Source organism: Lontra canadensis, unplaced genomic scaffold (assembly GCF_010015895.1).
Source record: "Lontra canadensis isolate GAN:19392208 unplaced genomic scaffold, GSC_riverotter_1.0 scaffold24, whole genome shotgun sequence".
Lineage (NCBI taxonomy): Eukaryota > Metazoa > Chordata > Mammalia > Carnivora > Mustelidae > Lontra > Lontra canadensis.
Window position 1 is genome coordinate 20146446 of NW_022631018.1, and position 144179 is coordinate 20290624.

The window sequence follows — 144179 nt, forward strand, 5'->3', positions numbered from 1 at the left end:
CCCATGGAGGCACCCAAGGCTGTAATGGTGTGGAAGTCGTGGGAAACAGCCAGCACCCCACCCCCGACTCTCAACAGGTGTGAATGCACCTGAGGACACCAAGCCCATCTCACCCCGGAAAGGAGCTACCTTCGGAAATGGGATGTCCCACCGGGATGGCGGACTTACTTGGCCCTGCGGGGTGATGGGGAAGTACTCCATCTCCACAGCAGGCAAGACCTGCTGAAATGCACCCTTGAGGGTGCCTGGGTGGCTCAGTCGGCTCAGTGTCTGCCTTCGGCTCAGGTCATGATCCTAGAGTCCTGGGATCGAGCTCTGCGCTGGGGAGTGGCGGTCCCTGCTCAGCGGGGAGTCTGCTTCTCCCTCTGCCTCCCCCTGCTCCTGTTCTCTCTCAAATAAATAAATAACATCTTTAAGAAAAAGAAGAAAATAAGTTCAGCCAGCAAGTCTTAAAGACTAGCAGACAAAGCCTATCTTTTCTGAACACTGAAACGCTGAAGTCATCTCAGGGTTATTTGGATAGAACATGGTGTTCATACCCGAGGAGTCTGCTAACGGGTTGTCTTTACTCAATCACGTTGACACAAAGGAACACCCTGATTGATCTGACCTCCAGCTTAGGGGACTTGATAAACCAGTAATTCAGATCAGAGGCTGTCGTAGAAAAATGTGTCACTGCTTTCAGGCATCAGTGCCAGAATCAGTGACTTCTCTTGCCTGCGCCCGTGCTGTGGCTGTGACGTGTGCCTCCCGTGCCCCAGCCAGCCCGCACAGGGGCTGCCCCAGAGACGGCCCCTGAAGCCCCTGAAGCCCCTGCTGACCACCCAGGACCCGTCTGGGAAGAGCGGGTGGCTCACAAGCCTGCAAGGATGGCCCCGGTCATCAGGGGTGGAGGACTAGGGAAGCTCCTCCCCAGGAAGGGATCGCAGGTTGCCCCGGAGCAGAGGCCCCTCACCTCCCTTCCTTGCACTGGGAATGTGGCTCGTGCTGGCCTCTCCCCCTCCCCGGGGCGGCTCCGAGGGCGAGGCCTGGACGGGTGAGTGGGTATTGAAGACATCTGCAGGGCAGATGCACCTGAGCCCCGTGAAGGCCTCTCTATAAACTTTTGAGATGTGGCCAGTTATGCAAGGGTCCTGTCATCCTGCTGCCACCCAAGACAAGCCTGTGTGGGAGCACCCTGTGCTTGTGAAGTCTGCCCCCTACCATGCTGGGGGGGGCTGGCCCTCCCCTTCTCCGCCCCCCCACACCGCCTCCTGCACTCTGGGGCTGGCTTCAGATTTCACCTGGGAAGCTCCATAGGCGGTTTTGAACCAAAAACACATTCCATGGGGTCAGGAATTGGGGTCAGGAACTGACGGTTTTGTTCAGTGAGAAGTCTCTAGAGCAGTGCTTGGCTCACATAGTAGCCAATATTTTTTATTTTTTTTTTAGTCTATTTTTTTTCTAGCAATTTAATTTTAAAAATATTTGTCAGAGAGAGAGCGCGCACAAGCAGGGGGAGCGGCAGGCAGAGGGAGAAGCAGGCCCCCTCCTGAGCAGCGAGCCCCGTGTGGGCCGCGATCCCAGGACGCTGGGATCTGGACCGGAGCTGAACGCAGATGCTTAACTGACTGAGCCACCCGGGTGCCCCTTTTAACCCATACTTTTTTTAAGCAAATCCATGAACAGAAAAAAACATCCTGGAACTTGTTCTGAAATAACTGGAGGGGCTCCCAGTTGGCTCAGTCGGTGGCACATGCAACTCTTGATCTTGGGGTTGTGGGTTCAAGCCCCATATTGGGGGGCGTGTAGAGATACTTAAAAGTAAAACCTTAGAAAAAACAAAAGAACTGGAAATAAAATACCACAATGGTTAGTCTTTCTTACTTTTGCCCTCCTGGATTCTATTCTTAACTGGCCCTTTGACCTTTGCCACGCCACTTAACCTCTCTGTTCCAGCACGGTCTTGTAGAACTTTCTGTAACGTTAGTCGTGTTCTAGATCTGCAGCATCCAGTATGGTGGCCACTAGTCTCATAAAGCTCCTGAGTAGTGGAAATGTGGCTAGCACAACTGAAGAACTGAATTTTATTTAATTTTAATGAATTTAAATTTAAGTAGCCACACGTGGCTACTGGCTGTCCTACTGGACAGAGCAGGTTTGTTTGGTCTGATGGAGGAGGTCGGGACTATATGGAGCACCCAGCTGGCGAGGTCAGGGGCTCCACGCACGCTCCCCCCGACCCCTGCCCCGTGCTGCTGCAAGGAAGCTGACCTGACCGAAGGCACAGTCAGGTGGGGGTACCGGAGTACATTTTTAAGGACAGGCTTGGAGAGAGGACACCCACAGGGACCCTACGAAGTCGATGAAATAAAAGCACCTCAGGGGACGCCCAGGTGGCTCAGTCGGTCGGGCGTCTGCCTTTGGCTCAGGTCATGATCCCAGGGTCCTGCGAGTTCCTGCGTCGGGCTCCCTGCTCAGCGGGAAGCCTGCTTCTCCCTCTGTCTGCTGCTCCCCCGCTTCAGCTCTCTCTGAATACTTTTTAAAGAGAGAGCACACCAGGATATTTTTCATATATGGATTTAAATTTTTTAAATTTTATTTTATTTTTAAAGATTTTATTTGACACAGAGAGAGAGTACAAGTGGGGGGAGCAGGAGAAGCAGGCTCCCCACTGAGCAGAGAGCCCGATGTGGGGCTCAGCCCCAGGACTCTGAGATCATGACCTGAGAGGAATGATCATATTTTTGATGTTTTCCAACTGCTCCGACGAGCCTCAGAAGTCCTTAGAAGTACTTTGGGGGGGCAGTGGGTGCAGAGTCTTGACCACGGATCTGAACAAGACTTCTCTCCCACTCTGCACTTGGCTTCATTTCAGCTTGGGTTTCTTCTGCTACAGCGTTTGAAATGCACTTAAATCTCCTAGAGCACAGCTTGGAAATACTGTCCTTCAATGTGCACGACAATCAGCCCGGCACCAGCAGACACAACACAGCTCAATTAAACGAGTGCACAGGCCACAAAACTGTAATGTCCCCGGCTGAGCTTTGAAAACCCAAATCTCTCATAGTTCTCCGGAGCGCCGTTCTTTAAAGTCACAGATTCCTGGACTTTTCACCAACACGATTTAATAACAAACACTGAAGCCTCCCCTTTTTTTTTTTTTTTAATTTGAATACAATTGATGACTTTCCATAGAACAAGGCAAATGAAAGCTCAAATGTGGATGTAAATCATTGACTTGGCTTGAAAAACCAAAGATTGCCGCAGTGCATTCGTGAGGATAAACACCACTCAGCCGTGATCTGATCGTGAGGAAAGAAAGAACAAAGATGTTCCAAGACCTCTTCAAAGACCCCCCACCCCCGCCGACTTCGCTGGAGGGCTCTCACAGCCGGCTCAGACTCTGCAGTCTTCAGCGGGGGAAGGAGGCGGCGCGGGAGGTTCTGAAGGGCCAGCCCTGCCAGCAGGGCCTTGCTCCGAGTCCAGAGTGGGGGACATCTCCCCGGCTTCATCACTTATCTTGGTAGAGATCTCTTCTCTGGGAGGAAAGGCAGAGTGAATTTTTTTTTTTTTTAATACACAGGATTCTGGGGAAAAAAACAAAAAAAAAAAAAGAAAGAAAAGAACAGAAAAAAGGAAACCCCAGACCCCAGAAAGAACCAGTCATCACGCCGAAGGACATCCTTCCTGACTCCTCTACCCAGGCCTACAGAGCTATCAGCCGGCAGAAGGGAGACGGACTCTGGCCAGGCTTCAGTGACCACTCCGCTCTCCTCAGAGCCCAGCTGTCCCCTCCACCGGCCCCGTGGGTCCAGCCCTACCTGCCTGTGCCCTGTCATGTCAGCTGAGCGCAGGCTCTCGCGCTCTCGCTCTCTCTCATTCCAGCTAGTCTCTGGCCAGTTCAGCTTTTCTAAAAAAATTTTTTAAAATTAACTTCTTTATGGGTTGGAGGGGCAGAGGGCAAGGAGAGGGAGAACCCCAAGCAGACTCCCCACTGCGCACAGAGCCCCACAGGGGGCTTGATCTCATGAGATCACGACCTGAGGTCACGACCCAAGCTGAAACCAAGAGTTAACTGGTCACTCACCGGACTGAGCCACCCAGGCACCCCTGCCCAGTTCAGCCTTAAGTTCACTCTGTCCCTCCTTTCTGCCTAACTTCTGCCCTGTGATCCCCCAAACCTGCAGGCTAGCCTACCTTTCTCTGGGTTCTACCAGCGTGTTCCCATCCTGCTCAGCGCTGGGCTGACCCTGTCTTCAAGAGGAGACTAGCCTGTCAAGGGCTTGAGGAGTCAGGCACCTGGAGCTAGAAACTTCTACCCTTGGGCTCGCAGCCACACCTCACGACGAGTTCTCAGCCGAGGCGGCGGAGCTAGAGGGGACTTACCCCAGTCACAGGGCTAGTACAAGGCAGACCTGGACTCCACAAGCTCATTGCTGTACCCCCCAGTCAGAGCTGACCCTGACTTTGCTGAAGGGACAGGAAGTGGCGGAGAGGGGGTTAAGGGAGGCCTCAGAGTTCTGGACGTTCTTCCTTCTTCAGCAAACACTGGAGCAGAGGGACCACAGCCCCCCGGGGACAAGGCCCACGCTCACGAGGTCAACCGGGGGTGTCAGACTTGCCGTGTACCCCTGTCAGTGCAGCTTTGCAACATCCCACATCTATGATAAGACATTGTACCTAAGGTTTTTTTTTTTTTTTTTTTTTTTTTTTAATCAGTTCGCCAAGGTCATACATCCCTCCCCCCCAAACTCTAAGGTCAAGAAGCATTGTGAGTAATACTGGATGGAGGTCCATATTTCAAGACAATTTTTATTTTTTGACCAACTAAGTATCAGTTTTAATAAAGCCATTGTTCTTACGTTCATACCGCACCTGACAAAGAACTCAAACGACAAGTGTTAGCTCGGCCAATTTTTGTTGTTTACTCACACTTGGCGTTATTAGGAGTTTAAGCCAGGTTTCTTGGCAGAAGTTTCTAGGCTGTTGGTCTCTTTGGGGGTTCCATTCATGGAGACTAGAGAAGGTAACTCGTAAAGGGACTTAACCAACACAAGAAATCGCAACATGGTGGCATTTGCTGCAAGTGAGCGAGGAAGCCCCTCCCCCTTCCTCCAGCTTGTAGCACCCATCCCCCCACAGGAAAGCCTCCGACCGCCCTGAACCCCCCAGACAGGCAGCAAAGGAGCTGCCTCCAGCCAGACATCTATTTCAGTAGGGCTGGTTTTCACCGAAACTGGAATCCTAATCTTTCTTTCTTCACTTTTAAATAGCAGAGGTCTTGGGCACGCGACTAGATCTGGGGACCTGGGACCAGAGAGAGGACAGGACACTCCACACGGGCCATCATGGGCTCGTCAAGAGTCAGCAAATCACAATACAGGGCGCCCCGTGAGATCCGAATTTTGGGTAAACACCTGAGTTTTTACTCTGAGTATATCACAGATGCTGCACGGACATCCTTAAGCCAAAACCCTTTGTGCGCTTGATTTAAAATACAAATCGCACCAGGCCCCCTGTACTGTATGCGCCAAGCCCACCGTCAGGGGAGGGTGTCGGGCAGTGGGGTGGGGGTCCGAGCCGGCCCGTGCTGGGCACCAGGCCGCGGTGAAGGAGAGGGCAGGGCTGTCTGCAGGGAGCTCCCGGCCACTGGGAACCAGGCTGTGCCCAGACTTTGCAAAGTCCTGCATTTCCATCCGGGGGGGCGCATCGCCCCTTGTGTCCAGAGCCGCATGCGACCCCCACCCCCGACAAAGAGCCCCAGATCTGAAGCCCATCCCCGCGACGCTTTCCCCGCCTGCTGAAAGGCCACAGAAGTCGGCTTCGACATGGGGGACAAGGCGGTTTTTCACCCATAACATCCGCCCTGAAGCAACAGGTGCACAGGCTTGAGCGCAGCGCACCAGGTTTGCAACACTTTGCGGCCGAGGGTGGGATCCACCCCTCGCCCCTGCGCCCGGGACAGTGCTCACCTACCCCGTGGCCATGGTGACTCTGCGCCTGGTCACCTCGGAGGCCAGGTCTCCGTAGGGCAGGTTATTGGTGTGGACTGCAGGGCTCTTCTGAGCCATGGCCTTGCACTCCAAGGACTCAAGGACTCCCGGCCGTCGGCACCCCTGAATCTAGAACACAAGCGCCAGTAGTCGGTTTTCAGGCCAGACGTGGGTCCTGCCCAGCTCGTCGCTGCCGGGTTCTCAGTGGGGCCTCCCTACAGCCCAGCCACCCCGCACCCCGGACCCGCCGGACCCCAGGCAGATACTTCTTCAAAATCGAGGTCAGTAAGATGATCCCCAAGGTAAAAGTTGGGGAAATGGAGGCCCAGAGAGGTGACGGCTTTCTCCCCAGGTTGCACAGCTGGGTCCCTCCCCTACTCCCACGGAGCCCTCCCCTCCCAGGGCTGTTTGCCATCACGGACACCTGCCGGCTTTCTTCCGGAGCGCTTACATTCTTACCTGCTCTTTAGAACAAGAAACTATATGCTGGCTAATTGAACATAATCATAAAAATAAATAAATTTTTTTTAAAAAGAGGAAAGGGCCATGGGCCAAGCTGGGGCTGACAGAGGAGCACATGGCAGAGACCCTGGGGACATGACACTGACACAGAAGGTCACAGCAGCCACCCACTTAGTGCTGGCTACCCTGTGATGTCCTCTTTCCTTCTCTCTTGGGAGACCCAGTCACTGTGCGAACGAGGTTCTGGGACCCCCGCTGAATGAATGGGGAGACTGAGCTGGGGAGGAGGGGGGCAGCTTCCCCAGGACACAGCTGGAATCTGAAGCTGGGCCTGCTTGGCTGCAAAGACTCCACCACCAAGCCCAGCGACCCTGGATTTCTGCCCCACAGACGAGCCCTCTCCAAGGAATAGGCAAGGAGTCTCCATTCCGGGACCCTTGCCACACTCTTGAGGTGACCCTGTGGCCCGACCGGGGAGGGCCTGACCTCCCCAGTCTGTTCTTCTGGCTGGAAAACTTTGTTCTCAGGAGGTCGCCCGACTAATTTACCTTTCAACCCCCACTCAGCTCAGTCTGGGACCCGTTCCACTCTTCAGCTCATGGTCTCGGGGAGAAGTGCCCCTGTTACAGACTCGGGACCCACATGTCAGCGACAGCACCTCGCAGGGAAGGAAAAGACCAAAATGCCACCACCGTCGGCTCCCCCTTCTTCTGTCTTTTATCCCCGTGGAGTCAGGCTCTCTCAGAACTGGCGTTAACGGGAAGGTAGCAGCTGACACAAATTTCTCCCTGCGAACGTGACCTTGATGAGGAATCCCCACAGATGTTGCAGGGAGAAGACGGCACCGCCTTTGCTCCCACTTTCCTGATGAGGCGGCAGGTGCCTTGGCTTTGGAGCACTGAGTGATCCCGGGGAAGCGAGTTAGCATCTATGAGCCTCGGTTTTCTTACCTGTAAAAGGGGAGAAACTACTAGGGCAGTAGTGATGGGTGAGAAAATACTTACAAAAATCCTTCATTTTTACCTTCCCCCCCGCCCCCATCTTAAAGTGTTTAAGTATCTGCCCCAGGACGTATGTAAATGTGTACATATATTTAGCCCCAGGATGACTATCAATCTATGCGTGTACATAGATTGCCCTGCACGTAACAGCCAGGAATGTAAGCCTCTTCCTCACAAACATACTTTTTGAAAGCAGAAGGTCCATTTTCCCTTCCCTCACATCCCAGGGCCTGGCAGAGCGTGGAGATCCTAGTGGGAGCCCAACAAGGAGTTACCCTGAGTCAGAACCCGCAACAGCATTGTGTTCCCATCTGTTTCCTTCGGTCCTACGATTACCCAAGTCTTAAACTCTGGAGGGTTTTCCAAAATGTAAACAAACGTCTGTATGGTGTTTGAATAATGTCAGAAGCAACTTTCGCACGTCAACTCCAGAAGAGATACAGTGACTGTACGGACTTCTTAAAATGGTCTGTTTTGTGTTTGTTTGCTGCTGTTGAGACACAGCGGCTTGGGGGACAACATTTCAGCTTTAGATAGGAACGCGGGGGCAGTCTGATGTGGTGCAGATATGTTTAGAACGATTCGCACCGCAAACCCGTCTGCCTCCCACACCACGTATCCTTCATGAAGGGCCATACGCATCGAAGATACGTTTCTAGGAATTGCGACACCCAAACCTGAAGTTTCCAGTCTGGATGCGCAAGCAGCAGCGTGGCAGGAAAAGGGGGTCTTTCTTCACACCGACCGCAGTATGGACCCCAGCGGAAGGCCGCGGCTACTTGCAAAGCTGGGATTCAGAACGTTGGCTGCCTGGTGTCAAAGTGTGGAAGCTTAACAACCAAGCTGGTCCACCCACAAAACAAATGAGTGTGTAAGATACAGCGAGAACCTGTGCTCTCTAGAAACAACAAGTACACAACTACAACATGATTGTTCATTCGAAATAGGGGCAGCAAACCTTCTGCCGGGCTCTCTTGGTGACATGCGTGGCACACACAGGGAGCTGATCTCAGTGATGGGATCTGCTGGGTGGATCCCCGTGGCAGATGAGGGACGGGAATCCTCTCAGAAGAACAGGAAGGGGGACCGGGCTGAGCCTCACAGGAGGAGGTGACCCGGAGAGTCTAGGGACGCCATTCCTTGGCCATCCCTGCGACAACAGAAGCATGTGGCTCCAGCCCTCTTTGCAAACCGTGCGTGACTCAGCCATGATCGCTGCGAACCTCACAAACCCGGGGTGTGATGTCTGCAGGTCGTAGGACGAGCAGCACTGACCAGCATGACACCTGAGTCCCCTGCCGGCTGCTCAGCTCCCTGGGCCGCTGCTGGGTCGTCCTGCTTGCTTGGCCGAGTGCCGGCCCGAGGCCCGCTCGCCTCCTGCAGCTGTGTGTGCCCGAGAGAAACACAGCCTGGTGACTAGTCCCGCTTCACAGCGGGACTGCAGACTTCAGGTGGGAGCTCATCCAGGCCACGAAAGCTCCCAGCTCAAACCTCAGACACCTCTTCCCGGTCCTCAGTCCGTGTAGGAAACTGAAGCCGTGGTGAGAGTCTGCGAAGCGCGTCGCCCCAAGTCTTCGCCTCCTCTCCCGCGCCTGCAGGTGAGCCCTTGACCCGCTGAACACTTTTTCCAAAGCTGCCCTCACACTCGGGTGCCAAACGCCATCCTCTGTCACCGTCCCCCCCCCCCCCGCCCTCGCTTAGCCGTCTCCCCCCCCCCCCCCCGGACATCAGCTTTCCTTCCCCTCTCCGCCGGCTCTTTCCCAGCAGCGCACAGACACGGTATTTCCTCCCGTCTTAAAACCCCCTCTTGGACCCACTGTTTCCCACCACACAACAGATAAGCAAAAATCTCTTGGAAAAGACTTGTCTGTGTCTGCTCTCTCCGGTTCCTTTCCTTCATGCTCCATCAACCCTGTACCTGTGGCACTGGAAACCATGGAACCCTCTGCCCTGGAGACATTTTTTTCCTTGACTTTCTCCAAGCTCACTGGTCACTCCCTCAGTTCCTTTTGCCTCTTCCTAGATTCTTAACACTAGAGCATCCTGGCTTAGTCTTTGAATCTCTTCTGTTCTCCACACCCATCTCCCTGTCAATCTCATTTAGTTGCATCGTTGAAATTACCATCCATAGGACGATGGCATCCATCTGCCTCCAGCCCGGATCTGTCCCCGGACTCCAGATGAATGCACCAGCTGCCTACGTGGCATCTCCATTTAGCTAATAACCATTTACACGTGACATGTCCAAGACTGAACTCTACTCGACTCCTTCACATGTGTCCCACCAACTCTCTTCCCCATTTCTTTTAACGGCAGCCCCTTCCTTTCAGCTGTTTGAGTCTCAAACCTAGAGGTCATCTTTGCCTGCTCCCGTGATGGCTCTGGGAACCCAGGGGAAAGGGACGGCCCACATTAAATAAAGTAGAAATTCTGGAACAAATGGAAGAAGGGAACAGAAGGATTAGAGACGTGGGCACTGCAGACTGGATTTCCTGGATAAGGGCAGAAAACTCAGCCCTTGGGTACGCTCTGTGGGTGAGCTTGGAGGACACTCGTTTCACCAAAGGGACAAAGTAAGGACCGCATGGAAGTGTTGTGGCATCACTGGGAAGCTCAGGGGCGGCCGTCCTGTCCTCTGGAGGCCGGGGCTGACGGTGGGAGATGCAGTTATTGGAACTGGCCTCCCAGGGCAGCGAGCAAAGTGCTTAATGGAACAAGAGGTCAGCTAGTCGTGTGCCACGATCCCAAGCTGATGGAAGAAATTACCATCATGAGCGGCAAGATCGGAGCGGCGGCTGGTTTGATTCCCGCAGAACTGCAGAGGCGGTTACTAGAGCACAGCGTTCCCAGGAAAGCCGGGCAGGCCACAAATATCGCTCGGTGTCCGCAAGCAAACCAGTGTGGACGCTTCTACGAGCGGCCATCAGTGGCCGCTGTGTCCATGTGAAGTCACCGTCTCTTTGCTCAGTTTCCGGACCTGGAATGCTGCCAACTGGAAGAAGTCAGCGGGAGGAGGGGCCGAAAACCGCGGTGATGACTGCCAGGAGGGACCCAGGGCCCCTCGCTCAGTCAAGTGGCCCGACGCTGGGGAGACCCGCTTTGACGAACTCGACCGGGGATTCAGCCTGCTGCTGGGCTGCAGGTGTCAGCACGGTCGCTGTGTTAGAGCTGGGGGACGGAGAGGCCACGGGGTCCATCCGTGGCTCGAGTGTGGGACCAGGACGGACGCCCTGGCAGGCTGGCGGGACTCGCCCTCGCGGTGCGAAAGGCTGAGCTGCCTCCTCCGGGCCATCACAGTCAGTACCTCGTGGGGAGGCGGCAACAGCCCTGACTGATGCTCTCCTTAGAAGCCTGACGGGCTGGGGGTGGTGGCTCCTCCAACCTCCCCATTCCAGGCGCCCCTCCGGCCTCTGCAGAAGCCACACCGAAGACCACGGCGGACATTCCAGGACGGCTGCGGCCACGGCCCGGGTCGTGTTGGTCGGAGCGGGTGGGGCGCACCGACCGCACCGGGGCCGCCGTCGGGGGCCCAGCGGTCCGGGGCCGCTGCCAAGGCCGGTACCGCGCCTCCCGCCTCTCGTCGCTGCTCTTTGCGGCGCCCGGGACTGGCCTCCCGGATCCCAGCCTGGCCCGGCCCGGCCCCGACGGCGCGCCCGCTGGGAGCCGCTTCTGGAGCGGGTGCGGCCTCCCAGCCCCGGGCTCAGCTCCAGCCAGGGCGGCTCCCGGTTCCAGGGGCGCCGGCGGGCGAAGGGGCTGCTTGCCGGGTGCCGAGCTCCGGGAGCAGAACCACGGCCAGGGCCGTCCGCGGAGTCCCCGAGCGAGCGGCCAAGCCCCGACCTTGGCAGCGGAAGCGAGCACACGGCCGAGCTGCCTGTCTCAGCGGCTCTGCGGCCCCACGGGGTGCTGAGTTTGCGCAGCCCCGCAGCACCCCATGGGGACACCCAGGCCGCACCCCGATGTGCTCACGTGGGCCTGAGGGGCCAGCGGGCGGCCGGGCCCACGGGGGCCGCGCACAGCACAGCAGCGCCTTTCCCCAGTCTCGTCCCGGGGCATGTGGGGGAGGACAGAGCTCCGTCTGGTTCTGTCGTCCGGCGGCGGTGGGAGGGCTGCTGCCGTGCGGCCGGGGTGGCCCTGCACGACGGTGATGACGGGAAATGGTCCCAGCAGGCGCTTTCGGGCATCTGGTCCCTTACTGCACGGGGGGGTCGGGCACAGGCGGCCCCAGGAGGGACTGGACACCACGGGGGTTCGGCTGCCTGGTCGGAGCTTGGAAACGGGACTGCAAACGCTACGTGCCATCCGGAGATGCGCCGTGACCGTATGGCAGGAAGCTCCTAGATCCTGGAGGGCCCCAGCCTCCTGTTGTTTGCGACCTCGTGTCCCCTCTGCCCACGTGCGTACTTGGGGACTGGCTCCTGAGAAAGAGAACACGGCAGCCGCGACGGGCTGTCGCTTCCAGGACGACGGTACAGGAAGACTGTGGTTTCTGTCTGGGGGGCTTCCTGCTGGCCTGATTGCTTTGGAGCCAGCGGCCGTAATGGGGAGGCCCAGTGACGAGGGGACGGAGGCCTACCAACAACCAAGAGTGGCCTCGGGAGGGGATGGACTCCCCATGAGCCCTAAAATGAGGCTGCAGCCTGTCAAGAGCCTCGAGGCCCTCAGGACAGACCTCGAGCCTCAAGCACCTCGCGGGCCTGCACCTGTGTCGTTGACCCACAGAAGCGAAGACGGTGTTTGTCATCGGAGCTGCTGAGTTGTGGGTGACAGCACCGGGTGACAGCATGGATGGACCCTGACCTTTTGGAAACCAAGGGCCGACTTGGAGATTTTGGGTTTCTCGTCCCTGCAACTCTGGGCCCCGTGGGTTTAGAAATTCTTGGTCTGAGGAGGGGAATACACCGCCTGTGACAGAAGAACAAACCCATTAAACTTTTATTTACTTATTTTTCTTTTTAAGATTCTACTTATTTAGAGAGAGGGAAGGGGGGAGGGGCAGAGGGAGGGGAGAGAGAGTCTCAGGCCCGTCACCCGGAGCGCGGAGCCGAGGCCGGGCTCGCCCCCCGACCCTGGGACCATGGCCTGGGCAGCAATCGAGTCAGAGGCTTAACCCGACTGAGCCCCCGGTGCCCCAGGAAATACGCGTTATGTGGCTTCGGGTCACTCTGGGGTCCCCTGGCCGGAAGCGAGAAGCAGGGGAGGACGTTACCGTCCGGCAGTCACTTGCCCGTCGTCGTGAAGCCGGGACGGGGAGGCACGTGTCGTCTGGGGGCGTCGCGCGGGGCTGCCCGGTCGCCGGCGGCCGCGGGCTGGGACCCTCGTGACGCGGCGCGGCTCAGCCGTCGGGACCGGCGGGGGCGCGGACAGAGCCGTCCGCGACGGGGACGCAGAGTGTCCCCGGGGACCGGCCGCGGCGGCAGCGTCTCGGGCCGCGCCCTGACCTCGTCCGGGAAGAACCCGAGACCGACGCGGCCCGGGGCTGCTTCTCCGCCCCGCCCGCGGCCGCAGAGGCCGCCCCCCGCCCCCCGCCCGCCGCCCCGCCGGGGCGACCCTCTCGGCCTCCCCGCGGCCTCGGTCGCAGCAGCGGCCCCGAGGCTCGTGGTCGCCGCTTTCCGTCCGGCCGAGAACCGGGCTTGGGGCTCCCGGCCCTGCGCCGCGGCTGGGGCGCCGCCGACTCCCTCCGCGGGCTCCGGAGCGGACGAGGACCCCCGGCCTGTCCCCGCCTCTCCTGCGCGATTTGGCGCCGGGACACTGCAGCTCGGGAGGCTCAGGCACTAGATTAGCTACACGGGGCTCCCGGGGCAATGACGTCCTTTTCCTCCCTTTCCTGCAACCGGCCAGACGCCGGCGCCGCGCTCCAGCCGTAGACGCCCGGGGCTGCGCGGGTTCCCAGCACCTCCGCGTCCGGGCGGCCCGCACTGCTGCCACGAGCTCCGACCCCGCCTGCCTGGACCCCACCTAGGCTCCCCCACTGTGATCTCTGAGCGACTTAGCTGTGCCCCACTGACGTCCTTCCTTTTGAAGGTTTTTATTTATTGAGTGAGAGAGGAGAGCAAGCGAGGGCAGCGTCAGAGGCAGACGCCCCGCTGAGCAGGGAGCCTGACGTGGGACTCGATCCCGGGACCCCAGGATCGTGACCTGAGCCGAAGGCAGAGGCGTCACGGACTGAGCCACCGAGGCGCCGCGTGTCTCATCCTTCTAAGGCGCAAGTGAGACTCAAACCACCACCTACGAGGACGCTGGGAAGAGTCAGCGCTCCATGACCATCCAGCAGTGCCGGGCACACGGGCCCCTTGCGGATGTTGGCGGTTTTTATGCAGACGTGGCAGGAAGCAGCAGCTCACTCTGGGCGTGCGGGACCACAGATACTACCCTTTGCTACCGCTACTTTTTTCCTCTGACATCTGGTCAAAACATACTTGGGGAAAGCCTTTGTATTAGACGGATGGATGGCACCCAAGGGGTAGGAGCACAGTCTGGCACTGACGGCAAGGCTGTCCTGTCAGAAACCTAAGCCACCAGGGAAGGAAGCGGCACTCTCCCACCTTTCCCACTCTCCGGCTCTTTGATTAAACGCTGAGTTCCGTGGGATTGTGGAATCGTGCTTTTCTGGGACCTGACAGGGTGGCGCCTGCCGTCTGGCCGCTGCTGCGCCAGTGCTTCTGGAACACAAAGCACCAAGTACTGTCCCCGTGGGTGAGAGTGGGCCTGCCTCACGTGTGTCCTGATCACACCCCGAAGTGCCTTTGGGACAAAGGTTAAAATTCAAGTACCTTGAACCAGGCCCTGATTCTGGACTGCTGGGGGAGGGAGGGGATTAAGCAACAATATTCATGAGTAACTCCATTTTTCCCTGTGAGGCTTTAAGCTGGATATAAAGTCTGGTAATTTAGCCATTTAAGAGGAAAATCTGTGGGGGCGCCTGGGTGGCTCAGTGGGTTAAGACTCTGCCTTCGGCTCAACTCATGATCTCAGCAGGGAGCCTGCTTTCCCCTGCCTCTCTGCCTACTTGGGATCTCTCTCTGTGTCAAATTTTTAAAATCTTAAAAAAAAAAAAATAAGGAAAATCTGTAACTCCCTTTTCTATCCCAGACTACAGAAATCCAATACCCAACCCCCCAGCCCACCGCGGCTGTAGGGAGCACTAGCAACTTCTGTGGGAGCACCCCCTTACTCTGGGTGTCATACGCTTTCCAGCCTCCCGTACTGACAGTCTGACAGCAGCTCTTCCTCGGCACTGGTTAATTTATGTTAATACTTACATTTTGTAGGAGCCACTGAATCCCTTAGCCAAACAAGTATTAAAAACTGCCTCGGTAACTCTGTGTACCGCCAGCTCGAAAACCACAGCCCTAAGTCAGCACCCCGGGTACCTCCTGCACAGAACAGTGTGAACTCACCGACATGGGACACTTTGCCTCTTGGCAAACCTAAACCCGGAGGCCAGAACCCATCCATCCCTCCTGTTTGCTCCTCTACACTGTCCTTGGACCTGAGACTTACTCACCTGGCAGCACAGGCCTGCTGAATGACGCGTCCTTGCTCCAACTCCCCGCTGAACACTACTGCATCTGGGGGCGCCCTTTTCATTTCAGATGAGGAAACTGTTGATTTTTTTTTTCCCCCTCAGAAACTGAGAAGACCAAAGTCTACGAACAATCCTACTATTTCTTAGCGGGTGTATCAAGAAATGGTGAGAAACAAGGCCAGGTACGTAGTGCCTAAATGCCTTTAGAAGATCTTAATCGTATTTAGAAACATCAGCAATGTAGACAGACGGAGGGCGAAGGGGAAAGCCTCCACTAGAAGATGGCGCAAGGCATCCAGAAAATAGGTCACTAGTGATGGAGGTGTGCCCGACCTCAGGCCACCGCCTGCATCTCTGCTTCCTCCACCAGACTATGCTGAGGTAAGAAACTGACTTCTGTATCCCTAGCAACTGATACATAATTGATGCTTGATAATGTTACCGGAGTCTCATCTCTTGCTTAAAACTCTCCAGTTCTGAAAAAATTTTCTCCTCCTATGGTATCTGATTCCTCCGTTGAAGGAAATGTGTTATTTTTTCCCCTTTTTTATTATTTTTATTTTTTAATCCTGTTTCCAAATTTATTTTTTTATTAACATATAATGTATTACTAGCCCCAGGGGTACCGGTCTGTTTATCGCCAGGTTTACACACTTCATAGCACTCACCATAGCATATACCCTCCCCAATGTCCCTATCCCCTCCCGGCAACCCTGTTTGTTTTATGAGATTAAGAGTCTCCTAGGGTTTTTCTCCCTTCCGATCCCATCTTTTTTCATTTATTCCTTCCCTACCCCCGTCCTGCCTCTCAACTCCCTCCTATCAGGGAGCTCATATGATAATTGTCTTTCTCCAATTGACTTATTTCGCTAAGCAGGATACCCTCTAGTTCCATCCACGTCATCGCAAATGGCAAGATTTCATTTCTTTTGATGGCTGCATAGTATTCCATTGTGTATATACACTACATCTTCTTTATCCATTCATCTGTTGATGGACATCTAGGTTCTCTCCATAGTTTGGCTATTGTAGACATTACTGCTGCAAACATTAGGGTGCACGTGCCCCTTCGGATCACATTTGTTATCTTTAGGGTAAATACCCAGTAGTGCGATTGCTGGGTCACCGAGTAGCTCTATTTTCAACTTTTTGAGGAATCTCCATGCTGTTTTCCAGAGTGGCTACCAGCTTGCATTCCCACCAAGAGTGTAGGAGGGTTGCCCTTTCTCCACATCCTCGCCAGCATCAGTCATTTCCTGACTTGTTAATTTTAGCCATCCTGACTGGTGTGAGGTGGGATCTCACTGTGGTTTTGATGTGTATTTCCCTGATGCCGAGTGATGTGGAGCACTTTTTCATGTGTCTGTTGGCCATCTGGATGTCTTCTTTGTAGCAATGTCTGTTCCTGTCCTCTGCTCAGGAAATGTGTTTTTAAAAGTAATTCTTACATTGGAATCTGGAGTACGTTAGCAAGTCTTAAGCAAACTTTAACCACTTGCTAGATTTCATACTGACGCCCACTGCTAGTAGGCTATTAGGTCTGTATTCAATTTCTACCGAACTCACTCTAAAAAATTCTTGTCAAATTAGGTGTGGGGAAAACTGGAAAACTGAGGGAGAGTATCTGTAAAAATTCAAAGGAATTCTGTATTTACCCTACGTAAAAGACTCTAGCAGGCATCTAAGAAATGGCAACAGGCTTCATCAAGAGTGGATGGAAAATCAATACACACCTAAAATCAAGGAATTAAGGCATTCATAATTTTTGATTTCCCAGTATAGAAAGATCTGAGGGCTTCTTTTATTAAGATATTCCTACACCCAGTATGGGGCTTGAACTCTCAGCTCTGAGATCAAGAGTCACGTGCTCTACCGACTGAGCCAGCCAGGCGCCCCAGACCTGAGGGCTTCTGCTTAAGAATCCAAGAGACAGCAGATCACAGAAGCTTCACTTCTGTGGGAGGCTGAACATGACCTGCCAACCCATGCCATCGTACCTCGAGAAAGGCTGAGAATCAATAGCACTCTTGGCCTGAAAGATGTTACCACTGTCTTCTGGATTATTTCAGGAAAACCACGGAGAGCCACTACTTGAGTGCCAACAGTAGGCTCAGCCCTACGCCTGAGGGTATGAATGAAGAGCAGCGCGGGGAAAGAGGCAAAGGGCCAAGCAGAGGACTCCCTTCAGCCACGGGCAAGGCCGGGATGGCCAGTCTGACGTGAGGATTTCACTGTCCAGGTCTAGTTCATTTCACACACAGGTATCTTACGGCTGGTATTTCCTAATCACCTAAAACACAAATTAACATGTTTTCCACAAACATGTCAACTGTGGCTAACCACAGATTACAGGTGGAAGAGACCGGAAAGGGCGTGTGGAAATACTGAAGATGCCAACGAGCTAGGAGACCCACGGGGCACCTGCAGGCAGGTGCCCTGGACACAGTCGAGACCTGATGGGCCTTTCAGGTGTTTTACACGAGAGCACATTCCGGTTCTATCTTCTGCATCTTGCCTCCACCCGAGAGTGTGTTGGAACTTTACACTCTGTGATTTGCGTTGTGGAAATAAGCAAATTAAATGCCTTTTCAAATTATGCTCATTCCCTAGGCCGCTTCCCCCAATTATTCTTCCATCATTAAGCCCAATTTATCAACAGCGAAGGACAAAAACACCCTCTTCCCCTCGCCAGAACGGTTCAAGGGCAGAGAAACGTTCAAAGGGTTAGTGGACTAAAGCCGCCGCCGCCATCTCACCACCACCATCTTCCGGGTTATCCAGCTGCCAGTGAAGCCAGAGGTGAGAACTGCAGAACCAAGCTGTGGAGAAGCATCGACATAAATACCTTTCACTGGACACGTTTTTTTAAGGGGGCGGTGGCGGGAAACCCCCGTATGATCCGACCTAGCAAAGGGTCTAAGGTGTTCATGGTTTCGAGTTCACACACACACGTGGCTGCTTGCTCACGTGGAGCGCAAACTACGCAGGCGGGTGCTCTGAAGTCCCAACGCTTAGGAGGACTGAACTGAAGGGTTAGCGCACGAGAGAGCAGCAGCTGAAGTAACTCTGTGAGAAGCGAGTGCGTGAAGCGGGGCCTACTGCCCTTTCGGTACCGGTCTGGGACCCCGGCCTTAGCCACTCCAGCAATGGAGAGCCCGCTGTGAGCAGCCCTTCGGACGGAGAAGCCGGGCCACCTAGGTGGGGCCTTACAGAACCTGAGTTCTCTAAACGTTTGGAATCCCACCGCCCAGGAGCAAAGAAGGTGCACAGGTCGCCAGTGACCGGATTACAAGTCTTCCTAAAGCTGGGTCTGGAGGCCGCGTGTTCCGCATATGGGATTTTTAGGCAGTTAAAATCCCTCAGCACTTCACTTTACAAAATGAGTAAAGCAAAACCCCTGCAGCCTGCTCAGGTGGGCGACAGTGACTATGAACGTGCAGAGGAGATAGGAGAAATACAAACGTTAGGCACGGACATCTATTCTGGGCCCTTCGATTTCTGCCTTGAACAACGGTGAAACTACTTTCTACTTTCAGCACTTCACATGATCCAGAAAGACTTCTCTCCTCCTCGACAGGTCTGTTCTCAAAAGGAGTATGGCAACCCTGAGAACAGAGGCCCTGACTATTATCCTCCATGACAACGTTTATTTGACTGAATAAACTTTATAGTTCTGAAAAGTTGGAATCAAGTCTTTAGATGATTACCTTCTCTTAGAGCATAATGCACTCTTGATCACGATTTTTGGTTCAGGACAGACTTTCTTGTTCCAGATTTTAGGAATGGATTAGAAGCTCCAAGAGTCATTATTTAGAGAATACTTTATTAGTTTCTGTAATCAAACCCATGTAGATAAGACCTTACATATTTAATACAGTGTGTTACCCCTGTACAAATGGAAAAAATTATGTTTAACATTTCTAGACCAATATGGCTGTTAATTTCTGTACAATGCCAACCCAACACGGTACAACTGGGATACTTTTTCCAAAGTTGACAGCACAGCTAAAGTTTCCAAAAATTCAAATTATTTATATATATATGTATATGTATGTATATATATATATTTTATTTATTTATTTATATAAAAAGACCAATAGCAGTATGTTATGCATCAATAGCAGCAACAGCTTTTCCAGGTTCTGCAGTCATCTGAACAAAATTAGAGAGACATCCAGCACACTCCATTAATAAAAAAGAAGAAAAAAAAAGGTAAAAAACCAAAACCCCAGAAAACAGCAAAGTTCTGTTACTGTTGTGGTACCTGGCACCATTTTTTTAATTAGCTTCTCAATCATCATCTGGAAAGAAAACATTCTAGAATAACGTCATTAAAAACAGCTCTGATAAAGCACGGTCACTATTACGTATCATAAAGCAGGTACAAGGTATTTTACATTCACAGAGGTATGATACAGTACTGTCCTACATCTATAATACTAGAAGATACAATTAAAAAGGCATTATTTGAGACTTGATTCTACTTTCCCAGCAGAGGGCCCAAAGGATGGTATGACACAGCTCTGGTGAAGAAATGCACCTTCTTCGACAGGATTTCCTTCCATTAAGGGCACAGTTCTAGGTAGTCACTGCTCTTGATGAACATCAGTTAAAAACCATTAAAAACAAACGAACAAACAAAACCCCACTGGATTCAGACAAGGTTGGCCGAGCGGAGGCAAGCCAGACTCAAACTAGTATTTTACCCAATCTGTCACGTGTGTGAAGACGTGACAGTTCCGTGGAAGAAAGGAGACGCCAAGCAGCGCGTCAAAGCTCCGGGCCGCAACCGAAACACAGCACCGTTCCCGATGGAAGCAGCAGCCAAAGCCCGCCCGCCTGGACGCGTCCGAGGGTGTGGACAGCGCGTTCCATCACCTGCTCACTCGTCCAGGAAGAAGGGGAGATCAGGGACTGCTCTTTGATTGTGTTCAACTCAATCACAATGTTACAAAAATAGCAAGCTGCCGTAATACAAAATAAGGCTCCTCTATCCAGCACCAGTTATCTTCGGTTCCCGGCCACCAAGCCCACAAATGCGACCATCACATCCAAAGCACGTAAGGGAGCAAAGACACGACACCCAGTGCATCAGCTGAGTACCCCTCGCTCGGGCCTGGCTAGTCCTCCGCGGGGTTGTGTTCCTCCTACTTCTGGTGTTTCACCGAACCGTGAGGATTTCAGTTCTAAGCGATATGCCCTCCGGGAAAGCGCCCACGAACCTGCTGTACGGATGCCGGCCAGAGCAGCACGGCCACCGCAGGGTGCGCGTTCACAGCAGGTGCACGCGAGCGAAGCCTCATTTCCCTGCGCGGCGGCTGTGTCAGTGTCAACCGCTCCTATGTCCCCCGAGCACCTCCCAGCTCTGGACAGGATAACGGCACAGGCCATTTTACCCCTCTGGCCGCTGGCATTATCCGACTTCATTCTCCCTCGTTCCCCTTTCCCCTCCCCCAACCCCCTGCCATAAACCACAGCCTTTAAGATTTTGTTTCTTCCGTTTTGATCGCCTGAGGTTTGATTGGTCCAGTTCTAACAGGTTTGGTGGCTATGGTGGGTGCGGGGGGCGGCTTTTCTTCTACTTTTTCCTGACAGACACCAGGAGGGTCGGTCAGTGTTTCAGGAGGTTTACTTGAATCACTGTCCACTTTCGGGGCTTTGCCTCCTATCTGTTTGCTCTGCTGTTGTTCAGAGAAGAACCGCTGCGTGGACTGAAGAACCTCTGCTCTCTGCTTTGCCTTAAAAAATGAGAAACAGCGACTGAGAACGCTGCAGCATGAGCGGAGCCTGTCCGTCCATCTCCGCTCACTCTTTACCGACCACAGACCCGTTCTCCCCATGTCTGGCCCAAACCAGAAGTACCTCAATGATCTTTCAGCTCTTAAAGGACAGATTTCTTCCTATCTCGGCAAATATTCCAGGCGATTTTTTTTTTTTTTAAAAACATTTGAAAACAGAACCACCTCCCACCACATTTTCCAAGTTTGCCCTCTTATAAAATAACAACACAGAAACTGCTGTTGGTCTGTAACTTTTCTGGAACAAAACTTATTGATATCAAATTCTATTTAGGGAGGCTGCTCGCAAATTTGAAGACAGATATACGTAACACGTAAAACTTCTAGTTATCAATATGTGGTCTACAATAAAACGAAAAGGAAGCACTTATATTGTGGCATTACCAACACCTAGGACCAAATGTCTTGTGGCTGAGTCCTCTTCCCACAGCTCTCTTCTGCAGGGGAAGAGCATCAGAAATTAGTAACTACGACTTCACTTGAGCACTAAGTTCTGATAGCTCCTACCACATTCTGAGCTGGTAAAATAATTTCCTACTTTTACTATGTGCCCCCAAAGAATATACTTACGTCATCTGTAAATTATACCACCGTAACATACACAATTAAAACTTAAGTTTCTGTACCTCTCGCATATAACAAGGAGCCCTTCATGTTCTACAGGAATCCTATACTATATAAAGATCTAAAGCAATTTCAAGAAAGTTTTACCCTCCCCGACCCCATTATAAACTCTAAAGTCATTTCCAGCAAAGGAAGGTCTGAAAATCAAGTTCCGAGGAGACGGAACAACAGGAAACCATGGCCAAATAGTTTCCACAGATTCCTACCCACTTTTTAACAGAGGGAAATCCTAGGCCCACAGCCTTAATAAAAGTAGATCACATTTAACAAGAGTGTCACTGCAGAGTAGTCTTTAAATGTGATTACTCAGGATGAGAAATGAGGGATATCAATGTAGAAAGAAACCAGCTCGTCAACCGAATTTTCTACAAGGATGAGCATAAACATGTTTCTGATTCAAAGTAAAGCATCACTATGGGCACTGCCCTGTTTGAAGGCAGCAAGCTTTCTCTGTTCTAGTCTGACCCGATGTATGGATGTGTATACACGTATATATAGTGACAAAACAGGCCAAATTACTAAGACCTCTGAAGTCAAGTCCAAGTAAATACAGAGCTATGGACCCGGCTGGCTGCACAGGCAGACGGTAAGGGTTATGCTAGGAAAACTGTCCCCACACAGACTCCTCAAGGCACTCTTCTGCATCAGCAAACCTCACATTTATCAGTGCCTTTTATTATGAAGGATCCCAAAGTGCTTTTTTCAGTTCTTCATCTACAACTGCACAATCTGTTGTGGAATACAGCCAACTCAGGTGGCAGGCAAAAAAAAAAAGGTATGGAAACAGTTTGAGAAGAAAACTGTACTTGCATGACTCACGAAGGAAGAAAAATCAAGATAGGTAAAATCTCTTAACCACTCTGAATTTTCACATAACCATGATTTATATCTTAAGTCGGGGGGAGGGGGTGCGGGCGCAGAGGGATAAAAGAGAAAACAAAGGAAAAAAAAAAACAAAAGAAAATGGGAAGTCTATAATAATCCACATTATATTTTGTTCTTCCAAAAATATAGCAGCTAAACTCAGATCTCCCTCAAACATTCATTTTATTAGCAATCCATTTTGCCAGAGTTTAAAATGTTAACTTGTTTGCTAACTATAGTTGCAAAAAAATAAAAAATAAAAAAATAAAAAATAAATAAAAAAGGGGAATAGGGAGAAAAAAAAGAAAAAAAAAAGGAATGAATAAAAGTAGTTAGCTTGGTTAAATTAGCTAAGACAATGAATGCCTGGGTTTGTGGTTATGGGTCCAGAGGCATCTTAAGACATGGTTCAGAGACAGATGCTTGCTCTGTTGGCTGTTAACACTGTACTAACCTTCATGTCTTGTTCAGCCTTCAACGCAGCCTGGGCCTGATTACCTCTGACTCCAGATAGTGATCCACAAGGACCCCTGGCTACATGTGGCAAACGAGCATGGCTCATGAGGCCTGTGGTCAGCGGAGGAGGCATCTGACTGGCCAGTGCCATTGGTGGCCTCTGAACAGGCGCTGGGAAGGTGTTAGTATGTGGGGCTCTTACCAATGGAGGGACCAGGTTAGGCTGAGAGAGAATCTGAGTGAAAAAAACAAAACATACAACATTGAACTGTTAAAAAAAAATTTTTGCCAACTAGACCAGGTTGGCTTATTTCAGAGTAAATCTGTGCCCATTCTGCCAAGTGAAAGGAAGTATGGAGGCATTTGTGCCATTCTACAACAGGGACCAAGAACAAACAGGCCATGCTTGGAGAATCTAACAGAAAAATTAGCAAAGCACGCTATGGCACTGTAGTTGGTTCTTGCAGTTCAGCTACAAATTCTGAAGGGGAGATGGAAAAGCTATTAAATAGGGTTATCCTTTTAAAAAGATGTAATTGCAGAAAAGGCACACACTTATACCAAACATAATCTGAAGATAAATAAAAATAACACCAATTCAACAAATAAGTGTCTTTTCAGGAATCAATACTCATTTTGAGAGTTATGATAAATTTTAGTTAGTCTTTCCATTCGTTCAGCGAAGGGAAGGGAAGCCAATGTTTTTACACATATATTAGAACATCCTTTAGAAACTTTAACTCAACTACACATAGTTCTCTTAAAAAACAACAAAACAAAACAAAACAAAATCCAACAACGACGACGACGACGGCGACGACCACGTAACAAAAACTTTAAACCTAGAAAGCTTTTAAGCACTGGGACCCTTCTCTGAAAGTCCACTTCTTCAAAAAAGATAAAAGAAACAGGACTGAAATGACCAGAGCTGTGTGGGGAATCTTTCGACTACTTCTCTTGTCTGCTTTAGCACTACACAGCTACTACCTGTAGCTCACGAAAAATTGCGGAGATGATCTATGAAGGTCATAAATGTACTGTTAAATAAGAAACTGTTTCTCATTAAAAACTATGTTTCTAAACTACTTATAATATGGCAAGATTATGAAATCAGATACTTAGCCAGATTAGCAATCATTTCCAAGTACATAATACTCATTTCTCACTCGTATCTGCCCACCTGGGGTGCAAACTGTGTAGGAAATGGTTGTGTCACTCTCACAGTGGCAGGGGCTGACGGGAACTGCTTCTGATAGACAATGCTGCTCATTTTGCTGGACTGGCTGTTCGGACTTGTGGAAGTAGCCCTTGGGAGAAAGCCGTCACGGGTCAGTACAGTAGTGCCAAATAATCATATGCTGTTAGATCTTTAGAGACACTGCTCTTGGCGGACGCTTCATTTGTGGTAGCGGAGGAAAATCTACCAAGGGGAGTTACCGAACACTACGGTAGCGGAGAGACACTGGAGGGGCAGAGGTGAGAAAGAATTCTAGCTAGATTTGCCCTGTATTTAAAAAAAAATTTCTTAAAAAATATAGTATAACATATACATTCTTAATTTAATAGCTTAGCATTTTAGGTAACACTATCAGAATGTCTTGTGCTTACCACAGGCCTGGTGACATAGTAAGAACCTAACAAACAAATTGTGTTTACTTATTTGGAAATTCAAATGCCCATTTTACCGGAAGGGACTAGATGTTGGTGTGGTGCTTCTCCCGCTGATTGGAGGTGTGCCTGGCTTTATGTCAATGCCACTTCCAAAGGCTTTCAGTTCCATTTCAGACATCTGAGGAAAAAACAAAGAACAGACTTAGCGTTTCTGGAATTCCATAAGATAAGAGGTAAAGAATCTTAGTACAAAAATCCTATAATTAAGTTTTAAATAAATTATCAAGGCCAAATTTGTGGGTAAAAAGCTTAAAAGACTGTGTAAACCCAATTCGTTCATAAAATTTATGAATTCTTTGTTACTAAGTAAGAAACAGAGGAAGTCAAACATATCACAAGTAGATTTAGAAAGTTTAAAAAAAAAGGCACACTGGGGCTTGGGCGCCTGGCTGGCTCGGAGGGCAGACCGTGCAACTCTTGATCTCGGGCTTGTGAGTTCACGCCCCACAATGAGTGTGGAGATCACTTTAAAAATAAAAAAGCACATCAGAGTGTGAGTTCTCCTGGAGAGTGGTAAAAACTTATGCATTTTATTTTTACAGATACAAGATGCATGTATCTAAACGCAGCCTTAAATTCTCGAAGAACTGCAAATCCCTCTTGCACTCACTTTTCCGGCGGCAGCGATCATGCTGTGCTGTGTTCCAGCGGGGATCAACCCCCTGAAAGGCTGGCTTACTTGGGCAGGACGGCTCAGGCTCTGGGCCTGGGCTTGTGGGGTGGTGTGCTGCAGTGGGGGCTGAAGAGCCTGAGGCAGAGCGATTAAAGGCTGCCCCGTAGATCCGAAGTTAGGTAATGAAAGCTGGGACGCTGGTAAAGGTACTGTAACCTAGAAAATAAGCAAAAAGAAACTGTGGCCATTTACTTGTGTCTGTCATCTAGACAACTGTAACTCTCTAGACAACTCTTAAAAACCTTAAGAGTAACAGTTTAAACAGAATACTTCAATCTACTAATATACTTCACGTATTATCTTTTGCTTGGTAATTACCTCCCATCTTTTAGTACGGGTGCAACAACAGAAGACTAGCAGTGCAGACACTAGCCAAACCACCACGAAGATGTCTGAATGAATCCATGGGACGTGTCTAATAAACACATAATACAATGAAGTCGTGGGATACAATTTAAGAAAGTAGTGCTGTTGCACTTTCCCAAACAGACATCTCTACTGTTTTCAGGTCTGACTAAAATAAGCTTTGACAAGAAGAAAAGTAACCTTTCAGTTTTCACACAAGCAGTATTTAATTTGAATGTCAAGGCAATAGATACATTTATGAAGTTTCACCCCTAAAATAGCCACCAGAATACAGAAATGACTAATGGGTTTGTCTCCCTCCTTCAGTCCTCCACGAACTTTTGAAGGGCAGGTGCAGGACACTGCTGGCAGTTTGTGCACATCCGTCATGGATACTCTGTCACACGCTGCCACATTGTTCTAAGTACTGGAGTAACCAGCGTGACGGTCCGTAGAGGCCCCTCCCTCTCTAGCCCAGATGGGTAAGCACTTCTCACGCTTACATGTAACTGTGTATCCCGGACAATGGTTTTCGAACTTTTATATTCATGGAATCCTTTGTTGAAATAAATGATTACATGGAAACTAATTTAAGACAAAGAGCGAAAAAGCAGAAGTGACTCAAGTGGGGCTGAGGAGAGAGGTGCTGCGGGACTGAGCACGTCCCACCACCAGTGGACTCCATGGGATTCCTAGGACACCTCAGAGAAAAGTCTGAAAACCACTGAGCCATCTCCCCATCTTGGTTCTATTAAAATTGCCAAGCAAAAACAAACGCAGTAAAAGTAAGAGTAATAAATAATAATAATAATGAAGAAAATTGAGGAAATTTACCATGCCATAGTTTACCTGCTGGAGAGCACTTGGTGACTGGGCAGTGTTATAAAAATTTGTCTGACCAGGCTGTTGTACTTGTCCAGAATAAAGATTTGAAGCCTGGGTAAGATTTGCTCTAGCCTAGAAAAAAATGTGTAAGAGAACAGCAGTAAGAATGAAATACTTCCAATTCAGACATCAAGGATGTACAATCTCTAAGAATTTTAGTATTAGATAAAAGGACCTTTGGTTTTTCACATCTTTTAACACTTTTTCTTTAAAAATTGTTTCCTTAAATAATCTGCTATGCAGGAAGATGATGATAGTGCATGATTCTAGCCCCCTGTGCTCTTGTCTTACCTGGAGAAGATGTGTATCAATTAGCTGGGAACCTCCTAGTCCCGATGCCTGACCCAGCTGATGTTCATACAATATAGGAATAGGCTGCGTATTTGAAGTTTGTTGAAAGGCAAGACCTGATTGTGCCTTTGCAAGTTCCTGGTGTTGGACAGCTGGAAAGTTGTGGATGGCAGTACCGGAAAGAACCACAGATGGCTGGGACAGACTGCTTTGCATGAAAGCTGGCTGAGATCTACACAGGTATTGACAAGAAAAGACTTGTGTTAGTAGTCAATTCTATTTTGGAATCTGGAAATCCTGGGAATGAGTATCCCAAATGACCAAGCACTCTAACAAGCACAATTAAGAAGGAGAATGCAGACTGTGTCTGAAGTACATGTTTCATGATTTAGAGCCCCGTAACACAACCAAGTTCCAGAGAGAGGCTTGCTCTTCCTGAAACTAACAAGAGTTTCTCCTCTTGAACAACAAGAATGATTCTCTTTTCATGTGTTCACTAGCAGGCTCAGAACCAGATCTGCTTTTCTCTTTGGTATCAACATTTTATTCAAATTTATAGCACTAATAGTTGATTTTTATTATTTGTATTTCATTATTCTATTTATATGTGTGTCAATGTGTGTATTAAAAAAAAAAGATTTTGAGAAAGAGAAAGAGCTCGAGTGAGTGGGGAGAGGGGTAAAGGGAGAAGGAAACGGTCTCAAGCAGACTTTGCTGGGCGCAGAGTCTAACGCGGGGCTCGAGCCCACAACCCTGAGGTCATGACCTGAGTAGAAAACAAGGATCAGACTCTTAACCAACTGAGCCACCCAGAGGCCCATATATTTCTTGTAGGAAAATCTCAAGACCTCTACAGAATGAAGCATAGTCGTCCAACATCAGGATTACCCACAAAGTTTCTGTTTGTTTTTAGTGAAGTATAATGGAAATGTAATGTATTAATTTCAGGTTTACAACATTATTCAGTATTTGTATGTATTATGAAATGATCATCACAGTAAGTCTAGTTAACCTCTGTCACCATATATATTCACAAAAATACTTTTTTCTTGTGATGAGAACTTTTCGCAAGATCTACTTTCTTAGCAAATTTCTTTAAAGAGAGAGAGAATCCCAAGGGGGATCTAGGCAAGGCTTGATCTCACAACCCTGAGATCATGACCAGAGCTGAGATCAAGAGTCGGATGCTTAACTGAGCTAAGCCCCCTAGGTGCCCCTCAGCAACTTTCAAATATGCAACACTGTGTTATGGTCGCAGGGTACAAACTGCTAGCTCCAAAATTCATGGGGATGTAATGTACAGCATGGTGACTATAGTTTATAACACTGTGGCGTATTTGAATGGTTTTTAAAAAAACTACAATGCTGGAATCTAACTTCAGACTACCCTCTTACCTCTGGAATGGGGGCCTTCAAGCTATACTTTTACAAATGCTAAGATACGGAGTAAGTAACTGTATCAAGGCACTGGATTAAAGACTGTATTATCAAGAAGTAATATCATTATGTTTTGTTAAAACTGACATTTGTGGTAGAAACAAAGGCCATTTAGCAGGGGTGCCAGCCTCAGGTCACGAGCAGTCTTTCTGCCTACGTGTCAAATGTAAATCGGGAAAACGTAAGCAAACGCTTACAAACCACGCAGTCCTGGGGTGCCTGAGTGGCGCAGCTGATTAAATGTCCAATTCTGGGATTCAGCTCAGGTTGTGATCTTGGGGTTCCGCAACAGAGCCCCGCATCAGGCTCTGTACTCAGTGTGGAGTCTGCTTAGGACTCTTTCTCCTCCCCACTCCCGCTGTCTAAATAATCTCTAAAATAATCTTAAAAAAAAAAAAAAGGCAAAACCCCCAAACTCCTGTCTGGGCAGAAGTTAATTCAGGATTCTGTATTAGTAAGCACTCACTATCCTGGTGAGGTTGAGAGCAAGCACAGCAGAATGACATGGCAGGGATACAAACAATCACTTTCCAAGGTTAAACCTGTGCCTTCCAATACACTTGTCATTAGTCACAATCACACATACAGCTGACGTTATTTTTCTATGGAACAGGTCTGGTCTTCAGAAATACATCTTCCAAGAATCATTAAAAGGGGACTACAAATACAAAACGTCAGTGCACTGCTACTCCATCTCCCACGGCTATGCGAGACACTAATTCATCACTGAGTTTTTCTGCACAGCTGGAAAATAGCCCCAAACTTTCAAACCACGTTTCAAGTAGCTAATACCAACTAAAAGGATATTTCTTAATCACAAAGCTAACTTACAGTCAATCTTTCAAAAGAACAGTTTCTTTTCTACTTGTCATCCCTATCCCCACAGCCTCTGCTCCCTGCCTGGCACCCTCCACCCCGGCTCCTGCCCCCTCTGCAGTTCTCAGCCAAGCCCCACACACACCCCAGGGCAGGTGTGGACGCACAGCTGCTCTGGAAGGGGCAGGCAGCCTTCCAGGACCCTTAGCAGCTATTTCCTCTGATTCCTAATTGTTCTGGGATTGTTGTTATCCTTGTGTTCAAGAATATCTGAGATCTTACTTTGTTCAAAAAAGTCTTGACTGAAACTACTGGAAACTAGGTTTTAAGACATAAAATCAACATGCTTAATCACTGAGAGGAATTCGGTAAAAGGGTCAACTGAGATTCTGGGGGAAAGGAGGAACAGCAGGGGTTACAGCGGGCTCAGCAATCACAAAGCACGTACCTGTACGGCTGAAGTGAGGACGTGAATAACTCCTGAGCCTGGGAAACAGCAGGGCCAGCTCCCAAGCTCAGCTGGGCCTGATGCTGTCCTTGCAGCGGCGCATAAATGGGGATCGGGATCTGCTGAACCGAAGTTGGCTGCGATGCAACAAAAACACATGAGCACCATCTACACAAATCACGGTATTTGGGAGAATAAAAATTTGAGATACGAAAATAGAAAACACATCTATCAGCTCCCTTTTAAAATAAAACCAATGTAAGCATCTAAATTTTCCTTTCAATACATTATTCTGCACTGTTAGCCATTAAGTTCTGGCAAATTTGGGAAAGTTTGAAAATTTTGCTAATACATACCAAGGTAATCACAGACTGTCCCATGTTCAACAGAACATTTCAACTTAAAGAGCCTTTATCTGTAGACCAAGATACCTATTCTACCATGAGCACGCCAAGAAGCACACACGTGATGAAAGTCTGTGCTATTTACCTGAGAGAGGCCTGGCTGGAAGCCTTGCTGCTGAGCCAAGGATGGTGGAGCCAATCGTGCATGCTGGGTATTGAATAAATGACTCGTGTCCATGTAGAAAGCAGGGATTTGAGCTATACAGACCATCAGGAGAAACAAGCAGTTTTAGGTGTCTAAGCTTCAGAATTTTCCAAAAAGTCACTAAAATCCAAGGTTTGTAGCAGATTTTAAATCGAGACCACTGAAAACTAATACAGCCAAGGAAAACTAGAAATATGAAAAGACCGAAAACTTCCAGCAGATAGGTATATGCAAATTAAACCAATAAAACTCTAATACAGTTGACCCTTGAACAACAGGGGTTTGAACTGTGTATTTTTTTCATGTAATTCAGTGAGGTACTGTAAATGTATTTTCTCCTTGTGATTTTCTTAGCAACGTTTTCTTAACTGTAAGAATGCAGGGTATAATACTTCAATATACAAAGTATGTGTTGACGAACTCTTTATGTTACCAGTAAGGCTTCTGGTCAAAGGTAGGATACTTGTAATTAAATCTAGGGGAGTGAAAAGTCGTATGTGGATTTCCAACTATGTAGGGCACTGACACCCCTAACCCTTGCATTGTCCAAGGGTCCATTATACTTTGTGGGTATAAAAAAATACCCTCATACACTGCCAATGGGTATTAACTAGTGAAACCGGACATGATCTACTCAAAGTGAAAATGAACCCACTGGTTTATCAGCAAATCTATTCTAATTTTATATCTACCTACTAGAATTTAACAAAATATTTCAAAGGAACTGGCATTTAATAACTGAAAGAATCTGGTTTAGATGCTTAACAGATTTCTATGTATTATACGAACTATTCTGATCTGCTCTTTTCATGTATGTTTTGGAGAACTTCCCATACTGGTTTTTAATTTGTCACCATTATGAACAATACTGCAATGGATGAACACGCTCATACTTAAGTCTCTGACTAATACTAATTTATCTATAAGATTCCTATGAAAGTTGTTACTATGGTTAAGTATATACATATAAAATAGTCTCATATTTTCTAAAAGAATATGTCAACTTGTATACTAATCAGCCATGCACTTTAAGAAACTATTAATAATACCTGTGACCCTCATAAAAACTGGGTATTATCAATCTTTCTAATATTTCCCATATAGAAAGGCAAGAAATAGCCTCACTGTTTATTTTGAATTTAAATCAGTAGTGAGTCTGAGTATTTTTCAAATATTTATTTACTATTTAACTAAGATTAATATTGTGGTAAGTTACCCCAGTACCCCAACATAAAATTTTTTTCTTCTTTGCTAATCTTAGGCTCATTCTTCCCTATCAATTTTATTATTGATTTGTCAAGGTTCAGGTAATAAAGTTTTGTAACTTGACTGGAATGACATGAAATGTTTAAGTTATTTTGCAAATTACTAGACACTAATTTGTCTTGTATGTAACATATGTGTTAGAAACAACCCCCAAGAGCCCCCAGAACACTTATCAGAGAGGGAACATTAAATTCTATGATGAAACAAATCTGCAAAGCAGATAAAAAATATTTCAACTTGAGAGAAAAATGTGAGCATGTAAAAATTCTTCATTTTTCTGAATTCCTTATACCCAATCCTAAAAATCTTACCTGCTGCAGACTGAGACACATAGACCTGCGGGCTCTGTTGTTGCTGGGCAATAAGGGAAGGCATACAGCTTAACTGTGAAAAATGACTTGCAGAAGGCAGGCTGCTTGTCTGTAACTGCTGGGGTTTCACTTTACAAATATTAGGAGGATCTGATGTGGTTGTAGATTTTGTACTCAAAGAAGAGGTAGTATATGTACCAGCTCCTATATGAGGGAGGGAAAAAGGTAGCGTATTTTAAAGAGCCACTGTTGTTCACTATAAAAACAACTCAAGCGCCAGCTAGACACTGGAAAATTCACGTTTACACCCTGCAGGTACTTACCATGCACTTAAGTAGCAATCACTAAATGTAAACAAGACTATGAAATCTGGAGAAATCCGGTACAATAAAAAAATGCAAAGAGAAGGAAATTAAAAGATAAAACTCACAAAATAAGATGGCCAAGAGCCTACAGGGTTGTCAGTGTAGCCTCCAGCTAATGGTTCTTTAATCATCACAAAGGAAAGGATGGTCAAGAGCTTCACTCACAAATGGCTAGCACAGATGTAGTAACACGGAAGGACAAAATGCCGCACCTTAGGAATAATCAAGAACGTAGGGGTGCCTATCTGGCTCAGCTGGAACAGCACCAATTCTTGATCTCAGGGTCACAAGTTCAAGCCCCACATTAGGTGTAGAGATTGATAAATAAAATAAACTAAAAGTATAAATGCACTGGAGAGATCACAACTGCTCCTAAAAAGTCATGTAAACGAAAGGTCAGACTTCTTTTCTTCTGTCCAGCAAGATACCTTACAGGTGATCTTAAGAGCTTCATTCAGTTATGAGTGAATACTTAAACATCTTCTAAGGTCAGGCATAGACGGAAGGACACAGAAGAACAAAGTGCTGCACCCTAATACTCACTAAGGTAAAACAGGCCTTTAGGGATCATAATTGCTCCACAGCCATATGAACTTAAGGTTATACATAGTCCTCACTCTCCTTGTACATATACCAGCAAAAAACAGGTATATAATAATACCTTAAAAAGAAAATAAACTATTAATAAATAAGTTGCATTATAAAACGTAAGATCCTGAAGGGTCAGTTAGTTCTGCTGATCAGTGGGTGATGAGGACTGTGTACAGGAGTGGAAGATAACACTGGCATCTGATTTAAGAAAATGAGATGCAATCATCATTTTTCCAGACTTCAAATGATGTCTGATCTAAGAGAGGACCAAGATCAAGACACCTGTGTTCTTCCACTTGAGTCTCTACCAGTAGGATGACTGGGCAAGAAATAAAAAAATTTATCCTAACTGATGAGAGTGTGGGGGAACCAGACCTGGAAAAAAGTACACTTGACCTTGAACAACACAGGTTCATTAAGCTGTGTGTGGGTCCAGGGACACCTGGATGGCTCAGTTGGTTAAGCTGTGTGTGGGTCCACTTACACACAAATTTTTTTTTTATTAAATACAGTACAGTACTATAAATGTACCTTCTCTTATGATTTTAATAACATTCTTTCTCAAAAATTACATGTTAATCAGCTATTGATGTTATTAGTAAGGCTTCTGGTCAAGAGTAGGCTCTTAGTAGTTAACTTAGGGGAAGTGATAGGTTTCTGACTGCACGTGTTGGTCGCCAAGTGTCAGCGCCCCTAACCTCTGCGTTGTTTAAGGGTCAACTGTGACCAGAAGGGAACCCTCCCAGTCCCTTTATTTCCTAATCTCTCCACTACACTATATTCCTGATTGCTTTATAGCCCCAACCCCTACCCACCCAAATGACTGGGGTCCCAGTCAGCAAGCACAATTCAGATGTCTTACAAATGGATGGTGGGGAATGCACGCTCCTTGATTTGAATCTGTTTGTCTTAATACATACTTCTGATTTCATATAACATCAAAATAACCACAGTACATCCCAAAGGCCAATTCTTTTGGCACAGAATGCCAGAAGAGTGAAAAACAGCAGTGCAATCACTAAATGAGAACCAGTCAAAGAAAGTAAATTCTGTGCTGGATGTATCTTTTATCTTTTGGAAAGCAGCTTCTGATGAAACAAGATGGGAACGGGAGGGAGACAAACCATAAGAGACTCTTAATCTCACAAAACAAACTGAGGGTTGCTGGCGGGAGGGGGGCAGGAAGAGGGGGGTGGGGTTATGGACATTGGGGAGGGTATGTGCTATGGTTAGTGCTGTGAAGTGTGTAAACCTGGCGATTCACAGACCTGTACCCCTGGGGCCAATAGTACGTTGTATGTTTATTTAAAAAAAAAAGAAGAAAGAAAAAAGAAAGCAGCTTCTGCTGCTTTGGAAACATTAGGTAATACTGGGAAAGAATTTCTACAAAGAAATTTCTGTTTTGGACAGAAGCAACATGGTTACACATATGGTCAAAGGGTGTACTTTCCTAGAGTCAAGCATTTTAGAAATTATTCAAGAACTATGAAGCCCCCAAAAGAAATATAGTTTAATGAAAGGATAATGTGCTAGTGAAAAGTTTAAGGAAGATAAGCACTAACTTGGGGCACTGATGGACTCTCCTTAAAAACAAACAAAACACCCTTCTCCCTGGCCAGAATAATGCAGTATGTACCACCTATTCAACTAGCAAACCGGAAGTTCTCTACCCCTAACTCTTCACCAGAAAATGTATGTCATTCCAACAGACTTAGGTCAACAGCTCCTTCCAATTAAATACAGATGATAAAAATTTACAACCTGCATGATTTTGTATTATTTCTGAGTTGGACTAACTAGCTATATAAGTTAAAAAATAAAAATCAAAAGACGAATTTTATAGAAAAATTTAGAGGAACAAGATAAACATCTTTTCACCAATTACTTAAAATACCTATAATGGGCAGGGGACGAGACACAAAGGGCATGGGGCCAGGCAGAAGGTCCAACAAGTAGAGTGTTCTAGCAAGTCATCAGTAACTCTTTGCCGAGCTAACTGAAACCGGAAGAGGGCTAAGGGGGGGGGTTGTAAAGGCAAGAAGAGTTTACAAGATAGCTGATAATCAGATCCTGTGCAGTCTTATATGTTCCGTAAGTAATACACCTGGGGGGGGGTAGTAAACAGGAAAAAATTATAAGACATTTAAAGGAAAGGTACGAACACCTTCTACCTGACAGTGATGTTGTGGGAGTGACGGAAGCGACAGGAATCTGAGGCACGGACGCGCTGGAGAACGAGCTGTAATTAGCAGCGCTTGCTCCACCGGCGCTGCTGCTGACTCCACTGGCGATTGGAGGTGCTGTGGAAGTTACTGGAGAGCCCTTCTCCCTCACATTTGGAGAATTCTCCCATGCCTTGCGTGCAGACTCCATCTACAATAGAATGCACATTTTTTTTTTAAAGCAAAAAACAAAAAACCCATGATGCTAACACAGAATATACATATATACTCATACATACGTGTGTATATTTTTAAATTCCAAGTATAATCTTCCAAAAAATGGCAAAAATAAAAGATCAAGACCTAAGGCTTTCAAACCTTTCACTTGTCCCTTTATCTTTGTTCCCTTCCTCTAACTGGGAGGCAGTGGGCTGTAATTATGTCTTTAAGGAGAGCTTGTTGACAGCTCTGGCAAAGAAGTCAGCAAAATAGAAAAAGTCGCAGCTCCTGTCCCATGAAAATATGAGTCCCCAGACCACTGGGGCATAAGGATGGAAATGCCATGCCCCTTTAGGACTGACCTAAGGCTCTGCCTCCGGTCGGAAAGGCGTTGGAGGCCCTCCGTGAGTTCCCATTCCTTTGATTCTTTCTCTGTGAGGCTGCAATTGTCAATGGCAGAGGACAGGTACCTTTTGTTTAGCTGTTTTATGTTTAGTGTCGTGAAAGGCAAAGTAACCAGATAGGTTTTAGGTTTGGATGCAGTAAAAGTATTCCTTGTTTTACACCCAGACCTCATCAAGCATGTCAGATTGCAATTGTGCACTACAGGTTTTAGCTTGTTTCTTAAAATGTAGATAGACTGGGGTGCATGGGTAGCTCAGTCGGTTAAGCATCCAGCTCTAGGTTTTAGTTCAAGTCATGATCTCAGGATTGTGGGGCTGAACCCCGAGTTGGGCTCTGTGTTGGAAACTCTCCCTCTCCTTCTCACCCTGCCTGTGTGCTCCCCCTTTCTAAAATTAATAAATTTATTTTTTAAATGTAGAAAAAGGGGCACCTGGGTGGCTCAGTAATTAAGCATCTGCCTTCAGCTCAGGTCGTGATCCCAGGGTCCCTGGATTGAACCCCGCCTTGGGCTCCCTGCTCAGCAGGAAGCCAGCTTCTTCCTCTCCCACTCCCCCTGCTTGTGTTCCCTTTCTCGCTGTGTCTTTGTCAAATAAATAAATAAAATCTTTAAGGAAAAAAAATGTAGAAACAGATCTTATTTTTATCTATCTAGACCAGTGCTATTCAACAGATATAAATGCAAATCATATATAATTTTTCTAATAGCCGCATGCAAAAAAAGAGGTAATACTAATTTTGATATTGCTTCTCAGCCTTTTGGCTAAGATCAAGTGCAATACTAATTTTGATAACGTATTTTATTCAACCCATGAATCTACAACTAAAACCTAAAATGAACACAAAAACTGACATTTTAACTTCTAAATATTAACATTTCAGACCCAGTGTCTATTTTATTTTACACTTACAGCACATACTACAACTTGGATTAGCCACATTAAAGTGTTACTAACGACATGTGGCTAGTGGATCCTAAACTGGAGGGCACAGATGTAGGTCCTCAATAGGAAGGAAATTGAAACATAGATTGTGAAGTTTTTACTACTAGCCAAAATACTGGGCTGTGGAAAAAAACAAACAAACCACAGGTAATCTATAAAATTCAGCTACCAAAAAATCAAGTTATCAACAGTTATTAATGCCGTATTTAGGAAGCTGTCGATCCTTTAAGTACCAACTTTAAAATTTTTAACCTTATTAAATTTTAATTGTAAGAATGAGAAATTGTTACATCTCTTCTCTGCTTTCTTGTTAAAATACATGTTACATATAATTCAAGTTTTCCTTAGATGACTAATATCATCACTATAATACCAAAACATGGGACACTTTTAGGTTTTTGTGAGTCTTCTCTTCACAATCACCTTGCTAGTTTCAAATGTGTTTTAAAAATCAACCAATAAAAAAAATTTAGGCTAAAGTTAGACAAAATGCAATCTGTACTGAGATTTAATGGTTTAGAGCAGTTTTAGAGAGCACACAATGCCTTTTATACTAGTTTTGTTATGCTGGGAATGCATAAATTACAGCTAATCAAACCTGTAAAATATACAGGCCACACACATATGGCTTCATTTCGTTTTTTCAGAAACAAGGAAATTTAGATTCTATTTTTAGAAATTCAAGAAAACAAGTATATTTAATTATATTAGTTTTCCCCTTGACAAGTATACTGTCAGTAAAATCCATATAATAAAACTTTTCTATACTTTATATATTATCCAAATAGAGAGATGTCAGAAGAAGTAAAGAAACCAGAGAAAGTTTTAAGCAATGAAATCTGATTTAAATTCACTTTAACTCTAAATGTGTATTTCTTCTTAAAAACATTAAGTGAAAGGCAAGGCCGAATGGGTTCTCTGAAGAATTAACATCTGGTCTAAAGAAGAGTTTATGATCTTGTATTTGCTCATGTGAAACTGGACCAGCCTCGACTGGCATGTGGTCAAAACCACATGGAAGACACGGCAGGAAACAGACTGAAATACGCATTCCAGCGGGAAAAGCATAAAGGCTAAGCAGGACCCAGCAGTGAAGAGCCAGACTGGGCAACGATGGGGGCTGACACAAAGCAGAAGTGGTTGTCTCATAAAATTTCCTCTCAAACTTCTAGAAATGAACACTGACCAACATGTTTCCCCCTCTTGTCAAGGTCATCAGTGATTTACTGTCAACCAATGCACCGAGCATTAGGAAATCCTGCTACACAAGTTAAATACTTGCCAGATTATAAAACTGAACAAACACCACCAGTGGGATAAATGTATGCACATTAAAGCATCTTCACTTGAATTTCATGTCCCTTTTTTTAACCACTGACTGATCTGGAGGTGAACAACTGATTTAAAATTCTCTCAAGTAACTGTAAAAAAGCGTTAGTAACATAGCTCAGTATTATAAACACAATAGGAGATAAAAAATAAGCCTGCATTTCTTGATATAAAAAACCCTGTTGTCTATAATCTCTTTTGCCCTCTTATTCAAAAAGTATCCAACAAAAATCAAATCAAATCAACCTGTATTCATTACCTCTTCAGAAAATATCCTAATGATTACAATGCATTCATTCAATTCACAGAGTTTACAGGAAAGACAGGAAATGAGCAGTCTTACCATTATGGGAACTTAGGATAAATACCAACAACAAACATGCAACACACCAAGCCAGATGCTTTTATCCACAACTAAAAATCCATAAATGAAGGTCTCTAAGAGGAACTCAGTACAAACACAATAGAAAAAGGCTTTCCTGTATTTTTAAGACAAAATTCACAGGCATAATAGGCCTTCCTAAAGTGGTATTAGAAGTTAATAAAATTTTAAGGCATAATTTGACGTAACTCTATTTCCTCAGCTTAGTATTGTTGCTTACCACAAAAATACCAAGAGTATTTCTAACTTATGTCCCCTAGCATGCATCATCAAGGACCTTTAGAGAAGGATGTTGTACATACCTTGAAGGTGAGGCTGAAAGTAGTGGGAGGAGCTGAGGTTAGGCTGGCGCTCTGTTGTATAGTCTCCCTCTTAGGGAGGGGGAGGGTGTTGGGCAAGGGCACCTGTAAAGGTAGGCAACACATATCATAATCTAACTAGGTCTGCTACAAAAGCCCCATTACAGATACTGCTAAAGTCCTCTTCTAAGGGTATTTATCTTTCATGAGAGCCAAAAGGAATATCTGATTATTTAGAGGTACACTGTGTCTGCATCAACTGATAACTCTCGACATCTTAGAGAAATACTATCTGCTTTTTTATGCATGTAATTACAGAAAAATAACCTGTCCCAAATACAAGGTATATACTTGAAAGCAGTGCCTCAAGTATTTTAAGTAATTTTAATGTGTACAACAGTGACCTGGGCATGTTATTAAAGTGCAGATTCTGGCCAGTCGGTCTGACATTGTGCACTTCAAATGCAGTGATGCTCTGGCCAGTGGCCAAACACGTGGAGCAAAGCTCTAAGGAATGTAATTTCCACCTCTAAGGGATCCACAGATTCTTTTAGAAGCATTTAACATGATACTGTAATTATTCAGAAATTAACCTCTTTCCTGCAATACAGCCTACATTCTTATAATCAAGAACAAAATTAAAATCTGGAGCAAAGTACAGAATGTAGTACCATCACCTTGTTACACTAAGCAAACCACTTTCGCAATAGTTAGAACATGATTATGGCAAATATTTTTAGAAACATGAAGATATTAGAAACACTAACCAAATCTCTTTTTTCCTTTAAGTCTCTGGAACTTGAAATTTTATTATGTACTCCCGTATGACTGATTTTAATGGTTCACTTAGTTACTCAGATAAAGTGACTGAGATGCTCGGAGGTTTTAAGATAATCTCGTTGTGGTACTACGGAGTATCTAACAGAGACTGATAATACTATGGGCTATTGGATGGAGATTACTTTAAATACAAATCTTTAAAATAGCTGTGCTAGGAATAATCAAAATCACCACCTTCATTTAGATCTTTACGACACTTAGTATTCAAAATGATTGTGTAACACTAAGCAATAAACAACCAGCTAAAAATCCTTAAGAAGTACTTTAAGTTTTGATAAGGGGAATAAGTCTTTATCAAGAACGATTTTTTCAAAAGACAAAAGTTCTGTGCATAAAAGGAACCCTTAACCACACTAAGGAGTGAAAAAGGAACATTTCAAGGGTCCTAAAACTTTCCCATGCAGAACATTTGTTTTTAACAACTACATTAATCAAATTCAGAATCCCCACCGCACTCGGCAGAAACTCGCAGCACTGTGAAATCACTGCGGACTGAAGACCGTCTGTAGCGCTCCCTGACCCAAGATGGATGTTCCTGTTTTCAAATGTGCTCTGGATACACAATTAAAAATAAAATGTAGGCTATTTGCTTAGACACAAGACTGGGTCTCTCCCCTTCAGTGGTCCTGCATGCACAAGTCTCACTACATTTTAATTAGATCACACAGAAACCACTAAACACTCAAATGGCTATTTCCAATGACACTGAAGGGTTCTGAGAATAATCTTTCTTTCCTTACTTGTATTTCATAAATCACATTTTTAGAGGTTGATTTGGCAGAAAGCATCATATACTCTTTATTTTCTAAATGAGAAAATGCACAATTTAAGTAAAATTAAACTCTGAGATATTACTGATTCAGTATTTGATAATCAACATAGCGCCACTGACTCCCTGTTAACTGACAGGGAGTCTTTTTGTCCTTCCCAAATTTCCCATTACTTTTTTTCTCCTTTTTAAAAAAATTAACATGTTATGTATTACTTGTTTCAGAGGTGCAGGTCTGTGATTCATTGGTCTTACACAGTTCACAGAGCTCACCACAGCACCTACCTTCCCTACTTATAGGAAGTTAAATAAATTTAAGACTTCCTCCAAAGTGTGGGGGGAAAGGGTCTGGCATGACAAGTAAAGCTCCGCTACATCTGTGAGCTGGACAGATTATATTAATCGGCTCCTACAAAGCTCTCCTGCCATGAAAAAAAAAAAAAAATGTGTGACACAGTTGCTTCTTTTTTTCCTCAGTCCTCACGTCCTACAGCCTGACTAAAGTTGGATTAAATGATTCCTAAATTACCTCACCTCCTACAATTCTATACTTGATGCTAGAAAGAAGAACAGACAGCACAGGAAAAACACTGCAAGGCATAAGATTTTTATTCTCAAAATGACAGAGTTAAAGCCCTTTGTGAGAAACCTTTAAATATATCCATGAAGGAGACTTTTGAAAAGAATGAGCCTTGCTCATTACAGAGAGCTTTATATAAAAAGGAGAGCAGCTGACCAAATTTCTACCACACCTGCCTTCCAAACCAAGGGCCATACATGTAGCTGCTAAAATGCTCCTCTACACAGAGGGTTAGCGAACGTGTCTGGATTTTCAATTTTTCGCCTGTCAGTCAATGATCCATGCAAAGTGATGGACTGTACTGCCTTAACATAACCCTGAACTATAACACAGCTGTTCTGGAGAACTACAGCCTAAAATTTTACATGGCTTACTACCGCTTTTTAACACAGCATTTAAGAGTTTCTGAAGCTACATACACATTATAGTTCAGACTTCACAATAGGATTGTTGCTAAGGTACAGCAAAAAAAAAAAAAAAAAGTTTTTTCAGGTCAAAGAGAACCCCCTGAATTCTTGGCAACATCCTGATTGCTTTCTGTATCAAGGGAGCTTTCACTGCACTGTAAAAAGTTTTCATCTAAGAACAAAATTATCAACAAAAATAAATTACTGAACTTGCAGAATGTGGATGGGAAGAACAAAAATTCTTACCAAAACCAGGTTAACAGGATTAGTACTTAGGAAACTGAGCCTAAGTTTTGACTGTTTTTGCTAATTATTAGTGCTCCAAAATGCAAGTTCACTACAGCCCTTTCCCAGAGAAGAATTAAATACTGGTCACACACGATGTATTAGATAGTAAGAGCCAGGTTCCTAACCACACCTTTCACATTTGAGGTTGATTACTTACATTATTAACCAAAGTATCCTCCATCTTTGCATTATTAGTAGCCACAGTGTTGGGCAGAGAAGAAGAAGGTGTAGTATAGTCTGTTACAGACTCCTGTGGAGTAGCAATAGAAAAAAAATACATTGTAAACTAAATTAATGACTCACTTTCTAATGGCAGCCTAACAGTTGTAAAGCTGGTCTAGAGGAAAGCAGGAGAGGAGAGCAGATCTTAAGACTCAACTCACTCAAATCTTAAAAGACCAATACTGTGATGAAAGAAACGTGGACTCACCATGGAAGTGGTAACCTTTCAGCTGCCGGGTCCTGTTCATTTTTTTTAATGCATTGCTGTACTGAATGTCCACTATACTTCAATTAAAAAAATTTTTTAAAATTTAAATACAGGGACTCCTGGGTGGCTCAGTGGGTTAAAGCCTTTGCCTTCAGCTCAGGTCATGGTCTCAGGGTTCTGGGACTGAGCCCTCCACCAGGCTCTCTGCTTAGCAGGAAGCCTGCATTCCCCCACCTCTGCCTGCCTCTTTGCCTACTTGTGACCTCTGTCAGATAAATAAGTAAAATCTTATATATATATATATATATATATATATATATATATATATATATATACACACACATACATACACATTGCACTTCACTAGGAGGCTGCCAAAAGTACCAACTATTTAATTTAGTGGGTTACTAAAAGAACTCTGTGTGGCTTTCATAATTTATAGCTTACTTTCAACTACTGATTTTTTTATTCTCTTCAAAATATGACACAGATAAATGAATGTCAAGATGGCAGTTGTTGCAATTAGACTTTAGGATAAATTTATCATCATGAATCTCTTCTTTAAATATGGTAGAGGTGGATAGTAAGAGTTTTTTATTTACATATATTGTTTATATAGCAATTAAAAGAGAAAAACAGTCAAATAACATTAAAGTTCCCACTTATCTTTCTTTTCAATATGTACCAGAGTGAACATAAAATGGCAGATATAAATTTCGCTATTCCCACACGTTAGTCCACATAAGTCACTCAGTCTATCTTTTTTTTTTTAAATAAAGATTTTTTTTTTTTTTAAATTTTTTAAATTTTTTTTTTTTTAAAATTGATCACAAGTAGGCAGAGAGGCAGGCAGAGAGAGACAGGACGAGGCAGGCTCCCTGCTGAGCAGAGAGCCTGATGCGGGACTCGATCCCAGGACCCTGAGATCATGACCTGAGCTGAAGGCAGAGGCTTTAACCACTGAGCCACCCAGGCGCCCGCTCAGTGTATCTTTTGCATCTTGCCTTAATGACTATTTTTAAAGATACACATTTTTCATTCAATGTGGTCCCTAAATTCAAGTCAGTTATTCCCTCTGGTGCTCAACCAATGAAACAATGATCTATTCGAACCCTGGAAGAAAACTGCCTATATTGCAGTTACTGAAAATTTACTCTGACTTAGTTCCTGACTTGAAAATCTCACTAGTGGGCAAGATAAGACACCACTGTAACTCCACTAACAAAATAAAAATCTAGAGCAATCTTTCCAAAGCCTGTAAACCCAAGAAAAATCATTCTAATCCTATGTACATATTTTTCACTTCAAACTGTAGATTTTCACAGGCGCCTGGGTGGCTCAGTGGGTTAAGCCCCAGCCTTAAGCTCAGGTTGTGATCGCACGGTCCTGGGATCGAGGCTGCATCGGGCTCTCTGCTCAGCGGGGAGCCTGCTCCCCCCGCCTCCCCCCACCTTGTGGTCTATCAAATAAATAAATAAATAATCTTTAAAAAAAAAAGTATGGATTTTCACATGAAGAAATATTTTACTTTAACAGATTTCTTTAGACCACAAAGGCATACGATGAAGTAAAACATTCTCTACAAAAATAATCACCCAGATAGCTTACAGAATTCTATGCCTCAAGCCAGAACAGAAAGGAGAACAGGAAGAATGAGTGCTATTCCTGTTTTCCCTCTCACTTTTAACATGGTTTGCACCACCTGAACCGTAGCCACTGTGCTGCCTACCTTCACGTCAGCGCCGTACTCTGTGGACGACACTGAAATCATCGCTCCTATTTCAGTCGACATTTCCGCAACTGCTTTGCTTTCCTTTGTTGTTACCGGGTCTGTGCTTCTGACCGCAGCGGGGCTTGGTTTCTCTTGTCCTTCTGGCTCCGCCTGTTGGGCATCTTTTACTTTTCTATTTTTTAATGAACGTTCTTTTCCAATAGGACCTGGTTTATGTTCTTTATTTTCTACCGGACTCAAATCTGGAAGCTAAAAATTCAATGGTTATGACAAAAAGGTATTACGATCAAAGACATTCGCTGAAAACCAAATTCAATTTCAAAACCATCACTGGTTGTCCCACTAAAGTGTTAGTGGCTTTCATACAGTTCTACCTGGATGGAGTATGAATTATAATCTACCTTCTGGGCTTTGATAGGGCCCGCCCGTGGCTGTTTCTGCCTCTGTTCTTTAGGTTCCGGTATCTTGTCAGTAGTTTTTTCAGAGAGCACAGGCACAATCTCATTTTCATTCCCATTCGAAGCTGGAGCACCAAACTGAATTGTGTCGATTCCAATTTCAACTCCACTTTCTTGACCATTTTTTGTTCCCTAGAAAGAGAGTATTTTAAAACTTGTTTATCTAAGCAAACAGAATTCAAATATGACTGAATGATGTAGTAGCCCGTATTTCAATAGTACAATGGAAGAATCTATGTATTAATGGACACTGATCATGTTTTGAGAAACTCTCCTTTAGCCACTACTGATCTGTATCAAAAAGGAGTAAAATGAAAACTAGGAGAACATTTAAGTTTTGATTTATTTATTTTTAAAGATTTATTTATTTGAGAGAGACACACAGACCACACGTGCACGAAAACAGGAGTCGGGGAAGCAGCCGAGGGAGAGGGAAGAGGACAGAAGCAGACTCTAAACTGAGCAGGGAGCCCAGTGACACCAGGACCCAGAAACTATGACCTGAGTCAAAATCAAGAGCCAGACGCTCAAATGACTGAGCCACCAAGGCCCCCAAGACTTAAATTTCTGAAGTCCTGGCTTAATGTGTCATGAGTTTCACTGTGAGCAAATCATAGCCTCAAGCTATTTGCTCTTTTAAAACGAAAGTAAAAGCAACAAACAGACAAAGACAGCACCAGCAACAAATCAACAGATGAATGAACGAGGGAGAGAAGAAAGCAACACCAGGGTCATCTACTTTTTAAAAAATTTTTTAGAATTTTTAAAAAAGATTTTATTTATTTATTTGACAGAAAGAGAGGTCACAAGTAGGCAGAGAGGCAGGCAGAGAGGAGGGGGAAGCAGGTTCCCTGCTGAGCAGAGAGCCCGGATGGATGCGGGGATGGATGCAGATGGATGCGGGGATGGATGCGGGGCTCGATCCCAGGACCCTGAGATCATGACCTGGGGCAAAGACAGAGGCTTAACCCATTAAGCCACCCAGGCGCCCCCAGTGTCACCTACTTTTAAAAAAGTATACATGGAAATAAAATGAAAACAACGTCCATCAAAATACTCTGTGAGTGGTAATGAAGTGCACACACCTTAAGAATCCAATTAAACTGTTAATTTATGTGGCATCTTCTTTGTGCACTGATCCAGACAGACTCTAAGAATCTAACTTGCAGAAGTTGCAATAAAGTGAATGAAGAAAATGAACAACTAGAAAATCAGATGAGGGATATGCAAAAATCAAAGTATGGTTAAGCCACTTGAGAATGATAGACAGAAAAGGTCCTGAGGAGATCATACCGAGACTCAATCTACAAGACAAAATCAGCAGCAAGTGATTCCGGCAGAGCAGAGCAAACACCTCGTGTAGAGGTTAAGAATTAAAAAAATAAAAAATAAAAAAGTTTAGTGAGGCTGGAACATGGCAGGTATTAAAAGCAGTAGTAGAAAATGAACAAGCAAAAAGCTAGAAAACACAATTTTGTAAGCCAGAGGTGTTTGTAACAATTACTTAACATTTTCAGAAATAAACAGACAAAACTTGGGACAAAGTTTAACTTCAGGCTTTGGTCTCATAATCATATCATTGCTTCGTATTAGTTTCAGCATCCCTGAACTCACCACATCAATTACTGTGTAAGGTTACTATTAAATTTATCAGTGTAACAATGTCAACATTATGGACAGGCCATATCATTCAGACTTATTTTTAGTATCTAAACATTCTCTTTCAAATACAGGATAACATTACTTATGTAACTTAGAATAAAAATCTCTATTTGCTTTAGTCAATGCTGAAATTCTGTAGTTAGTTCAGTATGAATGTACCGTTAGTATCAGAAAAGTCAAACAGTAATCACTGAAACCCAATGACTATGTAGAGAAACAAGAAGTTACAAAAGTTCAAAGAAATTAAAAAATAGACGGAAAGTTAACAGAACTAGTAGAGAATGTTTTAGGAAAAATACCGTATCCTTTGAAACAAAAAAAGTGTACAAAATACACGTAACACAAGGAAGGATAATAGAGCTCAGATCATGTATTATCAATCTTTGTGAGACTATCCAGTGTATCTAACACTCACTGCACTGAACAAAATAATCACTAAGGAATGTATTTCACTAGAGTAATCTCAGAAGTCCCCCTGAGGAATACTTTCCATTCTCTGAAGTGAATTAAAACTGAAACATAACTTTGCTAGCTCTGAAGCTCACCATGAGGCAATATTCCAAAATCATGTGCAACGATCGTCCACCAAAAAACTATCACATTTTACCCAGAAAACATAAAGAACATAGAGAGGATGAAGAAAGATGTGTGTGAGAAAGATGAGATCCCACCAAAGTAATTTCCTCCTCCAACCGGCTGAAGGCAGATGTGGGCGTTCTTTCAGGATTGCAAACCTGTAGGAGAACCTTCACAACAGAAATCTGGCAGCTGAGAAATCATTATTCCTATACTGAATGCCAATTTAAAAACTGGGACTAGACATTTTAATAAATTCATTAAATCCAGTGCACCCATCCAAAACAAATAAGCTTTCTACTTCGTCCTTCACTATTAGCATGACATACCTATGTAAGAAATGTTAGTTAATCCTAGTGTCCATACCAACCGGCAGAAGAAAAATGATTAAATGGAGGATCCTAAACACCGAATGCAGTGATACGGAAATACGGAAAAATACGGAAGTATTTTACTTGAGATCCCTGTAGAACTTTTAAAACAGCTGGTGAGGTCTTCTCCAGACCTAAGTCAAAAAGCCGAAGTGGGGCAGGGGCAGCAGGAAGACTTCTTTAATGAGTTCTTTAAATTTTTAAAAAACTGTACTTTTTATCTATTGTCACGTGTCTCTGCTCTCCCTTTACAGCCAAACTACTTTCTCTAAGTTCTCTATATGCATCTTTCCTCCCACTTTCTCTTAAATTCACTTTAACCAGGCTTTTGTGCCTACTGCCCCACTGACACTGCTCTTGTCAAAATCACCAGGACCACAAAATCAGCTCCAATTCTCAGGCCTAACTCACCTGACCACCCAGCAGAATCTGACACACTTAATTATCCCTCCTTTCAACTCACCTTTCATTGAAATTTGAGAACCCTTTCCAACCCCCACATCGCCAAATGGGAAAGGCTTAGGACTTAGCCTCAGATTCTCTTCTCTTTTCTAACCACTCTTCCTTGGTGGTCTCATTCAACTCATTCATTTTAAGCACCATCTAATCAATAGCTGTGAAATTCAGGTCTCCAAACTAGATTATCTCCTATGAACTACAGACTCTTCCATCTAACAACCTACCCAGCAGCTCCACTTAGATGTGTAATGAACACTCTAACCTTAACAACGTGCCCCTTGTATTTTCCAAACTCCCTTCTATTTTCCCTCATTGCAGATCCGTATCACGGCTTCTAATCACGACTGATGGCAACTCTATTCTTCTTGCTCCTATGTCAAAAACTGGGGAGATAAATCGTGTTCTTTTTCACATACTATGTTTATTTTTTTTTAAGATTTTATTTATTGGACAGAGATCACAAGTAGGCAGAGAGGCAGGCAGAGAGAGGGGGAAGCAGACTCCCCGCTAAGCAGAGAGCCTGACGTGGGGCTTGATCCCAGGACCCTGGGATCATGACCTGAGCTGAAGGCAGAGGCTTTAACCCACTGAGCCACCCAGGCGCCCCACACAGACTGTTTAATCACTCGGTATTTGTCAGCTCTACCTTCAAGTCTTCTTATCACCTTTAATGCCATCTCCCTGGTCTAAGTGACCACCATTTGATTATTATGACACCATCCTACCTTCTACTCTTTGCCATCCACGGACTAGTCTTAACTCAGAATAATCATCTGAGAAAAAGTCAGGTCCTGTTATTCTTGTGCTCAACACCAGCTACTGTGTTCCTACGTCTCCCCAAGGCCCAGTGTGGTCTACGCTCCGTGATCCCTCCGGCTTCATCTGTTCTCTTTCCATCCCCCAACTTCACTACAGCCACACGGAACTCCCTGATCTTCCCCGAACGCACCAGCCATGCCTCTCTCTTGGGGCTTCTGTATTTGTTAGTCTCTGAACCAAGAATTCACTTTTCCTCAGAAATTTCAGTAGCATGCTCTCTTATCAAACGTCACCTAAGGGGCACATCTTGGCCAACCTATTTTAAATTGTCTCCAGATCCCTTGAGAAACTTCTTAGGTACCTTCCCTACTTTGCTTTCCTCCTCAGCACTGACCCATTTAACAGTAGATGGTATTTATTAGGGGCTCACCCCCCTCCCCGCCCCATCTACAATGGAAGTCCCCTGACTGCAGAGCTTTTTGTCCATTTTTATCACACTCTCTCCGTTTTGTAAGCCCATGTGTTAGAAAACTGCCTGGTATATCACACGTGCTCAAAAATTTTTGTTCAATGAGTAAGTGAAAAACTGCTAACTTACCAACACTGCACATCCGAGAAATTATGTTGAACTTCCTGTAAACTCTGCTTCTAAGTAATTATACTGCCTAATTATTCAGGCTAAAAACACAGTAGAAAAGTCAAAAAAGTAGTAACTACACTTATATTCTCTGTATCACAAGCATTTTTTTTTCACAAGCACTTTTATTGAGACTTGAATTAAAAAAATGTTAACCTAGTTATGTCTAAAGGTGAAAAGCAGCCTCTAAAGGTAGAGCTCCAGCAGCAATAATACCACTTGGGAACTTGTTAGAAACGTCCTTGGGCCTCAGTCAGACCTAATGAGACAGAAGCGCCGGGCGGGAGTGTCAGCAATATACTCTACAAGCTGCCCAAGGTGACTGTGACGCACACTCAAGTGTGAGAAACTACGGAAGGAAACTGCTATGCTAACACCGCCAAGGCCATTGTAAAATGCACTCCTACCTCTGACGAGGCAGCTGATCCAAATGACGTCAGGGGCTTATTCCACGCGCTGACAGATGGTGGCTGTGGTGGACTAATGGGACCCACTGAAAAGAAGAAATCATGGGAAACGCAACCATTAAAATTTAGAGGCTAATAATCCCTAACGTACTTTACCTTTTCCTTTAATGGCAGCTAGACAACAACAAAATTTTCACAATACACTTAGGGATAAATATAAGCTCCCCCAGCAAACAGTGTATGTTTTTAATCAACACAAAACTGTGCCCATAAAATATGCCATTAAAAGTATAAGACATCTGTTCTAGAAACAAAGGTTTTAAGAAAAGAAGTGAAGAAAAAAACTACTATTACCGCTTCTTCCTAAAAAAAGGAAGTGGCTAGAAAAAAAACATACTGAGTACACAAATAAAACTGGAAACAACCCCAACGTTCTCATGCCATACCCCATCCTTCACTTCTCTGGTGAACTTACATTTCTTTGAGATGTCATTCAGCACAGCCGGTGGGGCCACCTTGTTATCCCATAATTCAGTTGTCAGTGTGCCATGTGACTGTGAGGTCTGGATGGACTTTCCTGTGGCTACATAATCCGTGCCGTTGGGCGTCTGAGCTGAGGGTAGTCTAATCGAGGGTGGTGGCTGTTTTGAAGACTGGGTTGTAGTCTGTAGTGGGCTCTGTACTGGTTTATGAGTCTGTCCCGGAGTCTGGGCTGGTGCACTGGGGGCCGGGGCAGGGACTGGGACGAGGGCTGGGGCTGAAGTTGGGGCAGCGACTAGGGTAGGGGCTGGGGCTGGGGTCGGGGTTGGAACAGGGGCTGGGGCGGCTGGCATGGGGGCTCCTGGGGCTGAGGCGGCAGGGGCAGGAGCTGAAGCTGAAGCTGGGGCTAGGGCTGAAGCGAGGATGGGAACTGAGGCTGAGGCAAGGATGGGGACAGAGGCTGGGGATGAAGCTGAGGTAAGGACGGGGTTTGGAGCTGGAGCTGAAGAAGAGACTGTGGCTGCAGCAGAGGTGGAAGGCGGAAGCGGGGTTGAGGCCGAGGTCGGAAGAGGAGCTGACGCCGAGGTGAGGACTGGGGCCGGGACCGAGGCCGAGGCCGGGGCCGGGGCTGAGGCCGGAGCCGGGGCCAGGGCCTGCTGAGTTCCTGTAGCTTGCTTTTTGGCAAACCGTGGAGGAAGCTTCGAAGTCTGACTTCTTCCTTTCTCATTTGCATTCTTTTTGTTCCAGACCTTAAAAAATTGGCAGGAACCATTTTTGTCAATAATGTAACCGAAAGAACAGTTCATGAATATTGTCTCTGACAAGATCTACTAGTTTAGCTCCTTTACTTTTCCAAAATAGGCACTCAACAGAGCAAAAACGTCAAGGCTGCTAAGGAGACTTTAAATTATGAAAACAAAGATGCTACGGGAAGAAAAAGACTAATATATACTATACATTCTTCATAATCTCTCCTCCATAATTCTAAAATTTAAATATTGGAAGGAATTTCTCAATGAATTCATTTGGCCGCAAAATCTGACCCAATCTGACAAAAAGCTACTTACCGACTTCACTCATGTTTACCACAGAAACATTCATCTGTGGGTGTTGCTGGGCTGTTATGCTATACAGGATTTATGCACTATTTTTACCTTCTAAAATAAATGAATAAACAAACAAATGAATCAATGAATGCTAAAAATATCTAGTCCTAGGGTCTATATCTGATTGAACTTAGAAGTACCGCTCACGTAAGATTTTTAGTGTTTCTTTGTTTTTTGGCTTCTCATCCTTTAGAGCTTGTTATCACTATTATCTATGTATTTTACTTATTTTTATCCTGTGTCAGCATTTAGCAAAATGGGTGTTTGCATTGATTTAAATGGAATAATTAATATTGATTCATTCTGTGTGTTTAAATGAACTAATTTAGGTTATAATCAAAATCTTTGTAGGTAAAGAATCTGTAATTTATTAGATCATGGCAGTTGTGCTCATTAGATTTCCAAGATAACTTAAAATTAACTCTAACTCTGATAAGATGACCAGAACTGAAAAATGAATTCCTGAATTAAAGTGAAGATGTGAGCTACAGTGATTATATTCTATTTAAAACTTACCTCAATTCTGGGTAAAAAGCTTAAAGTTGTGAAAATAAAATCATTCTGAACATTTGAATAAATGTAACCTTGACATTATAGATGGAGAGAGACCGTAACTACTTGTTACTATATTCTGGGCAACCATGTAAATAACTAGTAACAAACTAAAACACTAAACCTGTATGATTTGTTCTTCCTTCTTTCGACGTTCTTCATCCTGTAAACGTTTTTGTTGTTTTTTGGAAACCACCTCAGTAAAACCGTCATCATTCAAATTTGACTGGGGGTCTTCAACTACTGTTACTTCAGGATGGTCATCAATTATAACGACACCTATGGGTATAGGAAAAGATTTAAAATGCTATGTATTTTTTCAGTTGAAAAGATAAATAGAAATGTTTAGTTCAGTAGCAATTAAAAAAAGAAAAAAGACAAGACAAAAATCTAGTTCTTATAATTCACATTATAACCCAATTCACATACTACACAATGGCCATTTACTAGTAAGATTTGAAAAAAATACACAGACATATAAAAAGATTCCCATAAACAAGCTTTAAAAAAGTCTTCTGACTTTTTGAAGTGCTTCGAATGGTATGTACCTTTCTTTCCTTCAGTAATATCAGCAGTGATGTCTTTTATAAGTCAGTCAAAAAACAAAACAAACACCACTTAGTATCATCCATACTTAGTCGAATTGCTTAACCTCTACTTTTCCAGCATCAGATCTGTATTGTGCTATAAAGATCTACACCGCACTTTACTTCATTTGCATCTAACCATTCTAAGAGGGGGGTATTACCACTGTTTCACTTTTTTAAGGATGAAATAAACTCTGGGAAGCCGATATGCTAAAGGAGAATTGGTGAATAACCAAGATGGTCTTATGACTCTGAATAACTACTCTATGTAGACCACTTGTTTACAGTATATAGTTGTTAAAAATATATGAAATGTATGTGAAAGTTCTACATGAACATAAAATGGCATAGATATACAAATGTCGTAATAACCTAGCAGATGAGTAACTCAAGACGTATCTTCAACTCACTGTCCAACTAACAATTATTCAGCCTATCTTCTTAAAATCATACAACCCAGGGGTGCTGAGTGGCTCAGTGGGTTAAAGCCTCCGCCTTCAACTCAGGTCATGATCCCAGGGTCCTGGGATTGAGCCCCACATCGGGCTCTCTGCTCAGTGGGGAGCCTCCTTCCTCCTCTCTCTCTCTCTCTCTCTGCCTACTTGTGATCTCTGTAAAATAAATAAATAAAAATCTTCAAAGAAAAAAAATCATACAACCCAGTGAGTATAAGAAATCTAGATCCCTTAAATTTAATATTTAAAAGCAAAACTAAAATAGTCCAGGCAATGAAACTTGTGGGTGCAAGTATGATGTTTCCAAAATAAATATAAGAAAAGGGTGAGGCAATTCAGATAAATTATTTCAGTTTTGCAAATACTATACATCTTAACTGGAGAACACACAATAAAATTAGTTACTTGCTTGGGAATGGTACATACACATACAACTTAGGATGGTGCTAACTTGAGAGGGATGGCAAAAGAGTATTATTACAGAGTAGTTCATAGGGAATCAACCTGAAAACAATTCTCTTTGAATAGCTAAAAATGTGCATTTATGCAAACAATGAAAGGAAAATAAATCATAAATATTAAAACTGGCTTCCACTCCTTTAAAAAAAAAAGATTTATTTATTTGAGAGAGAAACGGTGCACACGGCACGTGCAAACAGGGAGAGGGAGAGAGACAAACAAGCAGATATTGTGCTCAGTGCAGACTCCAGAAGGCTCAATTTCAGGACCCTGAGATCATGACCTGAGCCAAAATCAAGAGTTCATGCTCAACTGACTGAGCCACCCAGGCACCACTGGTTTCCACTCTTTAAAAACCTATTACTATTATTCTGTTTTTATTTTCTTTTTAAAAAATACTTACTGATCTCTACACCCCATGTGGAGCGCAAACTGAAAACCCCAAGATCAAGGGTGGCACGGGCCACCATCTGAGCTAGGCGGGCACCTATGCTATTGCTTTTCTAACAAAAGTCACATTGGTTCTGATTTATCTAAGATAGTTCTACATATGTCTTAAAGAGCAATGCACATTTTAGTCAAAGGTCGAATGTTTATTTCCATGGACGCCATGCATTCCATTACTTCACAGCGGCAAAGAAACCTCTTGATATTTCTAAGTTCATCTCGGTCTTCCACTCTGACTAAAAGGTGTGTATGTAAAAAAGCTTTTCTTCACAGCCATGCCATCAGCCATTTTTCAATTTTCTTGCCAAAGAGCTTCTTTAGAACGTTTTGAAGTTCGTTTACCCAACTACATGCAACATTTACAGAAATCTGAAGGATACTTTCTGTTCGTTTTCAACACCCCGCTCTTGCCTGGTGCTTTATAACACTGTGGTCTAAAGAATGACTTAACGAGTATTAGGAGAACCTAAACATGAGTAACTCTTAATACGTTTTTAAAATGTATAGTTCAGCTTCCACTGTCAACTCAGAATTGTAATGTAGTTTTTTTTTTTTAACATTTTTTTTTTTTTAAAGATTTTATTTATTTGTCAGAGAGAGAGAGGGAGAGCAAGCACAGGCAGACAGAATGGCAGGCAGAGGCAGAGGGAGAAGCAGGCTCTCTGCCGAGCAAGGAGCCCGATGCGGGACTCGATCCCAGGACGCTGGGATCATGACCTGAGCCGAAGGCAGCTGCTTAACCAACTGAGCCACCCAGGCGTCCCTGTAATGTAGTTCTTACCTTTTTATGTCTTAATCCACTAATATAATACTTCAGGAATTTTCTACCCCAAAAATTCTTTGGAAGAAGGAAAACTGGTAAAGTTATTTGGGAAGACAATGTTTTGTGGGCTTCTGTAATCTTCATTTGCCATTTTAGAAATGTGGAGTTTAAACTCTTTATGGACCACCATAAGGCTGGCATCCAAGCTTCCCACGGGTCTACTCTGTTCTCTGAATCAGGGCTCTCCCAATGTCAGCACTGCCAGCACTGTGGTGCCCACCCTGTGCACTCTCACACGCTTTGCAGCGACCCTGACCTACACCTACTACTCTGTCAGCAGCACCCAGCCCCGCGTTGTGACAATCAAAACTGTCTCCAGAGGTTGCCGAATGGCCCCTGGGGTACAAAAGCTCTCCTGCTGAGAACCACTGCTCTACATAATCGAATTAAAAATTCTGAAATGCGCAATTAAGCTAAGTTTCTTTCTTTCCCGTATGAATCCTAAAATGGTATTCTAGAACAATAGTTCTCAAACATTTGTGTGCATCGTTATTACTGGACCACTTCATTAAAACACAGACTGCTCCAAGGGTTTCTGATTCAGCAGGTCTGAGGTAGGGGCCAAGATTCTGAATTTCTTACAAATTTCTAGGTGATACTGATGGTCTGGGGACCACACGTTGAGAATGAATGGCCTAGAAGTAATACTGCCAAGGTCCTGAGCCCAAATCAAATTTTGTAAATTTAAATAACCATTAACTAGATGAAAATTCTCATCTTTATTTTTAATACTGGAATAGTAGTACCTAACCTAACTTTCCCATTAACACTTTCTGTCTGGTCTTAGTGCATCTCAATTTTACACAGTATTTCCAGCTTAAGTCTATCTGAATGAATGGCAAACAGTGCATTTTTACATGTTTAAGTGCCTTCTCATAGATACTCCTTGTTAACTTCTGCAACAAATGTCTTCTTGTTGCTTGTGTTAATCCTTTGCATTTCATATCCTGTTACTTCATGGCTGCCGAAAGTACTTAACCAGACCAACGCCGCCTCCCGTTCTATGCGCTCTAGTACCGTATCTGAGGTAGCAATTCTATCCAGGGCATAAGTCACTGAGGTTGACATTTCTTTCACAGAAGATAAAGCACACGCACAGATAGACTTAAGCATCCTCTTTAGTTGTCTATGCTTTCCTACACCTGTTTGAAAGGTGGGTGGTTAATTTTCTCCTTTTTTATGAAGAATAGTGAAACCCTGTAGATTATCTTTAATGAGAACTTTATCAAGCATTCAAGATTGGGCTAAAAACTGGTGTTATTTTAGTTCACCATATCAATTAGTGATTTCATAATCAGCCTCTATTTTGACCTTAGAGGTCCAATTCTTTCTCTAATAACTTTATTATAGTATCAACTCAAATCCAACAGATAATATATACATAAAAGGAACATACTTGCATAATTGTTGAGATCAAACTGTGACAGCGCATCTACTTTTTCTTTGGGTTTTTTAGGGCCTGATTTGGGGTCTTCTCTTTTTTTCCCTGTGGAATCTTTGGCGTTCTTTTGTCCTGTACCGTTAGGTGCTCCTTCCTGATGGTGTGCAGAGCTGCCATTGACGGGATCGACAACAGCTGTGCCTGCAGACTGGTCATCAAATGGCCTACAAAACAATAATCCGAGTTACTACTACCTCCACACAACCGAACAGAAGAAAAACGATCACTGGCAGTTTCTAGAGTTTAACCTAAGAAGAAACAGCAGTAGGCTAGAGCACTCTTGACTCTAAAACCAATAAGGTTTAGGGACTTTTGTAGAGTACAACTTCACTAAAACTGAGCTTCCCAATAAAAGAAGTAGACTTTCTTTCCAGAATTAAATTCCAGAATTCCAACTGTGCCCTGAAGATTCTTGTTTATTGTATTTATCATAGTATAAATAAGCTAATCAACATGGCTTATAGCAGAAAATTCCTGTGATCCAAGCTAATCCAAAGTATCTGTTACTGAATCTTTTCCACACAGGGCAGCATATGAACAAATTTAAAAAGCGTTCTTTTTGCACTACCTTTTTTTTTTTTTTTTAAAGTTCAATCAGATACGTAAACGTTAAGCATACAAAACACTTTTTTTTTTTTTTGAAGATTTTATTTATTTGTCAGGGAGAGAGGGATCACAAGGAGCAGAGAGCCCAGTGTGGTGCTTGATCCCAAGACCCCGAGGATCATGACCTAAGCTGAAGGCAGAGGCTTAACCCACTGAGCCACCCAGGTGCCCCCCCAAAAAACACTTTAAATATGGAAATACTTCACAAACCAATAGTTTTTATTTCCTATCAAATTTTATTCTTGCATTTTTTTATTTATGAAATTATATCATGGAAAATGGGTTTACAAATTCATTTTCATCTTAGCCAATAGCATCACTTGAGATAAAAGCTTAATTAAGTGCTTGACATAAGGCATGAACTCAAACATTTAAAGAATAAAATAATTTCTTCTAAATGGGACTCTTTCAAAAGATTAATTACAATCAATAATTTATATTTCTGCAGATTCAAAGTTATTACCTACATGACACAAAGTCTTGCTAAGTTGTTGAGATCTACATTACATAAATACCAGATCAAGATTTCCCTTGCGGGGGGCGGGGGAAGACTTCCTTTGAGTGTTATTACTCAAAACTCTAATATAGTCAATAACTACATTGTAACTACATATGCTATCCTAATTCTTTTGACCTTTCAAAGAAAGGTTCAGGGGCGCCTGGATGGCTCAGTGGGTTAAGCCTCTGCCTTCAGCTCAGGTCACGATCTCAGGGTCCTGGAATTGAACCCTGTGTTGGGCTCTCTGCTCAGCAGGGAGCCTGCTTCCCCCTCTCTCTCTGCCTGCCTCTCTGCCTACTTGTGATCTCTCTGTCAAATAAATAAATAAAATCTTTTTAAAAAAAATAAAAATAAAGAGAGGTTCAAATTCTGTGTTAAGAAGGTACTCAGGAGGGACACCTGAGTGGCTCAGTCAATTAAGCGTCAAGTGCCTTCGGCTCAGGTGTACCCGGGATCAAGCTGCACATAGGGCCCCTTGCTCAGTGGGGGGCCTGCTTCTCCCTCTGTCTGTGCTCTCTCTCTCTGACAAATAAATACGTAAAATCTTTAAAAAAGAAAAAAAAAAAGTACTCGGAAACACAACTAGTCGCATTATTTAAACTTTTTCTAAGTTATCAGAAAGCAAAAATATTTTCGTTGATGGGTATGGTGACCTGAAATGCTAAGTATACTGCAACTAACCAATGGAGATTAATATATTACCTGAATAAATTATCAGCTCAGGCTACAAACCTGGGCATTTGATCAAAACCCAGGGAACACCGTAATAATAGCTGTTCACTATATACCACGTTAAGTTATGTAGTTCACAAACACCGTATCTTTCATCTTCACTAGTTTTTAGAAATATGATTATTTTCTCCCCATTTTACTAGTGAGGAAGCAGAGTTTATACAGGCAGTAAGTTACCAGAACTTACATTAATAACTAGCCAATATATGAATGAAAGAATGAATGAACAATAACTAGACATGCTGCTACTGTAATTTTTCCCAATATTAAAGAAATTAATAGTTTACCATAAACAACATTTTAATATTTAAAAAAACAGACCAAGCTTTAGCACAGTTTCAGAAAATTGTTTAAAAATAAATCCGATGGTGTGTGTGGGGGGGGTCTCTGGCTGGCTAAATGGGTTAAAGCCTCTGCCTTCGGCTCAGGTCATGATCTCAGGGTCCTGGGATCAAGTCCTGCATCAGGCTCTCTGCTCAGCAGGCAGCCTGCTTCCTCCTCTCTCAGCCTACTTGTGATCTCTGTCTGTCAAATAAATAAAATCTTAAAAAAAAAATAAATCCAACGGTATTTATGTTACTGGTGGCCTTGGTGGCAGTTCTGGGTCTCTATCCAGCTGGATCATTTACTGTATCTGCAACTCAAGAGGAAGATATAATTTATTCTTAGGTCCACATTCACTCCTAGCAACCAGTACAGAGTGACAAAGCATATGATTAAAATGTATTCATTTAAGTCCCAGAAGACAGCTACGAGCCCCAGAGTTTTGTAAAGAGAAACTGAAAAAGGAGGGCTGCTCATTATTAGTAAGATGACTTACCAAAAAAAAAAAAACAAAAAAACAAAAAAACCCCCAAAAAAAAACACCTTACCAAAAGGAAGACACTGTACAGGTCCCTCCCTAGATGTATACATTCTTCCAAAGCTACAAATACTTAAGATGACTCTTCTGGAAAAGGTAACTTAGAAGGCAAAGACTCCTGAAACCCATTAACCTCTCTCGCTCAACCACCATTACTTTGAGAACAGACAAAAAATTCAGGGGAGTCCAATGTCTGGGGTCCTCCACACAGACTGGCTTCTTTGCTCAGTTCAGCTTTCAGGTATGAATGCAATTAACAGTGAAAACAAAGTACTCACCCTCGTTTCCCACTTTTTGATGGTGGACCACTTCTCCGTTCATTTCTAGGACCTGAGAAATTCCTTCCGGATTTGGGTGGACCACTGTTGCCACGCCGATTCTGGCGATCTACACCAGGCCTCTGGCTAGAAAAACTTCTCTTCGCTATTTCCCTTTTTGGAGGTAAAACATTCTCTCCAGCCTTTGTAACTGCTTGTGCATTCAAATCAGCATTTTTTTTCTCATCTCTCTCACGCCTCTCATTGAAATCACTGCTTTCAGAAGCTGTTTCCCATTCTTCATTTGCCTGATCTGAAGAGTTCTGGTTAGATAAGTCTGGTGTCTTGTTCCCAGAAATATCCCCAGCAGGGTTAACTGGTTCTTGAACCACATTATTAACGGTGCCATTCGTGGGCACTGCTACCTCGTTGGTTTTGGAAGCAGCCTCTCTCTCTCTCAGACGTCTAAATCGAGGTGGCTTATCCTGCCTCGGAGGTCGGGTAGGACGCTGTCGTCGGGGTCTTTCTCTAGCTGGATCAAATTTTCGCTCAAATTTTGGAGGTCGTTTATCTGCTGGTATAGGAATAAACTGCTCATGTCTTCTTGGTGGCTCTCCGTCATCTGGTTTAGGAGCTTCTGCCTGCCTTGGGTTCCACTGATTATCCCTATAAGCGGGTCTCCGTAAGGTGGAAGGGCGAGACGGCCGGCCTCCAGGATCCCTTCCACCGCGTCGGAACGTCCCCCCTCTGCCTCGCCGTGTGGGCTCTCCTTTGGGAAGGAAGCCTGGTTTAGATTTATCATCATCCCTCACGTAAGGCTTTTCTAGAGGTCTGTTATCTACTCGGATGTGATTTTCAGGCTTGAAAGAAGACTGAGGCTTTATAGGCTTTTTGTTTTCAGACCGCTCCTCTCTTTTGGGAAGTTTACCTTTGCTTAAACTATCCTTATCGCTTGCACTTTCATGAATCTCACTGTCTGTGTCAGTCTCCGAACCCCGCTGTCGTCGTCTTTTAGGAACAACTTCAAAATCAGAGCTCTCACTTCGCGTTTCACTTTCTTCTCTCTGTCGAAGAGGTCCTGAGGGCACATGTTCTGTCCGTGGCTTATTGTCTCTATACTGAGGATAATCTCGAGCGTGGCCTCTCCCACCCCGGCCACGCCCTCCATAAGAACCTCTATAGCTTCGGCCTCTGGAATAGTATTCACCCCGGCCTCGACCTCTGTATCCTTGATCTGGAAACCAATCTCTATCTCTAGCTTCCTTCCAATAGGTCCTAGGGGGTAAAGTGGATTCTTTTTTAACTGCGGGTCTGGAATCCGGTCGAGGCCGCTCTAAAACAAGGTCTTTGCTACCAAGTTTCTCAGGCTGTTTTTCTTCTTTGACGGCTGGTGCTGGGACAGTTGGCTGGTTTACAGTTTTAGCCACAGGCTCTACCTCAACACTGCTGACAGGTTCCGAGGGCTTCTCAGCATCCTGAGGTGGCTTTTGAACCACAGCTGAAGCTTCTGCCGAAGGCAGTTTCTCCAGCTCTGGTTGAGGTGCTGGTGGAACCGGCTGTGGCCGAGCTGGTGCCGCAGGCGGTGGGGCTGCAGGAAGAGGATCTTTCTTTTCAGTCTTTTCAGGTTTCACAACTTTTTCAGTGACCTTTTCTCCCTTTTCCCCTTCTTTCTCCTTCCGCTGCTCTCGCTCCTCTTTCATATCCCTAAGTATAGGTTTTTTAATGGGACCTGATCTTCTCACAGGCCTATCGTTACCTTCTTCTCTTCTGTTGGAGCTTGGCCTTGGGCCCCAACGAGTTTCTGATTTAGATTTATATAGTTTTTCAGGTTTTGGTCCCTCTGAAGATCGTATAAAGCCATCCTTCTTTGGTTTTTCCTCTGTCCTTTCTGCCGGTTCCTTTGAATCAAGGCATCTGCTGGTTACTTTAGGAATGCTTGCAGATGGGTCATTTCTTTGCTCCTCTGATTTTGGGGTATGGTTAGATCCATGGGAAACACTTCTTTTCCGGGCAGGCAGGCTTTCTCCAGCCGAAATTCGCTCTTCTTGAGGAGTGCCTATAGTTTTTTGATCAGGTATATCAAAGCAAGCAGACGGATTGTTTGTGTCAGTATGACGAGGTCTAACGTCTTCCACAGATCTGCTTAAGAACTTTTGTGCTTCTGTCTCACTGGATTCTCTGACAAAGTCTGCTTTTGGATGAACCTCTAATTGACTATGTTCTACAGGATAAGCAGCAGTAACCTGTTCCTGATCCCGTGGGGCTTCAGACCTAAAAAAATGAGAATTCAGAAGCATAACTACCAAGACAAGCCCCTTCTCACAAGTGTACAGCAAAATAATCCCTCTAATTATAAACCACAAATGTCTAATCATAAAAACAATTTAAAAAGGATCCTAATCTTTATTAACCTTAAAAAGTTTACTGCAGCATTATTCGCAATGGCTGAGGTAGGAACAACCCTCAGTGTCCACTGACAGATGAATGGAGTAAGAGAATGTGGTATGTACATATAATACAGTGTCCTTTAGACACTAAGAAGAAAATACTGTTATATGCTACCAGATGAATGAGAACATTATGCTAAGTGAAATGAATAAGCACAGGACGAACACTGTAGGACTCCACTTATATGAGGTATATGACGTAATCAGACTCATCCAAGCATAAAGTGGAATGGTGATTGCCAGGGACTCGGAGGAACAAGGAAATTATTGGCTACTTAGTGGGTATAAAGTTTTAGTCTTTCAAGATGAAGAAATTCTAGAAATGTATTGTAAAAGCACCATGCTTATAGTTAACAATACTGTACTGAACACTCAAAATTTCATTGACGGTAGCTGCCACATTATATTTCTTCCCCACAATTACAAATGAACTTCATTCCTTAAGGAAAAAAAGCATGGAAGTTAGGCCATGCTGATGTGAATTTTTAATCCATCAAGACTAGTAATTCCCTTCTATAATTAAAGAATACACTAGAGTAGATCTTTCTTCCCCATAGAATCAGCATTACAAAATATACTCGATAAAAGGGAAGAAGTTCTAAGTTTATGGTTATAAGTTACTACAGATCACCAATTATTTCCTTCAAGTTATCTCTGTAAATTAGTATTTGCCTTTATCTTGGCATTAGAAGACTTCCATGAGGTACTGATAATAAAATGTCTACCATTTTTCATTAGTGGAAAACTGTAGCAACACTTTAAGCCAGACTACATGTCAAATAGTAGAAACTTGCCAATTTTCCATACAACACAGAATTTCAGTATTTAATTCAAGCGTACAGAACTAGGTGACAAAATGCTCTAATGCAGAAATGACAGAAAAAGCAAGCATATCCAAAAATGCAATGACATAAACTAAAAGGGAGGTAATCAGATTGTCACTCAGACCTAAATCAGAGTGATCTTCAGGGACACTACAGTTTTCATTTTACCACAGTATTCAATTTGTATTAATAACTTCTATAATTACCTTGCATCCTCAGGTTCTTCTGTTGCCTTGGGAGTAGTGGCCTGCGGAGGCTCGGTATGAGGATAGGGATCCGACCCCCACATAACACGAGGTTCAGACAGGGAGACTGCGTGATCTCTTGCAGATCGTGCTATGTGCTCAAATGACTCCGAACTGTTCGCTGATCCTTCCATCTGTTCTCTTCTCATTAACGGCTTAGGAGGAATCATTCCTTAAAAAAAGTCGGAAAAAGTTGGGAAAAACAATCATTATACACCTACTACGTAGTATATATTACTATACATATTATAGTACACAATCATATACTATATATACTATTACATATAGTATATGCCAATATACTACTACTACAAATACTAATTTGGAATTCTATATTGGAATTCTATACTTGAGCTAAAGAAATCCTTTCTGCCAAGTGAGGAACTCAAGAAATGATCAATGAAAATTATACAAGTTTTTCTGTGAATGAAATTTTTACTGTTGCTATTAAACAGATTTAAGAGGGGGCACCTGGGTGGCTCAATCAGTTAAGCTTCTGACTTTGGATCTCTGGTCATGATCCCAGATGAAGCCTTACATCAAGCTCCCTGCTCAGCAGGGAGCCTGCTTCTCTCCCTCTTCCCCTCCCCCCACCTCTCTCAAATAGATAGAATCTTAAAAAAAGGTTTAAGAACTGAGGAAGCAAACAAAGTAAACCATAACAGCAGCTATTTTTACTTTAAAGGAAAAAAATATATATATACAATGCCTATCAAAGAACATGTATGATACCTTTATGCATGTTAATAAAAACGATGATTATACCGGTAGTGACAGATTTCCAGAGAAAATATTTCTTACAGATAATTCCATTAATGTAGTTTAGTCTGACTAGCTGATCAATGCTATTTATTATGCCTCTTAAATTTGAAAACTGCAGTAGAAATTTTGAAATTAAGACATGATTTTTATTTTTTTAAAGATTTTATTTATTTGACAGACAGAGATCACAAGTAGGCAGAGAGGCAAGCAGAGAGGGGCAGGTGGAAGCAGGCTCCCCGCTGGGCAGGGAGCCCAACGTGGGGCTCGATCCCAGGACCCTGAGATCCTAACCTGAGCTAAAGGCAGAAACTTAACCCACTGAGCCACCCAGGCACCCCAAGGCATGATTCTTGATCATATTCTTAACACCCCCCAAATTTTCCTCTATAGCATTCTGTTAATGAATTATCTGGATTTATCCTGACAGATTCCATGCAACACTGCTGAGTCACTTGTTTTCAGCTCCCTATGGGAAAACTCAAGTATTTGGCAGACAAAACTGAAAAGCTGGAATACAGAATACATGGACAAAATTTAAATGCTTTAACACTTAAAAGAGTGAAAACAATTTACCAAATAACAGAAAATATTTTCAGACTAAAAAAATTTTAAAATATTTACAAAACAGAAAAGAACTAGTGTTTTGGTATTATCACACATATGATACAGTGTCTGGCATTTAACTACTCTGTGCTGAAAGTTACAGAATTTTTTGATTAAAAATCTAGGCACCCGGGGCGCCTGGGTGGCTCAGTGGGTTAAGCCGCTGCCTTCGGCTCAGGTCATGATCTCAGGATCCTGGGATCGAGTCCCGCATCGGGCTCTCTGCTCAGCAGGGAGCCTGCTTCCTTCACTCTCTCTGCCTGCCTCTCTGTCTACTTATGATCTCTCACTGTCAAATAAATAAATAAAATCTTTAAAAAACAAAAAAATCTAGGCACCCTTGGAGCGCCTGGGTGGCTCAGCCAATTAAGTGTCTGACCCTTGATTTTAGCTCAGATCATGATTTCAGGATCTTGAGACTGAGCCCTGTATTAGGCCCCCTGCTCAGTGATGAGTCTGCTTCAGAGTCTCTCTGTCTTACCCTCTGTCCCTTCCCTAGCCTATGTGTGCATTCCTGCTCTCAAAAAAGATAAATCCTAAAAAAAAAAAAAAAAAAAAAAAAAAATCTAGGCAACCTGGGGTGCCTGGGTAGGTGTCTGACGCTTGCTCTTGGCTCGGGTCGTGATCCTTCATGGTTGGGAGACTGAGCCCACGTCAGGCTCCGTGCTCATTGGGAAATCTGCTTCAGATGCTCTCTCCCTCTCCCTCTGCCTCTGCCCCTCCCACTCATGCGTGCTCACTCACTCTCTAAAATAAAATCTTTAAAAATAAAAAATCGGGGGCGCCTGGGTGGCTCAGTGGGTTAAAGCCTCCACCTTCAGCTCAGGTCATGATCCTGGGGTCCTGGGATCAAGCCCCACATCAAGCTCTCTACTCAGCGGGGAGCCTGCTTCCTCCTTTCTCTCTTTCTCTCTGCCTGCCTTTCTGCCCAGTTGTGATCTCTATCAAATAAATAAATAAAATCTTAAAAAAAAAAAAAAAAAAGAAAAAGAAAAAAATCTAGGGGCACCTGGGTGGCTCAGTCAGTTAAGCATCCAACTTCAGCTCAGGTCATGATCTTGGGGACCTAGGATGGAGCTTTGAGTTGGGCTCCCTGCTGGGCGGGAGTCTGCTTGTCTTTCTCCCTCTCCCTCTACTCCTGCTCCCCACTTGTGCATATGCACTCTCTCTCAAATAAATAAATAAAATCTTAAAAAATATATCGAGGCACCCTACTTTAAGTTCTTCCTAGATTAGAGTAGGAACGGCAGGATGACGACCTGCATGGCCGCCAGCGAGCCACACACCAACTTCAACTCACCAGGATGAATGGGCGGGATGTCCATGGCGGGTCTACCTGACATCATCCGAGGATCCATGTACGACTGCATCATGAGCCACCTGGGGTCAAAACCCATAGAAGCCAGGTGCTGAGGGTGAGGCTGCATGGGCTGGTAGAGAGGTCTGTGTGGCGGAGGAGGGACGGCGCCGCTGGATGGCTGTGAAGGCACCGGCTGCGGGAGCACACCTTGCTGCTGCTGCTGCTGCCACTGCTGCTGCTTCATCTGCTCCTGAGAAAGCAGGACCCCACATCTTGAGATTTTAGTTCCATGGGAGAAATCAACGTAATCAATCGTATCAGAAAAGAACAAGGAAAAGAACTCCAAAGTATTTAAGAGTGAGAGATGGTAAGTCAAAAGAACAAAAGATAAGTCATGACATTTTGGCCTTAAGGACTTAATCACGCATTAATTATACTAGAGAAATCATTCCCCAGAAAGGAAGATAGTGTCTATAAATGAGGCAGAAGAGAAAAAACCGACACAGAAGTTTATGGTAAAACCCATTATCAACAACCTTATTAAAAAGGTAAAGAATTTCATGGAAAATTTTGTGCTTTGTGTATTTTAGGTTTCATGTCAAACTACTTCTCAGACTACTGAGTAAACTTTTCAATCACACATACGTGATAAAATGTTTTACTGTTACCTGCTGCCGCTGAAATCGAGGTGGTAAAGACTTCTGAAACTGTTTAAAATAACCAGATAACACAGCAGGTCGAGGCTGAGAGCCCGATTCTGGCTCTGTTTCATGTGCCACTTGCGCGGTCTCTTTCTCACCGCGACTGCTATCTTGTCGAGTGAAAACTGCATCATCCTCTGTCCAAAGAAAGGGCAAAAAAATAATGATATTCACCTATGACACTTACCAAATACATGATGTGTGCACTGGCATAAAATTATTAGAGATTTTTAAAAAGGTTAATGAGGAAGAAAGCATCCTTAACAGCCCAAAAAACTGTTCTGTACTCTAATTCTGGCAGCAATCAATGAGGTTAACATTAAAGTAACAAAACCTTAGATTTCCTCAAAGCCAGGTTCTTTAGAGATCACAGGTCCAAGTACGTTACACCAAAAATTTGTATTTGATAATTTGTGATAGTAAAAAATATCAAATACTACCTATTTCCCATTGTTTCAATAGCTATTAATCCTGTCAGTATTTACCTGTGATTCACTAGGACTTATGTGAAAACACTTATGGCCTAAACATAAAATGTAACACAACAGTTTGCTTTTTGAAGAAGAGACTATTATCTATAAAGAAAACTAATGAATCGAAGTCTGACAACAGTGATCATGGCTATCTTCAAACACATAAATTATTATTCTATATAAAGAGTATCAAGAATGATACCAAAAAGAACTATATACTTATTTATTTACTAACTAAATAACAATTTCTCATCCTAAAAAAAAGATAGCCATATCCATTCTAGACAATGTCATTTGTCACAATTACAAAGCCAAGCTTGTTATAAATCCTCTTCTCAGAGAACTAGGGATGAATTTTTTAATGAAGTTTATTTTGCCAGTGTAAAAACCATGCTCTCAAGAATCACAAACCATGGGGTGCCTGGGTGGTTCAGTGGGTTAAGCCTCTGCCTTCGGCTCAGGTTATGGTCTCACGGTCCTGGGATCAAGCCCCGCATCGGGCTCTCTGCTCAGCAGGGAGCCTGCTTCCCCCTCTCTCTCTGCCTGCCTCTCTGCCTACTTGTGATCTCTGTCTGTCAAATAAATAAATAAAATCTTAAAAAAAAAAAAAGAATCACAAACCGTATTTTCTTATTGGCATTACATTCAATATTAAGAATGTTGTAAAAAGAAAAATAAAATATTAGAAAGAAAAGAGAGCTAATAGGTCCAACACTTAAAAATCCAAAGTGCAAATCATGCTGATGAATGCAGCAGAAGTTAAACCGCCAAAAAGAACAGAGAAGATGCGAATGAAAATAAAAGCACCATGAAATAATGATTAAAAAGAAAAGCATAAATAACTGGTGTAGACACAGTCTCGTCTGATAGTTAAATTAATCACTGTATCACTGACAGAACAAGGACTAAAATGTGAATTTCCTTATTTTGAATCTATAGTCCTTTCTCATCATCTGTTAATGAGATTCCCTAAGGCTGATATTAATCATCAATATTAAGCTATGCCAATGGTTTTCACTTCTTTTAAAAAGATAGTATTTATTTATTTATTTGAGAGAGACAGACAGACAGACACAGCAAGAGAGGGGGAGTCGGAGGGAGAGCAGCAGGCTTCCCAATGGGCAGGAAGCCCAATGCGGGGATCAATCCCAAAGACCCTGGGATCATGACCTGAGCCGAAGGTAGATGCTTAACAACTGAGCCACCCATGCGCCTGTGGTTTTCACTTCTATGGTGAGAAATTTTACTTTGTTAGTATTATGAGCAACCTGTGCTAGTGATATGTAACAAAAGCCCATTATCAGTATCAAATTATTTCTACATACATTAATACGAAAATTTATGAAATCTGACAGGGGCCTGCCTTATCTCATTAAAAAAAGTTAAGGTAACATACTCAACATTTTTTACAAAGAGCCAAGTCTGATGATGACTCTAAGTAAAAAATTAAAGGAAAATTTTGAGTAACTTTGTAATATAATTTCAAGCAGCACGATCTTGTAGAAAAGACCATGGGGTTTTGAGATTTTAAAAAAAGTTTCAGTATTTCTGTAACAGGAAACAGACTGAAACAGAACTACCTTCTTTTTTTTTTTTCAAGATTTTATTTATTTATTTGACAGAGAGAGAGAGAACACAAGCGGATGGAATGGGAGAGGGAAGAGAAACAGGCTCCCACTGAGCACCTGATGCGGGGCTCAATCTCAGGACCCTGGGCAGACACACTTAACCAACTGAGCTAGCCCAAAATAGAACCCCAAAATAGAACTACATCTATTTTAACAATAAACTGTTCATTAAGAATGAACTTTACTGGGACACCTGGGTGGCTCAGAGGGTTAAACCTCTGCCTCTTCGGCTCAGGTCATGATCTCAGGGTCCTGGGATCCAGCCCCCACATCGAGCTCTCTGCTCAGCAAGGAGCCTGCTTCCTTGCTCTCTCTGCCTACTTGTGATAAAGTGTGGTTAATACCAGTCAATTAGAGCTCTTAGCACAGTATCAGCTACGTACCTCCCACCTCACATTTTTTGTAAAGATTTATTTATGATAGAGAGTGTGTACACACACACACACACACACACACACACACACACCTGGGAGGAGGGGAAGAGGGAGAGAATCCTCAAACAGATTCCCGCTGACCACAGAGAGCCATAAGATCATGACCTGAGCTGAAACCAAGTGTCAGATGCCTAACCAACTGAGCCACCCAGGCACACTCCCCCCACACTTAAACCCTCACTGGAGCAAGCGGAAGAAAAAATTCGCTAACTTGGAGATAGGATAATGGAAATTATTATGTTTGAGGAACAGAACAAAAAAATAAACAGAGCTTAAGATACCTATAGGACAAGATCAAGAGACCAAACATACACACGGAGAAGGAGTCCAGAAGCAAGAGAAAGACAAAGGGGCAAAGAGACTATTTGAAGAAATTATGACCAGAAATGTCTCAAATTTGAAGAAAGCATGAATATAATTTCTAAGAAGCTCTACAAATTCTCAGAGTCCCAAACTGAGACACCTTATAATGAAACTTTAAAAAGCCAAAGAGTGAATCCTGAAAGCAGCAGGATAGCACTAAGGAGAAGTCACATACAGAGGATTCTCAATAAAACTATTTGATTTCTCATCAGAAACACTGGAGGCTGGAAGCATCTCAAAGTATTAAAAGCAAAACAAACAAAACAAAATAAAACCAAAAAACTATCAACCAAGAATACTATATGTGGCAAAACTGTTCTCCAAAAATGAAGGAGAAACTGAAATACTCCCAGATGAAAGCTATGAAAGAGTTCATTATCACTAGACCTGCCATCCAACAAATGCTCAAGAGTCCTGCAGAGTACAATGAAAAGGACAGCACACAGTAAACTAAAACTGCATGACAAAGTGACAATAAAGGCAAATACATGGGCAATTATAAAAGGCAGTAGTAGCAGGTAACTCTATTTCCGTGTGATTTATGAAATGAGTATTTCTTTAAATAAACCAATTATTAATCTAAAAGATAAAATAACATTACATTTTGGTTTATACTCCACATTGTTTTCCACATGATTTAAGAAACTAATGTATTTAAAATTAATTATTAGTCACTGGGGATACAAAGTTAAAGATGTAAATCTCTGATACCAGCAACCAAAGGGAATACAAATATAACTGTTAAAGGAAAAGGAATGATTTTTTTTTTTTTAGAGATTTTATTTCTTTATTTGACAGAGATCACAAGTAGGCAGAGAGACAGGCAGAGAGAGAGGGGGAAGCAGGCTCCTGGCCGAGCAGAGAATTGGATGCAGGGCTCCATCCCAGGACCCTGGGATCATGACCTGAGTAGAAGGCAGAGGCTTCAACCCACTGAGCCACCTAGGCACCCCAGGAATTTTTGTATATTATTAGTTAAGCTGGTATAAATTTAGTGTTATAACTTCTGCATGTTTATGTAATCCCCATGGTCAAAACAAAGAGGGTAGTTACAGAATATAAGCAAAAGGAAATGAGAAAGGAATTTAAAAATGTTTCAATACAAAAAAGTCATCTAAACACAAAAGACAGTAATCCAGGGGCACCTGGGTGGCTCAGTGGGTTAAAGCCTCTGCCTTTGGCTCAGGTCATGATCCCAGGGTTCTGGGATCGAGCCCTGCATCAGGCTCTCTGCTCAGCAGGGAGCCTGCTTCCCTTCCTCTCTCTGCCTGCTTCTCTGCCTACCGGTGATCTCTGTCAAATAAATAAATAAAATCTTAAAAAAAAAAAAAAAGACAGTAATCCAGGAAACGAGGGGCAAAAATGGATATAAGGCATATAAAATCCAAATACCAAAATGTGAGAAGTAAGTCCCTTCTAATCAATTACTTACAAAAAAATGGACTGAACTGGAACACATGGTCCAACTACAGGTTATCTCTTAAGAAACTCACTTAGGATCCAGACACACAAACAGATTGAAAACGAAAAGATGAACACAATATTCCATAGCAAGAGGAACCAAGAGAGCAAGGTGGTTATGCTAATACCAGACAAGCCTGGGTTTGAATGCGAAGTTTTACAAGAGACAAAGGACATTATGTACTACTAATAAAAGGTTCAGTGCTGCAACACAGAACCATTATAAATATTTATACATATTTAATATATGTTTAATAACAGACCATCAAAATGTCTGAAGCAAAATAACAACAGCGCTGAAGGGACAGACTGCTGTACGTTTATAGTCGGACACTTCAACACCTTGCTCTCAATAATGGACAGAAGAACCAGACAGAAGGTCAGTGAGGAAACAAAGGACTGAATACAATAAGCCAACCAGATCTAACAGACCTACAGGACACTCCATCCAACAACAGACATCACGTTCTTCACACATGCACACAGGACATTTTCCAAGACAGACTGTGCGTTAGGCCACAATATCAACGGTCAATAGATTTAAAATGATAAATCTCCTATAAAGCATTTTCTCTGACCACAAAAGTTAATTATCAAAAAGAGAAGTGAAAAAGAAAAACGCACAAGTCCATGGACATTAAACAACACTCTTTTAAACAACTAAGGGATCAAAGAATAAATGACAAGCGAAATTAGAAAATACTTGAGATGGATAAAAACAAAAACACAACATACTGGAATTTACAGGATGCAGCAAAAGTGGTGCAAAGGGGGCAAATTTACAGCTATAAATGCTTACATTAAAAAATAAAGATTTCCAATTCAAAACCTAGTGTTACGATGTAAGGGAAAAGAATAACAAAGTAAACCCAAGACTACCAGAAGAAAGGCAATGAAGATCAACACGGAGATCCACAACAGAGAGAATAGGAAAATAGAAAAAAATTAATGCAGCTACAAGTGGATTCTTTGAAAAGATCAACAAAATTGACCGACCTTTAACTAGGCAGGTCAACGAAGAAAAAAAGAGAGAAGACTCAAACTACTACAATCAGAAATAGAAATTGGGACATTACTACCAATTCTACAGAAATAAAAAGGATTATGAGAGTATTATGGGTAAGTATATACCACAAATAGGATAAGGAAGGTGAAATGAACAAATTCCTACAACACAAACTTTGTAGTTAAGTTTTTAAATCCAGATGTGTGTGTCCTCCAGCTTTGTTACTTTATTTCAAGACAGTTTTAGCTTTTCTGGGCCCCTTGAGATTTAGGGTTTTCTACATGTAAGACTGTATCATCTGCTCACATTACCTGCATCTCTGATATACTAATAACGAATGATCTGAAAAGGAAATTACAAAAACAATTCCATCTATAATAGCACCAAAAAGAATAAAATAAATCCTTTAGAATTTTTTTTAGGTTCTTATTTAACTAATCTCTACACCCAATGTGTGGCTTGAACCCATGACCCCGAAATCAAGAGCCACACACTCTCCCGACTAAACCAGCAAGGTACCCCTAAAATGCTTAAGAATTAACCAAGGAGGTGAAAGCCTTGTACAATGAAAACTACAAAACATTGCTGAAAGAAATTAAAGACATAAATGAATGGAAGCACATCCCAATGCTCACAGACTGCAAGACTTATTACTGTTAACATTATCAATGCTACCAAAAGCAACCTAGAGTTATGCAATCCCCACGAAAATCTCAACGGTGTTCTTTACAAAAACAAACACCCATACATCATGAAAAAAACTAACAAAGATTGAGGACTCACATATCCAGATTTAAAAGCATACAACAGGGTTGCCTGGGTGGCTCAGCGGGTTAAGCCTCTGCCTTAAGCTCGGGTAGTGATCTCAGTGTCCTGGGATCAAGCCCCGCATCAGGCTTTCTGCTCCGTGGGGAGCCTGCTTCCCCCCTTCTCTCTGCCTGCCTCTCTGCCTACTTGTGATCTCTCTCTCTGTGTGTGTTTGTCAAATAAGTAAATAAATAAATAAAATCTTTAGAAAATAAAAGCATACAACGAAGCTGCAGTAATAAAAACAGTAAGACATTAACATAAAGCCAGACGGATAGGGCAATGGAATAGAATCAAGATCCCAAAATAAACCATCACATACACAGTTGAATGATTTTAGAAGAGGCTGCTGAGACCATTCAAAGGGGGAAAGAACAGTCTTTCCAACAACGGTACTGGGAAAACTGAATATCCACATGCAGAAGAATGAAGCTCGACTCCTACCCTAACACAACGTACAAACTTAACACACAACAGGTCAAACATGTAAATGTAAAACATAGAAGTATAAAACTCTTAAAAGAAAACAGAACAAAAGCTTCGTAACATTAGATTTGGCCATGACTTCGTGGACTTGACACCAAAGGCAGAAGAAAAAATAGATGGATTTCATGTAAATTTTAAAGTTCTGTACGTGAACAGAATATCAACTGAAAAGGCAACCTATCTAAACTCCTAAAATGCAGCAACAATCTGATTAAAAATGGAAAAGGACTTGGACATTTCTCCAAAGATACACAAATGGCCAACAAACAAATTAGAAGGTAATACTCAGCATCACTAATCATTGGCAAAGCGCACATCAAAACCTGTAGTGAGATATCACCTCACACTTATTAGGAAGCCTACTATCAACCCCCCCTCCCCCCAGAAAGTAACAGATGTTGGTAAGGACGTGGAGAAATTAGAACCCTTGTGCACTGTTGGTGGGAATGTAAAATGGTACGGCTGCTGTGAAAAACAGTATGGTGGTTCCTCAAACAAAAACAGAACTGCCATATGATCAACAACTCCATTTGAGTATGTAATAAAAAAAAATGAAAGCAGGGTCTCAACAAGGTCTTTGTACACTCACATTCACAGCAGCATTATTCAAAATAGGTAAAATATGGAATCAATTCAAGTGCCCATGAACAGATAAACAGGTAAGCAAAATGTGGTTTTATATACAGATTATTAGCCTTAAAAAGAAAATTCTGCAATATGCCATTAGATGGATGACCCTTGTAAGACATTATACTAAGTGAGATAAGCCAGTCACAAAAAGACCAATACTGTATGAGGCATTGAAAACAGTCAAAATCAGAGAAAGAAATTAGAACAGGGGAGAAGAGGGAAGTATTATTTAACAGGTAGAGTTTCAGTCTCACAAGATGGAATGAGTTCTGGAGATGGACAGAGTGGTGATGATGGAACAATATTATGAATGTATTTAATACCATTAAACTGTACACCTAAAAATGGTTAAAATTCTAAACTTTGTTAGATATATCTCACCATAATAAAAAAAAATATGGGAAAAAAGCATATTAAAGTATCCAATAAAATTCAGCTTCTATAAAAAAAAAAAAAAAAACAAAACACTCAGGGCACCTGGGTGGCTCACTGGGTTAAAGCCTCTGCCTTTGGCTCGGGTCATGATCCCAGGGTCCTGGGATGGAGTCCCGCATCGGGTTCTCTGCTCAGCGGGGAGCCTGCTTCCTCCTCTCTCTCTGCCTGCCTCTCTGCCTACATGTGATCTCTGTCAAATAAATAAATAAAATCTTTAAAAACGAAAAACAAAACCCTCAATTGGGATGCCTGGGTGGCTTAGCTGGTTAAGCATCTGACTCCTGAGTTTGCCTCAGGTCACAATGTCAGGATCCTGGGATCCAGCCCCACAATGGACTCTGCACTGTGTGGAGTCCTACTTGACATTTCCTCTCCCTCTGCCCTCCCCCTGCTCACACACATGTGCACCTACACACTCTCTCTGTAAATAAGTAAATAAAATCAATCTTGAAAACCAAAGAAACCTCATTTTCATGTGGATTACATGCATACCTCAAAAACACGTGGACCCACACCAGCAGCACTATGAAGCCTCCTACATAAGAACAAGACTCTCATACCTTTATTACAGTTGGTCTCACTTTCTGGTTTTTCTATCACAGGTTCTAAAGTGGGTTCTTTGTGTTCAGTTTTTTCCTCCACTTTTTCCCTTTCTTTCTTCTCCAATTCACATTCCTTTTCCTGTTCCTTGATCTTCTGCAGTTCTTTTTCCTTTTCCTGCTGTCTTTCTAGTTCTTTCTCTTTTTCTTGCTTCCTTTCCTTTTCCAGTTCTCTCTGTTTTTCCTGCTCCCTCTCCAGTTCTTTCTCCTTCTCCTGTTGCCTCTCCCTTTCTTTCTCCCTCTCCTTCTCTCGCTCCCGTTCCTGTTCTCGCTCAAGTTCTTTCTCACGCTCCCGTTCTTTTTCTCGCTCCCTTTCTCTAATCTCTTCTGGAGACGGTTGTTTGTCCACTATGCCAAGCTTTTCATCCAATCGTTTCAGTTTCTCCGCACACGCTGCCTTCCTTTGTTCTTCCATTCTTCGCTCTTCCTCTTCACGCCGTTTCCGTGCGCGTTCCACGGCCGCAGAAAGTTCTGATTGCTGTCTTCGTCTCTGCTTCCAAATTTCATCTTCATCCGGTACTTGCTGCTTGGCGGGGAAAGGGCCTGGTCTTCCAGGTGCTGCCTGCCGCTCTGGAGGAGGATGCTGCAACGTTACGATAAAGGATAAGGTGAATGTGACAGACCTATTTCCAAATAACAACGGGTATCACAGACATGAAGAGGGAAGGAAAAACGTGACAAAATGTCACCAGTATTTCTGATAAAGCATACATATTAACATACAAACAAGTAGTAACATGGGGAAAATATTTAGAGAATTCTCCAAACTAAGACCAGAACAATTAACCTAGGCCATGCACCTATTTATTGTGGCAGACATTACCGTGCAAAGAATTTGTTGAGTAAAATAAGAAGCTGTCACAACATGATTTCAAAATCTAAATTTAGACACGAAGGAATTTAGAATGTGAGCGCTCGTAACTGTCAGTGATGGAACGCCTAGGGAGAAAGTCCATAAAGAGGCAGAACAGTGTCATGTGAGCCCTGAGAAGACAAAAGGTGCAGTTACAGGGAAAACAGCCAGAGATGCTAAGTGAAGACGAAGACACGACTACTGCCAACACTTCACAGGAGAAGAAATCCCTGGAAATCAGCCTGTACAGACATTCTTCTCGATCTCTGAATTGAAAGATGCAGAAATGAACACTCAGAACCCATAGTGGAATGTGGCATCACCTGAAAGACTTCTAACTGGTACGTTCTAGAACAACTACAATCACTGCCTGTAACTACGGGAAAATTAGCCGAATAAGAAGAGCACCTGAAGCGCTGGAATGTTAAGGAACTTAAAAAAAAAAAAAAAAAAAGTTTTAAAAATACTCATTTTATTAGCTTGTAGGGTAAAGAAATCTGGAAAGCCACATAACCAGTCAGAATCCTTAAAAAGGAGAAAATGGGATGATGAAAACACTGGACTAAATATAAAATATATAGATATATATGATCTAGACTCTCTATTTTACTATTACTCTATTTTACGGTCTGGACCTATCTAGCAGAAATCCAAGTAAAGATGCTTAATTGATCACTAAATACGTAACTCTTGAAGTCAGGGTAGAACTTTAAGGGCTACAGCTAAGTACCATAAGCACATATATGAGATCTTCCAGGGAAAGAGTCAGAAAAAGGAATAAGAACACAGCCCTTAACCCTCCAACACCCAGGGCACCGGGTGGCTTAGTAAGTTAAATGTCAGACTCTTGATTTCGGCTCAGGTCATGATCTCAGAGCGTGGGATCAAGTCCTGTGTCGGGCTCCACATTCAGTGGGGAGTCTGCTTGGGATTCTCTCATTCCCTCTCTCTCTGCTCCTCCCGCTTCCTGTTGTGTATGTGTGTGTGCACTTCCCCTCTTCAATAAAGGCACAGAAAAAAATACAAACTGAAGAGAGAACACAATAGCGTGATGTCTTAAACGTAAAAAAAAAGTCTTTTAAGAAGGATGGAAAGATTAGCTATGTCAACTGCTACTGAAATTAAGTAAAATGAAGACAAGAGAACTGAACTGGGCAAGATGGAAATCATTACTGACTTTCATAATAATAGTTTCAAAGGTAAAGTGGTGATGAAAAAGTGTAACTAGAAAGGGTTAGAAGAGAGAGAAAGTGAAGACCGCAAGTATAAATAGCTCACTAAAACTATTTTGCCACCAAGGAGAACAGAGAAATAGGGTGGAAACTAGAGATACCACAGACAGAGGGTAGTAAGAGTTAAGGAAGTTTGATTTTTTTAAAGTTTCTTAAGATAAGATGGGAGATAATATTACCGGTAAGTGAAAGAGATGGGAGCAAGGGAACAGTAGAAGGGTTGCTCTTAGCAGCAAGGACAGGAAGAAGTCAGAATGGGAAGGGCACTGAAATGGGAAAAACAGTTGCTTCTCATCTTCTTAGTGAAATCAGGAGGAAGCATCAGCTGAGAATGAAGAGGAGCAGAAAAAAGAGGAAGATACGCAAAGAACTAACAAGGTAATATCCATAATTGTTTCATAAAAGTTATTAAATAAGAAACATACAGAAATCTTTCCATTAAAACAAATAAAGTCAAAATACATACAAAAATACATACACACCACAAATAGTACATACAGACCGCAAAGAAGCATTTAAGGTTTACCTGCTGTGCAAGCAATTTTGGAGGTGGGGGCAGGTGTGAAGATGGTCCACGTTCCTATTATAAAGATAAGGACTATTACGAAATAACCAGATAAAAGATATCTACTAGAAATATTTCTGAAGGTACTTAAGTACGCCTGTAATTTTGAAATTTTATTTATGTAAGCCCTATTCTTTCTCTGAATTTTTTCCCAATGGCAAACTAAATGTAGAAACTTACCTAAAGAAATGAAACATCTAGAACATACTGAGAATCAAATACAATACATACTCACTTGCTACAGTTACAACCCTATTCACTTGCTAATATATACCTCAATGTCACACACACACACAAATCAAGACACCACGATATGGCATATGATATTCCTGTATTCTTTTATAAGAAAGGAATTATCACTCCCCATGTTATCACTCCCCAGTAAATCAAAGTCACATGAAACACGAACTTTATTTAAAAAAAAACTTGAAAAATCCTTTTTCAGAGTTCACAAATTCTCCAATGACTAATCAATGCCTTAAGGATGAGATTCAAACTTCCTGAAGAGCATACATTTAACAAATGGTTGTCACGTAGCTCTCTTAACTCCTTTCCTGTATCAAACTACTAGAGACTTACAGAATGTGCCACGCTTTCTCATGCTTCTCTACTCTGAACACGTTACCACTGCTTAAAATTTCTCTCTTCCCTTTGTTTCCTGGTTAATTCCCACTTCAAGTACCGAGTCTTTCACAAAACCTTTTCCAGAGAATGCTCTAAGCGCTTATGTGCGCTAGGTCACACCAGCTGTCACACTGTCTTGCAAATGATACTTGATGTCTTTTCATTTTACAGAGACTGCTAGCTACCTACCTTATCTCCTTGAAGGGATAAGTTTCTCAATCTGTTCTGTATGAATTCAACAACTACATGCTGAGTGCACTAGTTGCTAAGTGGGCTCTCTGGATGTCAGCCCTTTTTAATTCCCAGCTTGCAATGCAGTTTCTTGGAAGTAGGATCAAGTGTATCTGTTTACCCACATTACCTCCTTTCTTTAACAATGTTCTTCAAAATGACTCACCCTTAATAGATTTCTCTACTCCTTCCATGTGATATATGTACTATCAGCGTACTATTTCACATATGAATACGGACTAGAATTTATAGAATACTCAATAAACCATAAAGCACTTAGCAATGTTTGGAAAATCAGTTTATACCTCCACTTTAATAGGACCACACTATTACAAGACAGAAAAAAAGTGAAATTTTAGTTTCTATTTAATAATTTTAGCTACTATATTGACAGTTCCTGTAAATATGCAATAAAATTATGGTTTACATCTACAACTACTCAAGACAAAAGATAATTTCCTTTTCCTAACTCTTCTTTCAACTTTATGATGAATTCAACGAAAGTTCAGGTAGCGAATATGATCTCCTTAAGTCCAACAAACCTGATTAAATGGAGGTCCCTTCCCATAGGGACCTTTGGATACCGATGGTTGAGCAGGTGTCTGAGAAGATGACTTAGCATTGCAAGCTTCATCTGCTTCTTTTCGGTTTTCAGTGTTTTCAGAAGCTTTTGAACCTTGATCCTCACTAAGGAATCAAAATCCAGGTGAAGTAAGAAAGTAGACAGACTACACCATAAGTAAAAGCATTTTGTCTATATAAGATTATTTGTATATGGGTTGGGGGGTGGAGTGGGAGTATATCAAGGAAATGAGATGGTCTTGTGACCTAGTGGTGTTAACATTCATTCATTCATTCATTCATTCTATGCCATATATCAATAATGTGTTAGGAACTGGGTTTGGCCAAGTTATCATCACAAGGTCTGAAGTACAGTAGCATAACTGTCAAATACAGACACTCACACTTGACATACAACTTCACAAAGGACTACAGCCCCACCATTTTGTATCACCCCAACCCCAAAAGTCTCATCTAAATGCAACCAAGTAATACTATAATTAATACCTGTATTCTAATTTATCCTGACTTAATGAAAAGACAGAAGTCAAACTATGGCATTTTTTTAAAATCACAAGTGCAAGGCAGCTCATAACTGATCATGAAACAGCAGTATACTGCAATGCCATGGCTAAAAACTATAAACTCTACCAAATTGTCTAGCAACTAACAGCATGTGCATGCAAGCTCCTTATATTTTAAGAACCCAATTTTTATGGTATATAACTCATGTATTTCTGATTCTGATGCCCCTATATTGGAGAAGAGATGAGAAGCTCCCATTTTTCAAACTATAATGCCGCTTGCTGAAGTTTAAAAACTCAAAGACTTGAGAGACGCCTGGGTGGATCAGTTGGTTAAGTGGCTGCCTTCAGCTCAGGTCATGATCCCGGCGACCTGGGATCGAGTCCTACATCAGGCTCCTTGCTCGGCAGGGAGCTTTCTTTGCCCTCTGCCTCTGCCTGCCACTCTGTCTGCCTATGCTCTCTCTCTCTCTCTCTCTCTAATAAATAAATAAAATCTTAAAAAAAAAAAAACAAAAAAAACTCAAAGACTTGAGGCAGTTCCAGTAACTCAAGTGATTTTTCTCTAGTTTTGTAAATATGAAGTAACAAGTTTGAAATAGTCCCTGATGTTGTCTTTCAAAAAATCACCAATTAGATGGTTAGCATCTGAACATCTTTTTAAAAATATGTATTTTCTTTAGAAGCATCAAACTTTAATTCCTTGATTAGCTGTACTTTTAAAATTTGGCTCAATAATCACCTTCCCAACTCAGTAAGTTCTTGGAGTAAAATAGAGAAATTCTATAAAAAGGGAACAAGTGACTATTAACGAAGCTTCTGCACAAATGGATAATGTTATACCAATAAATTCATAGTATTACTCGTGGAAGGTATCCAACAGCTTACCTGTTGCTTTCCTTAGGACTACCACTTCCTTGCTCATCATCATCACTGAAATTCAGCTGTTCTGTATAATCTACTTCCATCTGAGCACCTATTAAATTAAGGAAAATTCAGACTGACTGTTTAAAAACATCTAAGAACTAAAAGCAATTAATTTTGCCTCTTACCTGCCCAACCTTCATCAGCTTCAGCATCTAGGTTATCAAATTTATCAAGCTCCTTCAGTTCTGATGCACTAAGGATGGAGGGGCGTTCAGGCTCAGAGGCCCATGAAGGTGGTGGACCCCTTCCTCGAAGGCCTCTAATGAACAGAAGTTATAAGGGGAGAAGATACATAGTTTTAATGATTATAAATTACATAAATATCAAAAGACTGAAATTTAATTCATTTCAATTCAACATTAGTATTGTCTAATATATAAAATATTTTACACCTGACATGTGTATGAAGAAATTCTAATGTTAATACATAAATTCAGGACAATATATAATTCTGTTACAAGTATTTAATATCAGAAAATGGGTTTTTTTTAATTGCCAAAAATTTAAGATAAAACAAATATGTTAAAGAATAATATGGCTAAGCCTAATACTAATATCAAAATAAAGAATGTTAAGAAAAATCATTGAGGAGAATGCTCAAGTCTCACATTATGCAAAAAAAAAAAAAAAAAAGGAAAGAAAGAAAAAAAAGAAAATGGGAAGTCATTTAACCCATGGAATTAGAAGAACAGATAAAAAACTATCACGTCTCACCAGGGACATGATTTTCAGTTTTCAGAATCTTATGTCAATTTAAAGTTTTTATTAATTTAAAGTTTTAGAAGAATATTGTTGTGTCTTATAAAAGCCAATTATTTGGGGCACCTGGGTGGCTCAGTGGGTTAAAGCCTCTGCCTTCAGCTCAGGTCATGTTCTCAGGGTCCTGGGATCGAGCCCCACATCAGGTCTCTGCTCAGTGGGAAGCCTGCTTTCCCCCACCCCCCGCCTGCCTCCCCGCCTACTTGTGATCTTCTCTATCATATAAATAAATTAAAATCTTAAAAAAAAAAGTCAATTATTTGTTCATGGCAACTCTATTCTGAGGTCAAAATAATGAATCAATCACCACAATCCATTCAACCTCCAGGAAATCTTTTTCTTTTTTCTTCCAACCTCCTCCAGAAAATCTTAATGAGCACATATGGGCCTTTGTGCTTTGGCAACTTTTATCATTTAATAGCCTTACTTGTTTGTTTCAGATAAAGAAGGTGGAAACCTCATGGGACCATGAAGAGGAGGATACGCCATCCTCGGATACTGCTGAAACATCTGAATGAAGAAAACAAAACTGGTAAAATTTGTAACCAAGTTATATATGTAAAAAAAAGGGTCACCCTAACTAAACCTGAGATTATAAATTATAGAAAGAAAGATTCTAATAAACGATCCTATGAATAATTAGCTCTATCAACTGATATATATAATCATTTACTCACAGTAACAAGCTATCTGTTAAGAAACTGCATCTGGCAAGACTTTACAAACACAGGTAATAACTAGGACACATCCTAGGAAGAACCTCAGCCATCCCATTAACAAAATCACATAAACGATTATGTACCAACATGAAAAACCTAAAAAGACAACATGCATGCACCCCAGAGAACTGCAAAGCCCTAAGTTTAAAGACTTGAAAGAAAATAATGTGACACTTCATCATAATGTAGTAGATTAACTGAAGATAGATTTATTGGTAAAGAGAAATTCAGTTTAGATAAAAGTATGGTCCATAACCCTAGGTAGTGAGGAAGACAGTGTATACCGGAGATTTCCCATGGGTGGGAAACAGGTGGATTCCGATTCAAGCTAGTACACAGATCATAATCCTAAACTGCTCTCTATGCTAACCTGGATTCGAGAAACTAAGCTTTGAAGTTTAAAGATAGATTATAAAGACAAAAACACCAAGAGAAGGGAACAGATGTCAAAAGACATGCTTGTAACTATTTGCTTATAACCAAGTCAAAATACAAAAAGAAAAAAGAAAGAAAAGAAAAGAAGGAAAGAGGGAGAAAAAAGGAAGGAGAGAGGGTGGGAAGGAAGGAGAAGGGAAGGCAGGCAGGCAAGAAAGAAAAGAAAGGAAGACTGTATTACCTTAAATACCTAATTTATATCCTGAAATAGATCAGCAGTTTCTCAAATAAAAAACAGTAACAACAACAAAACCCTGTTAGGTAAAGAAATTACTCTGTACTTGAAGAAAGGTTATCATTCCATCTAAAGATGCAATTTCTAAGTAGGGTTAGAGCAAAGTTAGTTAAGCAGCAGCTGAAGCTCAAATGGAGAAGCTTTTTGTCTGGTGAATACTAAGAATTTCTGGTTACATCATTGTGTACTGAAAGTCAGCAAAAACACACTGGAGGCAAATGTTCACAGGTAAAGTTTCATTAGATCCCTCAGGCAGAGAGATTAATTTCACACATTAAATGCTTAAAATTTAGGAATTTGCCACAAAAAAATTGTAGAAACTATCTTTAAATTCTCAATATATAGTGATGGTTTTAAGAACATTTTTGTTTTTGTCAGTTAGTGAAATACATTATTCAAATAAAATGACTGATGAAACTGGGAGAAAAGCCCACTTGATCTCCCCTTTTAAAACTTTCCCTTCTACCACCCCACCCCCAAGCCTAAATTTCAGGGCTCTATGGAAGAACAATTTGAAACTATTAGGCAAAAGTAGGTGTAAATAATTTTTCAAGACCAGGTCAGCATATAAGACTAATTTTTATTATACTCCTAAAATTAAAAAAAATATTTTTTAATCATTTATTTCCCTCCTCTACCCTAGAATAATTAAATACTACAAAGAAATACAAAATGTGAAAAAAAATATGGGTATTTAGAGCCTGAATACTTGGGAATTAAATCATAATAAAAATAAATATAAGAACCAGACCTTTACTCTCCTTGAGATTAATGGTCCCCTAAAAAATGTTAGTTTATTTACTTGGGCACACGTAATTTACCATATCATTTCACAGGAGGCTGAGAGCAAACAAATGTATGAGGGCACCAAATCTACCCATTAATTTAAAGAAATATATGGGTCACAAGTATATATTAAATAAAACGACAAACACAGAATCAGCAAAACCCAGACTATGAGAAACTCCACAGGTTAACAAGTAAATTGTAACAAGCTCAAAACAGAGAGAGAGAGAGTGGTATGGAGGGAAAGAAGTAACCAAAGATAACAGGGTTCCTAAGAAAAATATCAACTCAAAGAATAGATGTTATTTGGATCCTAATCATGAGATAATCAGACAAATCCGAATACTGGCTTGGTATTTTTAAAAACTCCTTAGGGGCACCTGGGTGGCATAGTCAGTTGGGTGTCCAACTCTTGGTTTCACCTCAGGTAGTGACCTCAGGGCTGTGAGACTGAGCCCGTGTCAGGCTCTGCACTCAGGGTGAAGTCTGCTTAAGGCTCTCCCTGCCCCCCACTCTACCCCACCCATAAATAAATGAACAAATCTTTAAAAAATTTTTAAAAATAAAAGAACAAAAACTATGCTTTTAGGTATAACGCCATGGTGGATTCTTCTCCTAGCCTTCATGTTTTAAAACACAACCTAAAATACATATGGATGAACTCATGTATCTAGGATGTTGCTAGTAATTGGAGGTGGTGGGAAATAGCTCAACCAAGATTGACCCCAAGCTGTTAACTACTGAAGATGGATGGTAGATATGGAAGAATGGGGAAGTTCACTGTACTATTATTTCTGTTTTTTAATATGTTCAAAGTATTCCATAATGAGAAGTTAAAAAGAACATAAAGGTATGTTTACCAATGAAAACTTTAGAACTAAAGCACATATTAACCTTTTTTATGCCATGAACCACTCTTTAGCAGTCTGGTCAATCCTATGACACTCTTCTCACAGAAATGTTTTAAAATCCATAATTTAAAATACAGAGTACTACAAAAGAAAACACTTATGCTAAAATTTTGTTAACACAATATTTTTTTTAAAAATTTATGATATGGTAATATATGTGCTTTTTCATTAAATAACAAGTGGGGCTACCCATGGGTCTAATAACTACTTTGAAGTATTACTAAATATATTTTGCCACACCCACAATTTTGACAGGATATGAAAAAATATATATGATCCCTATTAATGATAAAAACTAAGGTACTCCTGATACTTCTGTGATTTATTTCCTGCATCCATAATCAAGGAAAATGGTTATTTTTAGTTAGATGTTAATGCAAATAAAGACCTAAACTTTTCCCCATTGTAATTCTCTCCTTGGAACCCAGAGCAAAAACCTATTTAACAATTCACTTCTTCAACAATACTTACATAAGGAGGCATCATAGCTCTGTACTGGGAAGCAAGAGCAGGCTGCTGTCCATTCAGTTTAGTCTGTGGAGGACCACAAGCTATCCTCTTTTCCACCACTTTGAGGATATCATTCTGTTCTGATGTTCCAGCCATGCTTTCATCCTGGGCAGAGAGCTTTTCATCTTGGTCAGATGTCAAAGGTGAGCCAGCAGACTTACCACCATCTCTCCAACAAGCAACATCTGGTATGGAGAAAGGCAGAAATTCAATTAAAACAAAGAAACAGCGGGGCACCTGGGTGGCTCAGTGGGTTAAAGCCTCTGCCTTCGGCTGGGGTCATGATCCCAGGGGAGCCTGCTTCCCCATCTCTCTCTGCCTGCCTCTCTACCTACTTGTGATCTGTCAAATAAATAAAATCTTTAAAAAAAACCCAAAAAATAAAAACAAAGAAACAGCACCACAGAATTCAGCACTGAAATTTAAAAGGGGGGAGAGGCATAAGAAAAAAGCTAAAAATGGAACACGGTGAAATAAAACTAGGCACATTTCAAAATTCAAGAGAGTAACAACACAGTGAAGCAGCAGTGAAAATCTAATCTAGGCCCTACTCCTTTCAAAGTGTTAGGTAATCAAGAACAGTGGCTTCCAAAGCAGAGCAGATGGACCAAGAGTGTACCACCAAAAGTAAATACTATGGTTGGGGAAGAAATTATTAGAACTTCTCTATCGAGCTTTACCAATATTTGATATAGAGATTAAAGTCACTATTATACCTGAGGTGTCCTGAGGGAAGAAGGATGGGAGCCCTGTGGTGGTGACAGTGATGCCCTCATCTGTTTTCAGGCTACTATGGCTAGTTACCTGTGCCCCAAGGGGGCAAATTTAGTGACTATATTATCTGGTAAAACTGCACTCAGTGAAACAGGTAAATGATTTTACAAGGCATCTCTTCGGCGGGCAGCCTCTAAGATGATCCAAAAGGGGTTTCCAGCTCCTGGTCTTCACACCCTGCACCAGGACTGGTTTGTGTTACCTACAGGATAAAGCAGCAGTGATCACATGTCTCTTATAGGGTTAAGTTATAAAGGACTGGGCTTCCATCCTGAGTCTCCCTTTATGTGGGGAAGCAACACTGTGAGCAGCCCACACACAGAAGAGCTGCCGTGAGTGAACTTGGCACAGCAGCCCCGACAAATCAGCATCAGAGGACACACTGCAAGGCTGCTGAGAGAGTTCCCGAGCCACAACTCCAGGAAGCAAGCAGCTCCCAGATCCCTGACCCTTGCGCACTGCATGAAATCGTCAAGTCAGTTCCGCTGCCAAATTTGTTAGGCAGTAGCTGGTAACTGCTGGAAACCAACTGACCAAGAAAACAGTAAACGGATGCCTGGCCGGCTCAGTGTGTACACAGCATGGGACTCCTGATCTCAGGGTTTTAAGTTCAAGGCCCATGATGGGTGTAGAAATTACTTAAAATTAAAACAAATAAATAAATATATAAATGAATGAAAAGAAAATAGAGCTGACAATCTATTTCTAATATAAATACATAAACTGCATAACAATAAGAACTAAAAATAAGAAAAGATGATTTACCCAGACCAGACAAGAAATGAGCCATAAAAAGTATGAAATGTATTAGGTTATCAGAAATATGGATTTGTGGGGTGCCTGGGTGGCTCAGTGGGTTAACTCTCTGCGTTTGGCTCAGGTCACGATCTCAGGGTTCTGCGATCGAACCCCACATCTGGCTCTCTGCTCAGCAGGAAGCCTGCTTCCCTCTATCTGCCTACTTGTGATCTCTCTCTCAGTCAAATAAATAAATAAAATCTAAAAAAAAAAAACAAAACAAAAAAACAAACAGAATAAAAAGAAATACAGATTTGTAACCATCACTGAAAAGAGAAATCTCCCATGTATGTATATAGGATCCTCTGAGATATTTTCCTATCAAATAGGAAACTAATATAATTAATAAGACATTTAATCTCAAGGATTTTATATTTCTATTTTTAGTTTTATGTCCATAATACAAGTATTTCTCATTAACCAAATTTATCTGGGTCTTTGTTGTGAGTTCAGAAAGCACAAGATGGCTGAATGTTAACAGAGTAGCAAATAAGTGGATACAATTTACAAATAAATATTTGCGTATTAGGGAGAGTGGTTTAAAGTTTTACTACTATAGAAATGACCAGTATTAATGTGCAAAGAACTCACCCAGGCATCTTGTTAAAATGCAAATTTCTAATTCAGTGGGTTGGGTGTGAGGCTCAAGATGCACATTTCCCACATGTTAAGTTATACCAATGCTGTGCATGTGAAAACCACAGTGGAATGACAGCAGCTACTCTGTCTTTTCAAACTAGGTATGTCATGCATATAATATTGGGCAGGTTATATTACAAAATACAATAAAAACATAATCTCACTCACTATTTTTAGGAAATAGAAAGTATTCTTACTTGGTGGGCGTAAACTGGGTCCAGGTCCGTAATTGTCATCACTTGTTTCTTTTTCTTTTTTTTCCTGATCCCCAGCTGCCTGCAGGCTGGGAAATTCTTGCTGAAAATGACTATTCACCTGCATTCCTACAGATTTTGTTAAAACATTAAATGTAACTTTTATACTGAAGATAATGAAAAAACCCTCCCAGGATAGAGGTGTCTGCTTTTCTCTGATATATTATTCCACTTTTTATATAATTATATATATATATGTATATATATATAATTATTCTACTGTTTATATCCATAAAACTTTAAAATATATTTAGAATTAAAATCCCTTGGAAAGTTAATGAACAGCCACGAGGAGATAAAAATCTAAGAAAGGAATCTGCCAGACACTGTTCAGGACTCGTTAAAGATAAGCAAAATGAGAATTTCACTCCTGTGAAATTTTATTATGACTCTGCATTTTCAAAAAGTCAAATTCCTTTGCTGAAAACTCTAAGAATCAAATATGACTACTGAAAAAACACAGGAATCAACACTGCAAGTAAGTACCACAACGAGGCTAAAACGCCTTCACTGAATTTATGACTGGTTACTGGCTGCACGTCACTAGTCATCCATTCACCCCCTACGTATCTGCCTATTTATTTATATACTTTCATAAAGTAAAAGATCTGATTTTATTAACTTGAGGGTGCAGACAGGGCCTAGATTTTCAATACAATGTTTTATAGATTTTTCCTGTCTTGCAAGTGGGAAACTTAAATTTTGCTGGGGAGTCGTCATTCCTTGAGGGGGTAGGACTACAGCTACCGTGCTTTACAGCTATTGTCTAGCTCTTCTCTACCATGGAAATCCTGAGTAGCACGTATCTGAAACAGAAGAGGTTAGGGAGCACAGATGATGATAAATATGGTTTCTAGCAATTTACACAATGTCTGGGTACTTTTATGCCCCAAAGAACAGAAGATACAGTTTTTTCTGGTCATGTAGGATGAAGATAAAAACAATGTGGGACAGAAGGTATCGTAAAACTCCTGTTTAAATCCCTATCATTGGCTCAAACATGGGTCTTGGCACTGAAACTTAACTACCCCAAGAATTCAAAGAAAAAGCCTTTTTTTAGGACCTGAGTATATCCTTGACAATGTTCTCTGCCCTTGTCAAAATCCACCCCTTATCTCCTACATGGCTGTTCAGTAACTATCAAACCTAGTCAGTTTCCCCAGCTAACGACCACTTACCATCTCCTTGCCCACCTTGCTTGTTACTGGCCCAAGATTTGGGAGCAGGTGCTACTTCTGGGGGAGCTGCAACCCCAGGTTTTGGTTGTGCTGGTGGAACTTCTGGTGCTCTTGAAAAAAAATATGAATCCATTATTTCAGATATTGTATGTTCAAATAAAATAATAATAAATATTGTAGTTAAGGTAAATTTGTGAGCAGACTGTTTTGGCTACGTATTTACTCATAGCTGCATCTCCCACAAATGCTTTTCCTCTGCAACACTCCTTTAAATAAAGTGTAGCTATTTTCATCCCCCTTCATTTCTTCCTTTTAATAACCCAAGGAGAAGATAGCTTTACTTGTCATTTTGTAAAAAAAGAAAAAAAGAAACACTCATTATTGAGTATAATCACTAAAATCTATTTTAGAGAGTAAACACTTACATGTAATTAGAAATAACATTACAGGCATACACACTGTCCGCACTGGCAGACTGGATAGGGCTAAGGCTAAGCAAACTCTCCACCTGGCAGTGAACAGGTTCACCACTGTACTTACTACTGTTATTCAAAGTGGTAACAGCAATTTGCCCAATACATCCCCATGAGTAAAAGGGGTTTTTTTGGTGGGGAGGGGAGTGGAGAGACAGAGAGAGAATCTTAAGCAGGCTCCATGGCTACAGCCCGATCACAGAACCCAACGCAGGGCTCGATCTCACAACCCGGAGATCATGAGTAGAGCTGAAGTCAAGAGTTGGACACTTGAATAACTGAGCCACCCAGGTGCCCAAGTAAATCTTTGTAATGAGTTAATGCTTGAAAATGAAAAAAGATAGTAAGGAGTTAAGAGACTTAAGAGAGGCAATGTATTTCTGGTACACTCAGACCTATAACTGGCTCGTTACTACAAAATAATTCTACAACAACTAAGAAAGAGAGAACAATGTCTTCGACAAGTTTTATTCAAGTGAAGTCAAATTTACTATATAAAGCTCCCCAAATAGGAGTATAGAAACTGGGTAACAAATAGAGGCAAAAAGCATCAAGTACCCAATCACTTGTATTATTTTTCTAAATTACCACTGCTTCAGTTGGTCATTCAATAAACTAAGAGCTTTGCAAAATCCCTGAAATACAGAATGCTACACATATGCTAAATGACTAAGAGGGACCTTATTAATTCTCTCGCGGCCTGCTTGCTAATAACTCTTTACTCATTTAAATAGAATTACCTGAGTACTTGCAATGAGCATCAGGTATAGTTTCAGTGAACCGGCAAATTCTTAGCATCATGGAAATTATTTAATAGAATCAACCCTTAACTACATTAGAAAGTGAATGCCTCATATGGTAGGGGCTCCAGGAAGCCTGACACAGTCCGTCAGAAAAGCTGTGATTAGCAATTCCGTTATCTGTTGTACCTTGACACATGGAAATACTGCCACTAAACCTACTCACACATACACAAAATTCATCAAAGGTGACTATGTAAACGACTTCAAATGGCCTGAGATACCTAACATACATAGTTCAACGTCTAACACACAGAACAAACGCAAACCGAAGTTCCCTATAGGGGTGGCCTGGCTGGCTCGGTCACTGGAACGTGCAACTCTTGATCTCAGGGTTGTGGGTTTGAGCTCCACATCAGGAGCTTAAAAATAAAATCTTAAAAAATAAAATTCCCTACAAAGAAACAGTTTCATTTTTTAGTTGACTTTGACTCACTTTTCCTCTTCATGCTGCTCTTGTTTGGATGCCCATCCTGTGCCATCTTTAGGTACAATGTTCACATTAGGGTCATTGCCTTTGTTTTCCGCTTTGAGACTTGGGAGGTTAGCAGGTGGAGGCATACGCCGTGAAATACCAACTTTTCCAAGACTCTGTAATCCATGTCGAGCTGCAACTAAAGATCAGTAACATCAACTTTCTTAGAACATCTACTTTATTGCTTAATTTACTCTTAAGACAGTACAGAAAGACAACAGGAGTTAATGTAATCTGGAACCATTATTTCCTTTTATCTTAAAATAAGAACTTTAAAACTAAGTCACACAACTGCAACATTAATCCAACGCAGAAATTATATTAAACTATCAAGCCACTGAAAAGACGATTTAAACATTCTAACAACCCTATATACTATGAACAGGGAAACACAGGCAATAAGTGGTTTTGTAATCTTTTCAAAGAATCTATTTTAAACTCAAAATTTAGTATATTAGTATATTATATATTAGTATATTAGAGAATAAATATCCTAACTCCTAAATCTTTATTAGAAAATAAATATCCTAACTCTACGTTCTGAACACTGCTAATATAACATACTTGATCCAGGGTTCCCCTTTCACTATAAATACTGGGCTCAAGGTATCAAAAACCAAAACATCCCAGGACTCACTCTCTTCTAACTAGAAGCGGTAGTAAATACCCACTACTGTATATTCCTATGCCTCCCAATCTCATTGACCAAGTCTCCCATTCAGAGCCACACAGTTCTACTGACTTTCTGCTGACAACAAACGGGAAAAAAGAAACATATTTTAAAACATAAATTTGCAGGGCCCCTGGGTGGCTCAGTCAGTTAAGCGTATGCCTTTGGCTCAGGTTAGTATCCTGGAGTCCCCAGATGGAGGCCCTCATTAGGTTCTGTGCTCAGCAGGGAACTTGCTTCTCCCTCTCCTCTGCCCCCTTCCCCCTCATGCTCCTGTGCTAGCGCTCTCTCTTTCAAATAAAATCTTTAAAAAAAGAATAATAAATTTTCTACTGTAAGATATTTAATTCATCCCCTAAAAGAGGAGTACACACCTAAAAAGCCCAAAGTACAAAGGGTTGCATAAACATGGGTTTATCCTAGATTCTAATAGCAATAGCTCCAGAGGACCAACCATACTAACAAAACAAAACGAAGAAAATCATAAAAATATATGCCACTTGACTTTACTCACCTGTGGTTTTCTGAGTTTCTAAGGATTTACCCTTGTAAGTATTAAATAAACTGAGTGTTGCATACTTTTTCCCATCCTTTGCTTTTGTGCTCTGGCCTGACTTCTCCGACATTTCGGTGGAAACTCATCGAGTCCAAAACCTCCTGCCACACCCCTTCAAACCTTTTAAGACACACATAAGAAAGAAAAATGAGGAAAAGTTCAGCTTATTTTAAGAAACTTTTAGTTTCTTAAAAAAGCCTGGGTGGCTCAGTTGGTTAAGTGTCTGCCTTTGGCTCAGGTCCTGATTGGGACTGAGCTCCACATCAGGCTCCCTCACCCTCTACCCCTGCCCCTGCTTGCATCTGTGCTCTCTCTCAAATAAATTCTTAAAAAACAAAACAAAACAAAACAAAAACTCAGTAAATTCAAATGTTCCCCAAATTTCTGAAAACAAAACAAAACAGAACAAAAACACCGAGGAATGAAATTCATCTTCAGTAACTGGCATCAATAAAATGTCATACCTGTTTAATACTGTCAAATTCCAAGAACACACAACAAAATCAAACTAAACTGCCCTGCATTCAGTAAACACATTAGTCATTTATGGTTTGTAACTGCTTAACTGTATCATAGAGAATTAAGAAGTTTAATCCAGAGGCACCCGGCTGGGTCAGTTGGTAAAGCATGCTACTCTCAATCTGCTCAAAACTGTGTGTTCAAGCCCCACATTGCCTGTGGAGCCTACTTAAAAAAAAGAATTTTAACCCATACTGAAATGAATAGATCAAATACAGTACATCTACGGAGACTGTCTATTTAACAAATATTATTCAATTCGATGGGCTTGCGATGACAGACATAAATCAATTTCTGCATATGGAATGCAAACATGATAGGAGAATTAACATCATTCCTGTTTTCAGGCAGTATATATCTAACAGATCTGTAGTAATTTAACAATTTAGAATAAAAAGAAACATTCTACTTTCTCTGCATTCTGCAAAGAGTAGAACACTTCCTCATAAACCAAAGGTACCTAAAAACAATATTCTACTTCATGGCTATGGATTAGGTGTTCAAGAAATAGTGTCAACTTATCAAAACAATTCTCTGGGTATATGGTAAGTTATTTTAAGAAAATAGTATTTTAAAAAATATTCATTTATAAAGAGAATTTCATAGTTGGAGGGAAAAATACACAAATTAGCTCTCATACTATTTCCCTTACATTTAATGAAGTATACACACATCAACCTTTTACAATTTTGGTTTTTATATTTTTTGTTTTATTTATTTTTGAGTGGTTAGGGTGGAAGTAGGGCAGAAGATGGCCAATTCCAGCCCCCCCCAAGAAATAAACAAAAAACCCCACCCCACATCAATAGCTAAAGCATTAAGAACTGAAGCACAGGAGTTAAAGACAGTAAAGAATAGAGAGATTTATCATGCAAAAAGTATTCGAAGTCAAGGAATGGCTATGTAGACTCTACCATCAGAAAAGTCATTTTATCTACCATTTTACACGTTAAACTGCAGAATCAGCATTACAATAGAGGCGTGATTTCATACGTAGGTCAACTGCCACACTATGTGTATAGTTCCATAAAATTTATCAAGATTTTTCAAATTATCTCATTTCAGTACACATTTACAATAAATAACCTTTGAGATAAACTGTGAAAAGGACTCAGCTGCAACCAAGAACTTCATAATAAATAAACAGCTATCTACTATAGTACACAGAAGAATGTATACAATTAATTATATCCCAAGGATGCCAATGATGATGATAGTATGAAGAAAGCTGTACTCCCAGAATCCACCCCACTGACATATTTTCACCGAAAACCAGTAGAAATGGGAGAAAAAACACACATTCATTTACAATGACAAAAAAGAGCAGCGCATATATACTAGGTGACAAAATTAAGATTCTCTGAGAAACAGTCAACTTGTCCTTTCACCCTCATCTGATGGCAATTTGGCACCTCAACCCTCTCTTAACATCACAACTACCCATGCAACACTCTCTTAGTGGAGACCCTCACACACCTACACCATAGAGAGAGCAACATTGTAAGAAACTCCTGAAACCTAGGGGCAAACCTACAAGCCCACCTGCACCTACATCCATTTTTCTCAACAGTTTCCCTTCCTCTAGCTGTTGTTACAGTGCTTTTCAATCATCATCTACAAACTCCTAGAAAAGCAAATTCTCAGGCCCCACCTCAGACCTACTGAATCGAACTCTGAGCAGGGGGCCCAACAAGTCCCCAGGTGATGCTGAGATATAAAGAACTTAAGGACCCACTGATTTATGAAAAGGAGATACAGTATGAGCAACGCCTTAATCGTTGCTGCACATTGAAATCACCCAAGATTCAAAACATACCAGTATCTGAGGTTCTGGCTGGAGCCTGTGGATCAATGCTTATTCTGGGGGGGAAAAAAAAAAATCCTCTGGTGATTCTAACATGGGAGCAGTACTCAAAATGACAGCAGTGAAGCGGATGGCTCTATCCTCCCACTCCACTGAAGGCCAATCCTGCCTCCCGAGCTTCCTTTCTCACTCTAAACTCTTCACTGCAGGGATCTCTTCAGGCCTAAAGGTGGCTTTACCAACCAACGGATCATTCCAAATTTGTACATCCAGCCCAAAACTTTGTATTCCTGAAGAATATATCCCCCAGCCTATTTACTTTTCTTCTTTGTTTTGCACAGTTTCAACTCTACCTAGAACAGAGGAATCTATTTCATACTAAGGGTTTTCAGAAATAAGCCTACAAAATACCTGCACAGCATGAAAAGAAAATGGCAGTTTAAAAACTGTCAACAGGGGCGCCCGGGTGGCTCAGTGGGTTAAAGCCTCTGCCTTCGGCTCAGGTCATGATCCCAGGGTCCTGTGATCAAGCCCCGAATCGGGCTTTCTGCTCAGTGGGGAGCCTCCTCTCCCTCTCTGCCTGCCTCTCTGCCTGCTTGTGATCTGTCAAATAAATAAATAAAATCTTAAAAAAAAAATAAAAAATAAAAAAATAAAAACTGTCAACAGAGGGGCGCCTGGGTGGCTCACTTGGCTAAGCAACTGCCTTCAGCCCGGGTCATGATCCCAGAGTCCTGGGATCGAGTCCCACATCAGGCTCACAGCTCTATGGGGAGTCTGCTTCTCCTTCTGACCTCCCCTCTTATGCTCTCTCACTCTGTCTCTCCCTCAAATAAATAAATTAAATTAAGTTAAAAAAAACTGTCAACAGAGAAAGTATCTTAACATTTGGCAAAATGTGATTATATAAGAACTCAACAAATTGAAGAAAAAGAACCCGAAGCAATAAAATTAATGCTATAAACAGACAATTCATTAGAGGAAATAGTACCAATTAGCAAATGTATTAAATATGCTTAGTTTTTTTTCCCCCTAAAGATTTATTTGAGAGAGAGAGAGAGCAAGAAAGCACACACAAAGAAGAGAGAGAAGCTGACTCCCCACTGAACAGGGAGCCAGATCCGGGGCTCCATCCCAGGACCCTGGGATCATGACCTGAGCTAAAGGCAGAGGCTTCGTGACCTGAGCCACCCAGATGCCCCATACGTTCAGTTTCATAAGCAAACAAAATTAAAATTACAAGATAGGTTAGCTTTTCATATGCTTACACAAGGAAAACAATGTAACATTCCACCATTTAACCACAGAGTGACAGAATATCTAATTCAATTCTAGCCATCACATAACATTAAAAGCTTAGAATTATAGAGCCGCCTGGGTAGCTCAGTGGGTTGGGCCTCTGCCTTCGGCTCAGGTCATGATCTCAGGGTCCTGGGATCGAATCCCACATCTGGCTCCCCGGAAAGCCTGCTTCTCCCACTTTCTCTGCTTGTGTTCCCTCTCTTGTGGTCTGTCAAATTAATAAATAAAATCTTAAAAAAAAAAAAAAGAAAAAGGAAGCATCATAGATGACAAAAGCCTAGGCACAAGATGATGTAGCTGTGGCTAAAAAATGAAGACTAGGTAGAGGCTGCCAGGAAAGAGGAAAATAAGGACAATTTTGGTCTTGAGCTTAAGGTAGCGAAGACTAGATTTAGGAAAGATGGGGGAGAAGGGGAGGCAAGAGTTCTGTCTCAGACATGTTTAGTTTGAGATCTTTATAAAAACAAGCAGGGGCGCCTGGGTGGCTCCGTGGGTTAAAGCCTCTGCCTTGCTCAGGTCATGATCTCAGGGTCCTGGGATCAAGTCCTGCATTAGGCTCTCTGCTCAGCAGGAAGCCAGCTCCACCCCCGTCTCTGCCTGCCTCTCTGCCTACTTGTGATCACTCTCTGTCAAATAAATTTAAAAAACAAACAACAACAAAAACACCCCATGCAGAGATTTGTACAAAAAGATGCTTAAAACAAAGTTAAAAAGTACGCAGGATTTTTAAACAAATAATATATATTAAGTATTAAATGCCAAGTATGAAAGTCTACAAAACCATATCACAAATTATCACAGCAGTAGCTATATTCCTGATTATAAGGAACTCTGACCTTCTTTGTTATACATACTGCAATGTCTAAATAGAAACAGTAAATGCACTGTTTGGTAACAGAAAACAAGAAAAAATTGCAAATGTTTTTAACAGCAATGACTTGAAATGAAAAAAACAATTAGTTTCAAGACTGGAAGATTAAAAAAATGCATATGATTGGGGCATCTGGGTGGCTCAGTGGTTGGGCCTCTGCCTTCGGCTCAGGTCATGATTTCGGGGACTTGGGATGGAGCCCCGCATCAGGCTCTCTGCTCAGCAGGGAGCCTGCTTCCCCCCCACCCCCGCCTGCCTCTCTGACTACTTGTGAGCTCTGTAAAATAATAAATAAATAAATCTTTTTAAAAAATGCATATGACTAAGTAAAAAGAATTTAAAAATCTATCCTCAGTGGCATAACACATATATCTAAAATATGCAAGAATAGTAACAAAGACTATAGGTAAACAAAAAGTTGATGAGTGTGGGTTCATCTGACTTATCTGCCCTATATGCAACAAATAAAAATGGGAGAAAGTAACAAAAACATGCACATAACTACTGTGTGTTAAGTGACTATGCACTGAGTGTAACACAACTGACATTAATGCTCCTTACACCATCAGAGGTACTTACAAGTAAGCTAACACCTCCTCTTTTCGAGAACTGGCGTAAGCGGCTAACTCGCTAACTCACATCCGTAAGACTCCAAGGGATAACATACTTGTATGTGTTTGCCCTTAGATACTAAAACCTTAAATGATGAAACCAGTATCCTCGTAAAGCCTGCTGGAGGATTTAGTAAATTCTCTGAAACATGACTTCACAAAGCAATCCTCTACAGGTTATACAGAAACAAGTCTGAAACTGCCTCCTTACTGCTATAGTGGCAAATACTCATTCAACAAGATACAACAGATGTACTGAGAACTAATAAACTCCCAAATCCTGTCTCAGATGTTAAGCTGTACCATGGAAAGACAGACGGAGGCGCTGCCTTCATGGAAGTTCTCACGGTAAGTAAATAAAAATAAAAGAATAAAAAACTCGACTGGATAAAGAGATAGCAAAGAGGGGAAAGAGACTGGATACAATGGTAAAGGTCAGAAAGATTCCTCTGAAAAGAGGACACGAGGGAAGAAAACTCAACCAGTGGTTCTCAACACAGGCAGTAGACTTATCCTGGTTCTTAAAAACACTACAGCCCTGGGGGGGGCGGGGTGGGCGCGCCTGGGTGGCTCAGTGGGTTAAAGCCTCTGCCTTCAGCTCAGGTCATGATCTCAGGGTACCTGAGATGGAGCCCCACATCAGGCTCCCTGCTCAGCAGGAAGCCTGCTTCACCTTCTCTCACTCCCCCTGCTTGTGTTCCCTCTCTTGCTGTCTCTCTCTCTGTCAAACAAATAAATAAAATCTTTAAAAAAAAATACCACAGTTGCCGTGCCAGACCAATTAAATCAGAATTTCTCAGACTGTGTTTGGCGAAAGTATTCTCTGAAAAGCTCCTCAAGGAGTTCTTAAGTACGGGTATACCTCATTTTATTGTGCTTTGCAGATACAGTGTTTTTTACAAATGAAGGTCGGGGTAACCCTGCATCAAATGAGGAGTCAGCACTGTTTTTCCCACACCACTTGCTTACTTCATGTCTGTATCACATTTTGGTAACTCTCATATTTTGCACTTTTTCATTGTTATTGTATTTGTTATGGTGATCTGTCATCAGTGATCTCTGATGTTACTACTGTCTTTGTTTTGGAGCCCCACAAACTAAGATAGTGAACTTAACTGGTAAGTGTGGGTGTGTTCTGACTGCCCATAACCAGCTATTCCCCAAAACACAACAATACTGAAATCAGGCCAATTAAGAACCCTACAGTGGTCTGTAAGTGTTCAAGTGAAAGGAAAATTCTCATGTCTCTCTCTCTAGATCAAAAGCTAGAAATGATAAAGTTCAGTAAGAAAGGGATGAGCCAAAAGCTAGGCCCCTTACACCAAAGTTAGCCAAGTTCTTAGTTTGAAAGAAAAGTTCCTTAAGAAAATTAGAAGTGCTACTCCCTGAACACAGGAATGAAAGTGAAACACCTTCACCACCAAAATGGAGAAAGTTTCAGAGATCTGGATCAAAGAGAAGATCAAAAAGCCACATTCCCTTAGGCCAATGCCCAATCCTGAGTGAGGCCTCTTATTATCTTCAATTCTACAAAGGCTGAGAGGTGAGGATACTAAAGAAAATTCTGAAACTGGCAGAGGTTGGTTAATGAGGTTAAAGAGACGCCAACTTAGGCTCAGTTGGTTAAGCTACTGCCTTCAGCTTGTCATGATCCTGGGGTCCTGGGATCGAGTCCCACATCCGGCTTCCCCTGCTCTATGGGGAGCCTGCTTCTTCCTCTCCTCTGCCTGCTATTCCCCATCTTGTGTTCTCTCTGTGTCAAATAAATAATAAATAAAATCTAAAAAAAAAAAAATAAAAAGAGAAGCCAACTTTATAACATACAAGTGCAAGCTGAAGCAAGTGCTGATGCAGAAGCTGGGACAACTATGAAGGAGGCCGTGCTAACAGACTTTCACGTCAACCTAGGGCTTTCAGAGCTAGGAAGAAGTCAATGCCTGGTTTCAGCGCTCCCAGGACAGGCTGACTCATTTCTTAGGGGCTGATGCAGCTGGTGACTTTAAATGAAAGCCAATGCTCATGTACCGTGCTAAAAACCCTAAGGCCCTTAAGCCTTATGCTGAATCTATTCTGCAGGTTTCCAGACCGAGGAACAAAGAATGGATGTCAACCATCTGTTTACGCCATGGATTCCTGAATTTTTTTCTTTAAAATATTTTTAAGTAATCTCTACACTCATTGTGGGGCTCGAACTCATAACCCCAAGACTAGGAGTCCCATGCTCCACCGCTCCACCAACTGAGCCAGCCAGGTGCCCTGCTTACTTAGTATTTTCAGCCCACTGTTGAGACCAACTGCTCAGGAAAAGACTCCTTTCAAAATATCACTGCTCCAAGAGCTTTGATGGAGCAGCACGAGACGCTGTTTCCACCCCTGCTGGCCCAACATCCACTCTGCAGCCCATGGATCAAGGAGTCCCTTGACCTGTCAAGTCTCCTTCTTTAAGAAATACATTTCTTAAGGCTACAGCAGCCATAGATTCCTCTGACGGATCTAGGCAAAGCAAACTGAAAACCTTCTGGAAAGTATTCACTACTCTAGACACCAGCAAGAACATCAGTGCCTCATGGGAAAAGGTGGAAACATCAAGACCTCAGCGGAGGAAGTAACTGCAGACGGGGTGGAAGCAGCAAGAGCAGGAGCAGGAAACCTGCTGCCGTCGCGAACGAGCAGATCCTTACAGACAAGCAAAGAAAGCATCTTCTTGCGAATGGAACCTACTCCTGGTGAAGACACTGTGAAGACTGCTGAGAGGACCACGAAAGATCTGGAATACTGCACAGCTGATAAAGCAGTGGGAGGGCTTGAGAAGACGGACTCAAACTGTAAAAAAGTTCTCGGAAGGGTAATGTCCTATCAAACAACATCACAATCTACAAGGAAATTGTTCATGATAGGAACAGCCACTTGATGGAGCAAATTTCACTGCTGTCTTCTTTGAAGAAATTGCAACAGCCACCCTAACCTTCAGCAACCACCATCCTGCTCAGTCAGTAGCCATCAACATGGAGGCAAAAATCTTCCACTGCAAAAAGATGAGAACTCTGAAAGCTAAGACGATGGTTAGCAGTTTTTGGCAATAAAGTAAATTTTAATGAAGACATACACATTGTTGGGGCACCTGGGTGCTCAGTCGTTGAGCATCCAACTCTTCGTTTCAGCTCAGGTCATGATCTCAGGTCCTGGGATCAAGCCCCATGTTGGGCTCTGTCCTCACGTGGAATCTGCTTGAGATTCTCTCTCCCCCTCCATTTCTGCCCCTCCTGCTCATGCTACTGTCTCTCTCTACATATAAAATAATTAAATCTTTAATTACTTACACACACACACACACACACACACACACACACACAGTGTTTTTAAAAAACATAATGCTGGGCACCGGGGTGGCTCAGTTGGTTAAGCGACTGCCTTTGGCTCAGGTCATGACCCCGGAGTCCTGGGATCAAGTCCTACATCCAGCTGCCGGCCCTGCAGGGAGTCTGCTTCTCCCTCTGACCTTCTCTCTCTCTCAAATAAATAAATAAATAAATAAAATCTTTAAAAACAACAACATGCTATTGCATAACTAATACACTACAATACAGCAGAAACATTAATTTTCCTATGCACTGGGAAACCAAACAAATTCCATTTGATTTCCTTTATTGAAATATTTGGTTTATTGAACCCTCCATATCCCCAAGGTATGCAACTATAGCCACAGCTGAGAACCACTGGGGGGGAAAAACCCAATTCTGATCTGGGATAAAAGGGTTCAGGTGTAAAGGTCATGGGCAGGAAGGGAAGTCAGAGTAGGCAAAAGTCTACTAGTTTAGGCTAAGGAGTATTGCCCAGTTTATTCTAAATACCATGAAGAGCCATTGAAGAAAATTAATTTAAAAAAAACCAACAAAACTCAGTTGTTGAATAAAGGTGTGCTGCATTCTGCAGATCCGTATCTTAAGTAACAAAACAGTATAATTTACTAAGTAGTAATTTAAAAATCTTTGAAACAATAAGCTCAACAGGGTCATTTCAACTTGTCAGATTCTGATTTCAAAAAATGTACTGGTACAATCACAGAAGAACAAAGGAACTCTATCCTCTACTTGTATCATTTTTAATTTTAAAAAGCTTTTTTGGGACGCATGGATGGCTCAGTCAGTTAAGTGTCTGCCTTCAGCTCAGGTTATGATCCCAGGGTCCTGGGATCAAGCCTCACAGGCTACCTGCCTGCTTCTCCCTCTCCTTCTGCCGCTCCCCCTGCTTGTGCATTCTTCTCCATCAAATAAATAAAATCTTTATTTTAAAAAAAAAAAAAAAAAAAAAAAAAGGCTGGGGCACCTGGGTGGCTCAGTTGGTCAAGCATCTATCTTTGGTTCAGGTCATGGATCAAGCCCCATGCTGGGCTCCCTAAGAGGGAGACTGCTTCTTCCTCTGCCTGCTGCTCTGCCTGCTTGTGCTCTTTCTCTGTCAAATAAATAAATAAATAAAATCTTGGGGGGGGGGAGCTTTTTGTTATTTGCATGCTATTAAGAATTTTTTTTTTACATTACTGTCTTCTTACTATGTACCTAAAAATCTGAATCATTAAGGTCTGAGGATCAGTCTACAAAAAGAGCCTAGTCAATAATAAATATACCCCCTTTAAGGGAAGAGAGAATAATCATACTTCTAAATCCAAGGTCCTGTGACTCTGAACAATGACAGAAAGAAACTGTATTTTTCGCTGAAATTAGATATACCAAAACATGAGCATCTACATTTTCCAGATTTGAACAATGAATATATATTACCTTGTAACAATTTGGGGGGGGGCCAAAAAAGTGTGAGGATAAAAGAAGAAATCAAGAAGGAAAAAAGCCAGCATTTAAAAAACAATTTCTAAAAGGTCTAAGGGAAATATCAACCTTTCAAAATGAAAGGATGACACTCAACAGTGGTTATAAGAGGATGGTTTTCTTGATGGACACCTCTTATAGGTTAAAAATTTTTAAAAAATCTATATAAAGGGTTTCCACATCAAGACAAGATTAGCAATGATCTCTAAAATTCCTTCAGTCTCAAAAGTTATAAGATCTATCGTTACTCACCATTACAAAAGTTATTTAAAAGTATTCAATACTAAAAACATTATTTTTAATGATTTTAAAATTTAGCGTTTTGGGGGGGAAAAAACACTTTCACAAATTGCCAATCTGCCCAATTCAATTAAATGACAATTATCTTCCTGGACACCGTGGGCTTCTAAGTATCCAAGCCCTGTTTACCTTTCTTTCCTCATTAACCTTAAGGTGAGAGTTTAGTTCCTCTGGAAAATGAAATACAACGTCCCACTGATTTAAATAGTTAACATTAGAGACGCCTGGGTGGCTCAGTTGGTTGGGTGGCTGCCTTCAGCTTGGGTCATGATCTTGGCGTCATGGGATCAAGTCCCGCATCGGGCTCCTTGCTTGGCGGGGAGCCTGCTTCTCCCTCTGCCTCTGCCTGCCTCTCTGTCTGCGTGTGCTCGCTCTCTCTGATAAATAAATAAATAAAATCTTAAAAAAAAAAATAGTTAACATTAAAAAGAACCTGCAACCATTTCCAGAGGAGCATACTATATGCACTCAAAAAATGTTCTACTGAATGAAGAACCTCAAGTAATAATTAATAGTCAAGTATCAATATGAATATAAAAGGCAAATGGATCTTTTGTAAACAATCTTCTTTGGTTTCTGTGACTCTCTTACAGCTTTTTTTTCCTATCCCTCCACATAAATAAATATTCACGTGCTTTTGCAATCTCTCTTTACCAGCTCCTTCTATGTGCTTTCTCCCTTGGCCATCTCATCTATTGTTTACTGCTACAGTAAGGGTAGTTCCCAAAACTTTCCTTCAAACTACAATCTTTAGACATACATTTTTAATTGTCTACAGAACAAAACGTCTGCACTTAAATTTCTGGACAGAACTACAAATTCAAAATGTCTGATTCCCCTATTCATTCATATAAATGTTTATCCTGCGCCTACTGTATTATCAGGCACTACTAGGAACAAATGAAGAAAGACATGCTGTCCTCATCAACTGATTGGAGATAATAACAGGAAGTGTGAGAAGGATGGGAAAGGTTCACAAAGAACTGGGAGGAAAGACAGACAAGTAGGCCAACGAGGCACTGACAATCGCTGCTGAAGCCCCAGAAGCTGGAGACCAGTAATACACAGGACTCCCAAGGCTGTCCACTCTGAAGGCTGTCATTCATGTCCAGCAGCACGTCTGGGACTGGGGAGCGATGGGAAGTGCACAGCAGCCGGAATAATAAGGAATTAGAGTTGAGCCACACATGTGTAAAGAAAAGCAAGGCGGAAGATGCAGGCGGGAAAATGGTTAGAATAACATTTCATGGAAGTCTAAGCCACAGAGTAAAGCAGAAGGTAGAAGAGAATGAGGACAACAAAAGGAACTGGCAATTTTAATATGATTGTATAAAAGCTCTACCAACAGTAATTACTAAATGCTTACTGAGTCAAGCGTACTACGATTGCTTTGTTTAATAAAAACAACAGGAGGGGCACCGTGGTGGCTCAGTCGGTTAAGCGTCTATCTTAGGCTCAGGTCATGATCTTAGGGTCCTGGAATCGAGCCCCACATTGCATCGGGTTCCCTGCTCAGCAGGGAATCTGCTTCTCTCCTCCCCACTCATGCTGTCACTATCTGTCTCTCTCCCTGCTTGTGCTCTCTCACTCTCTCTCAAATAAATATCTTTTTTTAAAAAATGACAAAATGTACTAAGTGAAAAAACTGAAGGCACAGGAGTTTGTGATTTGAATTTAAGGTTTCAAGTGGGGGTGCCTTGGTGGCGCAGTTGGTTGAGTGTCTGCCTTCCGCTCAGGTCATGATCCCAGAGTCCTAGGATCGAGTCCCACTTCAGACTCCCTGCTCACCAAGGAGCCTGCTTTTCCCTCTCCCTCTGCCTGCCGCTCTGCCTACTTGCGCCTGCACTCTCTCTCTGATAAATAAATAATTAAAATCTTTTTAAAAAGAATAAAAAAAGGTTTCGGTGATGACAGGGGTTTAGAACAGCAGGCATTAAAAGACGAGCACATACTGTACATGTGACTGGTGTGCATATGTACACATACCCAGAGTGATAAATATGGTAAGCTACTTATAATTAGGGAATAGGGATAAAGGAATACAGGAATTTTTCATAGTATTTTTACAATTTTTCTGTGAGATTAAGATTATTCCAAAAGAGGGCGCCTGGGTGGCTCAGTTGGTTAAGCGACTGCCTTCAGCTCAGGTCATGATCCCAGAGTCCCAGGATCGAGTCCCGCATCACACTCCCAGAGCTAGAGGAAGTCTGCTTCTCCCTCTGACCTTCTGCCCTCTCACACTCTCTCTCTCGAACCGATAAATAAAATCTTTAAAAAGATTATTCCAAAAGAAAAAGTTTAAAATGGGCACCTAGTTGGCACATGCGGCTCTTGGTTTTGAGGTCATGAGTTTGGGCCCTGCACTGGGCGTGGCACCTACTTAAAATTAAAAAAAAAAAAAAAAAAAAAAAGTTAAAAACAAAAAACTCACCTGCTTTCCCAAACACGTTCTCCTCCCCAACTTCACCATAACCACTTTCCCTGACGTCTAGATTTATTTTCGTTTTAATTTTATTTAAGTAATCTTTACATCCAATGTAGGCTCAGTCATGACCCAAGATCAAGAGTTTCACGCTCTCCTGACTGAGCCAGCCAGGCACCCTGCCCTGACCCTATATTTAAAACCTTGAATGATCTTCCATGTTTGTCTCCCGCTTCTAACATGAAGAGGGATTAAGTTCTATATGATCTAATGTAGTAATGTCTCTTGAAACCATTTTTTTAAAAATCTCAACTCTAAATAAAATATTTTTAAAAAAATGCCTCTCTGCCTACTTGTGATCTCTGTCAAATAAATAAATAAAATATTTAAAAAAAAATCTCAACTCTACAGATATATAAATACCAGGTTGGGAACAAGAGCTCAAAGCCCAAGTCACCAAAATTTACCAATGAAGAAACAACTCTAGACAAGTAAAAATAACGTGCCCCAAACTCATCTAGCTATGAAGAGACAGAGCCAAGATTAAACCCAGAGTTGACGGCAAAGCCAGTGCCCAGATAACCTCGCCATATGAAAACTGGAATTTAATTATCATTATAAAAGAGATAAACATCAAATCTTTAAAATGTAGTAATAGGGGCGCCTGGGTGGCTCAGTGGGTTAGGCCTCTGCCTTCAGCTGGGGTCATGATCTCAGGGTCCTTGGATCAAGCCCCTCATCTGGCTCTCTGCTCAGCAGGGAGCCTGCTGCTTCTCTCTCTCTCTCTCTCTCTCTGTCAAATAAATAAGTAATCTTTAAAAAATTTTTAAAAATAAAATGTAATAATAACATGTCACTTTAGGCTAAGAAATTCTAAGAGAGTCAAATTTTTATTTTCAAAACTTATTGTATTACAATACAGAAAATATGAATAAAAATTATAGTAACAAAATACAGTAAAAATGAATTATATCTGTTGTAGAAATACAAAAACGTAAAAAATCTAAGACTCGACGCACCAAAGACTGTAAAAAAAAAAAAAAAGTGGGGGAGGGGGCTATATACAGAATTGTTTCCCCTCTCAAAATTCGTGTGTTGAAGTCCTAACTCCCAACAGCCCAGATGGTATTTGGAGATAGGCCCTTTGGGAGATAATTAGGTTTAGCTGAGATAATGAGAGTGGGGCCTCAGAATGGGATTAGTGCTCTTCTAAGAGAAGACACCACAGCTCGCTAGCTCTCCCAACCACCTGAAGACACAGAGTTCTTCAAAAAGCAGCCCTGTGAAAGGCAGGAAGACCTCCCCAAAACCGGATTATGCGGGCACCCTGATCTTGGTTTTCCAGCCTCCAGAGCCGTGATAAATTCCTGTTAAGCTACCTAGTCTGTGGTATTTTGTTTTTTAAGATTTTATTGATTTGAGAGAGAGAGAGAGAACAAGCCAGGGGGAGAGGCAGAGGGAGAAGCAGGACCTGAGCCCCATGACGTCAGAAGGCAGGTGCTCAACCAACTGAGCCACCCAGGTGCCCCTTTGGTATTTCCTCATGGCAGCTGGAGTTTACAAAGATGGCAGAGACTGATGTATTAACCTCAGAAAACATTTAGTCTATAAAATTTTAAACTAAAATTTCCGTTTAAAATGAAAAGGTCTTGCTTTGGTTAAGAGACTGAACTGGTCAACTTCTAAGTTCATTTCAATCTCCAATTGTTATAATCACTTGGTAATTCTAAAGTCAGAGTGACATCAAATATTTTTAAGATCACATTTGCTGCTATAATAGAAAAGCTAAGAATACCACCATATGTTGAGTGCCTCTACTACAAATAGCACTACAGCAAAAGCATTAAAAAATTGTCATTTTAAAAAACAAAGTGTAATATAAATAAATCTGCTGGAATTCTAATCAGAATGGTAGAAGGGCTCAGGCTGTTCTTAGAAACTGAAACATGTGAATCAAGTTTCTGGGGCAGAATGCCTTAACAATCAGAAAAGATATGTACTTATCAAACCCTCTGTACCATTAATTACTATTCTAGCAAAGTAACAAATCTGTGTGTCTACCATTTACTAGATGAGGTGACTGCAACATTACTCTTTCTGACAACTGACAGTATTTTTAAACTGTTCATATCACACCATTACTTGAAGCGGATTTGGTTTAAATCCCAGCCCTGACATTTTGTAGCTAGGTGTTTTTATAGCATAATTGTGGCATACGCATATTATGACATAAGCATTTCCCTAGTCATTAAATATCATTCTGAATTTATATTTTCTCATCTGTGGGCTATATCTTCTAGTCTATTATGAGGTTTAATTAACAAAGTATGTAGAAAACTCTTAAAATAGTGTCTGGCATTTAATAAAAGCTTAACAAATGGTAATAAAGTTTTCAAAACTTAAACACTACAAATAAAAACCAAAGCATAAAAGTTTCTTAACTCTTTTTTGCAAGGCAGGTACTTTGGATGTTACAGGAGAAAAACAGAAGTATTCTCTTTCAAGATCCTCAACTGACATCATGAGACCTTTCATATAACTAACCCGCTGCCTTTAAGGGCTGGAATTTCAAGTTTAAATTTTTAAGTGTACAGAACTGTTAGCATCCCCCTCTGCAAATACTGGCTCTGTTCCTCTATCATTAAAATGTCTGTTTTGAGGGGCTCCTGGGTGGCTCAGTGGGTTAAAGCCTCTGCCTTCGGCTCAGGTCGTGATCCCAGGGTCCTGGGATGGAGTCCCACATCGGGCTCTCTCCTTGGTGGAGAACCTGCTTCCCCCCTCCCCTCTATCTGCCTGCCTCTCTACCTACTTGTGATCTCTGTCTGTCAAATAAATAAATAAAATCTTCAAAAAAAAAGAGTCTGTTTTGAGACATGTAAGCTACCCATCCCTCTTTTTGCTACTTTCTACTTTTATTCTCTCCATGTTCCCTGGTTGTCATATATAAAACTATACAATAAAGCAATATTTATTATGTTATTACTTTGAGTAATCTCTATACCCAACATGTCCAACTCACAACTGAGATCAAGAGCTGCGTGCTTTTCCCACTGAGCCAGCCAGGCACCCTATTCCTGACTTTTTAATCCTAATTCAATAGTTCTTTCTTCAGCAGGAGAGTACTTTTTCTGCCTCCAAAATGTGATGTATCTCATCTTTCTACATTCTATATCCTAATTTTGATGTGAGTTACCTGAATCTAGACATACTAAAACTCACAGAATTGTACACGGAAAGTTGCACTTTTTCTTTATCTAAATTTCAAAAACATACAGAAATATAACCAAACTCTACTTTTGTCAAAGCCTCCTTCAATAACACCTTTTTCCTGACTTTTTTTTTTTTTAAAGATTTTATCTATTTATTTGACACAGAGAGCGAGAAATCACAAGTAGGCAGAGAGGGGGGAAGCAGGTTCTCCACGGAGCAGAGAGCCTGATGCACGACTCAATCCCAGGACCCTGAGATCACGAACTGAACTGAAGGCAGAGGCTCAACCCACTGAACCACCCAGGCGCCCACCTTTTTCCTGCTTTTAAGATAAAATTTCTCCGTGTGCCTGGGTGGCTCAGTCATTAAGTGTCTGCCTTCAGCTCAGGTCCTGATCCTGGGATCCTGGGGTCCTGGGATCGAGCCCCTCTTTAGGACCCCTGCACAGCGGGAGACCTGCTTCTCCCTCTCCCACTCCCCCAGCTTGTGTTCCCTCTCTTGATGTCTCTCTCTGTCAAATAAAATAAAATCTTAAAAAAAAAAAAACCATAAAATTTCTCTTTTCTGTTGCATTTTCCTGACCTTCAGAAGTTAATTCGTATTATACCTCTTAACGTTGTGCTTCTTTAGTTAATTAAGATCTATATATGGTCTGTTTCCTAGTTACCATAAATACTGAATAAGCTACCATGTTCATCTTTAAAACACACTGGCTAGGGACGCCTGGGGGGCGCAGCTGGTTGCAGCTCAGGTTGTAATCTCGTCATCGCAGGGTGGCTGAGATGGAGCCCTCTGTTGGGGCTGTTGCCCTCAGCCCGGAGTCTACCAGAGATTCTCTCTCATTCTGCCCCTTCTGCTCGTGCATGCAGGCTTGCTTGCTCTCTCTGAAATAAATGAAATCTTTAAAATAAAATTCATTGGATAAAGTGAAGGCGCACCTGCCCAACTACTTAACCCATTTAGTAAAATGTACTAAGTTTTTAGTTCCTTGGTGACCATTTCTCCAGTCTCCCCATGTTTTTGGTTTTGTTCTAAATGTATCCTTAATGTATCTCCTCAGTCTTTCGCAGCATCCATTAGCCTCCACAGGGCCTTCCTGCAGATACAAAAACATACCCTTCTGGGATGACACAAGTAATCCACTGGGTGAGGTACTGATGCAGGGGGAAAAAAGGGGGAAATGAAGGCACAAATACTCCTGGGAGGCCTAGCCAGAGCGTAGGACTTTCTGCAAGCAGAGCACGGAGTAGGTTTCAGTGCTCGCTGCTTACATCAGCCGCACGCATGTGTGCAGGACACAAACTGCACAATCATACCCAGCAGTCCTACGCTTTCAGGTTATTCATCAGTAAAGAGGAAAGGATAATCAAGTATTAACTTCTCCAGCCACCCATTCTCCAACCACAAATGGATCCATCTCTTACCTTATAAACTCAAAATTTATTTGTAGGGGATCTTCCAACACCAGAGAGAACCACCCCCCTTTACCTTTAACTTTCTACTTTTCATAGTTCTCTTTTCTGTTTTAAACATGGTCTAGGCTCATGTAATATCAAAGAATGTAAAATTCAAAACATACACGCAAACACATCTTTGCAACAATCCTCTGAGACAGGGGAAATGCGTATTTTCCCTATTTCACAGATGAATAAACAGGTTTCCCAGGCTATCAGAAAGCCAAGAGTTCCTCTGCAACCTTCTGTAAGCTGAAATGGATACAGCAAAGGAACAACTGGCATTAATTTATATGGAAAACTTTTTGTGCTACTCCCAAACCCAAGAAATAACCTCTCTTAGGCTTTTCTGACACCTTACGACACATCTTGCTAACAAACTCACATATCATGAGTTACAAACTAGATGCTTACAAACTAGATGCTGAGTAAGGGGAAACAGCCTGGTAGCACCACTCTCGCTGCTCAGGGGGTGCCCTGCCTCTACAGTGGCTGCTATTTTTGCTTTTGCCCTTTTCCGGAAAAACAAAAATCTTCTTCAGAACTTTCAGTTAGCAAAAGCAGGTAATAATGTTGTCTTTCATAAAAGCAAAGTGGGGTAGTGTGAACCTTCAAAAAGCAGGGAATACCGGTATCTGAAATTTGAAGAAGCCATGTCACTCACCCCCAAAGTTAACAGCAGGCACAAAGGACAAAACAAAAAAGGTCTAAACCTAGGTTTTTACACTCATCGTCCAAAGCTCATATTGAGTATTCAAGTCCCCTAAAAGTCAAGAAGTCTCAGTACTTACTCCTCCCTGCCTAACCTTCCACTCTCATTACTTGACCTAAATTCTTTTAGTGTCACCAAGAATCTCTCAGCCAAATCCAAAGGATACTTCTCTTAGATCCTTCCGACCTCTGCTACATTTGGCTTTAATAATCCTGTATTTTAGATTATTCTCTTCCATCCTGATTTCTGTAATGATTTCCTTCTTCACTTACTCATTGTTGCTCTCCTCCTGCCACTGATTGTCTTAGCCTGCTACATCTCTGTCTACACAAGCACCTTCACTTTGCAGTTCATCATGGACATGGCTGCCCCGAGTATGTAGTTAAGGCTCTAATTTACAGCTCATCTCCTGTAATGCTTCCACTGCCTGTGATGAGTCTAATCCACTCTAGCCTTTCACCACTTCTGGCCTTCATCAATTCCAAACGTTGCCTGATCTTATGCAGTCATCATTTCTTATAGCATTTATGTCCTAAAGCATGAAATACAAAAGACTACTGATGACATATTAGATGATTTTAAGTGGTCCATAGAAGCACATTTAAAATCATGTTTATTTTGAGGGGCGCCTGGGTGGCTCAGTGGGTTAAAGCCTTTGCCTTCTGCCTTCGGCTCTCGTCATGATCTCAGGGTCCTGGGATTGAGCCCCGCATCCCGCTCTCTGCTCAGTGGGGTGCCTGCTTCCCACCACCCCCACCCCCCTGCCTCTCTGCCTACTTATGATCTCTGTCAAATAAATCTTTAAAAATATAAATAAATAAATAAATAAATAGTCACGACTTATCTGAAGTTTGGGCAATACTGGCCACTGGGAAGTCCAAGCAGGGTGGAACTTAAACACTTACAGTTAGGCTCTGGGTCAATGATTTGAATCCTATTTACTAGCTCAGTAAGTCTAGAAGAATTACTTAAACCTCTTTAAGTCACAGTTTTCTAGTTGTGTAACAGGGATAAAATAATCTACCACCTAGATGTATTATATAGATTGAAAAAGATAATCCACAAAATTATCTTAGCTCAGTGCCTGGCATGGAAAGTGCTCAATAAATATTAATAATTGCAATTCTTCTTTTTAATAATTGCAATTATCCATGTTCTCTCTTGGCCATCATGCCTTCACTTGAGATCTACTAGACATGTGACCTATACCAAAGACAATTTTCATATATGGATTTTCTGCCCCAAACTTCCTTTATCTGCTTTTATGTCTTTATTTTTATCTTCTGGTATAAATCCAAAGATCACGTGATAACCTTTTACCATTAACCTTTAAAACTGTGAGCATCTTAGCAGTGAGAGCCACAAGCCATATTCCTTTGATTCACTACCTTACAAAATTAAAAGAATCCTTAATGTTTGTTTAAAAAAGTCTAAAAATTAGAAAGGAAAATCTGCTGCAAATAAAACATATGTTTATGTGCATAGTACATAAACAAAATGTCTGAAAGCCCTTGATACTATTCTAATAGGATATGACAAGGTATTCTTTTGCTCTTCTAAGGTATCTGTCAGTTGAATCTTAGTCGTGGGTCAATTCTTCTGTGTCCCACTCTCACACATTCAGTAATAAAACCTAGGTATATGCTAACCACTCACGGTATATGGTGATGTGGACATGGAAATAATTTAGTAAAGGAAACAGACTAACACTGGAACACAAGTAAAAAGAAAATTACTAGGGGCGCCTGGGTGGCTCAGTGGGTTAAAGCCTCTGCCTTCGGCTCAGGTCATGATTCCAGGGTCCTGGGATCGAGTCCCGCATCGGACTCTCTGCTCGGCAGGGCGCCTGCTTCCTCCCCTCTCTCTCTCTCTCTCTCTGCTTCTCTGCCTACTTGTGATCTCTGTCTGTCAAAATAAATAAAATCTAAAAAAAAAAAAAAAGAAAGAAAGAAAATTACTAGATAATATGTGTGTAAATCATATCCAAGTGTTTTTTGATACTATACATGCTCCACAAATGCAGACTATATACCCCTCCTGTAATGCAGAGCACCTAGCAGCACCACACAGGGGTAAGAACATTACATCATATTAACAGTGATAACTTAATTGCTACCTTGTTTTCAGACTGTAAGTAAATGCTAACCATATAAAAGTTTTTGTCTGCCAACTAGACCACTGTTGAAACTCACTAATAGCCCTTGCTTCATCTGATTTGCCAGCAAACATGCACATACACAGGCCCTAAAACCTGACTGGCATTCTGTTAATCTACAGCAAAATAACTACAAAGGGACTGGCAAAAAGATCAGTTTGTATTTAGCCTTTCTGGGGATGGAGGGAAAATATACAACAGAAAATGTACTGAAGTTACCCTCTGTAGAGAATTCCTTTACCCACAAAGATGTCCTGACTGATGCATCAAAGGCTTTATTATTGGGAAATCTAAAATGTTATGACTCAGAAAACCAACATTAATTCTCAAGCTTCTAAGCAACAGTTAACAGTTAACATTGACTAAGATAAGCTATCACTGTGTTACCTTTTCGTAAATTGACAAATTTCACTTTACTGAAAGGGTATTAGTCATACATAACTCAGTGAGACACAACTCTTGGATCTCCTTCACTGTAAGAGTAGGGTTCTGTACCAATTTGTGTAACATTTTATCAATAATCAATCCTTGTCTTACACAAATATGGCATAAACAGCACCTGAAACAAGTTACTCAACTGGCGTACAAACTGAAGCAGTGTCTGGACAGAGGGCAAGAGGGAAGGGAAAATCATATAATCTTCAAAGACATTTTACCAACACGGGTGGTGGGGTGGCATAAGGGTAGTGGGGAGACAGGCTGGAATGAGTCAGACTTCTGTATTTTCAGATGTGCTCAACATACTGAACCCAGGGTTATTGACTGTAGAGCATGAAGAAATCTCCAAGAAACAAAATCTAGTGTCTAAGTGTTAAAAAAAAGAAAGAAAGAAAGAAAGAAAACGAAAAGAAAGAAAGAAAGAAAAAGAAAGAAAAAGAAAAACTAATTCCCAAAGAATATATATACTCCATTCTAAGAATATACAACTTACTCACTGCTTGGAGAGTACTTTCTTCTACCAATATTCTGCCAATTCACTATTACAATGTACTAAGCACAGTAATAAGCCCTCTACACACATTATCTTTGTTAATACTACAGCAAACCTTGGAGGGAAGTACTATTATTATCATCACCTCCATTTTACAGATGAGGAAATATTTTATCTACAACAGAGGCCAGATCTCAAAATTTAAAAATTGTATGCCATACTATAAAGAGTTTTAACCAACCGGCCTTTAAATAGAAAAAGGTAGGAAAACTAGCTTCTATCCTATCCTCAAAGTAGTTATAACTGTTTTTTACCTCTTGCAACACTTTCACCATTATATGCAACAATGTTTCTATACTGAAATCAAACGAAAGAAAAAAACTAGGTTAACAATGCTGCATCTTTAGTTACTACAGTTCCTACAATTACAAGGAACAGGAAGGCAGTTTGCAGGCCCAGAGCACCCTTTGGATTTAGACAGTCCGGACTTGAATCTCTACAGCACCACCAATAACTCTTGAGTGACCTTGGTCAAATTAATATCGCAGATTTCATTTCCTCATCTGTAATATGGAAGGATGATAGCAGCAGCCCAAGGAAAGATCATATATGTTACAGGGCTTATTACTATGCTCAGTACACAGTAAAACGTCAACTAATGGTGGAGAGAAAACAGCCACATACATAAGCTCACCAAACCAAATATAAAAGTAAAAAAAGCCTAAATTACCTCAAGTCCATTACAGAAAAAAAGAAAATTACGATTTCACTACATGCGAAAGATAAAATCCAAATTCAACCTATTCCTAATTATTTTAGGGGATCGGTGCATCTGAGGCGGGCCAGGGACGACGCTGCAGTACATCTGTGACACACACCTAAAAATGGCTCCAGTCGGAGCAGCATCTTAATCACCACAGAGGAAGTTCCATCTACTTTTAACAAACGCGGAGTTCGACTCGGTGGGCGCTGAAGTATCTCCCTGCCGTTCTAAGAGCGGGCTCTTGATCACGAATCGTGATTCTTCCGGTGCGTTCCCCAGGAAGACCTTACAGCCCAGCGGCCCACCGCACCATCACTTCCGAGCACCCCAGCCGGCATGAACCCACGAGCCCGGGCTGAAGGTCGGCCCATGCAGAGATCCGGGTAGCTTTCAGAAGCCAGCAAACAGCAGGCATGGTGGAAACCTCAAGAAATTCTCAGACCGAGTCAAAACAAATATGCATCCCTTTCAAGGAACCAGACGTACTACCCTCGGGCAAAAGGACCATGTATCAGGGTCCCACTGGTTCCCCACGCCCTTTTCTTCAAGTCCCCACGGGGGGCCTTCGCCGTAACCCCCGTCATCTTAACGCGGCCCCCGAGAGACGGGGCTGCAGAACGGGATTCCCTGCGCAGGTCAGGGGACGGCGAGGCCTAGGGTCCGCAGGAACGAACCCTCCTCTGGGGCTGGGGCAGCGCGTCCCCAGCGGAAGCAGGGCTGGTCCAGATCCCCCCAGCCTCCCACCAGTCAGGTCTTTAACCCCCTCCCCCAATCTCTCGCGCACAGGCTCCCTGCGAACCCCACCCTCACCGCGCGCGGAGAGCAAGCCGGCACCGAGGCCGGCCACGAGCCCCTGAGCTGTCCGGGGGACGCATCCTACACGCGCGACAGAGAGACCGCGCGCCCGCCCGTCCGCGGACGGGAACCCCCTTCCGCAGCCGGCCACGCGAGGACCCGCCCGCGCAGGCCCGCGCTGCGGCCGGGCGGGAGCGAGACCGGCGGGTACGGGGCTCCGCTGCAGACCACATGGGGCGGGTCCGACTCCGCTTTCCCGCTCCCCGACCCGGAGGCCGAGACCTCCCGCGACCGACGAAAACGGGGGGCACGGCCGGACCCACGGCCGCCTCCCAGCGGCTTCCCAGCTCTGGCCGCCGGGGTCACGGCGCGCTCGCACGCCCCGGGCCGCCCCGCGCCGGCCCTCCCCGGTGGGGCCCGCTCGGATCCCGGGTCCTCCGCCCTCGCCTTCCTTACCGGCCAGGGCGAGCGTCAAGCGGAGGGGGTCTGCGCACCTCGAGAGTCTCCGCCGAGCTCCGATCGAGGGAAGGGGCAGGGGAGTGTGGGGGTGGGGGGCGGCCGGAAGGACCGCCGGACTGGGAGGGCCGAAGCTGCGGACGGACAAACCGCCAAAGCACTTTCGCCGCTTCCCGAGAGGGAGAGAGCGAGCGAGAAAAAGAAGCAAGATGGCGGCTAGCCAGCCCCTACGTACTACGTCACGCCGCGGCGTACGTCAGGCAGATCTCCGCAGGCCCGCCCTCGGGCGCAGAGACGGCCGGATCACGTGCAGCCTCCGTGGCGGCCCGACCCCGGCGGAAGGCGACGGCGCCTCCTGCCGGAAGGAGGGAGTTCCTGCAGTCGAAACTGCCGCGGCGCGGTGGACATTGGCCCGCGTTCCTCCCCGGGAGCCTTGAAGAGACGCGACGGCAGGTCCCGAGTCTCCGGAAAGTGCGCGCTCTTGGAGCTGACGGACGGGCGTGGGGATTGGCTCCACCAACAGTGTGGCACTGTGTGTCGGCGCTACGGTCTGCATGATCTTTAACGTTGCCATTGGGCGGTTTCTTGATATTTTCCGGAAATGTGAATACAATATTCGTGATACCAAAACCTGCACGTTGATAAAGATAGACAAATGCATTTTGATACATCCCCACACTGGACTACTCTGAACCCATTAAATTCAGATTAATGCTTAATGATCGGGGAAACGCTTATGCCGTAACATGCTTATGCCATAACCATCCTATAAAAACACCCGCCTATGTGCGTATTCATAGAAAAGACTAAAAAATATACTCTGGGTGCTAATAATGGTAACGTTAACAATAGTTTTCTTAGAGCAATAAGATTTTTAGAATATGTTATGCATGCCTGTGATTTCCTGATTTTATAGTCAGAGATCACTTTTAAGGTGTAATGAGAAGTTTGTGAGTCGTAAAATAGGATACACAAACGGTAAATGTGTGCATACACAGTGTATATACTGTGTGTGTAACTATATATGGTGTTTGCTTATGTTTCATAAAGCATTACATATTCCTTAGGTTTTATTTATTTTTAAAGGTTTTATTTATTTATTTGACAGAGAGAGGGAGAGAGAGCACAAGCAGAGGGAGCAGGAGAAGCAGGCTTCACTCAGGTGACTCCACAGGGGGGGGCTCCAGTGGGGGCTCAGTCCCAGGAGCCTGGGATCATGACCTGAGCTGAAGGCGTGGGCTTAACTTAACTTAGCCACCCAGGCACCTCTTTAGGTTTTAGAATAAGCCAAGAACAGGTTCTGCTAATGAATTGCTCCGTATTAGGAGTAAGTTACTTAGTATCTTTTAGATTCAGTTTTCTCATGTGTAAAATGCTGATGATACCTACTTATGCCAACTGTACTTCAATTAAAACATAATAAAATGTTCAAAAAAGTAATAAAATATTTAAAAGTCTTTTTAAATATTTATTTCAGAGCGAGAGTGTGAGACACAGAGAGGGAGCATGAGCAGGGAAGAGGCAGAAGGAGGGGTAGAAACAAACTCCCACTAAGCAGGGAGCCCACAGAGAGGCTTGATCTCAGAACTCTGGGATCATAGCTTGAGCCAAAGGCAGATGCTTAACCCACTGAGCCACCCAGGTGCCGATAAAGTATTAAAGAAAAAAAAATTCTTTTGGGGTGCCTGGGTGGCTCAGTGGGTTAAGCCTCTGCTTTCAGCTCAGGTCATGATCTCAGGGTCCTAGGATCGAGTCCCGCATCGGGCTTTTGGCTCAGCAGGGAGCCTGCTTCCCCCTCTCTCTCTGCCTGCTGCTCTGCCTACTTGTGATCTCTCTCTGTCAAATAAATAAATAAAATCTTTAAAAAAATATTTTCCACAAAAAAATAATATTTACTTCTCAAATTTGTGTTATTTACTCACCAGATATGTACCAGGTGCCTACTGTACAGTCTGGGGACTGGGGATATAAAGGTATAGAACAATTAAGACCTTGGTGCTAAGGCAACAGTCTAGTGATACAGATGCAATAATAGGTTTGGATATGTGCAATGAAGGAAACAAAGAGGATATTAACATAAAGAATAACCAGCGAGAAGAGCAGGAGGAATTGACTTTAGAAAGTGTGGCCACTGAGTACCTTTCCGAGAAGGGGCCTTTTAAACCGGGACCTAAATGATAACCAGAAGCAGTAATGCAAAGAGTGGGTGGAAATTGCTCTGGACCAAGTGAACTGAAACTGCAAATGCCCTGGTCTGGGAAAGAGCTTGGAATGTTCTAGGAACTAGGAGAGGAGTGCGTCTAGAACTTAGTCAAGAGAGAGTGACACGTGATGATACAAGAAGGAGAAATAAGGGCTGGATTCAGAAGGGTCTTAGAAGCCAGGTTAGGGGGTGCAGTGAAAAGCTTTGGGAAGATTTTAAGATGAGGAACACATGATCGGATATTTTATATTTTAAGATCACTGTGAGTGAAGAGTGTGAAAAATAGATTGTAGGGAGCCGCGGAAGGAAACCAGCTGCCCTGCTAGGCAGTAAATGAAGTAATTACAGTGCTGAAGAATTAGAGTGGCCTGGCCTAAAATGGAGGCATGGAGACGGAAAGAAGCAGACAGATTTGGCATATATTTTGGAGCTAAAATATACTTGCTTGTGGGACATGATGGCTTTGAAATGTGGGGGAAGAAGAAAATCAATGACAACAGAGTTATGGCTTGAGCGACTGGGTGAATGACAGCAACATTTATAGAAATTACAGTGTTGGAAGAGGGAAGCAAAATCACATGGATGGTGGAGCAATATCACAAAGAAAAATTGGGGGAAATTAAATTTTGGACGTGTTAAATTTGAGATGTTCAGGTACTGTCTAACTGTAGATCAAGTATGCCGTGGACATGCATGTGGAGAGCTGAAGGGAGGTCAGAGCTGGAGAGAGAGATTTGAGGCTCAGAGATACAGCTTTCGGACTCGTACACACACATTTCACAGGCAAGTGTTCCAAATGGTGGAAGCAGATGAGATCACTTAGGGAGAGAGCAGGAAAAGAGGACAGAAATGGCCAGCCCTAACACCAGCAATACATAAAGGTAAGTGGAGGTGGAGAATGTAGCCGAACAAAGAGGCCAGAGAACTGGGAAGCCTGAAGGCGATGATGTCACAGAAGCTGAGAGAAGAGAGAATTACAAGACGGCATTTCCCGTATGTGAGACACTGCTGAGAGGTCAAGTCATATGAAGAAGGAGCCAAAAGTGTCCAGTGTGTTTGGCAACATGGAGGTTACCAGTATCTTTTACAAGAAGTTTTGGTGGAGTAACAAGGTCAGAAAGTCATATGATGGTGAGTTGAAAAGAAAATAGATGTTGAGAAAGTGGGGATTATGGATAAACAGTTATTTCCAGAACTTGAATTTTGCCAAGACAGAAACACAAGGTAGCTGGAAGGAAAGTGGAGTAAAGAGAGACACTTTTAAATATTGGAGAGAGGGCGCCTGGGTGGCTCAGTGGGTTAGGCCGCTGCCTTCGGCTCAGGTCATGATCTCAGGGTCCTCGGATCGAGTCCCGCATCGGGCTCTCTGCTCATCAGGGAGCCTGCTTCCCTCTCTCTCTCTGCCTGCCTCTCTGGCTACTTGTGATCTCTGTCTGTCAAATAAATAAATAAAATCTTAAAAAAATATATTAAGAAAAAAATATTGGAGAGAGTAGATCATGTTTGTATGATGATGGGAATAATCCAGAAGGAGGTCAGTAACAATTATATAGGAGACAGAGGGAATCCTAAGGAAGGGAGGTTCCTGAGAAGGTGTGAAGGGGTGGACGGACAATTTACCTTTGGAAGGGAAAGTAGGTGCAGCTATAGGGAATACTGATGATTCCGAAGGGAAGTCCCATTGATGACTTCTGTTTTCTCAGTGAAGTAGGGAGGGAGGAAATCTGCTGAGATGGCGTGGCTTGTGGGAGTTTGAAGGGAAGATTCAAAAGTAAGAGAGTGAAAAATTAAGCCTACTGTGAGGAACAGAGTAGGATTGGCATGCTCTGCCGAGAGCGCTTTTAATGTTTGTGATGATGGATGTAAAATGTGCCATTCAGTTTATTTATATGATTTCTCCAGCTGTGTACAGCATTTTGGTACAACTATGGAGAAGATAGAGTCTCCCATGCAGGACTTTACCAGTCAAGAATAATGTAGGGAAGTGAGGGTATCCATAAGTAAAAGACTGTAATGATGATAATATTGAGTTTGAACAGATGGTGGCTATGTGGTAAACAGAAACTTGTGTCCACTTTGTGAATTATATATGGTATATTTTAAATTCAAGGATTCCTTTCTACCTCTCCTGGTCTGAGCTGTATTTCCCATCAATATCTTCAAAGATTATCCCTGCAGCAATGTTAGAATAAATAAAATAACAAACAGGTAAGTTCACAAGCACATACACATTACGGGTAAGTTCACTGCCCCCCCCCCAATTGATATCAATAGTCTTTTGAAATGGAGAAGCTTGGCTGATATAGGGTCATTGCCAGGCATAGGCCTGCTGACTGTCCCCAAGAGGACAAGGAAGGCTCACCTTGGTTAATTCTTCCCCAACCCTCTAGGATCTAGCCTAGAATGTTTGAGTCTCTAAAGTACCTTTCTTTAGCAACATAAACAGCTCCAGCAATCAGATGAATTTCTATTAGCCAAGGTCATGAGAATGATATATATATCCAGAATATTAATTTATTAATTTTCAGTTTAAATACCTGAAGACTCAAGACTGCAAAGCCAGTGTATTTTCTACACAGACAAACCTACTGAAGGCTGTTTGATGAGCCCAGATTCAGAACAAGTGGAGTTATGCTAGGGCTTGTTCTCGATTCATCTATCTCCATGACAGGATGATTTTGTCCCAAAGACGGAAGGACTCAGTGTCCAATGGTTGCAACTTTCTACACTGATCTCCGATACAGCAGGGACATCCTGCCACGCTATTGATTGAGCTGCTTCTCTCCTTGACAGCGCTCGGATGGGCACTGAGGTGTTCCTGTCTGCGCCTTTCCCCGTTTCCATGGCTACCCAAACCTCTTAGCAAACTTGTTTCAATAACAACGAAGTTACAGTCAGGTCAGGCCAGATTGTGTTTTAAAGGTGACTTTGCTTGCTTCCGGTCTTATCCATTGTGGGTAATGTTAAAGTTTAGCTCTCAGAGAGCAGTTTTATTTCCCTCATTTCCAGGATCTCGGAGAAAACTGGACTGAAATCTCAGGGATTGGTCCAATGTCTGGAGCCAAATAATATTCTTTTAAAATTTATTTTGTTTTGTATTATTCGAACCTTTGCTAACACCCCTTCCACATAGGTAAATTTGTCATAATGGAAATGTTCTCATGACACAGTGAATGAAAGCTTGTCGTTCAATTTCCAGTCCTGCTTTTTTTAAAAATTAATTTTAGGGTTACATTATCAAATTGCCAGTTGGTGATATGCAGTCGGGCAAACTTTTTCTTATTGAAAAAGACTGATTCTCCAAACCATATGACATATGACCTATTTTCTTTGTGATTGCCCAGTCTTATTGTTAGTGTGTGTGTGTGTGTGTGTGCGCGCGCGCGTGCGCGCATTTGGAGAGTGCACATGTTGATGAGTGGGGGAGGGGGGCGAGGAGAGAGGGAGAGAGAGAATCTTACTTAAGCTTGCTCCATACACTGAGCACAAAGTCTGACATGGGGCTCCGTCTTATAACCTGAGCCAAAATCAAGAGTCAGATGCGTGACTGACTGGGCCACCCAGGTGCCCCTTGGTAATGGTTTTACTAAGTTTCTCCCCTTTTCATTGGGATTGATTCTATAAACCTAGAGGCACTGAAGATTTATGAGATATTAGGTAAAAGATAAAGGAATGAACGACCATATCATGCTTTATTTGTATTAGTGTTTGTTAAAGGTTTATGTGCACAGGACAACTGTGGTCTCTTTTCACCAATAGTCCAGCAAATCATATTTAGTAAAAGTGTGAAACATTATAAGCCTGATGAAAATCATAATACCCAGAAACTGTATGAAAATGCAATCTAATTTTCTTAACTTCAACAGATACTGAGCTTTGTTAACAAAGAAAAATATTGCCAGTGCCTCAAAATATTACCTTTTGTCAAGTTGTAAGAGGTTTCTAAGTTATACTAAATGTAATATATGTCATATATAAAATATTACATTATCTAAAGTGGAATAAATACCTTTGTTCTTATCAATCTATTATGAATTAGCTCAGCAAACCCTTCTTATAATGGAATAAAAGGTACAATGTGGTTAAAAGTGTTATTCATTTATCACAAATCCTATGTTAATGAAATTTGAATGAACTGGGATTTCCTGTCCACCCAAAATTTCCCCAGATTTTTCTTAGCTAAGAGAAGTAACTAAATTCTTGGAGTAGTGGACCCAAGTCAAGAAGGTATAGTGTTGTTAATGAACAGAGAACAATATTTGGGAGCATGGGAAAGGAGGGAGAGAAGAGATAGAGACAGGAGGAAATGGTAGAACACAGACTTGCCAGGCTCACAACTTTGCCTTAGGCTGGAATTTCACCCTAGTCAGGAAGTAAGTAATGATAAAGGGCAAAAATCTAGAGACCAAAGGTAAAGAGGGTGGGTCTAGGGAATCACAGCAGAAAAGGTTAAAAAGGCAACTAGCCAGGAGGTAACTGAAGGTACTCAATAGGGGTTGCCTTAACTCATTAGCCCAGAAAATAGAAACTTGACATATTACTGGTGGACACACAGTGCTCATTAATTCCCTCTAAAATTGTGACGCTGGTGGTTGCCTGTAGCATTTCTCAAAGTATAAGGCACTTTTTTCCTCACCTGACCAACTGTATATATAACATATAAATGAAACCACCCAGTTTCACTTTTTATTTCAACTTTTATTGCTCCACAGTAATTAAGAGAAGTCAGGTTGACAGTACATTTCTTTGCTAGCACCGGGACTAGGCATTTGTTTTATTTTGAACTGAAGTATAGTCATATAACCACGTGATAGTAGCTTCAGGTGTACAACATGGTGATTCGGTGTTTATATCCACTACAAAATGCTCACCTTGATAAGTGTAGTTACCACCTGTCACTGTACAAATACAATATTATTTCCTATAGTATATATATATACATATATATATATATACTGTGATTTATTTACTTTGTAACTGAAGTTTATACCTCTTAATCCCCTTCCGTCTATTTTACCCATCCCCCTACCATCAGTTTGTTCTATTTATGAGTCTCTTTCTGGTTGTTTGTTTTGTTGATTCCACATTTAAGTGAAATTATGTGGTATTTGCCTCTCTGTGTCTGACTTACTTCATTTAGCATAGTGTGCTCCAGGTCTACCAATGTCATGAATGGCGAGGTTTCATTTTTTCTTACAGCCGAGTAGTAGTCCCTTATTTATATATGTAGGAATATACATGCACACACATACACACTGCCACTTCATCGTTTTTTTTTGTTTTTTTTGGTTTTTTTGAAGATTTTATTTATTTGACAGAGAGAGAGGAACACAAGCAGGGAGAGTAGGAGAGGGAGAAGCAGGCTTCCCACTGAGCAGGGAACCCATGTAGAGCTTGATCCCAAGACCCTGGGATCATGACCTGAGCCTAAGGTAGACACTTAAGACTGAGCCACCCAGGCGCCCCACCCCCACATCATCTTTATCCATTCATCTATCCATGGACACTTAGACTGCTTCCGTATCCGGGCTATTGTAAGTGATTCTGTACTTTTAGGCTTCCTATAAAAAGAATTTCATGTGTTACAAAGTATCAGCAGCCCATGCCTAGTTGAGATTTTGTTTTAATTAAACTGTTATTTCAGAATTATTTCTTTGAGTTGCTGAGAGTCTCCGTGAGGTGCTTGCTTCACACGGGAATTCATGGTCCAATACTCCAGGGACTGGGCCATTTTTAACCTTGTTAGGGCACAGTCTTAATAGGAAGAAAAGAGAAAAAGGATAGTGAGATTGAAAGAATTGAGAAAAAATTTCTCAAAGTAATTAATAGTCTCTCTTCATTTCAATATTCAATATTACCTATATGAAATTTTCAATTGGGAAGTCTTAATCATTGTAATGATTAATAAAATTGTGCTACCTTTTAGGCTACATGTAGCCAGGTCACTTGTCCAACTTAGAGAAGGCACTAGTAGAGTGGGTGACCCATCATCCCAGTTTGCCTGAGACTGTCAAGGTTTTAGTACTGAAGGTCCCATGGCCCAGGAAACCACTCAGTCTGGGGCAAAATAGGACAGTTGGTCACCTTCTGCGGACTACAAGGAAGTGGGGACACAGATCTTAGGTCCAAGATACTTCCTCAGTAAACTCTCCTTTGGGTCCCTGTTATCTGCCTGAGAAGCTATCCTTGCTGGAGACCACCAAGGAAAGGAGCCTTGCCTGATGCCAGAGAAGATTCTTTCAATCCTGGAGGTTAGCCAAGCTGCAGACAACTAAAACGTTAGTCCTGAAGAGCCCCTGGCATCAACTGGACACATCATTCTTGTGGCGTTCACCTGGCAGTCATTGCTTTATTAACTCCTTCCATCCTGTTCCAGGTGCCAGTTATCAAACGAGTAACTGAGGGCCAACAGTGTGCTAAGTCCTTCGCACACATCATTTTACACGGCAAACTGCTATATGGATTATATGGGTTATAAAACTGGTTAAATTGGGGCGCCTGGGTGGCTCAGTGGGTTAAACCTCTGCCTTCGGCTCAGGTCATGATCTCAGGATCTTGGGAGGGAGCCCCGCATCGGGCTCTCTGCTCAGCGGGAGGCCTGCTCCCCACCCCACCCCACCACACTGGCCGGCCTCTCTGCCTGCTTGTGATCTCTGTCAAGTAAATAAATAAAAAACAAACAAAACTGGTTAAATGGCTTACTTCGTGAGCTCACAATGTCCATCGGCATAGAGCTGGTCGGTGTTCAGGCTGAGGCAAGACTTCAAACAGATGTGATGCCCTCATCTACGCTGCAGTCTCCGGTTGCCTGGAAAACTCACCTGCACACTCGCTCTGACCTTTCGTTCAAGGTCTGTTATCTCTTCATCACTTGCTCTGTGACCTGGAGGTGTGGTGACTGATGCTGTTGACAAGACCAGGCTCTTTCTCTGTCCATAGAGCATTCTTTGTACCCCATAACCTGTGCTGGTGGACCCTCCTCTACTCAGTGACAGAGGGTGATTTCAAGTGATTCTTTAAAAACCACAAAAATAATAAGCGCTAACAAACACTATCCACTGGTAAAAGATCAATAACAAAAACAAGAAATCCTGTTCCTTGAAATCATTAAGTAAAAATCATTAGGAATTTGGTCTGATACAGGGGCACCTGGATGGCTCAGTCTTTAAGTGTCTGCCTTTGGCTTAGGTTATTCCAGGGTTCTGGGATCGAGTCCAGCATCGGGCTCCCTGCTCAGCGGGGAGCCTGATTCTCCCACTCCTACTCCCCGGCTTGTGTTCCCTCTCTCTGTCAAATAATAAAATATTTTTAAAAAATTTTAGAGAGAGAGAGAAAGAATGGGGGAAGGGGCAGGGGGAGAAGGAGAGAATCTCAAGCAGATTCCTTGCTGAGCAGGGAGCCTGACATGGGGCTTGATCTGAACACCCTGAGATCATGACCTGAGCCGAAATCAAGAATTGGATGCTTAACTGAGCGACACAGGCAACCCCCCCAACAATTATTAATTTAGCATATAGGGCATAGCAGGTACTGTGCTAGCTGCTGGGGATCCAAATGGCTAAAGGCTGAAACATTTATGTAGCTAAAATGTAGAGAATGATTTGTCTGGGCCCAGGAGCTTCTGTTTTAGAAGGCTGTAGTGGTGATCCAGGGACGACTCCTAGAGGGGTTTGAATCCGGCAATATGGAGGGGGAGAGGTGGGCAGAGGTCATTTCCCCTGGTTGTTTTTACATCTACGGAAACCTCATCATTACCATCTTAAGAAATTGGGAATTATTCCCACAGTGGTGTGATTTCAGAAGACAAGCCCTCTAAAACCCCTCTGTATGCATCAACTTAGGAATCTTATTAACAATCTGGTATAGCGGGGCGCCTAGGTGGCTCAGTGGGTTAAATCTCTGCCTTCGACTCAAGTCATGATCTCAGGGTCCTGGGATCCAGCCCTGCATCAGGCTCTCTGTTCAGCAGGGAGCCTGTTTCCCCCTCTCTCTCTGCCTGCCTCTCTGCCTGCTTGTGATCTCTCTCTCACTGTCAAAAAAATAAATAAAATCTTTTAAAAAATTTTAAAAACCCAATCTGGTATAGTATTTGCAGCTGGTGCCTTCATAATCTGTAACGGTGTTACCAGTCTGAGGAACAAGCCGCCTGCATCCCAGTGAGAGGGCTGTCAGCTGTGGAAGACCCTGAGCTGGGGTGCCCAGACCTCCCTCTGGAAAGAAATGACTGATTTTACCAGCTCCTGGGAGTGCTGACTGCCCTCAGGTATGAGCCCTCTTTGGGGATTGCCTTTTCTGAAGAAAGCTGCCTTGCCCAAGGTTACTCCTTCCAGAGGCATCCACCTTCCGATGTCTGATTGGTGTGAGGGTGTAGGGGTCTGGCTCTCTCATTTTTGTCTCATCTGAGGAACCATTCTGGAGGGACATCTCAGTTCCAGAACTCCGCACGGTATGTTGAGACTTCCTTGGGACTGTATGTAGATCAGCTTCTCAGTCCGTCTCACTCTGCTTCCTTCTTTCTCTTCCACTGGTATTGATCCCCAAAGCAGTCTAGTTAAAATCCTGCCTCATTCTTGTGTATTCTCCAGTCAACGCGACCTGCACTACTACTGTCATCCACCCAGCTTGTTCAAGCCAGAAATCTGAAAAACCCCCTAGGTCCCTTTCCTTTACCCCCAAACACCCTCCCCATCCAATCACCAAAGCCCTATCTCTCTCCATTCCAGTCGCAGCCATCATAATCCAATTCACCCCCACCTGTCTTGCAAGTAAACTATTTCAGTAGTGGCTCATTTCTTTTCCTATCTTTACCTTTGTCTGGATCAAAGTGACTTTTTTTTTTTTTAAGATTTTTATTTATATATTTGACGGGGAGAGAGAGATCACGAGTAGGCAGAGAGGCAGGAGGTGGGGGAGGGGCAGGGAAGAAGGCTCCCTGCTGAGCCCAGAGCCTGATATGGGGCTCGATCCCAGGACCCTGAGACCATGACCTGAGCTGAAGGCAGAGGCTTAACCCACTGAGCCACCCAGGTGCCCCAAAGTAACTTATTTTTTTAAATAATTTTATTATTTTCAATAGATTTATTGAGTTATATGTGACATACAATATGCCGGATATATATAGAGATATAGATCTATCTGTATGTGTATATACTTGTATATATTTGCATTAAATATATACATTTGTATATATACTTGTATATAAAATTTATAATTTGTATATATTGTATATATTTGTATTAAAGATTTTATTTGAGAGAGAGGGAGAAGCAGACTCCCTGCTGAGCAGGAAACCCCGCTAGGGCCGACCGGAGGACCCCGGGACCCTAACGTGAGCTGAAGGTGATGCTCAGCGGACCGAGCCAGCCAGACGCCCCTCTGCTGGATACGTGTCAAGTGCCCAAGTTGAAGCGGCACCGGCCGCGGTCACCAGCCCAGGTTCCCCGGCTGCACGCGGCGAACGGCGGGTCGCTGAGAACCAGCCCCGCCACCCGTCCGCCAGCTCGCACCGGCGTGGGTGATGACGCCAGTGTTCCCAGCACCTCCGCGCCCGCCGCACCCCTTTCCGAGGTGACCCCGCAACTGGTGCAGGCCACCGACAGGCCGGCGCGGGGCATCGTGAGGGCCAGGCCAGCTCACAGGCTTGGGTGCTGGAGCGCGAGGCCCGCCCGCGTGCGCGCCGCACGGGCACCGCGCGAGCACCGCACGGGCACCGCGTGAGCAGGGCGCGCGCAGAACCGCTGCCCCCGCGCATGCGCGACCTGCGGGCGGCGGCCGGGAACCCGCACGCGGTGCCGGTCCACGACCCGACCCCAGCGTGGGCTCGCACAGCGGGTCTTCGCCGGCCGGAAGGCCGCCCCGCCCCGCCCCTGCCACCCTGTGCTGTTGTGCTCTGCACCCCGCGACCCCCACCTCCAGGTCGGGGGAAATGAAGGGTTTGGAGGCTGAGAAAAAAAATGCGTGCCGGTGAACAAACCTTGACGCGTGTGTGTACGTGTGAAACTGTTGCACAACCGACGTAATAAAGTATCCACCGCTATTATTTTATTTTCCAGATTGCAGAGGCTGGGCAGGCTGCTTGGAAATGCATAGATAAGCCGTAGAAAGTGGAAACAGAAATTCTCTCTCTCTCTCTCTTTCTTTTAAAGATTTTATTTATTCGTTTGACAGACAGACACAGCGAGAGGGGAAGAAGGCCTCCCGCCAAGCAGGGAGCCCGATGCGGGGCTCGATCCCAAGATTCTGGGATCATGACCTGAGCCCAAGGCAGTCCCTTAAGGACTAAGCCACCCAGATGCCCCCAGAAATTCTCTTCACCCTCCCTTGGGGTCATCTTTTAAAATTTGAATCCTGACAAGTCTTTTCCTTGTCTTAAATTCCTTTAATTGCTTCAGTTGCCTTTATTATTTATTTACTTATTTATTCATTTTTGTATCCAAAATCTGTTTATTGGGATAGCCTTGCCAGTTGGTGCCTGGCTAAAGACGGTGGTGATTCTGTTCCATGGGGGCCACCTCATGTCTGGGAATTAGGAGCTGGGGCTCTGCACTAGGCCCTTCCTCTCTCGCTTCCCCTTGGGGGGTGGGGTGGGGGGATGGAGGAGGTCCTTCCTGTGGAGCATGTTCTCACGGGGAGGTGGAAACTGCTGGAAAGGCAACCGCCTCCCCCCCCACAATTTTATTTATTTATTTATTTATTTATTTGATAGAGATCACAAGTAGGCAGAGAGGCAGGCAGAGAGAGAGGAGGAAGCAGGCTCCCTGCTGAGCAGAGAGCCCGATGCGGGGCTCGATCACAGGACCCTGGGATCATGACCTGAGCTGAAGGCAGAAGCTTAACGCATTGAGCCACCCGGGCGCCCCAAGGCAATTGCCTTTCAATAAAGACAAAAACCTTTACCTGAAGGCTCAGTGCGATCCCCAGACTCACCTTTTCTCATCCACTCATCTGGTGGGGGTCTCCATTTCCAGCCCTGGAGGATTGGATTTTCAACCAAATCAGTGTTGCCTTGCTCATCTTGCCTCAGGGCCTTCCCCCCACTTTGTCCTTTTCCTCTATTTTCATGCCCCCTCATTAGCATATTCCTAAATGTGAATGAATATTTTAAATAACTGCTAATTAACGATTATTGAACTCTTACTTTTTGTCAGGTTCTATGCTCTGCACACATTGTATCTCTTCAGCCTTACAAAACCTGTGATGGGTATTATTCTCCTTATTTTGCAGATAAGGAACTGGGACTTTCCCAAAGTTGTGTAAATAAGAAGTGAAGTGGCTGAATCCTAAAACTAAGGTAAGTTCCTGGGGATAGCCTCCTGTGTAACAGCCTCCAGCTTTCTTGTAGAAACTGCTATTGCATTCATGATCTGTTTTTTCTGCTTTTTGTTTTTTGTGTTTTAATTAGGCTCCATGCCCAGCATGGAGGTCAGCGTAGGGCTTGAACTCATGATCCTGAGATCAAGACCTGAGCTGAGATCATGAGTCAGACACTTAACCAACTGTCACCCAGGCGCCCCTGCACTCACTATTAAATGTCTGTTTTCCCATGTCAACTGGAAACTGTACGAAGACAGAGTCCATGTGTGCCCTGCTGGGGCCCTAGAGCATAGTAAATGCTTATTACAACCTTGAGTGGAGGTATGAATGGCTAGATGTCTCCACTGCAATTTGTATAGTGACTTAGTGGCAATAGCTTGGAGTACCTGGCAGGCTCAGTCGGTAGCACATGCAATCCTTGCTCTCAGAGTCAGGAGTTCAAGCCCCGTGTTGAGAATGGAGCCTACTTAAAACAAAACAACAGAACAGATTCTTGTGTCTCACTTGTTGGAGTTTCTGATAAAGATCTGGGATTTTCCTGGGAACTTGGTTTTAAAAAAACCTCTTCACGTGATCCTGAAGCACTGCTCTGGGAAAGCAAACATACTGAAGGCACTGTTTCTATTCACAGAGAAGATCGAGTGGGGGTGCTGGGGGCTCAGTCAGTTATGTACCTGCCTTCTGCTCAGGTCATGATTCCAGGATTCTGCATGGAGCCCCACATCAGGCTCCCTGCTCGGCAGGGAGTCTGCTTGTCCATCTCCCTCTGCCCCTCACCCCCGTTCATGGTCTCTCTCTCTTTGCTCTCTCTCAAATAAATAAATAAAATCTTAAAACAAACAAACAAAAAAACAGATTGGGTGAAGGACATAGTTAATAAGGAAAACTTAATCAAGTTGCATTGTTACCAAACAATCTATCATAGCTGCTAATTCAGGAAATGAAGGGGAGTCCTGGCATGCATGCTGGGCAAATGGAAAGCGTAGCTCCTGGCTGGGTTTTCTAACACTGTTGCTGGACAGACTTGGATAAACTCATCACAAGAGAAGCCAGTAACTCAAGAGATGAGGGTTTGGAAAAGAGAATGGGAGACATTCATTTCAGGTGCCAGCAGCAGGGGGAGGTTGCAAGGCTCAAGCCTTAATAACTGGCCTCAAGATGGACATCTAGAGCTTGACAGAGAGCTTTCAGGGGCTGCGTGTTAGAGAGCAGGGCAGAGAGCATGTGGTCACAGGTGCAGGCCGGTGTGTGTTTGGCCCATAATCATGGGTGGGGAAGGGGGTGTGTGGGGTGTGGTCTGCTAGACATTCCGTTGCTATCATGGCTTTTCTAGTCTGGTGGTTGGAATGTTCTGTTCTTTGCAAAACATCTTCGTCAATGCCTCAAGAAAGTGCGATAAGAAATAAGCACAATAGGTTTTCGGTTAGAGTCTGAGTTAAGCAGTCTAGTCTCTTTCTGGTTTTAACTGTTGGGGTCTACAGTGGAGCAAGAGGGCTCACTGACAATGTCTCAGGATTTCTTTTCCTCTAGTGCCTATGGTCCTTGGTGGCGCCGCTTTGAAGAATGAAGAGGTAGACCAGACCAGAGAAGTGGTGGGCAGCAAAGCCAAGTTTATTAAGCGATAGTACAAAGCTCCCAAAGAGGGAAGGGACCAGAGAGGGTTGCCTTTGGAGTTTCTAAGTCTAGGGGCTCTTTTGCAGAACTATCTTAAGCAACCAGGCTGTGCTAAGGCACGCCAGTTAGGGCTTTGATCACGGGTCTGCTTGTTGGGTTAATGTTCACATGCTGACGTGTTCTTGGGCTGACATCTGGGGATTTACGTCTTAACTGCCTCAGCTCATGATGATGACATGGAACTATCTTAAGCAACCAAGGTGTGCCAATCAGAGCTTTGATCGTGGCTCCGTTTTCCTTTTAGGTTAGTGTTCACATGGTGATGGTCTTGTCTAAGCTGCAGAACAGGGTGTTAGTGCTGTTTTGTCTTAGCTGGTCCTGACTCCGTGTTTTCTTGATGGGAATCTATCTATCTATCTATCTTTCTATCTATGTATATCTTTATCTATCTATCTAGGATTGATTGATCTATCTATATTATGTGTATCCCTGCAACATAACTGCCCAACTAACTCCTAACAATAACATTAATTTCTTTGTTGTTGGTTTGATTTTGGCTCTGGGTAAGACAAATTTATTTGCCCATACCATCCCTCCTGCAATATAGCCAAAGTCTTCATGGAACGGGTGAAGTTACATTGTTTTATTCATGTTACCATTGTTGGGAGTGAAGATGTGCTGGTAGAAGAATATGTGGGCTAATAGAATGTGCCAGTATACGAGCTGGTAGGTAATTAGAAGCTTACATGATAAAATAAAGTCTACTTAGGTCTAGTAAATTCCAGGCCAGGAAAAGATGAAATAGAATTGTTTGAAGAGGGATGACATCCTTACCAAGTAGGCTATCTCTCCAGAAGAATCCACACCTCACTGATGCGTAAATACAGCGATCAGTGCTTCTCTAGCAATATTTAGAAAACACCCACATTACCAAAGATCTACCCATAGCAGCCTGTCCTCTGGCTCCCTTCAAAGTTGGGAATGGGAGATAGCAGGGGTGCTGGATGTCTTCACCCGCACACACACAAATTCAGCATGAGCCCTGAGTAGGGGTGTACAGATCTGGGACAGCGGGAAGTGTGCTGAGTGCGGAGCAGAGGCCCTTCTACGAGAAAGCGTTGCTCCTACTCAGTTCCGGGATGTGGACGGTCACGTATTTGTCGTATTTGACATGTTGGGAATTTAATAAATGCTATATTTGAAGAGTTTGGTTCCAACGTTAAAACTGATCAGATATGACTGAGTTTCTGTTGTGTATGGAAGGGCCTTTCCAGACATTCCAACAGAAGAAAACCATTGGTGCTTTGACTAAGTTTACCCAGAAGCATGTCACAAGCGCGCCCAGACTCCCTGTTATTAGTGTCTGCTTTGAGCATGGGCACATTAAGAAAAACAGAGGCCCAAGGTGAAGTCACTTGCCCTCAGGTTAGCAAACCAAGACTAAAGAGCAGTTTCTAACTCTCCAGAGGTGGAATTTTAAGACAATCAACCTGGGATTTTTCTGGTGGACCCGCTGAGGTAGTCTCTCCATCCCTCGCTGCCCCCCCCACAACAAAGGAAGATGAGTCATCTGCACAAGAAGGGCCCTGCTCTTTCCAGTAGGGGAAGATGAACTGGCCTGACCCGATACTTTTGTTTTGCTAATAATGTTTTGCCCCACCTTCCTCCCTATAAAAATCTTTCTGTACCTACTTTCGAGGGACTGCTCAGTAGTTGCTGAGTGAAGTACCTCTTGTTCCTGAACTGCTTTGCAAAACCAATTTGGTTTTGGAATTCACTTGTTGAATTTTATTTTATTTTATTTTTATTTATTTATTTATTTGTTTATTTGACAGACAGAGTTTACAAGTAGGCAGAGAGTCAGGCAGAGAGAGGGGGGAAGCAGGCTCCCTGCTGAGCAGAGAGCCCAATGCGGGGCTCGATCCCAGGACCCTGGGATCATGACCTGAGCCAAAAGTAGAGGCTTAACCCACTGAGCCACCCAGGTGCCCCTGAATTTTATTTTTTTAACAGAATGTGGCCTGTCCCCCAATTCCGATTTATTTATTTATTGTGATTTTTGCATTTCTAGCTGTGAGTCTTCTGAGGGTGCTTTGTTCTACCTCTGTGTGGCAGGTGGTTGAGTCACAGGATAGACTGTTAACACTGGACTTTCCCAGTGACTAAGTAAGAGCTGCATCCAAGGTCATGGACACAGGCTCTGACAGTCACCCTACTATAGCTTGACATTTACCTTCTAAATTTAAAATTTTGGATAATTGACCCAAAAAAGCTTTCTTGCCCGTGAAAAAGTATGGTTAAATAAATTAAACTGATGTTGAATTAAAATACCAGGAAGAAATGGCTAACTAAAAATAACAGGATATGATTAATAGTTTTGATTCATAGCCTATTTTTATCATCTTCTGGAATCTGAGTATCCAGATTTATATTTGCAGAGCAATAAGAGAAAAATGAGATTGGAATCTTTAGTTTTGAAATTCTCTTTTGCATTAGCTTTATCGAAAGACTATCCCTTGAGAATTTGATCTTAATTAGTGAATACTCTCAGTTATTTCTCTTGGACTAGATGTTAGCCTATATAAGAATTCATTGTTAATTTTACGGGGTGTGATTGTGGTTATATTGTTTAACAATCCTCATCTCAGGGTGCCTGGGTGGCTCAGTCAGTTAAGCGTTTGCCTTAGGCTTGAGTCAAGATCCCGGCTTGAGTCCCGAGTTGGGCTCCTTGCTCAGTGGGGAGCCTGTTCCTTCCTCTCCCTCTGCCACTTGCCTGCTTACGCTCTCTCTGCTGTCTCTCTCTCAAATAAATAAATAAAATCTTAAGAAAAAAATCCTCAGGGGTGCCTGGGTGGCTCAGTGGGTTAAAGCCTCTGCCTTCGGCTCAGGTCATGATCCCAGGGTCCTGGGATCGAGCCCCGCATCGGGCTCTCTGCTCAGCAGGGAACCTGCTTCCTCCTCTCTTTCTCTCTCTCTCTCTGCCTGCCTCTCTGCCTACTTGTGATCTCTGCCTGTCAAATAAATAAATAAAATCTTTAAAAAAGAAATCCTCATCCTTTAGAGATATATATAGAATATATGTAGATAAAATGATATAACACCTTGGTTTCACTTTAAAAATATTCCAGCCAAGGCACGCCTGGACAGCTCAGTTGCTAGAACAAGCCCATGCTGGGCGTGGAGCTTACAAAAAACAAAACAAAACAAAACCCTAAAACCTTAAAAATATTCCAGCCAGGGGTGCTGGGTGGCTCAGTGGGTTAAAGCCTCTGCCTTCAGCTCAGGTCATGATCCCAGGATCCTGGGATCGAGCCCCGCATTGGGCTCTCTGCTCAGCGGGGAGCCTGCTTTCCTCTCTCTCTCTCTCTCTCTCTGCCTGCTTGTGATCTCTGTCAAATAAATAAATGAAATCTTTAAAAAAAAAGTTCCAGCCAAACAAAATAAAGCAAGAAGAAAACGGAGAAATACGTAGGTGATAATAGTGGCAGAACCTGCATCCCAATGTTTATAGCAGCGACGTCCACAGCAGCCAAAGTATGGACAGAGCCCAGAGGTCCATCCACAGATGAATGGAGAAAGAAGATGTGGTGTATATATACAATGGAATACTATGCAGTCATCAAAAAAATGAAATCTTACCATTTGCAATGATGTGGATGCAAGTAGAGGGCGTTAAGCTAATTGAAGTAAGTCTGTTAGAGAAAGATAATTATCATATGATCTCCTTCATATGTGGAATTTAAGAAACAAAACAGGGGGGATGCCTAGGTGTCTCCGTTGGTTGAGTATCTGCCTTCAGCTCAGGTCGTGATCCCAGGATGGGTCCCACAGGGGGCTCCTTGCTCAGCAGGGAGCCTGCTTCTCTCTCTGCCCGCCCCTCCCCCTTATGCTCTTTCTCTCTCTCTGACAAATAAAAAACCAAAATCTTAAAAAAAAAAAAAAAGGAAAGGAACAAATCAGGGGCACCTCGGTGGCTGTTGGTTGGGCATCTGCCTTTGCCTTCAGCTTGGGTCTTGATCCTTGGGTCCTGGGATGGAGCCTGGCATTGGGCTCCTTGCTCAGTGGGGAGCCTGCTTCTCCCTCTCGCTCTCCTGGGTATTTACCCAAAGAACACAAAACCATAGATTCAAAGATGTACATGCCACCCCTATGTTTATAGCAGCATTATTTACAATAGCCCAAGTGTCCATGGATAGATGAATGGATAAAGAAGTTATATATATGAAAGTTTATATATATATTCATATCAAATAGAATATATATGTGTGTATATATAATGGAATATATGGAATATTGAATAATGGACTATCAGCCATAAAAAATGAAATCGTGCCATTTGTAAGGACCGCAAGGACATGGATGGAACTAGAAAGGATAATGCTAAAGGAAATAAGTCAGTCAGAGAAGGTCAAATACCATATGCTTTCATTCATGTGTGGAATTTAAGAAACAAAACAAATGAACAAAGGGAAAAAAAAGACAAACCAAGAAATAGACTTTTATTTTTTTTTCAAAGATTTTATTTATTTATTTGACAGAGATCACAAGCAGGCAGAGAGGCAGGCAGAGACAGAGGAGGAAGCAGGCTCCCTGCTGAGCAGAGAGCCCGATGCGGGGCTCGATCCCTGGACCCTGGGATCATGACCTGAGCCGAAGGCAGAGGCCTTAACCCAACTGAGCCACCCAGGCGCCCCAAGAAATAGACTTTTAATTATAAAGAACAAACTCCTGGTTACCAGAGGGGAGGTGGGTGGAGAGATGGCTTAAATAGGTGATGGAGGTTAAGGAGTGCCCTTGGGGAGATGAGCAGGTGTTGTATGGAGCTGGGCCATCAATGTATTGTACACCTGAAACTAATCTGTATGTTAACTAACTGGAATTAAGATAAAAAACAAAAAGAATGGCAGATGGTTATTTAAGGTAGATGATAGATATGTGGGGGTTAATTATGTTCTTTCCATGCATTAAAAAAAAAATCCACAATACTAAGTTCTTAAAAAGGTTTTTCTCAGTAACATACTCTACATTATATTTTTGTTTTGCTTTGTTTTAGCAATCTTTGTATTTTTGGCAAAACTACCACATCTAGAACGTAAACACAATGAGAATGGCCCTGTCCCACTCTTTATTTAGCACCCATTTAATGAATAACCTATGTTTGGTGCAGTTGCTGCTTGAGGCAAAGGGATTTGAAAAGAGCACATGATCTGGTCACCAGAAGCCAGTCACATTTCTGCTCTTCAGTTTCCCTGTTGGAAAATGAGCAAACAAAACTGGATGACACTAGTAATCCCCTTACAGTTCTGTGTCTTTGAGTCTGGCTTTGTGAGAATGGGAGCTGTAATCTTTTGATGGAGACAGCATAAAACAATTAGACTTTAAATACATACGCACTTAATAATAGGTGACTTCAAATTTCACGTCTGTTCCTTCTTGTGGTAAGAGGACATTCATGGCATTCCCTTCCCTGTGAACTATCCTTTACTTTTTCTCCTGGTGTTGGTTTCTTTCCAAGAATAATCTGGGATTTTTAGGCAACAGTTGTATGGAAAAAGCTACCCTTCCAAAATTTATGGTACTCTATGATAACATATTAATAAATATTTTTGGTAATTTAACTCAGCTTAGGGTTTTTTTTTAAATGAGAGTTAATGCATTTTCAAATTTAATATGGCAATTTTCCTTAGCTGTAAGGAAAAGTGAAATCAGAAACACACTTAACAGGATATGCCAAGTGCAATTTGATACTCAGTTATCAGGACATTGGGAAGACTTAAAACTTAAATTTTGACATACCATAAAAAGAGCAAATACCAGGTTGTTCTGAAGAAATGAATTTAAAGTAAATGTAGCGATTTAAAAAAATGTGTTTAGCAGAAGCATGAGAAAAATGTGTTTACGAGTTGAATGTTACTGTGGAGAATTCAGAAGTTAAATATATACATATATATTTATGTATGTATAACAGAAAAAGATAAACTACCTCCTACAAAACCGTCTTTTCTTTGAAGCTTTTTGCACTAAATCAGAATTGTTATATCTTTGTATTCTTTGGTTGATTTTTGTTGGCATTGTTAATTACATATAACACTTCTTGTTTGTTTGTTTGTTCTAAGTAGGCATCACACCCGGCATGGAGCCCAACACAGTGCTGGAATTCATGACCCTGAGATCAAACCCTGAGCTAACACGGAGTCAGGTGTTTAACAGACTGAGGTTACAGGTACCCCTGTAACAAATTGTTCTGTTAAATACTGTCCAAATAGTATTCTACTGAAGGAGGCTTAGAGATATATTTTGTAGCCAACATGAGTGTGTATCTTTTTCTCAGTCTCAGCCTGGGAACTGGGAGTAGACACCACAGCTATATGCCTTAGTTAACTTTTTTATTGGCGAGGAGGTGGGATCATGTTTACAGGAACATAGGTAAGTTGGTAACTAGCACTTTTCTTCTGTCTGACAAATGAAAGAAAATGCCCATTTTTTACACCCAGCCCCTTCTGTCATTCTTTCTCCCTTCCTTCCACAAACATGCATTGACCTCTTTCTGTGTGTGAACTTTTAGGGTTTAGGGAAGTGGGGATGGGGATGTGGAAGAGAGGAGAATGACACCAAGAAAGTCATGGATTCTAGAACTGAACCATATACCACTGCCTTATGGAGCCATGGCTCAGTGCTCTGATTCTCTCCTAAGCTCTGGAATTCCATTTCCGATTTTTAATTTGATTTTTTTCTAGCTATCATTTGCTAACAATTATTGTTGAGGCTTACAGGCATTCTTTCTTTAAACTCTCTTCAGAAACCCTTATAAGACCGATACTCTGCCCACTTTGCAATAAGGAGATACAGATTTAGATCAGTTAAGTAAATCGCTGAGCTGGGATTCAAATCAAGTCTGTTTGTTGGCAGACACCTGTGGGTGGTTTTTTTGTTTTTTTTTTTAAACCAGCTCATCATTCTGTAGTACCAGGATGTTCATCCCAAATGTCTGTAGAAAAATTGAGGGTCTAGTGAAGACTGTGGGGGCCCTCAGTAGCTTGGGATACCTAAAGTGTTGGGAGCTGGTGATCATCTCTACCAGCTGAAGCCAGGCCATTGGTATCACATTGGTTCTGATCTTTACAAAGTAGCTGAATACAGATTTTTATTTTTAATTTTTAAAGATTTTATTTATTCATGAGAGAGAGAGAGAAAAAGTGAGAGTGAGCACAGGAGTCTGGGGAAAGGCAGAGGGAGAAGTAGACTCATCACTGAGCAAGGAGCCTGATGCAGGACTCGATCCTAGGGTCCTGGGATCATGACCTGAGCTGAAGGCAGACACCCAACAGACTGAGCTATTCAGGCACCCCTAAATATAGATTTTTTAAGTGAAATCTCCCAGTTATTAAATGATTTTATTTAATTTTGCACACATTTTTTAAAAATGTGAGGGCCAAACAAAGCATGACAACCTTAACATCTCTGCAACTGTTTTCATCTTTTCCCTTCAAACCTGTTCACATTCCTGCCCACGTCGCAGTAGGGGCATCTCTAGCCGCAGAACATATGGGATTCAAAACTGAAAGTGTTTCTCCTTTCTCCACTTTATCCCACATTCCCAACCCCAGAATTATCTCTCAAATCTGATACTCCTCTCTGCCCACCCTCCCCCCAGCTACTGTCTTTGGTCAAGTTCTTACTTCTGTCTGCACTATGGCAATACCTTTTCCCTGGTATCCTTACTTACAAACTTTCTTCTCTGCAAAACTGCTGGTTAAATTAAAAAAAAAAAAATTGGCCCCAAATCAATGGGTAGAAAGGACAAACTGTTAAAAAGATAAGTTGGGGAAAATTGGCTCACTATATGAAGAAAATTAAAACTGGATCGCCACCTAACACCATATGGGAGAGTGGATTCTGGGTGGGTTAAGGATCTAAATGTAAAAGGTAAAATGATAAAGTTAAAAGAAGAACATGTAGGAGAATATCTTTGTGGTTTTGGTTCAGAGAGGACTTTCTTAAACAAAATAAAGCAAAAGCCTCAAGTGTAGGGAAAAAATTGACAAATGTGATTATATTAAAACTGAGTATTTCTGTAAATGTTAACAGATGAAATAATAAGAAAAGGTATTTGTAATGTCTAAACCAACCTAAGGATTAATATATAGAATACTTAAAGATACTTCAGCAAAAGACAGCAACGCCAATGGGGGAAGAAATGGACTAAGGATTAAAAATATGGCCCAAAGGGGCGCCTGGGTGGCTCCGTTGGTTAGGCGACTATCTTCAGCTCATTCAAGATCCTGGAGTCCTGGGATCAAGTCCCACATCGGGCTCCCAGCTTCATGGGGACTCTTCTTCTCCCTCTGACCTTCTCCCCTCTCATGCTCTCTCTCACTCTTTCCCAAATAAATAATAAAATTTAAAAAAATACGGCTCAAAGAAATTTCTAGAAGAGGAAACTTGAGGCGGGAATAAGCATATGAAGAGAAGCTCATCATCGGTGATGAAAGAAATGCAGATAAAAACAGCAATGAAATGTCAGTTTATGTTGATGGGACTAGCAGATGTGAGAAAGTGTAGGGGGGGTGAGGGAATTCAGCTGCCCTCCTGTGGTATTGGTGAGAATGTAAAGTAATGCAGGTGTTTGAGGACAGCCTGGCATGATTCCACCAAACTAAGTACACGTATGCCCTGTGAACAGTAATTGTGCTCCTGAGTATGAATTCCCAAGGACTTGTTCTACAGATGCGTGATGAGACACCTGGAGATGTTTAGGGAAGTTGTTTTTTGTTCTGTCATATGGTCAGAACTGTGAGGAGCTGTGCCAACTGGGTGTCCATCCGCGGGAGAGCAGAGAGTGAGACATGAGGGTTGTATACTCCTAAGTACAATGTAACAATATAATAAACAGATTAAATATACACACTGCCATGTGGCTACATCTTTAAATCATAATATTTAGTTAAAAAAAGTAAAAGAGAATGAGTTTTGTGACACACTACCATTTATGTTAATGAAAAATACAGGCATACTTCTATTTGATGAAGGGTTAGTATCTAAAATATATAAAGAACTTATACAACTCAACACCAGTAACCCCACAAATAGTCTAATTAAAAATGGGCAGAAGAGGGGTGCCTGGGTGGCTCAGGCAGTTAAGCATCTGTTCTGAAGATTCTTTCTCCCTCTCCATCTGCTCCTCTATCTCTCGAATTAAAAAAAATACGGGTAGAAGACATGAATGGACATTTCTCTACAAGAGACATCCAGATGGCCGAAGACACATGAAAAAATGCTCAACATCATTCATCATCAGGGAAATGGAAATCAAAATCATAATGAGATAGCATCTCATACCTGTCAGAATGGCTAAAATCAAAAACACAAGAATAACAAGTGTTGGCAAGGATGCAGGGAAAAGGGAAACCTCATACACTGGTGATGAGAATGTCAGTTGGTACAGCCACTGTAGAAAATGGTATGGAGTTTCCTCAAAAAATTAAAAATAGAAATACTATATTATTTAGTAATTCTGCTGCTGGGGTACTTACCCAAAGAAAACAAAAATATTAATTTGAAAGGATGTATGCACCCCTATGTTCATTGTAGCATTATTTATAATAGTTGAATTATGGAAGCAGCTCAAGTGTCCATTGATAGATGAATGGATAAAGAAGGTGTGGTGTGTACATAAAATGGACTATCACTCAGCCCTAAAAAAGAATGAGATCTTGCCATTTGCAACATGGATAGATCTAGAAAGTGTAATGCTAAGTGAAATAAGTCAGTCAGAGAAAGACAAATACAATATGATTTCACTCACGTGGAATTTAAGAAACAAAACAAAGAAAAAAGAGACAAACCCAAACACAGATTCTTGACTATAGAGAACAAACCGATGGTTACAGAGGGGAAGTGGGTAGGGGGATGGGTGAAATAGGCAAGGGAGTTAAGAGCATAATTATCACAATGAGCACTGACTAATGTATAGAATTGTTGAATCACTTTATTTTACGCCAGAAACTAAATAACAGTGTATGTTAACTATACCATTGTTAAAATAATAAAAAAAAAGACACGCACATTTTGTAAGAAGACACACATACAAGAACAAAAATACACAGATGAAAATATCATTAAATGTTAGGGCACCTGAGTGGCTCAGTTGGTTAAGTGTCTGCCTTTCGCTCAGGTCATGATCTCAGGGTCCTGGGATGGAGCCTGGCATCAGGCTCCCTGCTCAGCCGGGAGTCTGCTTCTCCCTCTCCCTCTCTTCCTCTGCCTGCTTCATGCTCTCTCTCTCTCTCTCAAATAAATCATGTAAAATAAAAATCTTTTTAAAAAAGAAAAGAAAATATCATTAAATGTTAAATGATTTAAGGAGTTAAGGGGATTGAGAGAGACTTTGAGGATAAAAAGAGAATAAATAAGAAAGTTTTGTCCAGAGCACCTGGGGGGCTCAGTGGGTTAAGCCTCTGCTTTCAGCTCAGGTCATGATCTCAGGGTCCTGGGATCAAGCCCCGCATCAGGCTCTCTGCTCAGCAGGGAACCTGCTTCCCCCCCACCCCGCCCCCGCCTGCCTCTCTGCCTGCTTGTGATCTCTCTCTGTCAAATAAATAAATAAAATCTTAAAAAAAAAAAAAAAAGGAAATTTCAACTAGACAAAAAAATGATGATAGGCCATGCATGACCTGTCAAGTGTGATTAACTCATCCTTGTGCATCTGAGGGCCAATAAAAATCATACCCACTGCCAGCACACAAACTCACTTTCCCCTTAGTACTCCCAAAGTTAACTTTTCTCCATTGACTTTGTCACCTGTAATTAAAAGTCAAATTTCATAATAATCTCTCCCTAATGTAGTCTCTTTCACCTGTCCCTGAAATTCTTGCCATTCCTGAATGTATTGTTTCCATCTTGAGTTTTAACTCCTTTATTGTATTGTGATAATTTGTGTACTGTTAGTTTTCTTGTTAGTTTGTGAGCTTCTGAAGTTTCCAAGGACACATAAATTAAATACCCTATGGGTTTTATTTTTGTTTCTTTGTTTTTAAGATTTTATTTTTAAGTAATCTCTACACCCAATATGGGGCTTGAATGTACAACTCCAAGATCAAGAGGCACATGCTCTACCAACTGAGCCAGCCAAGTGCCCCAATGCTATGTGGTTTTGCTCCTCAGGAAAACTGTAGCTTGTCAGATGATATGTCTGTTATTCATGTAGACAAGCATTTACTAAATGGTTTTTAAATGTTTGTTGAATTAAGTGATTACTCAGTGAATTATCAAATCCAGCTAAATCTGGATCCAGTCAAATCCCCAGTGTCTTCTGGAATTGAGTATTACTGTGGAGAAATCTGAGGCCATCCTGACTTTTTTTCTCCCATATAAATGATTTAATCTTCGAGTCCGGTAACTTTATTAGGATATGCCTTTTTGGATGAGTTTTGTTCTGGTACTTAGTAAGTCATTCCAATACGTACACTCATGTCCTCATTCATTTCAGGAAAGTTTTCTTGAATACCTTGCATTATTTATTATTGCATTATTTTTATTTTCTTCTTCAAGGATTTCAATTACGCAAATGTTGACCGTCCTTGTTTTCTAGATAGTGCTCTTTCTTTTAAAGATTTTATTTATTTATTTGACACAGAGAAAGATCACAAGTAGGCAGAGAGGCAGGCAGAGAGAGAGGGGGAAGCAGGCTCCCCGCTGAGCAGAGAGCCCCATGTGGGGCTCGATCCCAGGATGCTGGGATCATGACTGAAGCCAAAGGTAGAGGTTTAACCCATTGAGCCACCCAGGCACTCGTGCTCTTTCCTTTAAAATCTTTATTTCACTCTTCTTATTTTTATACTTTAGGACTCTTATGGTATTTTTCTTCTGGGTCTGTTTCCCCTCTGTTCTTTCTTTTTTCATTCTCAAATCTCTTGGGTTTACTTTTTCCCTGTACTTCTTTCATTTTAAATTTTATTTCCTAAGATTATCTTATCATCTCTTCCCAGCAGTCTTGTATTTCTGCTTGGAGTGTGTCTTCCAGAGTTGCAATTACTTTATTGACATTTCTTAAATTCATGGTGAAAATTTTAGTTATACCTGTTTCTTTTTAATTTTAATTTTAATTTTAAAGATTTCTTTATTTATTTGAGGGGGGGGGCAGAAGGAGAGAATCTTCAAGCAGACTCCTGAGCGTGGAGCCTAGCATGGGGCTCGATCCCATGACCCATGAAATCATGACCTGACCCGAAGCCAAGAGTTGGAACAACTGAACTGACTGAGCTCCTTTAATTTTAATTTTTAAATTTGAGTATGGTTGATGTTCAATGTTACAGTGTTACATTAGTTTCAGGTGAGGAACATAGTGATTTGACATCTCTATATGTGATCCTATGCCGACCACTTTCACCGGTTTCCTTATAGCCTTTTTTCCCCCCTTGGTCAGTGTGATTTGTTCATTGTGGTTTGTAATTGTTTTTACATTTTAAAAAAGTACATTTGTATCAATGCTGTGCTAGATCCTTCTTTAAAAAATTTATTATCTATTTTTATTAGTTTCAGAGGTAGAATTTAGTGATTCATCAGTTGCATATAACACCCAGTGCTCATTACATGAAGTGCCTCCCTAATGCCCATCACCCAGTTACACCATCCCCCCACCCATCTCCCCTCCAGCAGCCCTTACTTTCTTTGCTATGGTTAGGAGTCTTACGGTTTGCCTCCCTCACAATTTTCATCTTATTTTATTTTTCCTTCCTTTCACCTATGTTTATCTGTTTTGCTTCTTAAACTCCACATGTGAATGAAATCATATGGCAGTTTCTTTCTCTGATTTATTTCCCTCAGCTTAATACTCTCTAGTTCCAGCCATGTCATTGCAAATGGCAAGATTTCAATGTTTTGGTGGTTGAGTAATGCTCCACTGTATGCACAAAGCTACCTCTTCTTTATCCATTCATCTGCCGATGGACATCTGGGATCTTTCCATAGTTTGGCTGTTGTGGATGTTGCTGTTATAAACATTGGGGTGCACGTGCCCCTTCAGATCACTATGTTTGTGTCTCTTGGATAAATACCCAGTAGTGCAACTGCTGGGTTGTAGGGTAGCTCTATTTTAAATTTTTTGAGGAACCTCCATATCATTTTCCAGAGTGGCTGTACCAGCTTGCATTTCTGCCAACGGTGTAAGAGGGTTTCCCCTTCTCCCCCATCCTTGCCAACATTTGTTGTTTCCTGAGTTGCTAATTTTGGCCATTCTGACCTCTGTGAGGTGTCATCTCACTGTGGTTTTGATTTGTATTTCCCTGATGCTGAGTGATGTGGAGCATTTTTTCATGTGTCTCTTGGTCCTTTGTATGCTTTCTTAGGAGAAATGTCTGTTCTGCCCCTTCCTTCCTTCCTTCCTTCCTTCCTTCCTTCCTTCCTTCCTCCCTTCCTTCTTTCTTAAAGATTTTATTTATTTATTTGAGGGAGAGAGAGGGAGAGCACAAGGGTGTGGGAGAGCAGAGGGAGAAGGAGAAGCAGGCTCCCCACTAAGCAAATACCCCCATGCAGGGCTCGATCCCAGGACACTGAGATCATGACCCGAGCTGAAGGCAGACACTTCATGGGCTGAGCCACCCAGGCATCCCTTTCTGCCCATTTCTTGACAGGATTTTGTTTGGTTTTGTTTTGGGAGTTGAGTTTGATAAGGACTTTATAGATTTTTGGGTACCTGCCCTTATCTGATAAGACATTTGTGAGTATCTTCTCCCATTCCATAGGTTGCCTTTTATGTTTGTTGATTGTTTCCTTTGCTGTGTAGAAGGTTTTTATCTTGATGAAGTCCCAATAGTTCATTTTTGCTTTTGTTTTTCTTGCCTTTGGATTCCTGTCTAGCAAGAAATTGCTGTGGCCAAGGTCAAAGAGGTTGCTGCCTGTGTTCTCTAGGATTTAGATGGATTCCTGTCTCACATGTACATCTTTCATCTGTTTTTATTTTATCTTTGTGTGTGGTATAAGGAAATAGTCCAGTTTCATTCTTCTACATGTGGCTGTCCAATATTCCCAGCACCATTTGTTGAAAAGACTGTCTTTTCTCCATTGGACATTCTTCACTGCTTTGTCAAAGATCAGTTGAGGATAGAGCTGAAGTTCCGTTTCTGGGTTGTCTATTCTGTTCCATTGATCTCTGTGTCTGTTTTTGTGCCAGTACCACCATACTGTCTTGATGATGACAGCTTTGTAATAGACTTGAAGTCTGGAATTGTGATGCCACCAGCTTTGATTTTCTTTTTTCAACATTGCTTTGGCTATTTGGGGTCTTTTCTGGATCCATACAAATTTCAGGATTATTTGTTCCAGCTCTGTGAAAAATATTACTGGTATTTTGATAGGGATTGCAATGAATGTATAGATTATTCTAGGTTGCACAAACATTTTTATTCTTCCAACCCATGAGCGTGGAATGTTTTCCCATTTCTTTGGATCTTCTTCAGTATCTTTCATGAGTGTTCTATAGTCGTCTAGTTCAGATCCTTTCCCTCTTTGGTTAGGTTTATTCCCAGTATCTTATGAGTTTTGGTACAATTGTAAATGGGATTGATTCCTTGATTTCTCTTTCTTCTGCCTCGTTAGTGTTTAGAAATGCAGTTGACTTCTGCGCATTGATTTAATATCCTGTGACCTTGCTGAATTCTTGTATCAGTTCTAACAATTTTTTGCTGGAATCTTTTGGGTTTTCTACATAGAGTATCATGTTGTCTGTTAAGAATGAACATTTGGCTTCTTTCTACCAGTTTGGATGCCTTTCATTTCTTCTTTTTGTCTGATTCCTGAGGCTAGGACTTCCAGTACTATCTTGAACAACAGTGGTGAGAGTGGACATCCCTGTCGTGTTCCTGACCTTAAGGGAAAAGCTCTCAGTTTTTCCCTGATGAGGGTATTTGCTCTGGGCTTTCCATATATGGGTTTTATGATAATAAGGTATGTTCTTTCTCTCATCAAGAGAATTTTTAATCAAGAAAGGATGCTATATTTTGTCAAATGTTTTTCTGTGTCTATTGACATGGTCATTAGGTTCTTATCCCTTCTTTCATTAATGTGGTGTATCACACTGATTGATTTTGTGGATACTGAACCACCCTTGCAGCCCAGCAATAAATCCCACTTGATCACAGTGAATAATACTTTTAATGTATTATTATGTATATGTATATTATATACTCTTTAATGTATATTAAAGAGTAATAAAAGATATGAATTAGTGCCATTGTATTACCCATAAAGTCACTGTTTCTTTCTTTTTTTTTTTTTTTTAAAAAGATTATTTATTTATTTATTTATTTGACACAGAGAGAAAGAGAGAGAGTACAAGCAGGGGAAGTGGTAGGGAGAGGGAGAAGCAGGCTCCTGCCAAGCAGAGAGGCTGACATGGGACCTGACCCCAGGACCCCGGGATCATGACCTGAGCTGAAGGCAGACGCCTAATAGGCTAAGCCACCCAGGCTCTGTAAAGTCACTGTTTCTGTGGATTGTCCCTGTTGCTTTCTGGTCTTTGTTACTTTTGAGCTCTCTCTTTGCTTAAAGGATCCCTTTTAATATTTCTTGCAAGTCTGGTTTAGTGTTAAGAAATTCCTTTAGTTTTTGTTTATCCTGGAAACTATCTCTTTTTCTATTCTGAATGATAGCCTTGGTGGATGAAATATTTTTGGCTGCATATTTTTCCCATTTAGCACATCGAATCTATCATGTCAGTCCTTTCTGGCCTGCCAAGTGTTTGCAGATAGGTTTGCTGTCAGCCTTATGTTTTTATCCTTATAGTTTAAAGACCTCTTGTTCTGAGCTACTTTCAGGATTTTCTCTTTTTCTTTGAAATTTGCAAGTTTCACTATATATGTCAAGGTGATAACTTTTTTGATTTTGAGGGAGGTTCTCTGTGCCTCCTGGATTTGAACGCCTGTTTCCTTCACCAGATTAGGGAAGTTCTCAGCTGTAATTTGTTCAAGTAACCTTTCTGCCGTGGCTCCCTCTTCATCTTCTGGGACCCCTATTATCTGGATATTATTTCACTTTATGGGATCACTGATTTCTTGACATCTCCCTTGGTGGTCCAGCAGTCCTCTTTCTTCTTTCCAGCTTCCTCATTCTCCATCATTTTGTCTTTTGTGTCACTGACTCTCTTCTGCCTTCTTTATCCTTGCTGTTAGAGCCTCCATTTTTGACTGCCTCTCAGTAATAGCATTTAAGTTTCAGCCTGATTAGATTTTAGTTCTTTTATTTCTACAGTAAGGAATTCTCTGGTGTCTTCTTTTTTAGAGCCTAGCTAGTATCTTTGTAATTGTGTTTCAGATTCTAGTTCATATATCTTACTTATATCTGCATTTATTGAATCCCTAGCAGTGAGTACTTCCTCCTGTTCTTTCTTTTGTGGTGAATTTCTCCATCTCGTCATTACCTCCCAAAAAGACAAGAAGAAAGAGAAAAGACAGCAATATCAA

The 144179-nt window shown here is 42.4% G+C and overlaps 2 protein-coding genes across 2 annotated transcripts; both read right to left on the reverse strand.

Annotated features, from left to right (window-relative positions):
• Window positions 1-3378: 3378 nt before the first annotated feature.
• On the reverse strand, window positions 3379-6053 carry MYOCOS (myocilin opposite strand). The gene is made up of 2 exons (XM_032863068.1): window positions 5959-6053; window positions 3379-3520 (listed from the first exon to the last, which is right to left on the reverse strand). The coding sequence occupies exons 1-2, from the start codon at window positions 6051-6053 to the stop codon at window positions 3379-3381; spliced, it is 237 nt and encodes a 78-aa protein (XP_032718959.1).
• A 14219-nt stretch (window positions 6054-20272) lies between these two features.
• PRRC2C (proline rich coiled-coil 2C) lies at window positions 20273-112668 on the reverse strand. The gene is made up of 34 exons (XM_032862993.1): window positions 112593-112668; window positions 89423-89584; window positions 88200-88371; window positions 86491-86600; window positions 85256-85381; window positions 82809-83032; window positions 79679-79761; window positions 78618-78751; window positions 78454-78541; window positions 77023-77167; window positions 75587-75640; window positions 72937-73558; window positions 64621-64790; window positions 63953-64202; window positions 61249-61459; window positions 57793-60042; window positions 54771-54979; window positions 50728-50882; window positions 48941-49694; window positions 48466-48551; window positions 43538-43726; window positions 43134-43385; window positions 41132-41224; window positions 38094-38195; window positions 34525-34726; window positions 31398-31601; window positions 29761-29873; window positions 29272-29408; window positions 26571-26802; window positions 26244-26351; window positions 24987-25205; window positions 24391-24494; window positions 23886-24012; window positions 20273-20701 (listed from the first exon to the last, which is right to left on the reverse strand). Exons 2-34 carry the CDS (start codon window positions 89532-89534, stop codon window positions 20444-20446), a joined length of 8295 nt encoding a protein of 2764 aa, XP_032718884.1. The 5' UTR covers window positions 89535-89584; window positions 112593-112668; the 3' UTR covers window positions 20273-20443.
• Window positions 112669-144179: the final 31511 nt, after the last annotated feature.

What these genes read in the sequence shown, in the direction of transcription:
- MYOCOS (XM_032863068.1), bottom strand. Translation starts at nt 6,053, where the DNA reads ATGGCTCAGAAGAGCCCTGCAGTCCACACCAATAACCTGCCCTACGGA. An exon ending in AGAGTCACCATGGCCACGGG is followed by an intron (nt 3,521 to 5,958) that starts GTAGGTGAGCAC and finishes CTTTCCTCCCAG; the next exon opens with AGAAGAGATCTCTACCAAGA.
- PRRC2C (XM_032862993.1), bottom strand. Translation starts at nt 89,534, where the DNA reads ATGTCGGAGAAGTCAGGCCAGAGCACAAAAGCAAAGGATGGGAAAAAG. An exon ending in TCCAGCCAGGCCTCTCTCAG is followed by an intron (nt 29,409 to 29,760) that starts GTAAATAGCACA and finishes GTTGCATCGCAG; the next exon opens with CCAACTTCGGTTCAGCAGAT. An exon ending in TGATCGCTGCCGCCGGAAAA is followed by an intron (nt 24,495 to 24,986) that starts GTGAGTGCAAGA and finishes TTTTTTCCTCAG; the next exon opens with ATGTCTGAAATGGAACTGAA.